The sequence below is a fragment of the Cibotium barometz genome, chromosome 64, assembly GCF_041138505.1.
Source record: "Cibotium barometz isolate CiBa-2024 chromosome 64, ASM4113850v1, whole genome shotgun sequence".
Taxonomy (NCBI): Eukaryota; Viridiplantae; Streptophyta; class Polypodiopsida; order Cyatheales; family Cibotiaceae; genus Cibotium; species Cibotium barometz.
The window spans coordinates 24336562-24480740 of record NC_141109.1 but is presented as its reverse complement, the minus strand read 5'-3'; the positions used below and the strand labels follow the sequence as shown (position 1 = coordinate 24480740).

The 144179-nt window shown below is 41.4% G+C and overlaps 2 protein-coding genes across 6 annotated transcripts; both read right to left on the bottom strand.

Annotated features, from left to right (window-relative positions):
• Positions 1–11191: 11191 nt before the first annotated feature.
• Positions 11192–12145, bottom strand: LOC147603450 (uncharacterized). Its single transcript, XM_086796813.1, has one exon. The coding sequence runs from the start codon at positions 12016–12018 to the stop codon at positions 11473–11475; it is 546 nt and encodes a 181-aa protein (XP_086652939.1). The 5' UTR covers positions 12019–12145; the 3' UTR covers positions 11192–11472.
• Positions 12146–54021: 41876 nt separating this feature from the next.
• Positions 54022–96666, bottom strand: LOC147603449 (GDSL esterase/lipase WDL1-like). Of its 5 annotated transcripts, none has more exons than XM_086796669.1 (6): positions 96348–96655; positions 96039–96116; positions 84238–84387; positions 83921–83997; positions 83360–83527; positions 54022–54594 (listed from the first exon to the last, which is right to left on the bottom strand). In XM_086796669.1, exons 1-6 carry the CDS (start codon positions 96456–96458, stop codon positions 54420–54422), a joined length of 759 nt encoding a protein of 252 aa, XP_086652795.1. In that variant the 5' UTR covers positions 96459–96655; the 3' UTR covers positions 54022–54419. The 5 variants fall into 5 exon arrangements, with proteins under 5 accessions (XP_086652795.1, XP_086652798.1, XP_086652797.1 ...); XM_086796672.1 differs by having other exon boundaries at positions 84238–84378; positions 96348–96653; XM_086796671.1 differs by lacking the exon at positions 54022–54594 and adding an exon at positions 68093–68255 and having other exon boundaries at positions 96348–96666.
• Positions 96667–144179: the final 47513 nt, after the last annotated feature.

The window sequence follows — 144179 nt, the reverse complement described above, 5'->3', positions numbered from 1 at the left end:
TATCCGCCCATCTTCATTGAAGACAAGCTCTCTTCAACCAAAAGGGATCTCCAGGGCTGCACACGAGCCGCACATGGGTATCTCTACTAGAGCTCACTACGGAACTCCGGTTCTACATAGCATTTTTTACAAGTTTCAAAGGATGGATTTATTGTGAGCTCTACCCATCTTCAGAGGCACATGTCTGCCATGCAATTTTCCATTGGCCAGCTACGGGTATCATCCCACCGTCTACGGAATGAGTCCAGCAGAGAAGATCACACCCCCAAGGAGGCACGGATGCACGATAGGGGGAAGTCTGTTTGGTAAGGTTCTATTTCACCACTTTCCATATCTAGAAACTTCTAGTTCTGGCTCCAGAACAGCTGGATGCAGCAGCTGCAACTGTTTATAATTGGATTCAGTTACCTAACAGCTGGGTAGGAGGTGCCCATTGCAAGGCTATAACCCCCCCCCCCCCCACACCCCCCCCCCAAAAAAAAAGGTATCCACTCCTCCAGCTACAGCCTTCTACATAGTGCATGCCTATGAAGAGTTTCCAAAACCTATGAGCATGCTCTTCTTCAGCTACAGCCTTCTTTCCTCCTACATAGCACATCTCATGCAAGCCTATAAAGAGTTTTCAAGTCCGAGCTATGGATATGCTGGGAACATGTGAAGTAGTTTGGACAGCAATGTACCGGGAGATTTCTTTATGAACATATGTGTACCAGGTATTGAGCAGTTTTGGGCAGCCAGGCAGCCCATATGTAGCCCAAATCAGGGTTGGCCACGTGCCCATGTGAAAAGGGGCCGACTTGATCCTCGACAGCAAGCTGTGTAGCAGACTTGACCATTTGACCTCAACGATTGACTTTGTTGAAAAGAAGATTGCATGCACAACTTGATGCACTTGGATTGTGTGCTAAGTACACTGCCTATTCACAGGTTCTCACATGTCCACAAATCCCTATGCATTCCACACTGATGACTGGACCAAACTAAAGAGCTCTTCCAAACAGTTTAACTCCTATTTTATGGAAAAGGCAGAAACTGTTAGCATTTCATCCCTGTATGCTGCCCATATTTGTTCCCTTTTATGGCCCTTGATTGTGGGCTGGCCACACTATTTTACGGAATGAGTCCAGCAGAGAAGATCACACCCCCAAGGAGGCACGGATGCACGATAGGGGGAAGTCTGTTTGGTAAGGTTCTATTTCACCACTTTCCATATCTAGAAACTTCTAGTTCTGGCTCCAGAACAGCTGGATGCAGCAGCTGCAACTGTTTATAATTGGATTCAGTTACCTAACAGCTGGGTAGGAGGTGCCCATTGCAAGGCTATAACCCCCCCCCACCCCCCCCCCAAAAAAAAAAGGTATCCACTCCTCCAGCTACAGCCTTCTACATAGTGCATGCCTATGAAGAGTTTCCAAAACCTATGAGCATGCTCTTCTTCAGCTACAGCCTTCTTTCCTCCTACATAGCACATCTCATGCAAGCCTATAAAGAGTTTTCAAGTCCGAGCTATGGATATGCTGGGAACATGTGAAGTAGTTTGGACAGCAATGTACCGGGAGATTTCTTTATGAACATATGTGTACCAGGTATTGAGCAGTTTTGGGCAGCCAGGCAGCCCATATGTAGCCCAAATCAGGGTTGGCCACGTGCCCATGTGAAAAGGGGCCGACTTGATCCTCGACAGCAAGCTGTGTAGCAGACTTGACCATTTGACCTCAACGATTGACTTTGTTGAAAAGAAGATTGCATGAACAACTTGATGCACTTGGATTGTGTGCTAAGTACACTGCCTATTCACAGGTTCTCACATGTCCACAAATCCCTATGCATTCCACACTGATGACTGGACCAAACTAAAGAGCTCTTCCAAACAGTTTAACTCCTATTTTATGGAAAAGGCAGAAACTGTTAGCATTTCATCCCTGTATGCTGCCCATATTTGTTCCCTTTTATGGCCCTTGATTGTGGGCTGGCCACACTATTTTTCCCCTATTTTCCTGGCATTTTTCCCACGTCGAGTCTTGATGTCCAGTCGGCCAGCTCCAGTCAGCCAGCCCCTTACCTATATATAGGTGGGCTGGCCTCTCCCATTCCATATGTTCATTCATTGTGTTGAGACACACCTGACCCCTTTTATATCCTTCACTTATAAGCCTACAAGGTCTCTTGCTCGGGATCGTATTCATTGCAGTATATTCAGCCATTTGGCTTCATATCTCTCTCTCTCTTGCACTCTCACTTCAGCACATTCTAGTGCTCTCTTTGCTTCCGCTCTACGCACACTCTATCATGGTATCATCACTCTAGGCTTCTGCGCTTTTTTCGCCTCATCTACAGCCCTGTTTTTATCCTCTCCTTGCTGCGTTGTTTCTCAGATTTGCTGCTGCTGGTTGGATTTCCTCTTCCTGGCACTTCATCGTTGCAGGCAACAGGTGTTATCTTCATCAGCATTTTGCACTCTGAGCCCTGTGGAAGCTGGTCAGCCTGTTTTTTCTGGACAGCAGCCCCTTCTTGGCTGCGTTTTCTTCTCCAATGCACACATATCACTTGCAGAGGGGGTCTGGTGTGGCTGGTTGCTTTGAGGCATCTTGGTACCTGTGGTGAATACTTCTTTCTTTTGAGTCGTGCATTTTTTTTTCAGAGATTTGAGCCCGAGTACAGTAATGGCTGCTTCGAATGTGCTTCATATGTTTTCTGAGTCTGCCAAGTTGGATGGTTCCAACTATACCTTGTGAAAGGTGAAGGTGAAGTCAGCTTTGTGTGGAGTGGATTTTTGGGACTGGCTAGTCACATCTGCCAATGCCAATGCCAATGCCAATGCCAACCACATCCCGCCCCCCCCTCCCCCCCCCCCTCCGTGGTGGGCGCCCTTTCTACTGTTGGTGTGACTCATGCACAGGTTGATGCTTGGGAGGCAAGTGATCATCGTGTTTTCTCCTCTCTCATGCTGAATTGTCACAATTCTGTAGCGTACAGCAGATGGAGCACATGAAGTTTGGAGGGCCCTTGCAGATCTTTACAAGATTAAGTCTTCGGGACAGATTTTGGCTTTGAAAAAGCAGCTTATGAATCTTTTGGTTTCCGCCTTTCTTTCTTGCATGACGAAGATTAAAGATCTCCGGGACGAGCTTGGTGTATGTGGCAAGAATATCTCTACGGCTAGTCGGCTTCTCTCCAAGCTTCCGGAGAGGTTTGATGCTTATTTTTAGTCTCTTGTTTTTTCTCCTCGGGCTGTTTCAATTACTTGGGAGGAGGTGCTTCCCTCGGACCCTCCATTTTGCAGATTGGCAGCTCGGCACCTCTGGTGGTTCTGATGGAGCTTTGGCTGCTTGAGATAAAGGGAAGAATCGACAGAAGACAAGGCAAGGAGTTTCTGACAAGAGCTCCAAGGACGACGACAAAGACACACAAATCTTCTAAAAACAAGGACGTGGAGTGTCAATATTGTGGCAAGAAGTGTCATAAACAGCCCCAATGTTACAAGAAGCGGGATGAAGAAGGAAAGGACTCTACCTCTAGAGCAATGTCCCAGACCAAGAAGGATGATGGTATTCTCCTGTTAGCCAGAACTTCTTGTACACTAGCACTTGTGGCTTCTCAAGCCATGTCTTGGATTGTGGATAGTGGTGCTACTGCTAACATGACACCTCATCAGGATTCATTCGAGGACTTTACTGCCAGGACAAGCACTATCACCTTTCTTCCGTGCCAGTTCATGGATGTGGCACCATCCCTATCGTCCGCTCCTTTGATGACGAGGTACTTCTCTAATGTTTTTTACATTCCGGATTTAGCATTTAACCTTTTGTCAATGAGTGGCCTTACAGCTCAGGGTGCGGAAGTGATCCTCCCTCGTCATTTGATATCTATTCGTGATAAGGAGATTGGTAACACCTTGGCTCAGGGAGTCCAAGATAGTGGCTTATACAAATTGACCGCTTTGATCTCTCACGGTTCTTCTTCAGCTCTTTGGCATGCTCGGTTTGGTCATTTGAGCTATCAACTTCTTTAGCGAGCTTCAAAGGATGGGTTGGTCGAGGGTTTACCAATCATCAAAGCTCCAGCTTCCGTATGTTCCTCTTACTTACAAGGGAAGCAACACCAAGCCGCCTTTCCGAAGGAGGCGACACATAGATCTTCGATATCACTTGCTCTTGTTCATGCATACTTGTGTGGTCCGATGAGTACTGCATCTTTGAGTAAGGCGTTGTACATGCTTGTGATGGTGGATAACTTCTCCAAATATACTTGGGTTTTTTTTTTGAAGACCAAGGATGAGGTCTTATACCAGTTTCGTGATTGGAGGACTAAGGTGGAAAAAGAGACCGGTCCTTCGGTCAAGGTTCTCAAGACTAACACATCCCAGGAGTTTCAACAGTGTTGCAAGGATCACGGCATTCGGAGACACCTAGCCAAGCATACTCTCCATCACAAAATGGAGTTCTAGAGAGAGAATCGGCCTATCATGGAGATGGCCCATGCTATGCTTGAGCACTCCCCTTTCCTCAACGGTTCTAGGCTGAGGCGGCTTCTACTACTGTCTATATGCAGAATAGGTCTCCTACAACTGCTCTTCCAAATAAAACTCCATATGAGGCTTTGCATGGTGAGAAGCCCTCTGTTGTTCATTTGCGGGTATTTGGTTGTTCGGTGTATGTACATGTGCCCAAGAAGCATCACTCCAAGTTGGACTCGAAGCCTCAACATATCACATTTCTTGGATATAGTTCTATGTCCAAGGCATATCGCGCATATCGCCTTAATGATCAGCACAAAACAAAGTTGTGAGCCGAGATGTGGTGTTCGACTACGCTCCTACATCTTCATAGGGGGATGGTGAGCTTCTTCTTCCTCCTCCGCCTCCTTCTCCTCCCCCTGCTTCTATTACACCTCCAGTTGTGCATTCTCATTCAGATTTTGATGATGATGACTCTACTCCTCCAACAAGCTTGAGCAGACCCGTGCCTAGATGGTATTATCAAATAGTTCGTGATTCTAGGTTGAGAAAGCTTCCTTCTGCTCCTCTGCCCGATGCTCTCAAGCGATCTTCCAGAGTTACAGGGGGAGCTTATTCTTGAGGGCAACTTTTTTGTTAACTACGCTCTTATATCCTCTATTATTCATGGTCTTTTTGATCCCACTTCTCTGAAAGAGGCTCTTTCAAATGAGGCCTGGCGTCGTGCCAAGCAGAGCTAGATTCTATAGAATGAAATGGCACTTGGATTTTGGTGCCTAGGCCACAGCAGCATAAGGGTTCAACTTGAGTCACACAAAAAAAGTTTATTTTTTGGGAAACATCTAGACTAAGGTTACAAAAGGGTTACTTTTTCCTTCTAGGAAACTTCTAAATTACATTGCAATTCTCAATTTCAGGCTGCCTACATCCCCCACGTCACCGTGAGGGTGAACATGCGGCAAGAACTTGCATCTAGACTAAGGTTACAAAAGGGTTACTTTTTCATTCTAGGAAACTTCTAAATTACATTGCAATTCTCAATTTCAGGCTGCCTTCATCCCCTATGCCACCGTGAGGGTGAACATGCAAACCATAGGATGATATTTGTCGTACGCCGTGACCCCATTGTACATCCTCAGTCCAAGGATAAGTCAGGCACGAGCTACGTAGGTCATTCCTCAGCCTTAGTGGGTCAGTCGGTCAGTCAAGTCCCTTAACCAACTTGGAGAGAATCCATGCATGTAGAGTCAGTAGAAGCCTTAGGGTTTGCATCAGAAAGCACTTTGCATCTTGCATAATATGCATACATATGCCTGTGCATCATTTAGAACATCCCCAAAACCTTAGGGAATTTACTGGGATTTATCTGGTATTTTTTCCATATTTATTAGTATTTATTTAGCATTATTTGCATTATTGGGCATTTATAAATATTAACTTTATTAAATGACCAACCTCCAGTTAGTATAAATAGGCTTGCCTAGAGCCTCTTTTATTCATTCAGTCTTCATTGTGCTAAGAGCTCTCCTCCTCCTTGCTTTCAGCCCAAGACTAATCCAGCCCTAGTGCCCATAAGCTTTCTTCTCCAGCCCTTGAGAAACCCTAGCTTCATTCAGCCCTAAGTGCCTGCATTCAGCCCTGAATTCAGCACTCAGTTTAGGCCCACAGTTCAGCATAGTTCTACGCCAGCAATCAGCAGTACAGTAGGCTGCGTTTCTGATCCAGCAGTTCAGCAGGCTGCGTTTCTGTTCCAGCCATACAGCAGCAGCTCCTGCAGTCCCTGATTCTCATGCGTTTCAGTCCACAGCCCTCTCTACACCTCAGCGTTTCTGTCCACAGCAGATTCCAGCCCTGAAGGTTCAGTCTACAGCAGTTTCCAGCCCTGAAACAGTTGTTTGCCTCAGTGTCCAGCCTTCTGTGCATCATCCACACATTCAGCAGTCATCTTGTGAAGGTAACACAGCATTCATATGTGTTTTCAGCATTCTAACAGTGTGTAGAACAGTCCACCTTCTTCTTCTTTGAGCCTCAGGTGTGCAGCCCTTCCTCATGCCCTTGGGAAGAGTGCATAGGCTCGAGATCAAATCATTGAGGTGTTTCTCCAGCAGTGTACAGATCAGCCGCTCTCCGATCCCCCGAGATCTTGCGTTTGGCTTATCTACAGTCCAAAGTCATTCTCTCTAAAGTAATAAAGCAAATACTATCTCGTTATCGGGATAGGGGGCCCTTCAGTGGGTAATTCTTGCATGGCAGACATCTTAGTAGTCAGTCTTGCATACATGTTGCCCATGAACTCTCAGGGAAAGAAGGACATCCATCATCAAAGGAGGACATAAGTTTTGGGCTTCAACTGGCAGCAGCAGGGGGTTTCTCTTCCACAGAAGACGGAAGTTTGCTCCAACATCGCCTCAGCCCTCAGGAGGTTCAGAGCTTCAGGAACGACGGAGATGGTAGGTGAAAGGTTTCCACATGCAGGTCAGGGGTGACTCAGGTATTTGCCATTCAGTTCCCGCAGTACATAGAGTCTTGGCTCAAAGGATTTCACTCCTGCAGACGGCCTCAGTCCCGGCAACAGAAGACAGAAGGGGGCAGTGGTTCGGAGGAGAAGGATCACAGAGGAGTCGAAGGTTGCCAAGTTTATCACCCAACCACAGTTTAGCAACGGGGAATGTCACGTGCACACCAGTCGGGTGTACAGTGACATGGCATCATTCTAGCCTCATTAGCATCATCAGGTGTTTTACTGGCATTTATGCAATTTTATAGGCATTTTTACAGGCATTTATGGGGCAGCCGACAGCATTTGTGGACATGGCATCTGGCCGACAGCCGTTGTGCTGGCCGACCAGCAGCATGCTTGCATATATCTTCAGGTGCCTCCATTCAGTCATTCAAGCTCATCATTCAAGCATTCAGCAGTGTGTTCTCCAACGCATCTCCTCCAGGAAGCTTTGGGAGCAGCAGTTACAGCTAACGCATCATCATCAGTAGCAGTTACACTTAACGCATCATCATCAGTAGCAGTTACACTTAACGCATCATCATCAGCACCATCTTCAGCAAACGCATCATCAGCAGCCCTCAGATCTGCAAGCGCATCTGCGTTTCATCATCAGGTCAGCATTCAGCATCTGTTCCAAAGCCTCCCTTCAGCGTTTCCTTCCCAGGAGACAAGGGAAAGAGTGGACAACAGTTCATCCAGCATATTCAGCATATAGGCAGCATATTCAGCAGTATAGATCCATTTGGATCTCATTGTAACCGCATTCATTCATCTAATATAGCTGCACTGCATTGACACATATCTATCTTTCTCTTGAACATCATTAAGTGCAGTTTAGTGATTACTACGGTCTTAACCTCCCACATGTCACACAAAGCTACAGGCCCGTCATCATGCTCCTGTGCTCATCATCTTATAAGGGTTGTGGAGAGAATAATCGCCTAAAGCAAGCCACCAACAAAAAGGCTAAGTAACGACGAACAACAGCTCAAAACGAGGTTCACAAGAAACTAGCGCTTCACTCGTCCAGCTATCCCCCTCCTCTGGTCGTCGAGCCTCCACAACTACTCGGTGTTGTTGGTCGATATCGACTGCCCGTGTCAACTACTTGACTTCACTCGTCGACTAAAGGCGAACCTCTTCCATTAGTTGCCTCGTGTGCCCAACTCCACGTCATCGCTTCGTGAAGCCATGTCACCAAGTAATAGCCACATCATCAGCCCGTCTGCTTCATAGCGTCTCTCGGTCGCCTCAATTTGCACAACAAAAGGTTTAAAAAATAAATTGGGGCTTTTTTATGCTAAAACTTGTCAAATTGAGGTTTCTCCACCCACAAAAACTTGTAGCTTTTTAGGGATTTGTGCAAATTAAGAGCAATTGAAACCATTGTGAGCCTGCAAATTTGGGGATTTGTCAAAATTAGCCTCCACATCAAAAATTGAAGTGCTTGTACCATCAAAAATTAGGGCTTCTTCAAAAATGAGAGAAATTAACCTAAATTGAAGCTCCTGCATAGACTCAACTTTTCCGCTTTCCTCAAAATCAAAAATCAACAAATCTCTACCCCACATCGACATTTGAAGGACTACATCCTTCAAATTTCTTGGAGACTATCTTTCTTCAGCAATCACAGCATCATGGATCTACATAAGAGTGGCATTGCTATTGAGAAGTTCGTTGGAGCAAACTTCCCCACACGGCAAACTAAGATCCGACTTCTCATGATGCAAGGAGTATGGAGCATCATTAAATGATCGGAGAAGAAACCTGAAGAAGATGACCAGAAAATCCAAACATGGAAGGACGGGAAAGATAAAGTAATGGCACTGATCGGATCACGGCTTGCTGACACCCTCATCCATCATGTGGACTTCGACAAGATAGCCCAAGAGGTGTGGGACAAATTGGAGAATCTCTTCGGCAATAAAATCAACAACTCAAAAGTATTTCTCAAACAAAAGTTTTTTGGCTGGAAGATGAAAGAAAATGATACTTTAAGAGAACATTTGAGCACTTTAGGCTCCCTCATTCAACAACTTACTTCCCTAAAGGCAAATGTTGACGAAGATGATCAAAAAGCAGTCATCCTTAAAAGCATTGAAGGCATTATAAAATACAATAAGGTTCTAGCGGTAGAAGGGTGGCCAGAGAGATGGCATATGAATGAGATGGTAGCAATTCTCATTGACAAATACCGACGCTTCACAGAACAAATTGAACTCATGCTTGAGTCAAAGAAAATGTTCTTTTCAGAAATGAAAGGCAAAAAGGAAGGTAGAACCGTCAAGTGCACCTATTGCAAAAAGCTCGGACATACGAAGACAAGTGCTTCAAGAAGATGACCAAGGTACAATCCAATGAGCATGCAAACCTAGTTGCAGAAGAAGTAGAAAACGAAGACGAAGAAGAAGATGTAGCCGAGTCTTCCGCTACTGCTAACAAGGCTCTTACAGTGATGACTAATCTTTCTCTTAATGAGAAGACTATGAGTAGGCTTTCTAAAGCCTTTATTGTATGGGTCAATGGTTCTCTGCCCGAGTAGTCCCCCCAAAATGTGATAAATAAACTATGTGTTTTCCTTTGTAGAGTCTTAATGTTATAAAAGGCTCCATCATTCTCTACATATCCATGTTTAGAGTCAGGGGGGATTGCTTTTGGGTAGACTGATGTAGGCACAATCATGAGTGGTCAAGCTCTAATATCAGAACCCAACATGAGTTCAGGTGTTGGCACACTGTGATCTTTTGTATCACGTGTTGCACTCTTCAGCCCAAATCACCATAGTTATTGAAGGTCTTCTTAGATCACTCCACCTTCGCTCCAAAGGAGAGGGTTGTTGGGAATTTCAGAGTCTTATGTGTGAACAGCCTCTTAGAAAGCCAACTGTGCTAGTAGCATGTGAAGCCACTCTTGTAGTGGTTCAATAAATATCTAGATATTTAAACCTGCCTGACATCACAGCTTACATCATGCAGAACAGGCATTGTACTTGGTACTTCATAACATATCAATCAATCTATCCTTAAGTCATGCAATCATCTCTCTCTAGAGCATTGAGTTTCTCTCTCTTCTCTCTCTCTTACTGCTTGTACACTTCCACCATGGCTATCTTTGAGCCACCATAGCCCTTGCATGTGCCTAAACCTAATGACACCTTCATACACGGTGATTTGTGATGCCTGTGTGGACCGTGGTGGGGGCATTAAGGTAGTGTTAAACACAATGGCAGCCAATTGCCTATGAGAGCAGGCACCTTAATGGTGCACGGTTAAGGTTATGCCAAAAGCTTCTTGCCATGGTGCACATTCTTCACAAGCGAACTCCAATTCCCAAGGTGCACCAAATCTGTAATGCCTAGCCGGACCAACCCTTGGTGGCCAGCCATGCCCTCATTGCAAGACAGGAAATCTTGCCGGGTAAAAGCTGCTCCAGAGGGGCCTCACTTGCCTTTCTCATACCCATGACCAGCCATGAGCTCACTAACTTGCAAGGGCTCATTTTCTCTCTTCCTGTCATGTATTAGTCTAACTGTGTGCTTGCTGGTTAGCTTCCCTCCATTCTGGCCAAGTATTTGCCAGCACCCATGTGCCAGTCCACCAACCAGAGCTACTCGCTCTAACTCTATACAAGTTTGGCCCCTTCTTTTGAGCTCCCTTCCCATAATCTCATCCCTGTGTAAACACATCAGCTTTTCATATCAGATCACTCTTTGCCAGAGAGGCTAATCGTATAGGTGATTGCAGATGAGACTCACGTAACAGCTGTAAGAGACAAACGAAGAAAAGTACTGTTGTAAATGGGCTAGTCCAGTGAGGTCTAAATCCTCTGAAGCACAAAATATCCACCTAATAAGACCATAAATTTGAGAGCCTTAAATAGCACACAAGGTATCTACATAATCAGGCAGAACACTAGCCTGCAAATCTTTAAATTCCAAAACTCTTAAAATGCAGTGTAAGGACTTGCTGGTAATTTGTCCTTTAAATCCTTAAATGCAAACCTCTTTTAAAAATATCAGTAGGTTGTCATGTGGTGTCCTGTAGTAACCCTAAATGCAGTGTAAGGACTGGCTGGTAATTTGTCCTTTAAATCCTTAAATGCAAACCGCTTTTAAAAATCAGTAGGTTGTCATGTGGTGTCCTGTAGTAACCCTAAAGCTGGCCTTTCATCTCATATTAGTAAATTATCACGTGGACTGGACACCAAAAGCTTTCAATATACAGTGTAAGTCATCATGGAAACCCTAATTGCAGCCTATACACCCTGGAAATTCAAAAGCTCTTGAAGCACATTGTCTCGACAATGGACTGGCCCACAAAAACCCTGGTTCTGGCCTTAAAAACCTTGGAGTACGTAAGTGATCATAAGACTGCTCTGATTCTGACTCACCCTTAAATTAAAATGCCCTTGGAGTATATTGCAAGTCATCATAAGATTGTCTTGGGAAAAACCCTAAACCCTAGACCTCTAAAAAACAAGCAAATCACCTGGTCTTTCTTTAGTTTTCGGAAAATTAAGCAGTAACCTCAGGAGTTGAAGCAGCAGAGGAAGCAGGGGCAGTAGAGTCAGCGATGGCGGTAGGGACAGGTTTCAGGGGGCGATCAGCTTTAGGCATGGTTCGCTTCCACACCATACCAGGCTCTCCTTCGGGAACGTAGCGCCAGCAGCGCTTGTTGACGCCGCCGATCTTCTGCATCTCGCCGGTCTTGGCCACTTCCTCGTGGTGGAAAACACCCCATGCGGCGCCATGACGGCCGCTCTTGTAGACCTTAACATTTGTGATGCGGTAAAAGTTACCCGCCGGCCAGTGCGATTTAGTAAACTTGGCCCCGATCCCCCAGTTGGGCAGAAACTGTGCTACCTCCATGAAGTTCTTCTTCTTCCTCCGCCTCTTCTTGGCCGTTTCACCTTCTGCTCCTCCTGCTGCTGCAGGTGCTGCTACTGCCTGTGCAGAGAAAACCCTAGACTGGAGCCAGCCGCTTTGAACATGATGCTGATGATGATGGCCTTGGCATGATGCCCACAATGCCCTCAGCCTGCTAAACCCTCGACTTGCCATACTGGTAGAACCCTACTTCTGCGCCCACTTCGTTACTCCTCCATTTCTGCAGAGCCACCTACATGTAAACCCTCATCGGTTGTTAGGCTCGGGAAAAAAAAATGGTAGCTTGTTAAGTGATGGCATCTAGTGTGTAAGTTTTCTCCCAAGCTCAAAATATATATATATATATATACATTTATATTATATATAACGATGGTATCTAACAGCGTCAGCGTAGTGAATAGGGCTATGAGGGTTGAAAGTGTGCATGTGTGTGTCCTCCTCATTTCCGTTCCAACGAGCAACTATGTGCATTGGTTGATCTCACGGATTCGGCTATTGATCAAGGACAAGCATCTCCTTTGACATGAGTTCAGCCAAATGTACAGTGTTAGTGGCAATCTTCTTTAAGTAGACCTTTCCTTACGAGTGAATGGTAGTTGAGGCCTGCATTACTTCGAAGTGGGCTTGATGAAATAGGATTTGGTGCTTGCCAATTCATCTTCATCTTCGCTTTTTGTTGTTGATGGTGCTCCTGTTGTTGTTGGGGATATGGACTAGGTTAGGGCTTCTTCTCGCTTTGCTTGTACAAGGCTACCACGCTTTTGCTGGCTTCTTTTGCTTTGTCGGTTGCTTATTCTTCTGGTTTACCACAATGCTGCGATTTTGGCCTTCTTGTTCCCCTCTCTTACTTGTCCCGGTTGGTTTTGCTTTTCTTCTTTCTGACCTTCTTTCTTCTTCGTGTGCTCGGCTGTGTTCTTGTGCATGGCTTCTTCTTCCATTTTTCACTCTTTGTTTTCCCCACCTCCTTCATGTTTTGTTGCCCCTTTGCCGATTGGTTTTGCTTTTCTTCTTCCTGACCTCTTTTCTTCTTCTTGTGCCTAGCCATGTTCTTGTCGCATTCTTGTACCTGGCCTCTTCTTCCGTTTTTCATGTTCTTGACCCCCCCCCCTCTCTCTCTCTCTCTCTCTCTCTCTCTCTCTCTCTCTCTCTCTCTCTCTCTCTCTCTCTCTCTCTTTACCTGCCTTCGTCGCCGAAGATACCAAGAGTTGCTGCCCAAAAATCAGTAGATTCATCGCAAAAGCTTCTACTATGCCCAAAAATGCTACACATAGCTCGTCGTTTGTTAACTCTTTTCCATGCACCTAAAATCCTCACCTTTAGCCCGTGGTTATATTCACATTATGTTTAGGCCGTGGGCCACCGTTGTATTGAAGCTTGCCAACCTTTGTATATATGGGTCTCAAAGATAGGAATTGGGCACCCACTTAAGTTGGGCGGTCAGGCCAAGCCCTCTTGCATATATACAACTTTTGATAATGTGAATAAGGCAATTTTATCATTTCTTCTTCTTCTCTTGAGCTCTTGCCTTCTTTAGCCTCTACAATTGGACTAAACAAGAGAGATTGACATAGCTCTTGGCTTCTTTAGCCTCCACAGTTGGACTACCATGATCCAAGACAAGTGGTCTAACCATTAGTGCTATGATTTCTTGCTAGAAAGAAGAAGGGACTTGACTTGAACAAATGGCACCGCTACCAGGGATTAAGTAGCGTCTTGGATGAGGTAAGGGAGTAGAGCTATTTTTCTAGTCTTCTTATTTTCCCCACTCTATCTTGCCCTTGGGATGCAAATCCTTAGTTGATTGTTGAGGAAATACATTCTAGTGTAGGAGTGGAGTTGCATTGTGTGATTGTTGGTGTGATTTGAGTGGTTGGGAGTAGATTTGTGTGATTAGAATAGGTTTTTGCTTCTAACTTTAACCTCTTTGTGCTTTATGGTGCTTATTTTGTTCAATTCTTTGTCTCATGGGAGTGGTGGAATGAGCAACAAGCTTTGTTTGTCTTATGGTGCTTATTTTGTTCAATTCTTTGTCTCATGGGAGTGGTGGAATGAAGAGCAAGCTCTTTGGTGTTTTATGGTACTTATTTTGTTTGATTCTTTGTCTCATGGGAGTGGTGGAATGAAGATCAAGCTCTTTGGTGTTTTATGGTGCTTATTCTGTTCAATTCTTTGTCTCATGGGAGTGGTGGAATGAAGAGAAAGCTCTCCCAAGTGTGATTAAGATAGGCTATCTCTCCACTTCATAGATTTCATCATAGCTATGAGCATTAGCCGTAGCTTAACTAGGACATTAGTGCACTATACAGTAGCATTCTTTATATTTTTTACCTAGATTAGATTAATTGAGGCATTAATCTTAGTAGGTGTTGTTTTTTATTTAATTGGGTTAATAACATGACATTGGAGTGTTTCTAGGCAACCCTATCATGTTAAAAGACCCCAAATACATTCACAAAAATCCTAAAAAATAAAAAAACTATATATTGTGCTCTCTAGAATTTCCAGATCATCGACTAGGATCCAAATAATCATGTAAGCACCCAGATCGTTGCCAAAAATTAATTAATTTGTGGCAGTCTATGGTAAATGGCCTTCAATGCCACATGCTTGAGCATAACTTATGGGGGATGACAAAGTACCTGACATATATTCTCTTGTAAGAGGGATAAAGGTGAGTAAAGATCCCTACAGTGTAAAGGACATTGAAACCAGCACCAACTACCATATTTAATGCACTTTTTAGATCATTGATCTCAAAATACCACATCTGCTCAAGAGTTTCGATTAGGACGATTTCAATGTTTGATCGTTTGGTTCAAATCACGTCTGTTCACAATTAACAATCAAACACTTTGATCATTGGACTTCAATCGTGATGATTCATATGTCCAATCATTCAATCAAGATCGTCGATCATTAAAATACTCCGATCGTAACTTCGATCGTACACAGGTCTTTGATCATGACAATTCACATGTTCGATCATTTGGTTCAGATCTTTTGTTCATGATCTTCAATCCGACACCACTGGACTCTAACCATGAGAGACGATTCGCATGTGTCCGACTGTTCGGTTTAAATTGTTTGAAATTAAGATTACCACTTTAAGATCATAGATCAATGAGATACTCCAATTGATGTCTCTAAGTTCGACAGGTTTCCAATCGTCAAGTTCTGATTGCCCAGTTTTCAAATAGCGCACATCACGATCGTCCCCGATGAAACGTCATGTATACACGGGTGAATCAACAAGAAGGGTTGAGAGAGCTCAAGAAGCTCATCTGATTGGAGAAAGAAGAGCCATCAGCGAGAATATTAGGGAACAAGTTCAAAAGCAAACTCTAGGTGCTACGTCACTATGGGTATCATGAATGGTTGGGTTTAATTCTATTCAAAAAGGAATTCGGTAGATCTAGCTCTAATAGCTCTAAATTGGGTGTCGGTACCAAAAACCGATGCCTTACTGCCAGCGATGCCTTACTGCCAGCTATGTCATCAAGGATACCCATATTATAGCTTATTTTGATTGAAGGATTGTCATTCATGATCACTTTCGACTATAGGACATGAATTACAAATCTTAGATAACCCAAAAGTTATCATCACTTCACGATGTGATAGACTCAAGTTTTATGTAGATTCTAAGGAAAATATGTATATCCCTATGCGAGACTCCTCCAGCGTATGCCAATAGGGGCACAAGGACCTCACAAAGTCATCGAGAATTCAAGAGCTTACATAGAGCCAATAACCACTCAACCCTCCAAATGTGATTGATAGATTCTTTCTAAGGAGGATAAGAGTCAATTAAGGCAACAGATGCCTATATGAGGATGCCCAAGGTAACCTCTTTAGCATCTTGAACACACAAAGTAATGTTGAGGGAAACCATAAGTTTCTTGACACTCCCCTTATTAACTATCATCTCACTGGCATCAAATGAGATGTGTGGATGAGGATGGTAATACATACATCCCAAGGAAGTAAGAAGGACGGAAAGGTCTGAGCAAGGGGGAAGTATTCCCACCTAACATAGACCCACCAGAATATAGAACATTGAGGTCGAGTGAAATAAGGGCCTCTCTTAAAGATATCAAGACCAAGAAGCATAGCAAAGGATTTTCATTTTACTCACAAGGGATACAAACCGCAGACCTAAAGCCGAGGTGAGGCTTCCCTCCACATTAGACCCAATATGAGAGGAGCATTTAGCTTCCACTGGGAGAAGAATTGTGAGGAGAGAGCCTTCCAAAAGGCCTATAACCTTAATTGAACTGATAGCACTAATACACGTGGGATGGGGGGGAGCAGTGAGAGTAGAGAGCCGACAATAGGGTCTCAAACATATAAATGGGTTAGAAAGCACTGGTGCATGGATACCCTTTGACACAATTAAGAGAAGCATTGGTGCATGGATACCCTTTGACACAATTAAGAGAAGCACTGGTGCATGGATACCCTCTGACACAATTAAGCTTTGTACCTCTGGAACAACTAAGAGAAGCATCATTAGGGTGGCCTATGGATTCATGGGACCACCATATGCACAAGGACCTCCTAGAATGGAACTTAGATAGACCCACCCTGATGACTCTTGAGCAAGCTATGGAACCAAGGGAAACTGGGTTTAATAGAACTCATGTGACCCAAAAATAAGACGAAACATTGATGTTTTTCCAACATTGATGAGACCTCCTAGGGGACTAAGAGAGGAAACATAATATAGTCATCCCTAGGATAAGACCCTTTCTCATAGCCGAAGTTAAATAGAATGGGAGATCCCTACAACCACCTAGTTGCCTTCAAACAAGTCAGTACTATAGGGTGACTGATACTCAAACCAAGATAGATACTTTTAGCTTAACTCTAGAGAATAAAGCTTTGCTCTAGTTTCAATTTATTAGAAGATTCCTAGACAGAGACATGGAACAAACAGCTTAACCACCACAAGACCATGAGAGACTGCATCAACCGTCTCAAGAACTTGAATAGCAAGTGTCTCATAGAGGGAAAACTAGGCCAAACAAGGCTGAGTTTATTGTTCTTAGAAGGCTTAAGAAGTAAGTAACTACGTGATGCTTTATATGCCAAAAGTCATCAACGCGGAATGCCATAGACTTTGATGATATCTTTACAAGCATCCTAACCATAGATATCCTATGATCAGAATCAGTGACCAAGATGGATCCCAACATCAAAAGCCAAGAGTCAAAGAAGGTTGAGGCTCCCAAGAGCGCCAAAGACATAAGGAATAGCTGTGATCAAAGGACTTGAAGGGGTACTTAAGGTTGGACTGAGAGAGTCGGGTCATTCTCATCTAGCTCCTAGATGAGAATTATAGAATAACCAGATAGCCTATGAATGCCCACTCCTCAAAGTGAGAGCAAACCAATGGAGTGGATATTAAAGAAGGTATGGAAATCATGAAATAACCAACTGCTACTATATGAAAAGATTGGGGGAGGAGAGAGAGCTTGAGCTATTGCAAGCACACACACACTCACACAACAATGGATAGCAGACACACAAAGATGGAAGGCTGAAATCTTCTTCTTCTTCTTACTCTCAAAAGAAGGTAGCAAGAGAAAACCAGTGGTATAGATATTAAAGAAGGTATGGAAATCATGAAATAACCAACTGCTACTATATGAAAAGATTGGGGGAGGAGAGAGAGCTTGAGCTATTGCAAGCACACACACACTCACACAACAATGGATAGCACACACACAAAGATGGAAGGCTGAAATCTTCTTCTTACTCTCAAAAAAAGGCTACATAAGATAAGTGCAAAACCCAACACAAGTACTAGAGTACTATGTACAAGGGGTCCATAACGTGAACAGGCTAAATAGGTGAGCTGGCAAGATATGTAACTCAGTGGGTGGACTATGTAAGTGTAGTCGAGTCATAGAATCATTGCGAAGATTCGTCATGTTGGCTACCAAACGTGCCAGTGATGTAAATGTGGAACGGTTACCCAGGCACGTCATGGAGCTTGACGTCTCAACACTCCCCCTTAAGCTCAACTCCATCCCCAAGACTCCAAGCATGCTGCAAAATTTGCAAAGCTTCTCAACTCCAAAAGCCTTAGTGGAAATGTCAGCAACGTGCTCCTCTATGCTGATGTACATAAGATCAATATCTCCTGCCAAGACCTTCTCTCTAATGAAGTGATAGTAGCGGATCTCTATGTGTTTGGTCTGTGCATGAAACACTGGGTCCCTGGCCAAATGTACTCTACTAAGGTTGTTATAATAAATGACAACCTACCTATCCACATGCAGTCCCAAATCTCCAAGTAGCTTGTGTAACCAAGCTATCTCACATGATGCCATTATAGTACCCTTGTACTCTGCCTCTATACTCGACAAGGCAACTATTGGTTGCTTCTTATTGTTGCTCCAAGTAATAACACCACTCCAAGAGGAAAACATAAATCCGCTAGTAGATCTTCTATCCAAAATGCTACTAGCCCAATCTACATCAATGTATGCATATACCTGCAACTCTATGCCAATCTCATACACAAGAGACCATAATCCACTGTGGACCTCACATAGCGTAGTGCACATCTCACATCATCCAAATGCATTTCCAAGGAACCTACATAAACTGGCTGTCCAACCTAACTATGTAGTTCAAGTCTGGCCTGGTGATCATCATGTAGATCAAGCTACCCACTATCTTCCTGTATATAGTGGGATTCTCCAACATCTCACCTGTATTTGCACTTAGCTTGCCATTCTAATCTAGTGGTATAGAAATGGGCAGCTAGCCATACCATATTTGGACAACATGTCCAAAGCATATTGTCGTGCTGATAGCCATATGCCCTCAAGTGTCATGATGACCTCAATGCCAAGAAAATATCTGAGTGCACCTAAATCCTTCATGTCAAACTTCTTCTTGAGGAGAACCTTCACATGTTCAACTTCTTGCTCATCATTATCACCCCCAACAATCAAGTCATCCACATAGGTGATAATGTGAAAAATCCCCTTATCACTCTTTTGCAAATAGAGTGAATGATTTGCATCTACCATATGAAAGCCAATGATGACAAGATACTGTGCGATTTTGTCATGCCATGCTCTCAGTGCCTATTTCAAACTATACAAGGCTTTATGCAACCTGCACACATAATCTGGGTGACTCAAATCCTCATAACCAGGTGGCTAGTCCAAATACACTTCTTCTTGCAACTCACCATACAAAAATGCATTCTTTACATCCATCTGATATGTAAGACCCAACTTTTTGACGTTGCCACTGTAATTATAGCTCTCACGGTTGTCATCTTGGCAACGGGGTTAAATGTCTTCTCATAATCAATGTCGTAGGTGTGAGCATAACCTTTAGCTATTAATCTAGCTTTGTACCTGCTAATTGTTCCATCTAAGTTGTGCTTCACTTTGTACATCCACTTACATCCAATGGCCTTTTTACCCTCAGGTAAAGGCACCGATTCCCATGTCTTATTTACATCCAACGTAGCCATTTCTTCATCCATGGCTGTATCCCAATTTGCATGCCAACAACATCCTCAAAACATGTGGGTTCAACATCCTACACAACCTTTTCCATATATGCATAATGGTGAGCTACATAACCATCATACATCAATCTTTAAACAAGGTTTTTCACCCTATTCAATCTGCATAGTCCTGGATCCATCCTTGGTGTCCTCACGGGGCTACCTTAGCCTTCCTACACTAGGTTTCCCGATAGCTAAAATTCTAAACTCCTCATCAAGGCTCTGCTCTAAGCTACTAGACTCTCCATCAACAAATGAATGCTCTGTTGAAATATCAGCCATCCTGAGGGGCTAATCAACCTTCTCTTTGCCTTTATGTGATGCATCTACTGAATTTGTAGGACTGACATTCTAACATAGCCTACCACTCCATGGTCTATCAATAGACCCACTATTAGAGGACTCTCTCAGTCCACTCAACGACTGTGATTGTTGACCTGCATTTTGTGTGACCACCTGTTCTTGTGCATCATCCCCAATCAAGTCTTTTAGATCAGCATACCTTCTACTAATCTCATTAAATACAACATCCTTGCTCACCCTCATCTCACATGTGACAGGGTTGTAACATCTGTACCCCTTTGCTCAAGGGAGTAACCAATAAAAACACATTTTTCAACCTTCGGATCCAGTTTCCTACATACCTCATCAGGAATATATATATATGTAATGCATCTAAAAACTTTCATGAGTGACAAATCTGGTTTTCTGCTATACTTCTCCTCTGGAATCATACCATGCACTATTCTATTCATAATGTAAACAGCAGTCATAACTGTTTCATACCAACAATGAGAGGGCATGCTCTTCTCAACCATTAATGCATGAGCAACTTCTATAATGTTCTTGTTCTTCCTCTCAGCAATACCATTTTGCTACGGAGTGTCCCTACATGTAAATCGCCTCTCGATTCCATGCTTTTTCATATACACATTGAACTCATTGGAGAAATATTCTCCCCTCCATCTAATCTACAAACCTGTTTGTTTTTCAGCCAACATTCTGAAATTTTGAAAGTGAGTAAACACTTCACTTTTCTCTTTCATGAAGTACACCCACACCTTCCTCATGTGGTCATCAATGAAAGATACATAATAACGACATCCTCCCATTGATGCCATCTTTGTCGAATCCCATACATTTGAGTGCACCACATCAAGTGTCCTTTTGCTTACATTTCTGTCATATGGAAATACATTCTTTGTTTGCTTCCCAAATTGACATGCTTTACAAACCTTATACATTCCATCCACCTTAAACTTTGGCGAATTTATAACAACTTTAGAGTTCTACATGGACTTCAATCGCTACTCATTTACATGACCAATACGTTTGTGCCAAATATCTATATCGGCCACACAACACTTACACCTTATGCAAACATAACAACTTTGACCTTAGGCACGCTTACATCCAAATTATACATTTTTCCCATGCTCTTACCCTTTGCAACCAAATGATATTTGTTCTTGAAGTCCTCTACATAGCAGCCCCCATCAGGGTTGAAGCATACCTACAAACCCTACTCAATCACATCTGCCCAATAAAAACTAGGTTTTTTGTGATGTTGGGCACATGAAGTACATTTGACAAGTGCTTCATCTTGCCATCCTACATAGCCAATGGAACGTTCCCAATATGAGCAATAGGATGAGCCGCTCATATTTATCTTTAGCTTTCTTGCTTGAAGACGCATAATTGTTTTGTTGCAATTTTCCATTCTTCTTGTCACTCTGCTTCTTGCGACATTTTGCATAAAATGGCCTAATTTGTCACAATAATAGTAGTCTCTGGAACTTGTTCTTGATTGTTGTTTGTGCCAATTGCCACAACCTCTTTGGCTTCCCCTGCCTTGAGATTGCCCTCTTCCACCTGTATATGATTTTTGCTACTCTGCTACTACAAATCACTGGACTATTGTTGTCCATAATTCTAGTTTTCATGTCGGCCACATCACCTTGGCCTCAACCACGACCTCTACCTCTGCCTCTACCAGAATTGGAGTAGAAGACCTATTCTGATGTGCTCTTGCTTTGTGAAGAAGATTCCACACCCAGAGACTTTTCTTCTATGATCAGCATAGACACTAAGTTCCAAAAGTTGGGAACAATCTCCTTGATTTTACAATGGTAGACACTAAGTTCCTAAAGTTGGGAACATTCTCCCTGATTTCAATGGTCTTGAATGGCTTATTCTCCTTGCCAAGTCCATTCAGACATACGCTCATCGAGTCATCATCGTTCACTGTCGATACATTGATAGACCCAAGGGATTCAACTGTGCCCTTGACTTTTAATAGACACGCTTTTCTTCTCCACATTATGCAGCTCTTGTTTTAGTTGTAGCTTCCTTGCCTTTGTGTTGGTATGTAATATCTGCACCAGGTTCTACCATGCAACTGCTAGAGTGTTGGCATCCCATATGTGTCCTATCATTGTATTTTTGTGAAATTGATTGAAAGCTAATACATGACTTTCCTGCGAGTCCTTGAATGCCTTTACATCTGCTGGAGTGGCGTTATCTTCTGGCAACTCTAGAGGCTCCTTATTGTCTCCTTCGACATAGTCCCAAAATCCTTTACCCATTAGGAAATTGATCATTCTGAACTTCTAAGCATGGAAGCTTTTCTTGTGTAGCTTCTCATTGACAATCTCATTAAGTCTGTCAGACATGTTTGCTTGTAAACCAGAAACCTGCAAACAGTCAATTTTTGTATGCAACCTGTAACACATCACAATATCTTATGTGACTGTTGTAGCGGTACTTCTACACAACCTGTATGTTACCAGATATGACCAAAGTACATGTACATACACCCAAGATCTGCAGTACATGTGCAAACACTGTCTACACTCCTAAAACATAATGCTGCACTGTAATAACCAAGTTTCGAGTAGAGATATTTCTTAACTAAAACTTCCTAGAACTACCTGAAAACACCTTGCTAGTGACCAAACGGAGACTAAAATGTGCCCAAAATGTGAATCTATTTTCAAAACTGTAGTACCAAGTACTACGCACCTTACATGCACCTCCATGCTTGCAAAGACAACTCCTCAATCAAAGATGCGTAGCTCCCAAAGCTACCCAGGGGGTGTTGTACCGAAATAAGAAGGGGAAGAGATGATGATGCTCTTACACGTATATCGCTTCCAGAGCTTAAGCTATTGCAAGAACACACACACACACACTCACCAACAATGGATAACACACACACACACAACAATGGATAACACACACACAAAGATGAAAGGCTGAAATCTTCTTCTTCTTCTTCTTACTCTCAAAAAGAAGGCTACGGGTGTGTGCATTGTTGCATCCCTAACCCTAATTCCAACATCACTAATCTTGTATACTAATTATCCACTAATCCCTCTTTATCACTCTACTCATTGAGTGAGATAGCTCGTCAAATCATGGCATTTGAAGCACATTGGAGCTATGTGGAGCTAAGGCAACATCAAAGGAGCTCATCATCATCAAAAATCTCACATATGTATCTTACAATGCTCCAAATCTCAGTAGTAGAACTGGCGGCAAAAAATGCAGTAGAAAGAAGTATGTTTGAAGATTTCTCTCACTGTTGGTAAATAATAATTGAGCATTCCATTGTTTAATTGAGTATATGTGGAGTATGCCTAGCAAGTTTCATACCATTTGGTGAGCTAATCGAACTACAACTTAAATTTCAAAACTAGCTTTGCTCTAAAAAATATTCTCTATAAACATGCCTTTAATTCATTCATTTCTTGGTGTTTTTGGGTAAGTTAGAGCTTAAATCACAAGTTTAAAAGTTTCTCTACAAGTCTATATCATCACATTCAATTTCCCCCTTGATTTGAAGGTTCAATTAATCACTTGAACATTGGTAGTTTTCTACATAAAAATAGAGAGCTTGGTTTTGGGTTTTCATGATAAATTACTTGCATTAACACTAATTAGTCCATTTAAATGACTCTTGTACTAAGATTAAACACTGACCTTGAGTGATACTCAATTGTTAAGACCTTCTCAAAACCCTAAATGACTACTTCATTTGTGATTGAGAAGTTAAAGGGGATTCCTTCCACATATGGCAAGTTAAGATTAAATTTATGTTAATGAAGTGACTTGATTTCAGCACACCTTAGCAAAATGAAGAGTACAAAACAATTGGTTGGCATTGGGGCACCAGTAGAAGAAGAGGATATCATAGCCATATTGTAAAAAGCATGACACTTGAGAAGTATGGCCCCTTGGTGGCTACCTTCAAGAACCTCCCATATCCAACCATTGTACGATTGGAAGCAGCACTCATAGAAGAAGAGAAACGAATTCGAGGGGAGATAGCCCAAGCTACATCAAGTGAGGAGAAAGCACTCTTCTCGAGAGGACTGGGACTAAGAATTAGAGAAGGACCAAGGACAAAGGTGACCTACCATTACTCTGGCAAAATTGGTCACATGATTGCTGACATAAGAAGAGACCCAAATAAGCCAATGTAATGACAAAGAAGGAAGACATTAATGAGGCCTCCCAAGATGGAGGCAAAATCGAGCATATTTTCGAGATGATATGAGGAGCATGGCTCCTGAGACCCCTGATTGTAACTCCACTCTCCCAATGTGTAAAGTGTCAAGATAAAGCCAACACTATATCTCATAGAGCAAACTAGAAGGACTACTCCAACCATATGAGTATGGGGTGTAGGTAAGGTCAATGCATGTTCCTCATCACATGGAGGGAAAGTGTTAAAAAATGTAATGTGTGAAGGTGCAACATGTGTAGAGCATGCACATTAGAAAAAGAATAGACTACTAAGGGTCCAATGTCAAAGGTTGATTTGTATGGTCATTTGTGAAATAGGTGAAGTCAAAGATAAAAAAGGTAGCACATGGAAAGTGCAAGGAGGCACATGTAGTGTGAGAATTTATTGACACATAAAAGACACATAAGGGTGCACCAAAGCATGGATTGGGGCTCCATGAAGGGCTATATAATGATATACTTGGATCATTCTAATGCAAGAGATTTATGTGGGTTTTTAGTTAAACGTTATCATTATCTTTTTATTAGTTTAATCTCAGCTTGTGTCTTAATCACTATGCTTAATCATGTCTCTCATTTGCTTTGATCCACCATGAGCAACCATGCTTGATTTTCCAACAGGGTGGAGGCCACATCATGTATATGGAAAAAGTGGTAACACTGGGTATTCAACATAAATGTTTAACATGTTATTAAGGGGCTCATCAATAATCAACTCGGTCTCTTCCAACCTCGTAGGGAGTAATTCCTAGCAGGGCTAGTTGAGGATGTAACATAGGAGGTGGGATCTCCATGTCTCTATAAGGATTCCTAACCATAATCTGGTTTCTATTTATGTAAGCTATGTTTACGTCAATGGGTAATGCTAATGGTTGTGGGGGTGTCCGCCAACAATGATGGCACTCGAGACATCCTCATCATTCTCTAGGTGTAGTGTTAAGATGTCAACCTCAACCAGAGTTGACATGATGTTAAGCTCAGCTGACACTCATGACATGCCTGGGTGACCATTCCACGTTTACATGACTGGCATGTTTTGTAGTCAACACAACGGATCTTACCAATGATTCTACAGTTGGACTACACCTACATAGTCCACCCACCAAGTTATGGCATACTTATCTTGCCATCTCACCTATTTAGGGTATTCACATTATAGACCGCTTGTAATTAGTACTCTAGTACTCACATTATAGACCGCTTGTAATTAGTACTCTAGTACTTATGGCATACTTATCTTGCCAGCTCACCTATTTAGCATATTCACATTATAGACCGCTTTGAACATAGTACTCTAGTACTTATATTGGGTTTTGCACTTTTCTAAGATAGAGAAGCTTGAGAGCACACAAACTCACTAGATTAGAATAAACAAATGTGTGCCAGATACAAAAAAAGTACACACCCCAAAATGAGTAGATAAGAGGGTGTACATATGCACAGGGGAAAAAAACCTCCTAGTGAGGGGGGAAAAAGTGCCCCAACAGTCCTAAGTGTGTTCACACATATCACTACCATATAATGCTACAAATCCCCCCTGGAGTGATGATGTGAACATGTACAGGGTATGGCCGATCAATCCTGAAAAGGCAATAAGCCCAAAGCTTTACAAAAAGCTTTGAATTTTTCACGAGGAAGAGCCTTTGTGAATAATGTATCTCAATGTGTTTAGTGCGAGCATGAAACATTAGGTTCCTCGCAACTGTGCTAATGCGCTCTAGCTGTCAGTGAAAATTGTAGTGGTAGACGATTATCCAACACCCAAATCAGCCATAAGACGTATGAGCCACACACTTAACTGTAGCTATAAAAGCTGCCCTGTACTTAACTGTAGCTATAAAAGCTGCCTTGTACTTAACTGTAGCTATAAAAGCTACCCTGTACTTAGCTTCACAACTGGAAGTAGCCACTATAAGCTACTTCTTTTGCTAAGCCGCCATGATATACATGAATCACCAAGGCGAAAGCAAAACCCACTAGTGGACACTCATGTGTCATAACATCCACCAGCCCAATCTAAATCACTGAAGCATGCAATTGTGACTCACCCCCCTTTGGATAAAATAATCCAAAATATTGAGTGCCTTGCGAATAGCGAAAAACCCGCTTAACAACATGCCAAAGCTTTGTTCTTGGGCTATGCATAAATCTGCTTAACTGCTGTGAGACCGCATATACTGTATATCTGGCCTCGTGTTGCACACATAAAGAAGGGATCCAATAGCCTGCTAATACAAACTAGCATCAAAAGAGTCTCCTACATCTTGAAGACTAAGATGAGTACCCGTCTCCATAGGTGTAGCCACAGGTTTACAGTCTTCAAGATTAAACCTCTTTAATAGCTTCTGTATATATTTAGATTGCAGCATAACAATGCCATCATTGCGTTGCATAAATTGAATCCCCAAACAGTAATGCAAGGTCCCCAAATCTGACATCTCAAACGATGACTGTAAATCAGCCTTAAAGGCTGAAATCTAATCTACATCGGGTCCAGCATGTCATCAATAACGTATAGAACAATGACCAAAAATGTGTCCTTACTCCTCTTCACATAGAGGGTACTCTCTGTTGGACTATTGCAAAAATCATTTGCAACCAAGTTTGCATAAATCTTCTCATACCATGCATGCTCTAGGAGCCTGCTTAAGGCCATAAAGAGCCCTTTTCAACCTGCATACTTTAGACTCTTCTCCTTTCATATAGCAAAACCAGGAGGCTACGATACATACACCTCCTCACGTAAATCACCATTTAAGAATGCAATCTTAATGTCCAACTGATGTACATTCCACCCATGATGTGCTGCCAAAGTAATGAGACACCTAATGATAGTCATACGAGATGTAGGTGCAAAGGTCTCATCATAATCAATGCCCTTTTGCTGGGCATATCCCTTTGCAACAAGTCTGGCCTTGTAGCGATCAATGCTACCATCTACTTTGTGTTTTAACTTGTAAACCCACTTAGTAGTACCAATGGCCAAGTGCAATCACTCGATCAAAAAAGTCCAATCATCCAAAAAAGTCCAATCATCCAATTGGAGATTCCAAAGAAAATTTCTAGGAATCTGTAGGACAGATATTTACAATTTTGCAGATCTGTAAAAAACCAAAGGAACCCCAAAAAAAGAGTCATTCCTTGAGCACATAAAAACAAATCATTAAAAAAAACACCATAAAAATTTGTGAAAATTCCATAAAAAGAACATTTGCATGTGACTGGCTGGCATTGGATCAAGTGTTTATGCATTTATGTTCAGGCTGAATCATTCCAACTTCGTACTCAAACCCAACTTTTGAACATAAAACATTATTATACACACCAACGTTGGGGAGTGGGATAGGACCAAGAGTCCATTTAACCACCCTAGTAGCTCGTGTTGGAGATGTAGTCCACACTTCTAGAGAGAACCAGCTCACATGGTAAGACTGGGTTTGAATCTTGGAAAGTTGAGGTTTCTACGAATTGAATAACCGGAGGTCACCTAACACCTTAAGGTTTTGGGGTATGGATGGCTATACCAATTTGTAAAACACCTTAGTTAAGCGCGCTTGCACAAGAACACATCTTGGATGGGTAACCTTCCGGGAAGTGGGAGGATCCGTGTTTCCAACAGCTTATGATTCCCCAATTTGGAAGCAAACTAGGAATCCTTCTGGAGGATACCAGATCAAGATTATGGGGCATTGGCCGAATTTGGTGTCCGAACTCGAATACGAGACCATGTAGTGTTCAAAGGAGAGTCATTGACAAAAGGAGCTAAAAGGCCCCAAGACATAACAATACTTGCAATTTGTGGAAGGCTTGAAGGTAATTAAGAAGTTTTTCTTTCCAACTAGAAGGATCTAATGAAGAGACCTAGTGGAGTGAAAATAGATCATAAAATAGTTGAAGTGCTAGCCCATGATTACCGTATGATACAATTTCAATGGACTCTAAAAAGGTCTCCAAGTCATGACAAAGAAGGCGAAACAAGGCCATAAAGGAAGGGAGAGTCAAGAAGGAGACAGAGCCTTTGAGCCCAACATCTAGTGATCACGAGGAGGACTCTAAACAAGTCCCTTCTTTATTTAAGCATTATAAAATTGAAAACCGAAAGGTGTGTGCCCCACCACCAAAAAAGGGAAATACCCGGGGCACCATGAATGCCCTATGATGGACCAAAAGATGCAAAATAGGTGGATCACTTAGAGAGGAGCCCAAATTGGTGTGGATTGCCACATACCTAACTCAACAAGAGAAGATAGAGCTTGTAGAAATTCTCAAGAAATACAGAGATGTGTTCACTTGGAGCTATGCAGATTTAAAAGGATTCCCTCCCAAAGTTTGCCAACACATGATTCCTTTAATGGATAGTGCTAGGCCATTCATACACGTATAATGAAACTTATGCCAAAGCAATCAAAGCTGAAGTTGATAGACTTATCAATGTGGGGCTCATTTACAATAGAGTGGTATCACCAATCATCATTGTGCCCAAAAAGAATGGTAAGATGCACATGTGTGTTAACTTGAAAAAAGTAAATGCAACTACGGTAATGTTGAAATATACAAGTGAATAGGGTGTGTGTGGGAACAAGCTCTTGGATAGAGGCTGTAAAAGAGGAGATGTAATTGTGAAAGAACCTGTGAAAAGGTTAGAAGAATATAATGGGAGAGAATAATGGGTAGCATGAGGGAATTTAGGAGTGTGGAGATATTCATGCTTGATGTAAACTCTATAAATTGAGGCATAGCCCTAATGAGAATTTGCTGGTTTTTGAGTATCCATGCCTACATTAATCTATACGCTAATTATTCACTAATTACGTCTTAACCACTTGTTAATCACTTTGTTAATCATGTTGATTCTAGTGTTTGATCCACCATAGCTCATCATTTTGCTCAAATTTCAACATGGTATCAGAGCCATGCCTAGAATCAACCAGATTTATGAGCCCATTAGTGAATTAATCAAGATTAGTAGGTAATTAGCAAAAAAATCAAGTTTTTAGTGAGTTTTTCATCTTCCCCTTCACCCCCAGCCAGTGGAGGGTCTCTAGCATCTAGCACACTCAAAATTAGGGCAAGAACTTCTAGCACATAATAGCCAACACCCCTGGCTACCAGCTCATCGAAACGGCGTAGCAAACCGCCGAAGGAATCAGGAGAAATTGTCATTTTCGCCGGCGCCTTTTTTCTCTGCAGATTTTGCCATTGCTACTTCATCAAGTCAAATTGCTTCAATTCCTCCTAGCCCAAGGGGTAATCAAGCATGCTCTACAAGCTGGTGAAGACAGAAATCAATTTCATCAAGTCTACAGTGAGATCCAAGCTCTTTATCAAATCTGCAGGTGACTTTGGTAAAACAGAGATTAAGCTTTCAATATTTGGTCAAATCTTGTGTTTCTTGGCTTAATCCTCTACTAGACTCATTGCTATTGATGCCTTTGAAAGCATTTGAGCTCATTTGAAGTGGAAGGCACCAGATCTGGACTCCCCGCATACTCTGTTTTCTGCACACAAACCAGAGCATTAATTTGCTAATCAGTGATTAATCAGTGCTAATCACTATATTTTGGTGCAATTGAGGGTTCAAATTAACCATTAGGTATCTGATACAGATCCCTATAACTTCAGATTGCAAATCGGAGTTGGTTTGATACTCCAACTATCCCGTACAAATTGGTTACCCTTGATTTAGTGTAATTTCTGGTAAAATTGTGCTGATAAATTTGTGAAAATCATCATTTTGCATTCAACCCTTGGTTAATGCCTGTAAATCTCACTCAAATTCAAGATTATTCACAGCCAGAGTTGCATTTGGAATGTGCATGAGAATGAATGCTATACGCATTATGTATTGGGCACATTGCATCAGTGTAAAAATGGGAACAGACACTGCCCTTGTCCAGAATAAGGCAAGTGGTAAGACCTCCCGCATAAATTTGGGTTTGCATTGCATAATGATACAAGATAAACATAAAAAGCCCAAAGGAACTGTCAGCAAAACATTGAAACATGTTGCTCACATGGAGCAAAAAGACCTGACGGACAAGCTCATGGCCCCAGCCATGAAAGAAGAAGAATATCTCTTCCCAAGAAGAGGATCCACACCAAGAAGATCTGAAGGAAGACATGGACACGAGAAGAGAAGCTGCCACAAGAAGAGAAGCTGCCCCGAGAAGACTGGAAGAAGAGATGGACGCGTGGAGAGATGCTGCCACGAGAAGAAGACTGAAGAAAAGAGAAGATGTGAGGCTCCAAAGAGTGAGGAGCCATGTGAAAATCTCTGAGAGAGAGAGAGAGAGAGAGCCCACAACCCAATGTAACCTGCCCCAATAAAGTAAAACCACCTCTGAGCCACCGATGATGTAGGCCAAGTGGTAGATGTATGTGTGAGCACTTTAGTCAAGGTCGCGGGCACTTATAGTAGCCTTGGACACATAGAGAGAGAAAGTATCAAGGACTATGGAGTTTAGGGACTTGAGGCACTGGTCACGGACTGTCAAGTAAGAAAGAAACTTGATACAGGGTCCAGGTGTGCTGAGATAACTTGAGGGGAGGAGTAGACACTGGTCGCGGACTACCAAGTAAGGGGAGGCAAACTTGGTATAGGGTCTAGGTGTACTAGGAGTATTCACTTGAGGGGAGGTGTTGAAATATACAAGTGAATAGGGTGTGTGTGGGAACAAGCTCTTGGATAGAGGCTGTAAAAGAGGAGATGTAATTGTGAAAGAACCTATGAAAAGGTTAGAAGAATCTACTGGGAGAGAATAATGGGTAGCATGAGGGAATTTAGGAGTGTGGAGATATTCTGGGAGATAATCAGGGAAAAGAGAAGAGGTGGAGAGAATCAGGCAAAAGGTGGAGATATTCTGGGAGTGAATCATGGAGAAATCAATGGGATTTGATGCTTAATGTAAACTCTATAAATTGAGGCATAGCCCTAATGAGAATTTGCTGGTTTTTGAGTATCCATGCCTACATTAATCTATGTGCTAATTATTCACTAATTACGTCTTAATCACTTGCTAATCACTTTGTTAATCATGTTGATTCTAGTGTTTGATCCACCATAGCTCATCATTTTGCTCAAATTTCAACAGATAAGAGATCATTACCCACCACTGCTATACATGGAACATGTGCTTGGGAGAGTGGCAAGAAAAGAAGCTTATAGCATCTTGGATAGATTTGTGTCTCTTACTCCCCTATGGAAGCAAGGTAATAATTGCACATCTATTAACCTTTCTTCAAATTTAGGTTTTTTAAATGCGAGACAATCTCTCATAGATTTATGCTCTTCTTGCTTAATGTTGTATAGTTACGCTAAAGGGCTCCACTTGTCTCTACTTCAATGCAAAACTTGGTATGAACACATTCTTAAGCCATGTAAAGTTAGTCCTATTATCAGGCTTAAGCGATCGATACCATTGGTGTGCTTTCCCTTCTAGTGTAAGAGAGAATGCAAAGATTTTTGTTTGATAGGCCCACAAGTTTTGCACATCAAATATGCCAAGGTATTGTATGGCATCACCATCACCTGATATAATATATGAGTGGTCTTGCCCTTTGTGGTGCTGGTGTGATACCTCACTCCCTAGAAACCCCCCTATCTATGTCTTCATCCATTCTTAATACATTGGGTGTTGCGACTCCCATGTGAGGGGTCACTCTGATTAGCTCCCTTGGTGGGGTTGTGCATCACCCTTCCTACCACTACCTTGGCCTCTAGTGGCTCTAGTAAGTCAGTTTCCATGTATCCTTGAGTCAAGTGGTATTGGAACAGCTCCCACATTTGTGTTAATATCATCACCATCATAGACTAATTTTCCTAGGCTCCCTTCCTATAACAACATGCCTCTCATGTACTCTTGGAACTCTAGGGTCCTCATTATTGTGTCTACTTCCACCTTGGTATAGGTTTTCTTTGTGTTCTCTTGATAGATCATCATTGCTTGAGACGTGCTGGGAAAGTGGTCAAATCTTCCCAAGACTCCTCCAACATAGGTTAAAGGTGGCATGTCTCCTGAGACTCCTCTGGAATAGGTCCTAGAGGTGGCATGTTTTTCTCCATTACCTATTCAATGTCTAGCACTATCTTGGCAACGAGATATTCCTCATGTCTCAATCCACGTGAGGTTGGGGATGGCCCTTCCCCATGCATTGCCATGTCAAAGGCAGGTCTCTCAGCCAATTATTTGTGGAGATCTAGTCTCACTTTCTCATGTTCAAGCTTCATGATTTGGGCATATGCTTCCCTCAATCTTTCTTCAATTTATAGCTCCCTAGAAGTAGGAAAATATATTTTACCTGTCCTTGGGCTCTTATACAGTCCCTTCTAATTCTGGGAGTAAATTGTACCATGGGTTGAGGATTTCTCTCCCTTGGTAAAATTGTTCCTCCAACCCACTCATTGTTAGCCTCTATTCCCATGTCTTCCAATGTCTATTTCCTTATCTAAGCCCGATGGTTGTCCCTTTCCAGCTTATGGAGATTCACTTTCAGGATCATAGGTGTATCCTAGGATTCCTTGGGCTAAGCCCATGAATCTACCAAATAGTGTTGGAGAAGAAGTTCCCTTCTCCCCCACCAATTCCTTATTAAGAGGTTTTTCCATGGTTTCCTCACTACTTGATGATTCACTAGAATTTAGTCTATGCAAATTATTAGGGAGAATACACTTTAATCTCATATATAATTTTTCTTCTACTTCATTCCTAATGTTTGAGTCACATTTCTTTAGATATTTATTAACTTAGTTTGAGACTCTCTCTCTTTTGAGAATATGATCATTCTAAATTCTCAATTTACCCATCTTTTAAGGTTTCTATATTGTTAAAGGTTTATATAAGGGTTTACTTTTATCATGTGCTCTTCAGTGCACATGCACACTTTTAAATGCACTTCTCACATGCAATTTCTCTTTCTAGAATTATTTTTTTAATAATAAAAAGTCAACATCTTATTCTATCTAAGTCATTTAATATATTTTGGGCCATTGCCTTTAATAGTGTACAATTGATTGCTCCCCAAATTGAAATCTACAATACTTTGGACTTGACAAATACAAAATAAAAGGCAACAAGAAATTATTATTTATTTTTTTAAGAAGAAGAATAAACAAAAAACACTACCTACCATTAGTAGATTAATCTAAGTGTAATCTCTCACTGTAGTAGATTAATTTGTATGAAATCTCTCACCATAGTATATTAATCCGTATGCAATCTCTTGCCATTTAGTAACACTTGTCACACTAACCTCTTCACTTCACCACCACTAACATCCCCACCCTGTCTCTTCTAAAGGGATTGACCAATTAAGAACCACCTCACCTCCCCAACCAACAAATCATGCTATTTAGCCAATCTTGAGGACATGATCAACACTAGGAAGGGGGTATGTTAACCACTTTAGCTTACTCCACTAACTTAGATCTATATCCACCAATGTTTGACATAATTTTGCCAAATATGTATTTGTTATACCTTCATTGTATTGTAAAAGCATCTTCATTGTGTTGTAATTAGCTTGACAACATGTCAAGGGCATCAAGATTGTATCACGAGGAAATTGACAATTAAGGTCAAATCCATGTAAAAGAGCTAAAACTACTAGGTAGGAGCCTCAAGTCACGTACTTTTGGGTGGCCTAGTAAGAAATGACTTATGAAGTATATAAGTCGATTTCCTCATGTTTATGGCACATTCTCCATTCATGCAAAAGAGCTCTAATGTTCTTCTCTATTCTCTTTGTAACTTTCTCATGAGCTAGGATTAGTGATTGAGTTCATGAGTTTGGAGGACGCTCCCCAACAGAGACAAAATTAGTGATTGAGTTCATGAGTTTGGAGGACGCTCCCCACAACAAAGACAAAATTACGATGGTGTGACAATATGCATGAGAGTAGCAATGCAATAAGCAAGCTCTCTATGAGAGTTGAGCTCTTGAGTGTGGGTTTAATCTTGGCTATGCACTTGGCAAATCCCCACCACATAACATGTAAGGTAAGGCAAGGTGAGTGTCCAAACTCATAAGTTCAATGAGAATAAAGAAGAACACTAGAGCTCTATTGCATGAATGGAGAGGATGAGGAAATTGACTTATATACTTTATAAGTCATTTTTCACTAGGCCACCCATGAGTAAGTGACCAGAGGGCTCCTACTACCTACTAGTTTTAGTTCTTTTACATGGATTTGGCCCTAATATCTTGTTTTTCCTCATGATACAAGCTTGATTCCCTTGGCATATGTAGATGTTATCAAGTCAATTACAACATAGCAAATGCTCTTTTACATGGATTTGGCCTTAATTTCTCTTTTTTCCTCATGATACAAGCTTGATTTCCTTGGCATATGTAGATGTTATCAAGTCAATTACAACATAGCAAATGCATGTCTACAATACAAGGATGGTATGACAAAGATGTCTAGTAGAAATATGCAAAGACATGGTGGTATGACAAAGACGTATGGTAGAAATATGCAAGACATTATGGATTGTTGGTAGCTATAGATCTAAGTTAATGGAGCACCTTCATTAACAAGGATGGTACTCTCCTTAAATTAAATAATAAACCAAATGCTTCCTCCAGCATTATGGCATAAGACAGTCCTTTACAAAAACAGAGTTTCTATGCAAGTAAGATTTTCCCATTGAGTTTGATTTCTTCTCTCACGAAAAGCCATTTTACGAGAAAACATCTCTAGTGTTGGTTTCACAAGACCCTTTTTTCAAAACCCAGACTTCCTCAATAAAAATCACAAATCTCATATCTCGGGCGATCCATCCATCAATTACAATTTAAAACGAATTTCTACCTTATTTCTAGACGATTTCAGGTCTTAGGAGAAATTCTCTAAATCAGACAGCTATCCCTTCTTCGTATACTGAAGAAATGGGAATGGTCACAAGTCTTAGCTTAATTTACAACTCAAGAGATAGGCATGCATCTTACTGACCCACCTTTCTCACGTGGTCATGGTCTAGCACATAATTACTTGAATTTATTCCTAGATTTATTTCCTAATGATTTTTCTCCATTTATTTCATAAAATAACTGTGATTTCTAATCGTAAAGGGTAAATATCCAAAAATATGAAAATTCTTTCTTCCTTGGACATAATAGAGCTATAAATAATTTATTATGAATAATGGAATTTAACAAGGATATTTCTTTTTTTTAAATGATCCTTTCATAAATATGCGTACATCATTTTATTAAAATATTCACATAGAAATATTCTTAGATATTCTTTTCTCCCTTTGAACAACGTGCCATAATTATCTACATAGAAATATGATGAAACATTCTCTTTTTGATACCAAAATTAATTATGCATATTCCTATTTTAAGGATTTGATGAAAATTCCTCTTTTTGAATGAACAAAAATATTTATGTATATACATACCATGAATATACATATTTAAAATATAACAAAAATTTCTCTTTTTAACCTTTAGACATTTATGCATACATACTATAAATGTATATTAAAAAATGTAACAAAAATCCTTCTTTTAGCATTTAAAATGTTTATGCATAGAATATCATGAAAATATATCTTTTAGCATTATTAAATTTATTAATAAACATAATTACATAAAAATATGGTGGGACTTCCTCTTTTAAAATAAAAATTCTTTATGCATAAACCTAAGCATAATTGCATCTAAGCATCTTGTTATCACTTCCATATGAAAATAAATATATGAATGTTATCCTAAGCTCTCTTTCATCTTAAAATGAATAAATATAAAATTTCTTATCATAAAAAAAAGTTTAATGAATTAACCACATTAGAAGTAGGTAAAAAATCATTAAAATGTTTAATCTCCATCTCTAGCTTGTTAGGCTTAGAGTTTTGGGTTAAAAAATGAGATTAGAATTAAGGACTACCCTTCCAAGAAGGATTTAACCATAAAAGTGAGTACTCTTTCAAAAAGAGAGATTACAAATAAAAAGCAATACATTTAAGCATAAGAGATTAACATTAATTCATTTAAACAACATAAATCAATAAGGGCATGGTTTTAAGAAGCAACCATGAATTAGAATGCTTCCCAAGCATGTAAAGAGGTTGGGAAGAAGATAACCATCCAAGAAGAGAGTAAAACATCATTGTTTTAGGCTTACCCTTGGTTTTGGGCTTGATTCTTTAAGGAGAAGTGTAGCCATCAAAGAAGTGACTTGGCCACCAAGAAGAAGAGGGTAATCTTCAAGAGAAGAAGAGGATTAGTGAGGCTCCAAAGCTTCACAATGGAGAGGCAAGGTAGAGGGATAATGGAATTACACTAAAATGAAAATTACACTAGCATGTAAATACACTAAGATGAAAATACAAATGAATGGGATTCTATTTATAGGTGAGGGAGGCCACCAGCTAAGTTCAACTGGGATCTGCTCCACTCACCCTCTTGAGGTGTCAAAATTCCCATTTTTATACTATTAAGTCCCAGTACTAGTCAACTCTTCATCTCATGTGAGAATTTACTCATTTTTGGTGGATTTTCTTTTATTCTTGCACTTTTCTTATTCAAACACTTGGATTAACCCCATTGGCCCATTAGAACACTCTTTGGACCTTAATCCATAATTTTCTGAAAATGGGTACCCTTAGGCTAAGGTGTCCAATGCACATATTCAATTAATTTCTAATGCATATTGGAAAACTCTTTTTAAACTTATGTTTCAGGGGAATTCATATTAAATTTAAAAGATACCTTTGTATCTAAAAATATCTCAAAACTGTATTACCTCTCTCTAGAATATTTTCTCTCTCTAGACTAAAAACAAAGAAAAACAATGTTTTCTTGTATTCTGAAAAGGGGATGATTACACGGGACTGAGAGGAGAACTTATACATATTTTAGGGGCTGAAGAGGAACCTTACAAGGTCAGCCTCATGTAGAGTCAAATGTGAACTCATGCCTCTGTCATATGTAAGTAGTACCACTCAAGAAGTCAAAAGCATGATCCACCACCCACATCTATACATGTATGAGTATGATCTGACCCATGCACAATATTTCCATGTGTATGACATTCTATATGTACGTAACCCTCTAAAACAGAAGCTGGATCATCATAAAGATCGTCATCTCACTAAGCAGCACTGACCAAGTGTCTACACAAGTGTCTACACAAGAGATATACGTCGTCATCTCACTAAGCAGCACTGACCAAGTGTCTACACAAGAGGTATACATCATCATCTCACTAAGCAGCACTGACCAAGTGTCTACACAAGAGGTATACGTGGTATCAATCAACTCACTATCAATGGAATCTCCAAGGTCATCCCCAAAGGTATAGACCAACTCCATTCACTGGTGTCCCTATATGACCTAAATCCCATGATAGATCAACCTCCAATAGTACTGGATCTAAGGAAATACCTAGATCACCTGTAAAACTCTCAAAGTCAATGTCATAGGATATGCTAGAAATATGATCAATATGCATACTCCTACGATGTCTCACCTCTATGAACTCATCACTACTCCATGCACTATCCCTGACTTCTCAATCATAACTCGATCTACTTGAATGCTACCAGGAATGCTATGAAAACTAGGAGTAGTGATCATATTTGAAATCTCTCCACATGTAACAAATCTAGAGGAGTATCCCAACACATCTAATACTAGAACCTCGGGTCTATGCTCCTCATGGTCTATGATGTGATCAACGACATGTGAAGTGTTAATCCCATGTGTGACTAAAGATATATGACTAGCCGAATGGTCATGATGGTCATGACTAGTCAAATACCCATCAAGATCATGGAATGTATCACTATGGCCAAGTAATGTATCCCTATGATCACTAGGAATAGAGATAGGTAGCTATATGATGCTCGTAATGCTCGATGTGATCGCTTCTCATCAAGATCATGCCCACATGATCTCACTCACACACATCACTCCCACTATCACTATCACATACATCATCATCATGTACATATGTGTCAGTGGTATCATGTGCACGTGTATCACTATCATCATGTGTATGTGTGTGTGATACATCAATATCATCATGTATGTGTGTGCATGATACATCATCATAGGTATGTGGTTGTGATACATCAATGTCATCACATGTACGTGTATGACCATGACCATGTGTACAAGTATCAACATCAATATCATCATCACCATCCACCTCATAATCCACTGAATGCATGTTATAATGATACCACTTCTCAGGTATATAATTATCTCTGCTCACAAATATAGGGCACTCAATCAAATCCCCACATACATCCTCCCATGCAATCAATGCCGAACCATCCATGTAAAGATATCCACATAGATACTCAACAAAATCACCATGTGTAGAGCGTCTAGACAATCTAGCACAAACATCATCCTCATTAAATAAATGTCTACACTGGCTAGGTAATAACATCTGAAGCTCAAACATCCATATATGACATGAATATGATGTGTCATCATAGCATGATGTCGGTGAAGAAGGATCTAGAGGTCAAAGCCGTGATGTGCCAAATGTATGTATGAACTTGACAAATGATATGTAACTCCTCACCTGAAATGGCAAATCAAGATAAAAACGATGAAGCTAGAATGATAGGATATGAGCAGATATCGCACGATGAGCGTCTGGGATGGAGATAGTGTGATGTTGACAATGAAGATGGTGGGTAGCACGGCGATCGTAGGCGAGGTTGAAGTAGTAATGGGAACTCATGTCGTCCCGCCAAGGCCCTAAAGTGTAGAAACACCTCTAAATGTGTATGAACAAGGGCTAAGATGCACATGTGAATGCCCAGAATACATTAAATGGCCCAAAATGTGCACGTGAACACCCAAAATACACAAAAGTGTGCATGTGAACGCCCAAAATACACTAAAATGACCCACACGGCACACTAACCACCACCACGAGGCTCAAAACATGTGAACAACCTCAAATAAAACATCAACGCATGTGACACACCTCACATGTGTGAACAATCACCCAATATGCCCACACTACACACAAACTATCTCCACACACTCAAGGCATGAGGACGAACTCCATCTCCTCATGTAAACACATCTAACTCAATGCATACTATCATGCGTGGAAACTAGCACATGTAAGGGTCAGGGTGTGGAATGGCCAAAGAATCCAAGGTTAGGGTGTGGAATGGGCAAGAATTCAAGGGTAGGGTGTGGAATGGGCAAGAATTCAAGAGTGGAGGTGTGGAATGGGCACCCTTTAGTTTAGGGTTGCTCTTAACCTAATCCCCCATTTTTACCCTCAACATGGCATGCTCCTTCGCTGGTGGCTACAGCTGTTCCTGCTCGTGGCTCCCATATTTTTTTTTCTGCTCCTGCTCATGGCTCCCTCTGTTGTTGCGTTCTCTGTTCCCGAGCCAGTTTGCTTTTGTTTGCTGTACTGTCTATTTGATGTTTTTTTCTGGAATCATACAACAGATCTTTTTCCTCTACTGAAACATGAAATTGTTTAGTAGTATCTTGCTGTGCAGGGAACTTTAATCACCATGCATGTACTCTGTTAAACTGCTTGTAAATTTCTGGATTCTGTTCATGTTGTGAGTGAAAACTGTGAGATGCATGTAACCTTCATCCTTTTCCAAAATGGCTGTTGGAGGCTCTTTTTTTTTGTAGCTTGCTTGATCCTGTCATGCTTGCATGTAACCCTCATGCTTGCATGTAACCCTTAAGCTTGCATGTATTGCTTTAATTGTTTTGGCTACATGTGACACCTTAGCTGTTGTTTGCTATTTGTGTAGATAGGACTTGTATGTTTGCTTCCTTGGCCAGCTAGGCTAGAAGACCCACCCTTGCTGTAAATCCTGCTTGCGATTCCTCAATGGATGCCAACCAATCAATGGTTGGTATTCCCCACTCTAACAGCCAAGATAACTCTAGCCCTATAGTGTACGGAGCACCTTGGCTAATGCTTGTAGACTGGGTTAGACTCCCAATAGGGTTTTATGAATATTGACAAATGGTTGCAACAAATTTTCACTCATTAGTGCATGCATTCATTGTTTCACATAAGTTTAGCACAACATGTCATGGCTTTTAACTTTGAGTGGACTATGCAGTGTCTTTGATCAGAATGTCAAAGGCTGTGTCTTCAACAACTTCTAGTAGTAGGATAAATGCCTTTTCATCAAACTTTCCATGCATACATGTAACTGTGTACACATTTGTTCATCATACATGGATTAATGCAAGAAAATCTCTCAATTTTGGCTACAAAAATCTCTATAAACCCTAATTCAAAAATCAAGATCAAGAAGATCAAGAAGTTCAAGAACCAAATAGTAAACTGGATTAGGATTCAAAAAATAGTGTTTAATACAAATTCAAAAATGATTAACATAAATCTCTTTGCTAATCCTATCAAACAAGAAATTAGCAAATCTAAAAATTGTGTAAAAATCAATTCCAAAAATGATTAACACTAATCACTCTCTAAGCAAGGACCTAAGCCAAAGGCTCTGATACCATTTCAAAAAACTAGGATTGGCCACTTAAAGCATGGAGTGACATGGGTGTGGGTCACCATCCAACCAAGAAGGCCATGGAAGCTTGGGCATGAGCACCAAGAAGACATGAATGTCTATAGAGTGAATATGATAAAAAAGGGTACAATGTCCATGAGCCCTATGTCTCATATAGGATCCCCTAAAAGTACACATGTAAATTTCCCTAAGCCCAAGTGTCTAGGCCCCATTCCCCATGTGCATGCGCACCCAAACCTACTTCATTACAATATGCATTGAGAGAAGGAGAAATAAGAATGTGAAATGTATAAACTTGTTTCACGGCATTAAATGGGTTAGACATTTTATGATGTGAGATATGCATAACCCGTTACCTTGTACTCATTTAAATAGGAAGTTATGGCTTGGTTTTGGGTACTCTTTATCACCCTCCTTCTATCTTATTTCCAAGGAAACCAAGTTGATACTTTGGAGCTTGTGGGTAGGCGGTGTTGTATAAGTTTTAGTTCTAAGTGAGAACGTCATAGCTTTCCTTCCATCTAGTAGAGGAGTACATCTACTGAATCTTCATGAACCTATTGCGTTTCTTGTGCATGTGGCTTTAATTATCTCTACATGATCTAATTTTGGGGTGATGTTGGAGGTGTTGCACTCCCTTGTTTACTTGGGTGAATGGATTTCTTCCTCCAAATCAATTTTGGCGGTGCCTTGACACTTGATATATCTGGGCCTTGATTTTGCTTGTGTCCATGGCTCCCATTTGTGCCGTTGAAGGTAAATGCCACTCTGGATCTTCTATTGGTTTTGGTATCCATACTTTTGCATTTCCTTGATGGTAGCCCTGCATTGCTAGTAAGTCTTTTCTTACCCATCTCTTTTGAATGTCAAGTTGTGCTCGGGCGTGGGTTGCTACTTTCTCTCCCTAGTTTGATCCCCTTGGCTCTTGCATGTAGCTTTGTGTCTTTGCCCTGATACCCATGAGGTTTTGTCACGCTACCATAGGATCCTTGGGCTTGAAGCTGGTATTTGGGAACCCACTGTTGTCTGACTAGATATATTCGCTGTCTTTTTTGTGGTCCTCTTGAATGGCAATGCTGGTTTGAGGTGGACGTCTATTCTGTTGATTCTTCCGCTTTTGATTTGGCATTGGAAGTTCCATGTCGCATGCAACTGCCTGCGACATGGAAGTTCCATGTCGCATGCAACTGCCTGCTTTCCCTTATTCAGTGTGAAGTCCATAATGGAATGGTCATAGTCTCATTGCCATCATTGAGTTGCATTGTACATTTTTCCCATTGGATGTACAATATTGGATGTACAATTTGCTGGCGCAAATCCAGAATTGTCCAAGAATCATCTCCTCTACCATGGTTCCTATAGGCATAACAAAAACCTTTCCAACCAAGGGATTATTTCTGATAGAGATGCTAACATTCAAAAATCCCATTGTTTGCATAACTGATAAATGCACACTCTGAACTTGTGCACTGGTTTCCTGTAGGTGGGGTTTGTTTAGAGCTACCCATGTTTCATAGGAAATTAAGTTATGACTTGATCCTGTATCAATCAATGCAATGCTCTTTGTGTGACTACCTTTTGTAGACATTTACACAGGCATGCTGGTTCAATATCGAGGTCATCCTCTTCAAGCAAGGTGAGTGAAGCCATGTTTACATGTAGCGTTCTCCCTTGGAGTCTGTTTTGCTTTGGCTTCCCCCCTTGCCTTGGCTTCCTCTTGAGCTTGTCTAATTTTTTCCATGACTAGATCTTTCTTTTGTTTTAAAATATGCTCTTGTTCAAGCATTTCCTGGGTCAGAGATCCATAATAGTTTTTGAGCTTACTTTCATTGATATATCCCTCCATTTCTACCCCATCGATGGTTTCAATTAGGACTAACCCTTGAGGGGTGATTTTAGACACTCTAAAAGGTTTGAACCCTCTGTATTTCAATTTCTTTTTGAACCCTCTGTATTTCAATTTCTTTTTCTTGGTGCTTCTAACACCATACATGAGAACAAGGTCCCCCGTTTCCAGTTCTTTGTGCTTTAGGTTATGGTCAAACCAATGTTTTCTCCGTAATTTCTCGACCATAAGCCCATGCGATGTAATAAGCCTGGTTTCATCGAGTTTTTCTAAGTCAATCAACCTCTCTGCTAACACATTTTCTGTAAGTCTTTCTTGTACCATAATACATAGGCTCAGAATTAACAAATCCATAGGCATTGCTGCATCAATACCATAAGTTAGACGGAAGGGAGTGTATCCCGTAGCTACCTTATATCATGTATGATAGGCCCATAGTGTTGCAGAGCTAGCTTGTGTTCCCAATCCGTTCTACTAGCTTTTGAGGTCTTGGTGAAGATAGCACATAAAATCTTCTTAATGCTCTCAACTTGGCCATTTGCTTATGGATAATAAGGTGATGATTTTCAATGGATTACAAGGAATCTTGTGAGTAAATGTTTAATCACCTCATTGATGAAATGCGAACCTCAGTCTCACTGACTAATTCTAGCGGACAGCCAAATGTAGAAATGATATGTTCATACAAGAACTTGGATGTAGTTTGATATGTTCATACAAGAACTTGGATGTAGTTTGAGCATCAGCTTTTTTAGAGGCTCTCACCTCTCCAGTTGGTGAAATAATCCGTGACCACGATCACATAATGAGCTTGTGATGGATGCGCTGCTGGACTAATGGGTCCAACAAAATCAATACCTCATTTCTCAAAGGGTTGCCTCCTCACAATTACAGGGGTAAGTGGAATTCTGTCCTTATGTTGCTGAATAGCAAATTGTTGACACTCCTCTCATCTTTTCTCAAATCCTATGGTGTCTCCGAATAACGTAGGCCACCATATCCCTGCTTGAAGTACTTTGCGAGAAGTAACTTCTCCAGCAAAATGTCCTCCGAATATTCCCAAGTGTGCCTCTTCTAATACTGTGAGACAAACTTGTCTTCTCGCACACACCTCTTGAGGATATTGTCTTTGCCCAGCTTGTATAGTTCTCCCGCAATCAATTGACATGGTGCGGCCAGCTTAATGAGCTGACGCATCTTATCCTTGTTCAAGGGCCGATCTTATGGAAAACCATGAGCTAGGTACGAAGATATTTCCTTGCTCCACTCAGGCACCGTATCAATTTTGAATAGACATGCATCTGTGAGGTCAATCGTCAATGCCACTTGCAGGTTCTCCGTTTGGAATTCTAAACATATGGTCTGACAAAACATGTGTTCCTTTTCTAACTGTCGTGACCATACAGTCAAATTCTAGGAGTAAAAGCAACCATCGTGTGATTCTCCCCGTGGTGCATGTATTATTCACTAGATATAATAAGGCTTGATGATCAACAAAGAATACAAATTTGTTGGCCAACAAGTAATGTCTGTATTTCTTAACAACATAAACCATGGCCAACCCTTACGCTTAGTTGTGGTGTAGTTTATTTCTACATCATTGAGTTGTCGATTTTAGTAAAGCAAACTGGGTAATCCAATTTGAATTCCCCAACTTGTGCCAATACACATCCTATGGCAAAATTTGATTCATCAATGTGTACATGGAATACGAGGTCCCAGTTGGGTGGTCTCAAAATTGGTGCACTTACCACAGCGCTTTCTTCAACATTCTTCAGTCCATTCAAAGATAATGAGTAGTCTGTACAATGGCCTGACAATTTCAACATAGAATATGATGAATCATCGATAATACCCAACGTGTCTCATAAACCGTTGCACACTCTTATAGTTTGTTGGTGGGGGTAATTCCAAGATCAACTTCACCTTGCCCTCATCAGTGGAAATACCATTCTTGGAGAGAATGTGCCCTAAGGTAACACCGTGTTTGACCCAAAATTGATACTTTAAAGGGTTAAGGATATGCGATATAATCGACACCTCTTAAACACCTTCTTCAAGAAAGCCAAATGTTCCGTCCATCGTGACTGTGCACAAAGATCATCAATGAATACCTCAAGCCACCTTTGTGAGTAGTCCTTGAAGGCCGTGCACATTAATCGTTGGAAAGTTGCTGGTGCGTTGGTGAGACCAAAAGGCATAACCTTATAAGCATAAGTGCCCCACATTGTATTGAAGGCCGTCTTCTGTAGGTCTTTTGGTAAAATGGACACTTGATTTTAGCTTGAAAACCTATCTAAGAAGATGTAGGATTCCTCACCTGCTACCCGTTCTAATACATGCTTCGTATATTAATGAGTAGTGGTCCTTCCTGGTAGCTGCATTCACCTTTTTGAGATCAACACAAACTCGTAGCTTCCCATTCTTTTTTGGCACGATTATGATTAGTGATAGCCAATCAGTGTGCTTAATCTTATTGATGAAATCCGTAGCTATGAGTTTATCAATTTCCTCCTTTACAATAGCTGCATACTTAGGATTCATCTGATATGGTTTTTGCCTAGATGGTCTTGATCCTTCCATGATCGAAATAGTGTGTTGAACCACTTCGGGTGGTACATCCTTCATTTCCATATATTTCCAAGCAAAAAAATCCTTCAACTCTTTTAGGGGAGCAATGAGTTCATCTTCCGTAGTAGTTGTTAAGTCATTAGCAATGTAGACAGGTTTGGGATCCTCCCTTGGCTCTACAATGTGTACCTCCTGAACTTCTGCTGGCCCATGATAAGATGTGGATTAACCATTTTTCTTTACTCTTTTGGTCATTAATTGGACCACCTTTCTTGTATTGGTGTAGGTTTTGAAATGGTTCGGCATGGAGAGAAGGTTTGGCTTGTCATCCTCATCATCCTCTGTCCGAGCCATTGCCTTCATTGCCTCTCACTCAGCTTCAGCCAGAGCCTTTCAGCCAGAGCCTTGTTTCGTTTCCTTCTTCTTGCCTTAGTGAGTTTAGGTGTATCAAGTTCTTAAAGTGTAGTTTTCTCCTCTTGTTTTCCTTCCAAGGTTATCTTACTCAACTACTCACCCCAGTTCTTAGAGAACTCATCATGCACCTTAGTGACCTCGAGATATCTTAGCCACTGGACATCTGTGGGTTTACTTCACAATAGGGTGTTGCGTCGAGTGATATACCGCTTTTGTTTCCACCACTTCCTGAGACGAGTGTTGTTGCAATCATGTGGTTCAAGTACTTCTGTTCTTCATCCTCTATTTCCTCTTCCATGAGTTGTACAACCACCATGTGCATTGAGGTTGTGGGAATCGTTTCCGATTTAGCATACTTTGTTCCTCTGAGAGTGGTAACACATCTATGGTGACAAATACATGCATCCAATTTTCACTAAAGTTCGGAGGTGGAAGTGATGCGTACATCTCATTCTCTTCCTCTTCCCATGAGTGTTGGCATACTTGTAAGGATGTGGTTCGTTCAGTTATGACCAAATCATTCCCAAACAACTGCTCTTCCATGGGGTGTGCCTTCCATGTATGTAGATCGATCTTCAAAATTTGCGAATCCTTTTGGATGTACACTTGATCTAATGCCCAATTATGCACCACCTTGGCTTCCCTCATGAAGGGTCTGCCCAAGATAATATCAGATGAATCTGGTTGGCAGGCGCAGAAAGTCCATTACAACAAATGCGTGATGGTAACGGAACGAAAAGACCTTAAGCATAACATTTTTTAATAACCCCATTGGTCTTGATTTTATTCCATCTGCCATTTTAATGATTAGGTTTGCTCCTTCTAACTCTCGTTTTCCCCAACTCTCCCAGCATTGCTTGGTGATAACGCTTACACTTGCATCGCTGTCTATAGCATTTATGGTGGATTGGAATTGTAGCATTTGTATCATCACTCTCATAATACCTTCCCAATTGGTTGACAGGTATTTGGATGAATCTAGGTGCTCCCCTCTCCTCACGTTCTTGGTTTTTTCCTACCAGATGTGTTTGGCTCTCCTCTGTTGTGGTCATTGGGTTCATTTTCCCTTCTATCTAATCCTTTACATCTGCCCATAGTGCCGGCATATTGTGTAACAAGGGTCCAAGTGGCATTTTAACAGTTGTTGTAAACAGTATTACTGAGAGACTGCCTATGTTTTCTCGCAAGTTAGGGCTCCTTCCATGTATTTGTCTGATATTCAATCTTAGGGAATAAATGGTTTGACAATTCCTGCTGTGCCTTTGCAACCATTCTTGCCATCGTATCACTATGAGTCCCTTCGTCGGACTCTTCTGGAATTGGAGTAGGCACATTCAATTTTCTTTCTTTTAACAGCTCATTCCATGGATATACTGTATCGCTAGCCTTATTAGCCCTCAATTTGTCTTCATGGTTTCACTGACACTCCTCTACAAGGGCCTTAGCTTCCTCAAGATTTTTTATTTCCTCCTTAGCATTTGGATATTCTCCAACACCCTTGGGGGTTGCTAGTCTCTCTTTTGCCTGCTCATCTGCTAGCCTCAGAGGCACTTGATTGCCTCCTTCCTTTGATTGGGTGGAACCAGTGTCTGGTATCTTCCTCGGATCCATCTTGAATTATGACCAAGGTGTCACCCTTGCCCACCTTCTTCACTCTTCTTCTTCTCCCAATCTCTTAGAGGTTGTAATACCACCGGGGTTTTTCCCTTTGTCCACTTGTTTCATTTGTGCGCGTGTCAGGACATTTACTGGTGTGATATTCCCAGGCCGCACACTTATAGTCATGGTGGTGGCATGGTTAGATGTAGAGGCATTGATGTTGGTGCAATATGGGCAGTCCTTGATCAGATAATCTACACCACACTTAGCACATGAAAGAGTGGGCATGGCATTGGTCTACGCTGCCGTCGGTTGAGTTTGACCAGCATTAGCCACATTTTTAACATGACACTCTGCTACTCGATGAGGTCCATTACAATGATAACACTGCATGGGTCCCCTTCTCATAGTTGATTTTATGTCTTTTCCCTTCCACTGTACCATGGTTTGGAACACTGGTACTGGCGTGCTATTTTGTAAGACATAATAATCCGGTGTAATCTCAGTTAGTTCCTTGTATAGTAGTCATCATTCACTTCTACTTCGTGCATAGCTTACCCCTCTTCCAAGGGTTCTTCAATCAACACCTGGTTGATCTTAGCTTGTGGTGGCTGTGGTGGTAGAACAGGTGGTGGTAATGGGTGACATGTCATGCATATCCTGAACATTCCTCTTGGTAAAGTAGGATGTATTCGGCTACCTTGCAACAACCACGTTGGATTACAATGGTGGTGCTGGGTAAGGCTAGAGGTACTCTGGGTGCTGGCAATTATGCTAAAGGCTAGATCCTTGGGTACCTACACATGGCAGTATCGTGGTTTCCTAGTCTTTGACAATGCGCACAATAAAGTAACTGCCTCGGTCTTAGGTGGGGACATTCAATGCTCGTATGATTTTGTCTATAGATTGAGAACCAAATCAAGTCTCTCCGGCGATAGAGATGAGTATTTCCTGATGCTTCTCTCCCATCCCTAACTTTTAACTTTTCCAAAATGGCAGTGCTGAGTTTGTCATGTTGCCAACTTGGGTGTTCTTGGATCCAGCGTCCTGATGACTAGAGACTCGTGATGTTGCTACCACACCAAAGCTGCCTTGGCATCTTTCGGTTGGAAAGTAACTCAAGCATGTTATCTTCATATTCAATGGCCAACTTACAACACGTATCCAGAGAAGTCGGTCGGGCTAACACCAGATAATCATGCATCTTATGATCTCGGACTCCTCTCCGGAAGTAGGGCAATAACTGATCCTCGCTTTGCATCTTGAGTTTAAGTGTTTGAGCCAAGAAACATAATCCTGCCTGGATTCATTTTCTTTTTACTTTATGTTATGGAGCTAAGCCATAGGACTCCACCTATCACCACTTCGAGCAAAGCTCGGTATGAACACATTCTTAAGCCATGTGAAATTGACTTTATCTTCAGGCTTTAAGGTTCAATACCATTGGTGAGCTTTCCCTTCTTAAGTTAGAGAGAAGGCATGTATCATAGTCACGTCGCTCACCAGCCCACATGTTTCACATGTTGACTCAAAGATCTCATGTGTTGGATAGGGTCCCCATCTCCTGAGATTTTTTGCATGAGTTTTGAAATAACATGTCACTTCATCTGAGAGATAGTCTAGATTCAAGGGTCGTGCCTAGTTCCTTTACCATGCCTCAACCCATTTCTATGGCCATATTCAATAAATCCACCCTTGTGGCTGTATTTAGATCTGTGTGGGGATCTATTATTGGCCTCCGAGGAGCTACCCCTCCTTCCTAGACCCCGTCCTCTACCTACATAGTTCCATGTATCCAATCCAAGTTTATGGCTGAGTCCAGGAAATTCCTTATCGCCTGGCTCATTATGAGCGGCCTCACCCCACCTTTGTTTAATTAAGAGTTCCATGCTTTGCAAAAGTGGGATTATTGATCATTTCGTTTATCTCCTCTCTTGTGTAGAGTCGATTCTCTACTCCGGTAGATGCCCTAGGTAGATTGTCCACTTCTTCGGGCAATTCGAGGTCTTCCTCAGCCTTGGGCTCCTCATTTATGGGTTCTAGGGCTGGTATTCTTCCTTCTATCATTCCCATCCCCATGTTATCCGTGGCTTCTCTAGATGTTTCTATTTCCTTACCACATGGTCATAAACAGATTCAAATTACCAATCTCCCTCTGTTCTGCCATCAATATTTACGTATCGACCTCTTGCCTTGTAAGCTTAGAATTCACATTTGACACTCTACTTCTACCATCTTTATGTCAACTTCTAATTCCTCAGATGTGGGGAAGAAGATTTGACCCGTTTGGGCAGCATTTTCCTTCTCCCATCTGACCCTAGGATTTAATCCACTCGGTCTCAAGGGGTTAGTGTTTTTGGGCCTAGATGTCAAGGACGTATTTGTTGGTAAGTTCGGTTTTGGAGCATGTCCTGCGCTTGTTGCGGGCCCGTGCCCGCAGACTACGCTACATCTTCTATGCCATCTTGGAGACCAAAAAATTCCATGCCGGAGAAGCTGGTTTTCCTTCCTTTCCAAATCTGGAGAACCTTAAACCTTCCTCCATATATTCTTCACTACTAGTTTATGCAGGTCAGATTTCTCCAAGTGACCTAAACGAACACTTCTTTGGTAGGAGGAACTTGGCTGATTCGATAAAGTAGGTTTGTCTCATATAAGTTTCCTTGACCTCAAGTGCACGAGAATAAAATTCAACATGCTATTTCACTACTCCAATCGTTAAGCTCGGACTTCTGTTGGAGTAATGTTTTAGGTTGTGAAATAGCAGACTACGTTTCGTGTCGTCAAATGTATTTCACATGCCATGAAAAACTTGTGTTTCATGCTTCAAATTTCAGTTTAGAATCACATTAATCTGAGTCGGGGAGACTCAGATTAATGCACGTGTGACCCTCTCTTACCTCTAGTCTGACAATCCTTTACTTGTGAAATAGCAGATTGTGTTTCACGTCGTGAAATTTAATTCATGTTGTGAACTATTTCGCTGCACTTTCACGAGATAAGACTTTTCCATTTTCTTGTCATGATAAGACACACTAACTTTAGTAAGGCAATCCCAAAATTTTTGGTGCTAATAGGGGGCGGTGTTTTACGCCGTGAAATGCTTTCCTACACTTTCACGCAATCGAGTCAACATAGTGATGTTTTGATTGATTTGGAGTATGATTTTCCTACCCAGAAGATCCATAGAGGTTGTGCTTAGCAAAAGGAATGTAATGCAAGTCACCCACACAACCAATGGCTCCTTGTTTTTGTGATTTTCATGATTTTTTTGGAAAAAATAGAAAAATGAGTGTTACCATTGCTATCTCATGATAACGAAATTGGTAACAAAATCAACAAAATCGAAAGAAAATCTAAGTATAGCTTACCAAGGACTCACCCACACTTCCACACACGCAATTTTTCACAACTACTTTTCTTCCTTTCCACACAAATCTTATCTACATAGTTTTTCACAATGCACCTTCTGAATGCAAAGGCAATAGTGAATCTTGCATAATGGGAGCTGGAGCTCTAAGAAGACAGAAGAAACAATGGTTGTTTCCCCGGTAGCGGTGCCAAAAATGTTATGGCCTACTACACCTCCCAAGAGAACTCCACACATTCACAATTAGAAGATGCAATGGACAACAACCATCGTGGGGTACTTACCAGGGGTACTTACCAATACTTTGAGCTAATGTCCCTTGAGGATCTTCAAGCTAGCTTTTGGAAGCTCCAATCCTCCAATCTCCACCTCCATTCTATCATCGCGGAGTCGCTCACACCACAATGCAAGGCAATCGTCCTCTCACTCTCCCATACACAAGCATAGAAGAGGCACATGCACAAGAGTACACACACACACACTCTCTCATACATAAGACAAGACAAGAGCTCTCATAGAATAAAGGGAGATTGTGTGTTTCCATTAAGAGAAATTATCTTATGTATAACTAACTGGCTCTTATTCACACTTGGGTGCCCAAAACTTATTAACTAAAGCCTTGGCTGGCTACTAGTATCTCATGATGTACAACTTTATAGTGCCTTTACATAACTTATTAATGTTCTCAAATGGAGGATCATCTTTGTTAATCTAAAACGGGATTAACAAAAGGGAAACAGACTTGGTAGAGTATTTAGATAATAGCATGTGTAAAGTGAAAGTTACAATGTTTGCACATGGTACATATGTGATTGCACACATTTATATTTGGCATAAATACATTGGACATATCAATATTCATAAGAGTAAGGAATATGTAGACCAAAAGTATTATTATAGGTTTGGCAAAATTTAAAGTGAATGGAATGCATAGAATATGTGACATGTCACTAGGATAAGGAGGCTAAACACACATTTTTGCATAATAAGCATGTAAGTCAAAGACCTTTTAGATGTGGTGTATTTTGATGTTTGAGGATGAAGAAAGACAACATCAATTAGAAGATGCCATTATTATGTATCTTTCATTGATGACCACACAAGGAATGTGTGTTAGGAAAGTGTGGATGTATTTCATGAAAGAGAAAAGTGTGGCTGAATTGGAGTGTCCTATCTGCATGTTCACATAGTGGTGGAATGTAAGGGAATGGTTGAGAAAAACTATTTGTCTCAGGATTTGGAGTTCCATGGCCCATGGATATCAGCTATGCGATTTCCACCGTACTTGCCCTTCGCATGCATGGCTTTGAGACAGCGAGCTTTTGATGGTAGTTGAGGACACATTATGTGATTGCCCTTGTGGAGCACCTTGATTTAAGATAGTCCATATGATTGGCTCTTCACCATTCCCCACATTCCATGTTTCTTATCCAAACAAAGAGGAACTAGAACTTCGTTTCATGTGGTGAAGAAGCTTCTACAATGGGCTCTTTGAGAAGATGGGATGCTTGCTTTCACACTGTGTGCTTGCTGAGTGTTTTGTGAAATGTTTATCCTTGACGATGTGTTTTGTAGAATGCTTGTCCTTGATGGTGTGTTTTGTTGAATGCTCGTCCTTGTCGGTATTGCAAAAGATATGTCCCAATTATCATGACTATGATCACCATCTTGCTCAGTAAATAGCACCATTAACCTTGTGACTAGGGAATTAAAACACCCTATTTTTGGGTGGAGCTCTAGTGAAGGAACAAAAGCATAATAAGGATCCTCAAGGTTCGCTCCCATTTGAAGTGTTCAAACCAAACTTAAACTTTTGGTATCAATCCTGAGCTTAGTTTGTTGGCCATGGCGAAGCAACCCAACAACTAAGGCTCGAGGACCAACATTCCCTGTTTCCAAGGGTTCTATATTCCTCCACTCATGTCTACATTTTAATGGTTCATTTCATCCCAACATTTAAATGGCTCATTTCATCCCAAAGATCCTCACTTGAGGTAGATCCAAACAAGTCTTACCTTCTTAATAGGAGCACTCCCTTGAGTGCTCATGGTTTGATGGAACTGAAGGCTGTGTTGTGATGCACTAGATTATCGTTTCCAACAATTAGTTCGTAACTCATCAAAGGGAGTTTATCTCTAGTGAAATGGTATCTTAGGCGCATATCTGAATGAAATCAAACATGTGTATATTGCTTAAGTTGTATGTATGTATATATATATATATATTATACGTCTATAGACTCATGTCTGTGGGCTCACGTCAAGAGGCTCATGACTTGTGGGCTCACATCTCCGGGCTCATACATGTTGACTCACACCTTATGAATTGGCTTATTGATTTTTTATTAAATAGACTCACGATTTTATTTTTTATAAAGTATGCCTACTTCCATACAAGCTCCAAGTAGTGTATGAGACTTTGGACCTATGACAAGGTTAATAAATTGTTGTGCAATAATTATACTTAATGCTTCAATAATTATACTTAATGCTTCAATAATTATACTTAATGCTCCGATAATCACAACGGTCAAGATTTTTTCATGAATTTATTACTCGTATAGATTGTGTGACATGAAAATCTTTATAAAACATGAGTAGGCGTGTCCTTACAAGTCTTCAAGACACTTTTAATTGGTTGGTACAGAAGTAGGTTTATCTACCTCATGACTGGAATTTGTAGCCTCACATCTCCAAGCTTACATATGCTAGACTCACACATCTTTTTTTCACAGGACTATGGATTGATGTCTCCCAAGCCTTGACCTAATTTTTGGAGTTTTTTAAAACGATTTTTTGGACTTGACTAGAGAGTGATTAAGATTCCTAATCTTAACTAATGGTATTTGTGCATGTGATTGAGTGGTTTTTAATTGTTTTTTTGTTGATCTTGCATGCTTCTAATTACCAATTCCAACAATGCATGAAAAATTATAAAATGCATGACCAAAAATCAACTTTCTCTCTCTAATTCACACCAAATAATGAAGCTCAAAGCTTATTTTTTCAAAGTGGATTACTTTCCTAATTGCTAAGCTCTCTCTTCATCCAATGCATGAGCTTTAAAGTCATGCAAATCACCAAAGATATCAACCTTTTTCCCTTCCAAGTATGAAAATAAAATGACCTAATGAAAATAAGCTTCACTAAAAACAGAATAAAATACAATAAGTTTAGCAAATCTAAAGCTCCAAAACCATATGATCTTTTTTTGTGCTTCGTTTGATACTCCATTGCTATTAATGGCTAGTAATGTGTCTCGGTCTAGTAAATCAGCTAGATATGCATTATTTTGATCACTGATTCATTTAGCAAAGAGAAGTACGAGAAAAGTAAGAATTTGTGTTCATAGCTGAAGTCCATAAGATTTAGAAGCTTTTGCAGCTTAAAAAGAGTTATATATCAATAGAAAGTTCAGGTTATTTTCTAAACTTAACAAAAACTAAAGTGCAATCTTGACTCCATGAGAGTCTACTCATGAAGGTTCAAATCAACAACTCCATCATGCATTGCATAGTCTACGTGCTATGATATCCCTATTGATATTATTAGTGCCCAAGAGTAGGTACATGTTTATGCATAAAGATATCATTGTAGTAGATAAATCTTCATACATAAACCATCGAATTAACTTTCCATGACTTCTCCAGAGATGAAGGACAGATTCAACCATGATGAAGACTAGCACTAAAGAGGAAAAAAAACACACGTGCGTGCGCCACACACACACACACACACACACACACACACACACACACACACACACACACAACTGGTTGGGCATTATATGTAAAAACAACAACAATAGTGTTTAAAGAATAAAGAACAAAATGTCAGAATATAACATTGAAGCTGCACGCCCTAGTAGCTTGTGAAGTATACTGAATGTGCATCATTCAATAATGAGATCAAAGAGTTGGAATATAGCAACAAAGCTGTGTGCCCTAAGTTGTGAAGTTTATTGAATATGCAGCATTATTTTTACCTGCTTGTGAATGCACAATGGTTATATTGACCCCATTGTTGATGCTTACCATATGGTGACCATGGGATCTAAAAAGTCTATTAAGAAAGTTAGGTGCTAGCCCATCCACCCACCAGAGATGCTTTTTACTTGGAAGTATTGGGGTTGAAATAAATTCAAGGTGGAATTATTTCCACACTATAATTTTTCCTTTAAGGCTTGGAAAGATAATGGCTTCATGTCATCTCTAAAGTGGTATTATTTTCTGTTGGCTCCTTGGTTTAGTCCCTGAGCATTGGAATTTGAAGGCTTTGAAGAGTCACCTTGCATTTCTTTCCAATGCAAACTTGGCGTCCACTTTGCTTCCCGTAATATTTGAAGCAATTCATTGAGCAGAATTGTGTTCCCTCTTGGAGATAAATGCATTCCATCCCTGCAATTGTTTTTGTCATACTCATCAAGATAATCTATAGTCTACTAGAAAGGTAACAAAATACTTTATGATAGGCATTATATGTCACATATAGCAACTGTTTTGACATTGTATGCAGTTCTCTAGTAGGCGCAAAGGGGCATGCAATGCCAACCAACCATATGAGTTTCTGTACATATGCATATTAAGATTTACTGTACATTTAAAAATGCGATTTTTAAAACCATGTATGCACGTGCACACAAAACACACATGTGCACTAACACATGCAACATATGCAACCCACGTCACATACCACACACACATACACGCTTAAAGCACGTGTGACTGTGCATAGAGAAAGAAAGAAAGATATATTAACATCTTCAAAAGATCCAAGAGAGTCTATGAGACCAAAACGGTAGAGTACAATGTATCCATGATGCATACTGAGCCATGGAAAAGAAAAACTGTGCGAAACTAGTTACCTAAGAAAAAGTATCCATGTAATGCTATACATGTGTGGTCATACAATGATACCATCCTCCTCCAGAATATTACGCAAAGCAGCCATAACATATCCCCTCTGAGATGGGAGCTCGCCATGTCGTCAAAGGAGATCTTGGATCTACAGCTGTGGGTTGGCGGGACGAGGCCTCTAAGATCTAGGGCATCTGGCTCTTAGAAGGGATCACGCATGCTCAGTAGTGACACTGTTACATCTTGACAAGCCTAGGGTTAGGACTAGCGATGGTGACAAACCCACGATAGGGTTAGGGCTTAGTAGGGGTGTGGGGCCTTGGAGGATTCAAAAGTGGGCTAAGGGTGCTAGCAAGATGAGGTCTAGATTGGCTAAAAGCTTATAATTAATAGCCTAGGGCTACTAATGGCTAATCCCCTGTGTGCCTATCCCCCCCCTTCGCCTTGTCGCAGCTGCACGCTACTCACCCTTGCCTCCATCACCTTTCGCATTGTCTCCCCTTCACCCTCCACCCATGGCTTTTCCGTGCCACCCATCATCGTGCCCTCTCCCGTCCCCCCTGCATGTGCCAGACTCCCCTTCGCTTCACCTCCCCCTGGTCACCCCTTCGCCACTGTGGCTGCAGTGCCACCTTTGTCACCCTCCCTCATCGCCTCTGCCCTTTGACTGCCAGTGCCTGCCTTCTCCCCTTTTGTCGTCGTGTTGCTGCCGCGCACGCCAATCGCCCTCGCTTGCTCCTGCCTTCTTCGCCATTTCTCTCCTTCACCCACTCCTCTCCTTTGCGCCCCCTGCCACTTCAAGCACCCCTCCTCTGCTTGTCCCTCCTTCCGCCCTAGCCTTCTCTTCCATCCATCGTCACCATCTTCTGAGCACAAGTATTGCACAAGTTTTCCTTTCGATAGGAGTCAGCTTCTCTTGTCCTTATTACTACTTCAGGAGGACTCCATGGCAACCATTCTATCATCCCCGCCTGCCACTTGCCATTCTTTCGAAGCAGACCTGTCTACATTTGCCTCCCACGAGGCCTCTTCCCTGGTTTGAAAGATCGTTGGGAGCTGCCACGCACACGACAAATTCAGGATTTTCTCCACACAACCTCATTGGCGAACCAGACAAAATCACCAATTGGGGCTTGGCTACTCTCATGTGGAGTTAGACTCACCCACAAAATGACAGTAGAGCCACATCACGATACAAGATGCTCACGCATTTTTCGCTAGATGGCATCCCATCTTGGACACTGCATCCAACCCCTTTGCAGGAGTTTCCGGCTTCCCAGTTACGGTCGACCTCCCCACCGGCCTCGGGAAGGAGTATCACCCTCTCCTCCACTCAATTGGATAGATGTTCGGGCAGGTACTGAAGTCCCCCAGACTGCCATCTCGGTGGTAGCCAGGGCAGCTATGATTCAAAGTTTGTGTAGCGTCTCTGGAGGCTTTCCCGCAGGTTATCGCACTTCCTAGCCTATACAAGGGCCCGCTGTTGCAGCGGGTTGAGTATTCAGGACGACTAATGTTTTGTGTGTAGGCAGATGGGGCACCTCGCTTGGGTCTGCCACGCTGCCAAGCCCACCAAGGATGCCCCCTGACCCTCCCCCATCTTCGCCTAAGCTCCCCCAGAGAAGGCAGAAGACGCGGGAGGCAGCTGGTCGGTGCAACTGCGAGATGCAGGGGAAGGATGCTCGTCAGTGGCAGATGGCGCACATCGGCCATGCAGGCGCCACCGCCTGCCCCAACAGGAGCACTGCCAGCCGGAGTATCAGGCAGGCAGTACCCACGAGGTTATCGTGGGTACTGCCAGCTAGAGTATCAGGCAGGCAGTACCCACGAGGTAATCGTTCCTACTGGTAACTGTTATGAGAATTTTATCTCCAGACCAGGAGGTGGGCTCAGAAAGTGTGCAGCACTTGGGTGGTTCTGGTTTCAAGTTCTTATAGCCTTAGGTTCCCGAGATTCCGATGCAGGTGGTACCCCCTTTCCGTCCACCCCCACAGGGTTCCCCTTACCCCCCCTCTTCAGCTCCTCATTTTCCCCAATCGTTTCCCGCCCCCAGTACCCACGAGGTAATCGTGCCTACTGGTAACTGTTATGAGAATTTTATCTCCAGACCAGGAGGTGGGCTCAGAAAGTGTGCAGCACTTGGGTGGTTCTGGTTTCAAGTTCTTCTAGCTTTAGGTTCCCGAGATTCCGATGCAGGTGGTACCCCCTTTCCGTCCACCCCCACAGAGTTCCCCTTACCCCCTCTCTTCAGCTCCTCATCCCCCCCCCCCCCCCCCCCCCCCCTTTCCCCTATGCCCACCGTTACCCCCTTCCCTCTAGCCTCCCCACACCAGTAGTCGAACTCAGCTCGCCATTTTTTTTTCCAGGAAAAAGATCCTTCAATTAGTTAAAGAAAAAACAGCCACAAAGCGCTAGATACAACCACAAAGGGTTACATACAAACTCGCCTCATTTAAGGGTGGGAATCAAATGATCATGAGGGGAAGAGACGCTTCTCCTCCGTCTGGCCGCTCTGTGAGGAGAAGGCTATCTCATACGGCGGGGAGGGGGGGGCGTGGGGGATAACCACACAGGTGGTCTGTAATGCCAAATGGGGTCACCTCCTCTATCTGTGAGGAAAGGGCTAGGCCTCCAAAGTTGCAAGAAAGCTTCCCGTTGCTTCCGCATGCGGTCTAAACCTCCCTGTAACTTCCCCCACTGACCGCGGAGGGTGTGAATGATATCAAGCCATATGCTCCTTATGGTCTCCGCCGGCGGAGTGTGGGTACGCTCGATGGCCTTGCTGCATCTAGCACGCCAAATGTGCCCAGCCTGGCGTGCACGGCGGCGGTGCTCGGCTCTGGTGGCCGTCTGGCGGCCCACCAACCGTCCGCCACTCGCCGTCCGCTGGGTCACCTGAAGTCGAGGCCTGGTGCTCTACTGCTTGAGGGTCTGCCTCTCTCTCTACCCCCTGGTGAGGGTCAGCATGAGAACCCGGGGGAGGAACCACCGGAGGCGATCTCCTGGATTGCCACCGAGGGCAAGCTCTAGCCAAATGACCCATCTGTTTGCAAATGAAGCATTGGCCTGGAAGGCCAGAATACTCGCTTCTCTATGGGGTCGCCTTGGAGCTAGGAATAGATATACAATGCGGTACAAACTCCGGCGAGGCTACACAGATGCGGAGGGATGGAACCCCCCGTTGCCCTTGCAAGGGCCGAGGCAACCGGGGGGGGGGGGGGGGGGGGGGGGGGGGGCTCCATCACTCTCCCGATGGCACCACCAATCACCAAGAGAAGAGGAAGGTACTCCTTCCTAAGGCCTGGGAAGCCCGCAACGCTAGCCAATTGGGTCAGATGCTGGATCAAAGTTGTGCTGCCACCATGCAAAGAAGACCTGTGATGTATGCAGTGCAAGGGGACTCAACTGCATGACTCGGTCCGATGCTGATGGCGAGTCGAACTCCACCTGGTAGTATCCGCGCCCCAGAGGGTGAATATCGGTGATCTTTGCAGGTTTGTCAATGAGGCTGGCTTGAAAAAGATCCCTAAGCTGTCCGCGCGCAAGGCGGCTACCAACAATTTTGCACACCAAGGTGAAAGCCTCAAGTGAGGCAACAGTTGTGGCAAGAACCTGTAGATCCGCTTCGGAGAAGATAATGCAAGCAACGGCAGCTTCAGTTTGGGATGACGGAGCGGCTGCCATGGAGTCCTCCTGAGGGTGAAGACCAGAATAGGCCGAAGCTTGCTGAATAAAGCTGAAAACCCTAGAAGCCAGAAAGCACCAATCTACATGGGAGGGGAGAGAGGAGGGGGACGGGGAAATGAAGAGGAGAATGGAAAGAGAAGAGGGGGGGGGGGTGGGGGGCTTTGAGAGAAAAGAAAACAAAAATTAAAAAAAGGAAAAATAAAAAATAAAAAAAAAAGAAAGAAAGGAAAAAAAGGAAAGGGGGGGGGGGGGTCGGGGGTCGGGGGTCCCCAAAGAAGAAGAGGGGGGAGCAGGGGGCGGGCAGGAAAGACGGGGGGCGAAAGGTGGACAAAGGGCAAAAAAGGGGGATTGTGCAGAGGCGGGCAGGCAGAGTAGCGAACGGAGGGGGGGGGTGAAGCAATGACAGGGGGGGGGGGAGGTTCACGATTTATTTTCAGCCTTGAGCCATTGATTGACTTGTTGCAACTCGGCTGTACCATTTGTCAGCAGAACATACACAGAGATATCTTGTCGGGCCACAACCATCAATTCTAGACCCAGGTGTAACGGGAGGCGGACGCGTGTATTGGAATCGTATAAATGTGAACAAGATTCTGAGCACTTAACACTTGAGCATTACAACCACAAAGCTGAAAATGACAGTACACCACATAAAGGGGCCGATGATAGGCTGACCCCCCCCCTTTAGGTTATATTACCAAAAGAGTCTGCAAAGTACAAGATTACGGGTGCCTGGGGATTCACCACCAGCCTGCACCTGATTCTTCCAAATACAACATGAATGAATACATTTCAAACAAGAGAATCTGTAGGTACATCCGCCCTACACACAGGTACATCCGCCCTGCACAAGCCTCTTCACAGGTACATCCGCCCTGCACAAGAGTTTCACAATCCTCACAGGTACTCCGCCCTGCACAAGATGTAAATGGATCTTTAGGCCCTGTTTCCACGCGAGAAACTGATCCAGAAACCTGTGTTCTCCGCGAGCAAGTGTCCCCAATGCTTGCCCTAAGCACCTGTTATACCAGGAATCCTTGAGACACATCCATGCTCACATATTCCATTGCTGTCCGGCCTGTTTTGTGCAATAACCAGTCCAAAACAGCAACTTTCTGTCGCGAGAAATCCACCTGTAAGGGGTCCTACAGCCCTGTGGAGGTCCCTAGAGCTGTCCTGTACTGTCCAAGTTGACTTTGGACACCTGTAACCAGCCCAAAACTCGCAATAACCAGAAAATACAGGTCTGAAATTTACCAACCAGCCCTTTAGAAGAGTGTGGGGATCATTATCCAAGCTTGTGTGAGTCCGGGAAGCAAGCAACCAGCCCTGTAGCAACTCCAAAAGCTTCAACCAGCTCTCCAATGTGTTGAGTTATGAATAAAACAGCCTAAATGGCCTCTTGAAGGAGGCGCCTTTCTTCAGTGCCACCTAAGGGGCTTGGTGGGTTCACAAACAGGCTGACAAGTGTCCCCATAAGGTGTCCAGGTAGGTGTCTAGCCCATAGTGCTCCATTTGTCCTGTTTGTATAAGTTTAGGTCCAACCAAATGGGAAATGGCCATAAGCTGTCCGGACTTCATTAATTTTGGTCCAACCAAATGCGAACGCATTATAAGTTGTCCGGCCACTTATTAATGAGTGTGGACCTGCAAACCAATAAACTTTAGTAGTAAATGAAATAAGCTGTAAATTGAGTGTGGACGCACTTACCACCTGCAAAACCCATAAGCCCACAGTTTTAGGCCCAAACAGGTGTGCACACACGCGTCCACAAGGTGCCCGGGCGTCCCCGGTCCCTCGGACTTCACAAGCCAAAATAACAAGCATTGTCCAGGCAGCAAGACAATGTCACACAAAGTAAAATAAAGTTATGGCATGCATCATTTATGCATTGTGCACATGTAAACTTGGAGAACCACCTATCATCATTCTTGTACTTGAAAATATTCCGCCTGCCATCATAACACACCATGTGTGCATGGCCGGAATCCACACGGGCACCGCCCGAAAGTCCACAAATGTCCTGCCATGTCCTTGGACTCATATGCATCCACTCATATGATCCATACACATGCCCAGGTATAATACATACATGCTTCCGCATGTTTCTAGGCCTGACACGCATCCGCATGTCCCTAGAATATAGGGATTTGTGACACAGGTGGGCCTCGTTTTCTTCCCTCACACTCCAACAAGGCAAATCTTTTCTGCATGGGAGAGTACTTCAACATGCTAGAGGACCTTCTTATGGACACACAGGGAGGAGGGTACTTCAACATGCTAGAGGATCTCCTTACGGACATACAGGGAGGAGGGTTGGACACTCTTTCGGGGGTTGAGTACTCCACCTGGGATGAGTTGATTCTCACCATGAGAGGACAAGATCCTTGGCACCTCATGGCCACCATGTGGTACATTACCTCTTGTTGGGCGTTCTCCCGGGCATGCCTTGGATAGGTGTGGAGAGGCTGATAACTTTCTTTGAGCAGGGGCAAACGGTTGTCCTGCAAGGGCCAAGATGGCTTGGAGGGTTATTATTTAGCCCCATCATCAAGGTGGGTTGGGCATCATTGATCCAGCTACTCAGAGCAGAGCCCTCTTGGGCAATCATTGATCGGATCTTGGCACGCACGCCAAGTAGACCACCGTGGACCTCCCGTGTGTGGTGGATCTTCACAAAGACCCGAACTCACGGCCTCAGCTCCTAGGACTACTTTGCTGCCAGTTTGATCAAAGCTTGGCACCACCTCAAGCTACCCCCGACCTTGGACAAGGAGACTTCAACAGCCCTTGATTTGGAACCCCCTCTTCAGGGTGCCTAATGGTCACTCCCTCAGCACTCACTCTCACATTTTGCATGGGGGCCCCTCGGCACTGGTCCCACTCAGTTGGGGGAGAGTGGGCCAACTTCAAGAGGCTCCCCCTAGAGACATAAGTCAGATGCCTCGCAGGGATCCAATGCGGGGATCAGATGATTTTATTTATTTATGTTTTTTCAACTAGCCTTTGGCCCAAGATCCTCCATAGTTACCAATTCTTTTATCTACCCCTAGGCGATGCCACCGAGGAAGCACCAAGGAGGGTTTTGAACCTAGGACCTCTTGGTCCTAGGCAAACACCTTCACCCCTTGAGCTATCACCTCATTGGCCCGCGATCAGACTAATACCCTTGTCATCGGGTGCAAATTCTTGGTTTTCATGATCATCAGTATAGCAGATAGACCCTCCTCCGACCAAGGTGGCCCGTGATACTTCCTAGTGCCTATGGCTCTCGAAGAGCCAACCATAGTAACAGGGGACGCCCGTCCCGGGTCTCAGGGATGGGGGAAAGCCATCCCAGCCTCCCTTTCACACGGGGATGCGTCCCTCTGCAGGGGGGACGTCCCATATGCCGTCCCTCACAAGGGGACGGCCGTCCCCTATCAGGGGACGTCTTAAATTTGTGGGACGGGGGTGTGTTTGGGGACGTGAAGAAATTTTTCGAAGGCTTTGCCTCTTAGGTTTTAAGTTTTAAGTTTTAATGTTTTAAAAAAAGCCTATCTAAAGGCTTATGTGCGAAGTTTGCTGAGTGATCTTTGATCTCCTCCATCTTTGTTGTGCACACTTGCTCTCTTCCATCTCTCCTCTGGAGTGTGCACAGTGCACAAGTTCTTGAGGCTTGAGCATGCCAAAGCTCCATCTAAGCTGCCATCAACCTTCCATGGCCTCTTCCTCGCGAGCACCAGCAGTCCGTGTTGGGGACAAGGGTTCAGGTTGGTCTTGGTAGGAAGAGGTGAATGCCCACAGACACGTCCCATCCCCGTCCCACCCCCCTGTCCCCGTTCCCTGCCTCCAGGCGTTCCCCATCCCCAAACCCTTCCCCGTCCCCATTCCCGTCCCCCGACCCATGTGACTATGGAGCCGACCTCTAACTTAGTCCAGGTGAGTGGGAGTGGCAGGACTGCTTCATCCTGGAGAGCCCAACCACACCCTTTTTTATTATTCGGTGAGGATGGGTCGCGGGTCCCAAATTTATGGGATTGATGGTACCCTGGTAGTAGTAGACCACTGGGCATCCCATAGCATCTCTCCCTGCTTCCTCAGAGATTTTTGGAGGCAGCTGTGGGACAGCTATCGGCCTAGAAATCCTTTGGCAGTTAGGCCACCGCGCCATCACTATCGGCACTTGGTTGATCATTGGAGAACGGTCGGGCACAGTGCATGCGATGCAGCCCACCCCATGGAGTCACACAATGGTACTTCCTCTGGGACTGTCCCAGAGCACAGCAACATGTTTGGTAGAGGATCCTTTGCCTTCACACATTGGTGTGCGGTCCACGCCATGTACTATTGCTTGGGGGGCAGTAGGTGAGAGGTTGGCCCAACTCTTTTCTACAAGGAGGAAGCAGGTGTGCAGGCCCTTCGACTCTCACTGCAGGATTGATACAGTTCACACTCTCGACAATTCTTCAAAGCCCTAGTCTCCGAGCAGCACCAGCCTGAAATGGGAAATGATCAGGCTGCATGGCATATTTGGCGGGCCCATTGTAGTGATGCCATCGAGGGTACCCTCACACCTCCAGCTGAATCCATCTACTCAATTTGGACCGACATCATTCATACCTTCCACGATCAATGGGGGAAGCTGAAGGGTGGGTCGGTCCTCGGATCACATATGTACACAACAAGGAACCTCCTGCGATACAGTTCCCACTCCCGACAATTCTTCAAAGCCCTAGTCTCCGAGCAGCACCAGCCCGAGATGGGAGATGATCAGGCTGCTATTGCATGGCATATTTGGCGGCCCATTGTAGCGAGCCCATCGAGGGTACTCTCTGTCAAATCCCCACCGGATCTCCTCGTAGAATGCTCCTGGTACAAGACTCAAAACCTACAACAAACAAACAAACAAGAAGGGGGTGCAGGCATGACTCACCTCCCAACCACGACAGCCGTGGGCAAGCCCACAAGACTTGGCTGTCCCCAACAAGCCACGAGCTGAGCTAACTGGATGGACGTACCGACCAATCTCTACCTCGTGACGTCCCATACTGCCATGAAGCTACCCTTGCGGGCCTCGAGACTACTGCCAGCCTCGGCTGCATAGAGCAGGTGCACGTCTGCGCACTAGATCCAAGCTCCTGACCATAGAGCTCTCACAAAGTCACGCGAGACTCTATATGACTAATGACTAACCTTGGCCACCCTTTTATAGACTCTTGGCCGGTCATCGGGCGTCCACACTTGGGCGCCCGTCCGTCCATACTTGGGTGTCCGCCCGTTAGTCTACCCCTAACTCAGCTCGCCAATCTTTCTGCCTAGCTCCAAGCTTCCCCAAACCTCGAATCTAGTCTTGTGTGCGTGTAGCACACGGTAGATACACACTGTGCACATGACATACTCCCCTTCCTCTAAGAGCTCACTCTTGAGCTCACTAAAAAGCCAGGGTAATCTCTCTGAAGAGTAGTCAATGTCTCCCATGTAGCGTCCTCCTCAACACGATCCTTGAACTTGATCTTGTATTTCGTGATAAGCGTATTACGCAATCTTCTTTCACGAAATCCAAGAATCTTTTCAGGTTCGTGTGGAACAAATGTCATGTCCTCGACATCTATGATTTCTTGAGGAGTAACTAACTGGTCTGTTCCACCACCCAGTAGTTCCTTAAGTCTACTGACATGAAATACAGGATGAACTTTCACATGAGCACGCAAATCCAATTCATATGCGACTAAACCAATCCATCGTGTAATACGAAATGGTTCGTTCCTTCAGAGAACTCTCTGGGTGAACGATGTCTATTAGAATAAAATCTGTCTCCGTCTTGAGCACTTCTAATAGATTCCTTCGCAACTTGTAACATTTCTTGCATATCTTGCAAAAAATTACGTGTTGCATCATGCTGAAGTCCTGAGAATCCCACTGTAACAGGTGATCTAGGTTGAAACCCATACATAAGCATGAAAGGACTAAAACCTGTACTCGTATGCTTAGTACTGTTATATGCAAATTCTAACATAGGAAGATAATCCTCCCATGAACTCTGTCTTTTGGATACATATGCTCGAAGCATATCCTCCAAAATCTGATTCACTCTTTCAGTCTGGCCATTAGATTGAGGATAATCTGAGAAACTCAAATTCAAAGTTGTTTTCAACTTCTCAAAAACCAAAAATCACTCGTAAAAGAGTCCCTACCACTGACTATGTCCTGCGGTAACCCGTACAGTCTAAACAATTGCTCGATAAACTGTCGTGCTAATTGCGTAGCTGTAATGGTCTTCCGGGTCAGTAAAAATCTAGCCATTTTTGTCAAGCGATCTACCACAACCCAAATAGAATCGTAGCCTTGATGTGTTCTTGGCAATCCGGTAATAAAATCCATGGAAATACTTATCCATTTATTACCTGGGATTTGCAAAGGATGCAACAACCCAGCCTGTCTAAAGCGTTCAGCTTTATTTGCTTGACAAACTTGACACTTGAGAACATAATCTTCTACATATCCTTCCATCTTTGGCCAATAGAAAGTGTGTTTCACTAACGATAATATCCTGTGTACCCCAGGGTGTCCAACAGAAGGGGTGTCGTGACACTCTTTAAGAATCTTGGACCGAATGTCCGAGATCTGTGGTACACAAATTTTGTCATTACGAAATAACTATCAGTCCTGCAAAGCCCTCTCAATGACTGAAATAAGTCAATAGAAATCTCGGTGAACGACAAAGTATTCACCTCTCTAATTCGACTAAGCGCATTTGCAACACTATTCATGGACCCTTTTCGATAACGAATCTCAAAATCAAAATCTTGCATTAACTCAGCCCAACGAGCTTTCCTTCCTCTCAAATCATCCGCATCACACACATACTTGATTGACTGACTGATGATCAGTCAATACCACAAACTTGGAGCCATATAAATAATGTCTCCAAACCTTGAGAGCGTGAATCACAGCATAAAGCTCCTTCTCAAGGGTTGGCCAACGAGATTGAGTGTCGTCTAGCTTTTTACTTTCAAAAGCAACAGGTCTACCATCTTGAAATAGAGTAGCCCCGATGGCATAGTCACTGGCATCAGTTTCAAGAACATAAGGCCGACTAGGATCGAGTAATGCTAAGATAGGTGCTTCCTTGACGTTATCTTTCAAAAGTCTGAAGGCATATCCAGATCGTTATTCCAAGTGATAGGTTGATTTGACTTACGTCCACGACCTTTCAACAAGTCGGTCATCGGTAGTGTGAGAGCTCAGAGTACTCCCGCATAGATTTCTGAAGAAAGACAACAAAATCGAGAAAAGAACGAAGTTGTTTCACTGTTCGCGGTATAGGCCAGTCCAGAACCTTCTGAACTCGGTCATAGTCAATGCTCAATCCATCTCTAGTGATCTTGTGTCCCAAGTAAATGATGTCTGTCATGAAAAACTCACATTTACTTAATTTAGCATATAGTCGATTAGACTATCTTAAAATAGATAAGACAATCGTAAGGTGTCTAAGGTGATCCTCAAGAGTACGACTATATATCAAAATATCATACAGGAACACAACCACAAATTTCCCCAAATGTTCACCAAAAAGATCGTTCATCATTTGCTAGAAAGTGGCTGGAGCATTGGTTAACCCAAAAGGTAATATGAGAAACTCGTAATGGCAAAACCTAGTCCGAAAGACGGTTCGTTCGACATGCCTTTCATGAATACGTATCTGATGATAGCCAGTACGTAAATCTATCTTCGTGAAATATTTCGCTCCTGCTAACCGGTCAATCAGGTCATCTGATCTAGGGAGAGAATATCGGTTCTTAATTGTCAACTTGTTCAATCTCTTGTAATCTATAGACATTCTCCAGGTGTTGTCCTTCTTTCTCCTAAGCAACACAGGTGCACCCCAAGGTGATTTACTTGGACGGATCTCTCCCATCCTCAAATAATCTTCGAGTTGTTTAGCCAACTCATCTTCCTCAGCTTGGCTCATCCTGTAAGGTGGAATACTAACAGGATGAGCACCAGGGATCAGGTCAATACGATGATCTACTGCCCTTTCAAGTGGTAAGCCCGATGGCGGTTCCTTAGGAAATACATCTTGAAATAAATCAAGTATCTTCTGTAATTCTTTGCTTTCAAATACACTTAATTCATTGACATCCATAGAAGGTATGAGAAATGAAGAAAGTGGAATCAATACATAATGGAAAGCAGTATACAAAGAAGAATCCATTATATTTTTAAAATCAACTGTATTTACAAGAGATCCCTGAGAGGGATGTATACAATCACCTAAGATACTATACTGGGTGTTCCTATCATGGTTAGTTAGTACGAAAGGTACAGTACGATAAAATACGGTACTAATTGGTACCTTAAAATTTTGAGGTACGGTACGATATTAGTACGTTTTTTTTTTAAAAATACTTCCTAAACTTAAAAATTGTAGACAAGAAGTTACAAAATAGTAGAACCATGAACATAATGTCATCATGCCATTAGAGTACAAAATTGCTACAAAAGGATAGGCCAAAAACTCATGGCATGGGCGACCGCCAACATGCGTACATACATGATATTACATACTATAATACATCATCGATGGGCTAGAAGGAGATAGATGCCCAATGCCTAGAGAGCTATAACATATCAAAAGTCTACATCATCACCAACATCTGCATGATCATCAACATGATCACTACTAGAGTGTCCATCAAGAGAGTTCTCTGAAGAGGACTCTTCGAAGGTGGACGAGACACTCTGGGGATCATTCTCGCTAAGTAGGTTGCCATCATCATCAAACAAGGGCTCTCTAGGCAGTGGGGTATCATCATGAGGGGGCAATGGAATATCATCATGAAGGCGGGGATTGGAGCTCGAGGATCCCCGCCTTACATATGTGCGAAGGCGGAGGCTTATGAACTCCAACTGCTCGGGCCCCCGTCCATGCTGACTCCTGGTGCTGCGAGTATCTGCTGCCACAAGCTCACTATAGAGCTCCATGAAGATTGCCTCGTCCTCCTCATCAGGCAATATGATCGCTTGCCTAATATGGCAATGGCAAGTGCACACGCTGACAAACAGCTCCCTATAGGCTGCAAATGGCGATGAATGGCTCTCTAGAAGACTGAAATTGCTCCACGCAACAGCAGCAACAACAACAACAACAACAACGACGACGACAAAAAATAAAAAAAAAATAAAAAAAAATAAAAAAAATCGTACGGTATCGTACGAATCCGTACGGTACCGTACCGTACAGCAAGTACGTACGATTTCAGTCGTACGACGTACGGAACTAAGCCTGGTTCCTATGTTGAAAAGAAAAAATATGACTAGACCAATCTATCTGGACTTAAAGAGTCTTAATCCACTTAATCCCTAATAACAAGTCTACATGTTCTAGGTGCATAATATACCATTCCAGAGTATCTTTGTAGTCCTGAATCCGGATTGGTAGCATCTCCACCTTTCGATCCCATACTTGCCGACCCGCAGGTAGGCGTACCTCATAGGTATGATCGCTGGGTGTCGTATCAAGACCCAATTTCTGCACAAGTTTATAGTTAACAAAGTTGTGTGAGCTGCCAGGGTCTAGAAGAATGTGGACTCTATGGCCATTTACTTCTCCATAAACTCGGAGAAGATCATTCAAGCCAAAAATTTTAGAGTTGAACAAACAATCAGAACATGAACTAGGGCGAGAAAGTACAGTAACTGACGTACCTGTCAAAGACAACTGGTTAGCTGCCTTTGGCTTGGGTCCTGCGTTGGTCTTTGCACCCTTTTGCTTCGGGCACTCGTTACGCATGTGTCTTTTTTCTTCGCAGATGAAACAACGTCCCTCCTTCTTGAGCTTCAAAGCTTTAAGGAGACGTTTCTTCTTCGCTGGTGTCGAACTTGAATTCTTCGAAGATTAGTCCGAAGACTTTCCTTCAGTCAAGTTAGCCATTGGCGCGGAGAACTTTCTTTTGTGCTTGTTCCCCTGGTCGGTAATGTGTTTAGACTTGGAAGAGACCATTGTATCATCATAGATACGAGCGGAATCAATGGCCTCGTCCAAAGTTTTGCATTTGTTATTTTTAACCTGTAAACGGTATGAGTCGGGTGAACCGGCTACGAAGAACCCCAAAAGAGTTGTGGGATCCATCTTCGTAGCTTTCATCTGTAAGTCCCTAAATTTCTGGAGATAGACCTCATAAGTGAGGTGCTGCGAGGTCATGGTCAAAGCTGTAAACCGGGCAACAACATCATAATCATCCTCTTTCTTGAGGAATTCTTTCTTGAAGACGTCTTCGAATTGTGTCCAAGTCGTTGGCTTAGGGTTGAGTTCCTTCCACCAAAGCAAAGCTTTGCCTGAGAGGAAACCTACTGCTAGCTGGATCCTTTTTCCCATCGTCATATGGATGGAGCTGAAAATGGACTTGCCACTTATGTAGCCAAGTGTCCACTATCTCCTTGGTACGCTGCTTTTGCTCCCCCCGAACTATTCCGGAGTAATGTTGGGACCTAAAGCAGAGGCCAAGGTATCCATACCCGAAAGAGTAGATAGGGTAGTGGTCAACAAAGAGATGGAGTTCTGCAAAGTCTGCATCTACGCGGCGATTTGTGCTTGACGTTCCAAAGAAGAAGCTTCGAGAGCAACTTTAAACTCTTAGAAATCTGATTTTGACACATAATCGTCGAAAAGATCGGCATCGGTATCTTCCGTAGCCGGCAGGCCTTCACGTTCAATAAGGGGCTCCAACTCGGATTCTTGGGTCGACATCTTGAAGAGGGCAAGGGGAGAGAAAATTCGATCTTGCATAAGAAAAGTGCTAGAGAACTTTAGAGATTGAGAGCTTGAAAACTTAAGAGATGTGTGGCAAGAAGCCTGCTTAAGGAGAATATATAGGCTTCCCCAAAAGCAATCTTGAGCTTTTGCTTTTGTGTTTATATATATATATATATATATATATATATATATATATATATATATATATATATATATATTCTATTGTCTTTAAAAAAACACCTTTAAGCATTAAGTAGATTTTTTAAACCTTTTACTAAGGTTTAGGAAAAAAAACGAAAGCAAGAGAAAAAAAAAAACTCCTTGCTACGTTGCTTTTCGCTAAATCCATCGCCGCCTTCCTGCCACCGTGCGCTGCATGTTTGCTCACGTGTATGAGCCCAGCTGCAACATGCACTATACACATGCATGGAGCGTCGCCTGCCTGCCTGCCTACGTACCCCACGTCGACTGCCCACGTGTGCCGCCTTCAGCGTGTCTGGCACGAAGAGAACCTATCGACTGCCCATGTACGCCTGCGTCCGCCTGGCTGGCGCTCCCGCCTACGCACTTGTCTTGCACACGATTGTGTGCCTTGTGTACCCGTGCGTATACTTGGCCGCCTGCACATCATAGGTGCGCCTATGCCAGCCTGCGCACCAGCGCCTGTACACGTGCGCCGGATCATGCTTAACAGCCTGCCAGCGACTATATAAGAGTATCCGCCCTGGCTGCGCATACAAGAGCTAAACAACACAGCCGGCGACCCCCCCTCTCTCTCTCTCTCTCTCTCTCTCTCTTACAAAAATAGCCGACATGCTTTTTTCTCTCTCTCTCTTCAAACTGATCAAACAGTTGCACAAACACAGCCCTTCTTCTTGCTAAGCAAACTAACCCTACTAGACCACCATCTCCATCACCACGGGCTCCTACGATGAAAAAGCAACATACTAATCTGAAAAAACAGTAGTATGCATAGAAAAAACAGCAAGCTTCTCGAGCTTATACCTTTTCTTCGACCTCATCTTCTCTACCTACCGACTTGCTCGTTCACGAGGCATGCTCTGATACCACTGTCAAATCCCCACCGGATCTCCTCGTAGAACGCTCCTAGTACAAGACTCAAAACCTGCAAAACAAACAAACAAACAAGAAGGGGGTGCAGGCATGACTCACCTCCCAACCACGACAGCCACGGGCAAGCCCACAAGACTTGGCTGTCCCCACCGAGCCACGAGCTGAGCTAACTAGATGGACGTACCGACCAATCTCTACCTCGTGACGTCCCATACCGCCACGAAGCTACCCTTGCGGGCCTCGAGACTGCTGCCGGCCTTGGCAGCATAGAGCAGGTGCACGTCTGCACTAGATCCAGGCTCCTGACCATAGAGCTCTCACAAAGTCACGCGAGACTCTATATGACTAATGACTAACCTTGGCCACTCTTTTATAGACTCTTGGCTGGTCATCGGGCGTCCACACTTGGGCGCTCGCCCGTCCATACTTGGGTGCCCACCCATTAGTCTATCCCTAACTCAGCTCGCCAATCTGCCTGCCTAGCTCCAAGCTTCCCCAAACCTCGAAGCTAGTCTTGTGTGCGTGTAGCACATGGTAGATACACACTGTGACACTCTCACCCCTCTAGCTGAGTCCATTGCTCAATTTGGGCTGACATCCTCCACAGACAATGGGGGAAGCTGGAGTGCACATGACACTCTCACTCCTCTAGCTGAGTCCATTGCTCAATTTGGACTGACATCCTCCACAGTCAATGGGGGAAGCTGGAGGGTGGGTCGGATCACATGTGTACATGGTGAGGGACTTTCCTGCAACGCACAGATCCCTTTCTCACTAATCGGGCCGGCGAGATTACTTGGCATTATAGGCCACCGGTTTGGCTCTTTCACCCACCCCCCACCCCCTTTGCATGAGGAAGTTTCCCTTCGAGAGCGCCCAATGGTGGAGGAAAACACCCCTTCCATGTTTGTATTTTGCCTTCTTTGAGGGTGCTGAGCATGTACATCTAGACCTCAGGAGGCTTCCCCACACCCGCCTCACAACGCGCCTGGTATTGCAAATGGTGTGAAGTCGGCATTTTTGAATGGCCATCTCAAGGAGGAGATTATGTAGCATAGCCACCCAGGTTTGAGATACCTGGTGTGCAGACTCTAGAAAGCATTGTACCGACTAAAATAGGCCCCTTAGGCATGGTACCAATAGACAGATGCTTGCTTTGTAAGTATTGGTCTTTCCAACATCCCGTCGGATGCAAATTTGTATATTTTCTCTGAGTAGGGTAGATACATGATCATTGTTCTATATGTAGATGACCTCATTATGATAGGAAACCATGAAGAGAAGATCGAGTAGACACAAGAGATGTTGAGTTCAGAGCTTGAAATGGCAAACCTTGGGCTTTTGCATTTCTATTTGGGGATTGAGGTTTGGCAAGAGTTAGATGGAATCTTCATTTCTCAGCAAAAGTATGCAGGAGAAATTTTGAAGGCATTTGGCATGGCTGAGTGCAAGTCAACAGTTTCTCCCATAGGTTGACGTGAAGCTTTTCTATGGAAGATGCTTCTCCGCTTGTGGATGAAGGAGTACAAGAAGTTAGTGGGGAGTTTGATCTTTGTGTGCAATACACAATGTGATATCAACTTTGCAATTGGTATCTTTAGCAGGTTCTCAAATTAGTCCCGAGAGAATCATTGGAAAGTAAGGGTGTGGGTGTTAAAGTGCATCAAAGGTACCATAGAGTATGACATCACTTACAAATTGAGTATATTGGGCAGGGGATTGTGATAGTAGAAAGTATGTTTCTAGTTATTGTTTTCTTATTGGGTATGGAATTTCATCCTGGATCAGCAAGAAGAAGGCTATAGTGGCACCTTCTTCTACAAAGACAGAGACTGAGTGCAAGACAGCATGCTTTGTTTCATGTGAAGCAGTCTAGTTGAGAAGGATCTTGGGAGACATGGGTGTTGATCAAAAGGGAGCGACGAAGTTGTTCTGTGAAATCAAAGTTACCTGGCTATTTTTGGCCCTTGCTTTATGTATAAGCTTTTAGCCATTTTCTTTTCCTGAGAATAAGGTCCTATTATTAAAAAAATAGCAGCCCGACTGTGTGGTTGCCCCCCCCCGCCCCCTTCTTTATATGAGATATAACCTTCTCCTCCCAGAGTGGCCAGCCGGGGGAGAAGAGCATCGTTTCCCTTTATAATTCTTTGATTCTCGCTTCCCTCTATGGAGCTGAGTTTATACTTAGCCATTATGGCTGTTTTGGAGGCCTTCTATCAAATGGATTTTCACTGCTATCAGCTATCAGCTATCAACCACCTCGTTCGGCTTTTCTCCGTGTTTGGCATTCCCTCAGATGATGCCTCATCATAGTCACAAAAAAACGTGTTTCGTCCAAACGAAACCTCTGAAATGTTTCATGGCAAAACATTTCTACGAAACCTGTGAAACTTCTGCCTGGTTAGGTTTCGCCCAAATTTTAGGTTTCGGTTTTTTTTTTTTTTTTGGTTGGTTTTTTTAAAATTTTCTTTTATATCCTCCTCATCACTTTGCAACTCCTCTCCTCCTTTCTCTAAAAAACCTCAAAACCTCAAATTTCAAGTTTCGTTTTTTGTTGTTTTTTTTTTTTTGGGGGGGGGGGGGGGTTTTGTTGTTGTTTTGCTTCCATCTCCTCCTCTTCACCTTCCATCTCCTCTCTTCCTTCTTGTCTCCTCTTCCATCCTCCGTTGTCTTCTCTTCTTCTCCTCTTCTTCTCCTTCCTTCCAATCTTCTTCTTCCACTTCTTCTCCTTTCTTTTTTTCACCTGCTCCCCTTTTCTCTTCTTCTCCTCCTACCATGTCTTCTTCTCCTCTCCTTCCTTCCCCTCTTCTCCTCCCTCCCTCCTCCCACTTCCTCTCCTTTACCTTCTTATTCTCCTACCACCTCCCTTTCATCACGATTCACAATACACATGTATTTCTATCTATATACATATTACATATGCATACACATACACACACACACACATACACATACATGTACATGTACATGTGTGAAACCTCCGGTTTTTTTAGTGATGGACGAAACCTTTCCAAAAAAACTTCACCACCTAGAAACGTTTCTTGTGACTATGTGCCTCATTCACCCAGAGCCAACTCTTACAGAGGAGATTGAGTGACAGCCTATCCTATGGAATCCCCACATCAGAGACCCTTCTGGGCACATGATTGGTGAGTGATCTTACATCTCTTGGGCTCGCTGGGATGCAGGTCCTGCTCGCTCACTATAAGGACTTGGAGGTTTGCATTTAGTGACATATCCAACCCTGATCTTGCCCAGCTCATTGGAGGTGGTCTCACTTCCATGCATGCTCGACGGACCGAGATTGATGAGGCTATTCATTTACAGTGGCTGTTCAGATTGGATCATCACTTTGGGGAGGATTCCGAGCCCTTTTGGCAGGCCTAGTTCTCACCGACAAGAGTTCCTCTCATGGTTACCAAAGGAGTTGCTGGTTATGGCACCTCTTACTTCCGAGTGGGTGACAAAGGCCAGTTACATAGGATTGATCCTCCTTCAGTCTCAGAGATTGATACTCTAAGATGGCAGCGGATTAGGGTGGTTGCCTCTCGCGGCAAGGGGTGGTTTATTGACCCTGTGTTGATTGATTCCAGTTTATGTGAGTACAGACTGTGGCTGTGGGAGAACCGACCTTTAGCAAACTTAGATTGGGATCCAGGTGAGTCGTTTTGGCCTCCATTACGTCAAGGCCAAGATCCGGTTACCTTCTTTCAGTACACTACCAAGATTGAGCATTGTGCATTGCTCAGATAGTCCACACACACCCCTTCTAGAGCCCCTCATTGGCATGCAGAGGGGATTTCTCCAGGACTTTCTTGGAGAGATTTTGGAGGCAGATTTGGGATTCGTGGAGACCACATAGGACGACTTACTTTATGTGGATGCTCGCACATGCTGGCCTACCGGTGGGCAGTTGGTTAGTGCAGATGGGCATTCCTGGCACATGCTCAATTTGCTCAGATGGGATCCTGGAGACTCCTCATCATTGTCTTTGGTCCTGCCAGTCCTCTCAGATGTTTCTCGGCTTCTCCGACAGATTTCTCCGCACCTGGGGTGCATTTTGCTAGTTGCAGCCAAATTTGGTAGGCTGACATCTTGGATACGAGGCTGCTCCAAATGATTTAGTTTTCCACATCGAGCATGGGATCTTTACTCACATGCATTTTTTTGATATCCCTCGTCATGTTCTGCATTCTCAAGAATCATCGAATAGCTCAGAGACCTTTAATATCATAGGCACAATTACTGGCTGGTGCATTTGGAGGGCCAGATATCGCCACACTCTTGGAGGAGAATCTTCTCCCACTCATCAAATTTTGGCAGATATTTGGTCCAACACCATTCACACACTTCGTGGTGAATCGGACTATTTGATGACACTCTCTCCTCTCGGTCTAGTGAGTTGTGGAGAGAACATTTCTTGGAGACTTGGAGTCATCACCAGATTTTCTTCCACTTGAAGGGTGGCACCCCACGGTGGAAGTACATTCCTCCACAGTGGTTTACATCCCACATCTCTTATCTTTTTTTTTTTTTCGTGAAATGGTGTTTTATATTATATGTAAAAATATACATCAGCCACATGGCTCACACAGAACCTATGGCCCCAAAAAAACCCCCACAAAAGATCCTCTAAAGGATCATGACCATGCAAACCTGTACACTAATAAGAAAGCCTCCTAGCCAAATAAGCATCCTAGATAAAAGCATCAAAGATTAGCTCCCGGCCTCTTAATCCTGGTCTGTTGCTGGGCACCTAAACCCAAAGGGCGACGAGCATATGTATGTAAGGGCCCCTGATGAGTACACAAAGGCCCTCGCCAAACAGCATCAGAGAAATCCCCCCCGCGGGGCAACAAATCGTGTCTTTTTACCACGTACTTCCACCCATGGCTGCTCAACCTCATTCTGAGCATCCACATGTACATCCATGTGCTGGGCATCATGTAAAGGAGCATCATGCTCATCTTCCACGGGCAACTGCCCATCAACGATATCCTTGGTAGCAACAACTTGTTCTTTCTTAGGACATTCGGAGACAAAGTGGCCCATCTCACCACATTTGAAACAGTGGCCAGCAAATGTATCCCACCTCAATTCATACATTAAAGGTTGCAGCCCAGCCATATTGACACGCAAATGTGTCGGCCTAGGTCTCCCGGTATCCCACAACATGCATAGACGATTTCAGTTTCTAGATGTCATTCGAGGCACCACCAAGACATCACCGATACCTCGCATGAGACCTGGTAAAACACACCAAAACATTGGTGGGAATTGTTTCACTTCAACCCAAACTGGGCAAGCCTGGCGCAACATATCTTGGTACTCTGCCATAGGCTTCCACGGAACCACATGAACCAACTGCCCATCCAAAAAGAGTGGCACCTGCTCCAAGACTGCCCTACGGGCTTCCGAAGTGCGAAAAAGTATTTCATAAAAGCCTCTCGGACCATCATAAATCTCCTCAAGTGCCTCAAGCGACACCAAGCGGCCCAACCATGCTCTAAGACGAGGCAACAACGGAATACGTCCAGTAAAGAAGAAGATAGCAGCACGATCATGAAAATCTGCTAGCTGTTGTAGCAACAAAGGAGTCTCCATGCATACATTAGCCACACCACCATTATCTACTGTAGCCATTTGCACGCTATTTGCCTTCACATATTCTTGCAGAAGCTCACCAGTGATCTGCAGCAAACGTGCAAACTCCGGAGAAGGTAACTGAGAACTTTCCTCTGCATTCTCTCCAACATTCACCGGACTTGCATCAACATCAAGCCTTTGACGTTTTTGTTGCTCCAAGGCATCTCAAGCATAACCCACATCCTTCTCGATCATCTCCTCAATAAGATCCATGTTAAGGCTATTGGCAGCCATGCCACCAACAGCAGCAGCCGGGTCATCCAAATCCATGTACAAAAGCAAAGAAAACCCGTTCTCTCAAACCCTAATTCAGCACCTGAAAACCCTAATTCAGCACCTACGAACCCTAATTCAGCAGCTGCAAACCCTAAATCAGTAGCCCCTTAACTTGCAAACCCTAGAATATCTAAAACAACAGCTATGTTGCAGACGAAACCCTAAAACAGCAGTTCTGTTGCAGACAAAACCCTAAATCAGCAGCTCTGTTGCAGACGAAACCCTAAAACAGCAGCTCTGTTTGCAGACGAAACCCGTATCTGTTGATGGCGACTATCTGCTGGGGGTGACGACTGCCTGCTGATGGCGACTATCTGCTAAGGGCAACAACTGCATACACACACGCTTCGCTGCTGAGGACGAGCTCTCTCTCTCTCTCTCTCTCTCTCTCTCTCTCTCTCTCTCTCTCTCTCTCTCTTCCCACATCTCTTATCTCTCTCCCTGAGATTTTGTATAGGTTTTGTTTTTTTGGCATAAATTTGTACCTTTTGGTGCTTTAGCACGTGTTTGTATGAGTATGAGATTTTGTCGTAATATAATCAGCCCTATTTTACTTGGAAAAAAAAAAGGTTAATGATATGCCATTTCTGTTTCCTAGTTTCAAGCTATTTCCATTGAAAAGACATTATCTATTTCAGTTGCATGCAACTATGATTCTCGGTCGGACCAGGAGATGCCAGCTCCCCCTCCTTCACCTCCCCCACACCCATCCCCTCCCACCGCCTCGCTTCCACCATCGCCTCCTCCCGCCCCCGCTCCGGTCTCGGCAGCGGCTCCCTCTCCTCCTCCCTCGCCTCCCCCTCCTCCCCCTCCGCCCGCCTCGCCTTCCCGGGAGGTCCTGGCAGCTCCCTCACCTGCAGTCCGGAGGGCGCTGAGCACTGACCTCGCTCGAGCATCACAGAGGAGACCTATGCCGATTAGGGCCTCACGGATTTCATCTATCCGCAGTCGGCTGAGTCGCCTCGGCATTCGACAGCGCTCGGCGGCGTTTGATTATACCTTCACACGGCTTTTTGGAGCAGAGGGCCCCCATGAGCCAGCACCCATCCGAGTGCATGTAGTGATACCTCCGGCCCGCGGAGAGGAGGCACTAGACTCAGCGGTGGCCTTCTCGTTCCCTCTATGTGGACCTTGTGACCGGGAGTGGACTCTAGAGCTCGCTCTCAGCACGTTGAAGACTCAGGCAGTTGAGTTTTCTCATCACATGAGCGATTTGGAGGTTACAGATGTGCTAGGCCGACTTTGGGAGTTGGCTCATTTTGTCTTGGATCCCGGGGGTGTGGATACATCCGGGATTCGGCATTTGGTCGTGCGCATAGTTGCAGATTTGGCACGCGACCCAGGATATGTGAGTATTCACGAGGTTACTATGTCAGAGCAGGAGGCAGTCGCCATGGGTCACAGCCACTGGCGCCTGATCCGGGATTCTTGCAGTACACCGGGTGGGCAGACTCGCAGCCGTTCGGATGGGGACTACTCTCCATCCAAGCCGCTTGCGAAGGCTCGCCGTACGGCTGAGACAGCATCCACCTCAGTAGGACATCCATGAGGATCATCTCATGGAATGTACAGGGCCTTGGCGGAGCACACTTTATACGCTATCGAGGCTGCTTGAGGCAGGAGCTACAGAGATGCCTGGTTGGTGGCAGCATTGACATTCTGATGATGCAGGAGCACCACTTGGGTGAGAGCAGGATCCGGAGATATGGTTCGGTGATGCCTGGTAGATGGGACACTTTCTGGTCTGCAGGGTTTGGTCCTTTGGGTGGACAGGGAGGAGTATGCATGGTTATTGCAGATGCATGGCGGCAGGCCATTGTGGATCGAGGGATCATTGTGCCTGGTAGAGCACAGTATGTCATTCTGAGGATGCATGATGAGCTATTGGGTGTGCTCAACATCTATGCGCCCAATCATGCTAGTGCCAGAGCAGAGTTCTGGACTCAGGTTACGGATGCATTGCCAGAGGCCGCACATTGGTGTGTTGGGGGAGACTTCAACATGCTTGAGGACCCGGCAGATAGGGTGGGAGGCAGTCATGTTACAGTGCACGGCACGGAGCTTGCAGCTTGGGACCGGTTTTGTATGACACTGAGGATCACTGATGCATGGCAGCATGGGGCTTTCTCCCGGTCTCAGGACAGTCTTAGTTTCTCTCGGTCGGATCGCCGGCAGGGAGGGACTAATCTATCTCGGATTGATCGCTTTTATGTGGGCGATTGGTTGGGGGAGCGAGGGGGCTCCGTCGGCATTCTTGCTGGCACCTCATTTTCAGATCATGCGCCAGTTATACTGACTTTGGAGGAGGGGACACGGGAGCCCAGCTTGCAGTTGAGGATCCCAGAGAGGGTACTTGCAGACCCCAGTCTCGCTGAGGACATTGAGAGGATCTGGCATGATAGTCAGTGCTCTGACCAGGATGCAGCGGGCCAGTGTGCCCAGGGACTCATTGATCTTAGCTCTTTTCTACACGCTGCAGCTTTGACACGACTGGGAGAGATTCGCGAGCGGGAGCAAAGGCTGAGACGCAGCCTTGCTTCGCTACAGCGCCTTCAGGAGCAGCAGCCTGCATGTGAGTGGGTGGCGTCCCAGCTGAGCCAGGCACGCCAGGAGGTTAGAGAGGCAGAGGAGCAGAGACATGAGTTTTACTATCGTCGTCAGGCCTCTCAGTGGACGCAGCTTGGTGATAGAGTGACTGGGGAATTTTTTGAGATCACTGGACCCCGTCATGCGCGAGCAGGGGTTCGCCAGCTTGGTAGACCGGATGGATCGATAGCTACTGAGCTCGGGGAGATCAGAGCCATTGCCACTGCCTTTTATCGTGACTTGCTTTCAGCGGAGCCAGCCACTGAGGATCGAGATGTATGCAGACAGACTGTGTGGGCCCATGTGCAGAGGAGGGTCACAGACCATATGCGCACAGTTCTAGGTGCGCCTCTGTCAGAGATTGAGCTTGCCGAGGCCTTGAGGGTCCTGCCGCGACATAGTTGCCCAGGGGAGGACGGATTGACGCCGGCCTTTTTTATGCGCTATTGGGACCTTTTGGGGCCAGGCCTCCGCAGGGGCTTTCAGCATGTTTTGGACACTGGGGTGATGCCGCAGAGCTTTTCAGAGGGCTTGATCTATCTTATCCCCAAGGGGGAGGGAGTATCGGATGACATTCGGCATTGGAGGCCTATTACGATCCTCAATACTGTATACAAGGTCTTGGCAAAGGCCTTGAGTTTGAGGATCCAGCCCTTCCTGGGGGAGTTGATTCATGCTACTCAGACAGGATTTGTCAAGGAGCGCAGTATCCTTGACAACATCTTTACTTTCTGGGAGGCGACGGCCCGAGCTAGGTTTCTTGGCGAGGACTTGGTCGTGATGCTTCTCGATTTTGAGAAGGCATACGATAGAGTTGATTGGGGATTCTTAGAGGGCACTATGCTACGCCTGGGCTTTGAGCCAGGATGGATCAGAGGGGTGGCAGCTTTGTATTCCACAGCTCGCAGCCAGGTGCTGATTGCAGGAGGTCGGGGGCCGAGTTTTGAGCTGACCAGATCAGTCCGTCAGGGGTGTCCTCTCGCCCCTTTCCTTTTTCTCTTCTTTGCGGAGGCTATGAGTATGTATTTGACGGCAGAGGAGGTTGGTTTGAGAGGACTTCAGCTCCCAGTCCGGGGGGAGGATTTGCTTGATGCTGAGTTTGCAGACGACACGGGCTTATTTTTGCATGGCCAAGAGGCCAATCTTATTCGGGCAGAGCAGTCGCTCCAGGTTTTTAGTGCAGCTTCGGGAGCATTGATCAATTGGCGCAAGACAGTGGCCTTTTGGATCAGTAGTGCTCCCACTCCGGCATGGAGTCCGGACCCCGGTTTTAGATGGATTCCTCCCGGCACAGCAGTGCGGTATTTGGGATGCCAGATTGGCCTCGATTTGTCACCTGAGCAGCAGATTGCCCCGCTTCTTCTGAGCATTCGGAAGAAGCTATTGTATTGGAGTACAGCTCGACTATCCTTGGCTGGAAGGGTGGTGGTGGCAAATCAGGTGCTGTTAGCGACTATGTGGTACATTACGTCTTGCTGGATTTTCTCGAGCTCTTGCATCAGCCAGGTACAGAGGCTGATCAGGAACTTTCTGTGGTCTGGGCGGGACGGTCAGCCAGCTCGGGCAAAGGTTGCATGGGCAGTTATTACACTTCCGCTGGCTCAGGGCGGTTTGGGAATTATAGATCCAGTCGATCAGAGTAGAGCCTTATTGGGGAAGCTTATTGTTCGGGGGTTGCTTCCAGGCGCTGAGCCTTGGAAAGAGCTCCTCTTGCAGCGACTGCAGGCCCGGGCGCCTCCTGCAGGGGGTACTTGGGCACCAGAGATTCGCTGGATATTCATAGAGATGAGGAGGACAGGCCTCAGTAGAGGATGGGAGGACAGATTTGCTTTGAGTATCCTGAGAGCTTGGGAGCTGCTGAGACCGGGGCTCTCTCAGCGGCCTCCGTCTTGTGTTGAGGAGCGGGCCAGGCAACCGCTCATCTGGAGCCCAGCGGTTCGTACAGAGCAGGGTCATATGCTGGGTTCTCGGCCTCGTCTAGCCTGGGGACCTTTAGCGGCAGGCCCAGCTCGTAGTTTTGGAGACTGGCAGGCTTTCTGCAGTCTACCAGAGGAGACCCAGGTGGAGAGGCTGAGTCACTTCAGAGGGGGGTTGATTATGAGGGATGATATTCAGGAGGCACTTACAGAGGAGTGGTTCACACCTCTCGAGCCAGTGGCCCCACGGTGGATGGGTGCCTTCACACAGTTGGAGATCCTGATTGCTGTCAGAGCTAGCACTGAGGATGGCAGATGCCTCTATTATGAGATTCAGGATGAGGGCCGACTCCAGAGAGTGGAGGTGGAGTCGCCTTTGGTTGCAGAGTGCACCTTTCAGAGGATTCGGGTAGTGGCTGCCGCTTCTCGGAAGTGGCATATTGACCCCGACCCTGCTGACGTGCTCCCGGATTGGCGTATATGGGCATATGCAGCGCGCCCCTTGGCCCGGCAACAGTGGGACCTCGGAGAGTACGAGTGGCATGATCCTTATGCATCCCTTGAGGCCACAGAGATCACATTTTTCCAGTACAGTGTTCGGCTGGGACGGCATATTTTGACGGCGAGGAGGACGGTTACTCCAGCGGCAGCGGGGCATTGGCGATTGCAGGGACTATCACAGGAGTTCCTGGAGGATTTCTGGGCTCGGCTCTGGGCTAGTCGACAGGCCCGCAGGATCTCGGCTTTTCAGTGGCTGGTCGCCCACAGGGGCTCAGCAGTTGGCACTTGGCTTGTTTACAGCGGTCTTCCGGCGGCCTGCGTCAGATGCGGCCACCCTATGGAGACACAGAGACATTGCCTTTGGGACTGCCCTCAGGCACAGCAGATTTGGCTGCGGATGCTGCGTATTCTGGCCCCCCTCTCTCCAGAGGGTATGTTTACGTGGGGTGCCGCTGCTTGGTCGACTTCGTCAGGGCCTGCTATGGGCTATGAGATGGAGCAGGGCAGTCAGGCCATCAGATTTATTAGGGGCCAGCCTCGCCTGGTTCCGGCACCGGATTTCTCGTCCGCCAGCTGGACACAGGAGAGGGATTTACGATGGGAGCTCCTCAGCAGCCTCACCATCTGGTTCACCTGGAGGGCCCGGTGCTTTACGGCCTTTGAGGGGAGATTAGAGCCACCAGCAGAGACTGTTCGGGGGATTTGGCAGGAGTTGATCCACACCCTGCGAGGACAGTATGACCGCATCCGGGGAGACTCGGATGAGGCGATTTTACGGCGCCAGGCCTTTCATACCACTTGGCGATGTGGCCCTTTCTACACCCTACACACGGGATCCCCCCGTTGGCACTACAGGCCACCTGTTTGGCTCTACAGTCCTTTAGGCTGATGCTTGTATTTTGCAGCACCTAGGGAGAGTCTCCCGGGCTGCCATGATGTATTCACTGCTCTTCTCTCTGTTAGGAGCAGGAGAGATCTCTTTTGTAGCCCTACGGGCGTTTTTTATATAACTAATGAAAGGATCTTTTCTCGGAAAAAAAAAAACTATGATTCTCGGTCCAAAAAAATGATTGGCTAAAATAAAACCGTAGCAAATCACAAAGCTTTTATCTTCGTAATAATGAAAAGATACAATGTCATATCATAAACATGAAACCCTAGACCCAACCCTAACTTTGAGTTCTCACTAGAAGTACTAGATTTCACCACAGTAATCTGAGCTAGTATGCTCCCCCAAGTATAAATGAGGCCCATAAGTAGATACAACCAATGAGGATATACCCTAAGTCCAAAGTGGTTGAATAATTCAAAAAGGAGATGTGACTTAATCCTCAGATTTTCCTGCATCTACTTCACTGCTAGATTGTCTTCTCTAGGACAATAGATCAACTTCACTTCACCTCCTTCAGCGCTAGCAGGTGCCAGGCACTAAAACGAGTAATCATTTGTGGAGGGATGTGAACACATAGAGAGGGTTTTTCGGAAGAGGGTGGGCTTCTTGAACTTAGCATGCATCATGAATTGCGCCACATTTTGCAGTCACCTATGGACCCAGACACACACAAAGAGGAGGTCGTGGTGGTGAAGACACCAGTAGATCGATAGAGGGGATGGTTTCTCTCAATTGTTAAGCGAGGAGAGAGGTATGGGAGAAAGTTTTTGTGCCATGATGGATGACTCAAGAGTTTCATCAGCACCCCAACAGCCTGCAGTTTACTTAGGCAGATGGTAACAGCTCACAAAACTCTCCTGAAGCGCTAGAAAACACCAAAAGAATTGTTTTGCTTCAAAACAAGCTATCAAAATATTGTGAAAGAATTTTAGCCAAAGGTGAACATAATGTATTCTGAGCAATTTGAGATGCAAAAAACACATGCTAACCTTGTCATGCACCCCTGCCAGTTCTCTTCCCTGTGTATGGCAATCCAAAGGTTGACCACTTCCACATCTACCTCTTTAGCAACTGCAACACAGGCCTCTGCGTACTCTCCAGCAATCTTGTCTGTTCGATCAAGAACTCTATCACCAATCGGGTAGTCCCATCCAAATCTAGAGGACCAAATGATTCCCATAATTAGTACTCAGCTAGCTGGTGGGCGAAATTCCCATTGGCAAAGTATTCCTTCTTGACTCCATTGCATGTGCAAAAGAAACATGTGCATCAGAAGGATGATGGCAGTGGGCTTGCACTATGGAGCATCATTAGTATCACAACCCACATGACTTAGTCATACCCAAGTCCGAGTGGTAAACCAGCTCTTTCTCTTACACTTTCACGTATCAGACCACACAGGGCCACCATTATACTCAAGATGGCAGCAGTCTCAAAAGAACATCATAATAAGGCTCCTTGGCAGGGGGGGTGGGGACCTACTGCTGGCAGTACATAATATTGAAAAAAATCTCTAAACGGACATGCATAACTGGTCTATGTTCAAATACCTGTTATGTTGCAAGCGTCGTTCTTCATCTATCGGTGGGGCTGTCACCAAAATAACACGAGTCTCCTTTGAAAGTCCCTATAAAAAGTATTGACTTTGTCCAGATAAAATGAAATATAATCCCTCACGATAAACACAAAATGGTGCGAATCAAAGTGAGTTTTCATCATAGGCTTGAAAGAATGGCTAATCTAATGACGATACAGTGTACATGTTATTGCTATGCATTCAGAAGCTTTGGATACACCCATGCGCACATGTGTGTGTTTGTGTGGGGGAGGGGGGGTCATATGAACTAATTGCAAAATGATTTACCACCTTTAAGTACGTGGCAATGTGCCGAAGGTTGTCTTTGTACTCGTTCAAGGGAACGTGCAGCGCCATACCACTTGGATATGGTAGCCGTGCATCATTTGCACCAAAAAATACAGCAACAAGCGCTGGATGTGTTGAGGAGTCCTGGAAAAGCTAAATAAATTAGATTATTGAGATGAAATCCTTTACAAAATCATTACAACCTCAACTTCAAATGTCAATCCATTAAGTAAAGATCATGTGACTCTCTCCTTGTCTTATTTGATAAGGGTCATAAAGGGGGGATAAGGCTTTTTAAAGATCCCAACAGACTGTAATTTCCCTTTTTCATTGTCCTTTGATGATATCCTTAGCTTTCTCAAATTCAATGGCTCCGAAAGACAAAGCATAGGGCTCAGGTATAGCAACACAGCATGGCAGATTTAAAGGGCCAATTTCCTTCATGTGATAAGAGTAATCCTTCTTTTTGTAACCAGCTACTACAAAGTATCAAGTGAGGCATTGTGTACGCTCTTAGAGAAATTCAGGACAAAATTCAAGAAAGCTCTGCCATAGAGCATGGCGTATGGCCCATGATAGTATCTTCATATCCACTCCTCATGGTATATAAAATGAGAACTCTTATAGTGATGCACAAACTCATGAATTCAGGTCCATCAATGTGAGCTGCATATCGTGCATTTCTGAATGGGATATAAGGTCATGGCATTCATTTCTTAAAAAATACCCTCACCAAAAGCACAATCACTTTATTTTTTCTTTTTTCATGCTTTCCCATAGTGGTTACAACTTACATTTGCATGTTCTTCGCAACTTACGGGCAACTTGTGTCAGTGTCATATGCATCCCGCACTTAGATGCCACATGGACATTCGCATTCAATAAGCATGACGGTAAGCTGATCCTTCTGCTTTGCATTCCAGGATTCATAAGTTTGAGAATTGTCGGGAAGTCCAGTATGGAGAAAGTAGTGTTAGCTAACTGTCACTTGTCTGGTGCTAGTATTTTTCGTGGCAAAATTGGTGCGGGCACTGTCACCATTTCTGGAATTTACAGGATTCACCAACATTTATCACTATGTTACAGATTGATGAGGATTTATGGGCTTTTGGACAAGCTTTGGGAATGGGAGATTATCCAAAAATGGGATCCATGAGCACCCGAGAATAGGACTCAAGCTTTGGATTATGCGGGGCGTGTGCCTAATAGGTCCTTGGATTGACCGGAAGGACAGTTATGTGAAAAACAGATAAAAAACAAGTTATTTGTGCGTGTTCACATCTTTGTTAAAAGGGTGGACAAGTTTTACTATAAGGCCAGCCAATTTATTAATTGGGCCTCTCGTGTGAGTAACTAATTTCACATTTACCATTATTTTAGACACTCGGAAACCTTGGACAATTCACACATTATGGTTGAGCGTTAGCTTATTATAATTGGGACAAATAAAAGCGTGAAGACAAAAGCGAGCAAAGAAAAGCGTAAAGAATAGAAAAAACACTAAAGCAAATAGAAAAAAATGCAAAAGACTGTTTCAAGTGTTCTCCTGGGTGAAGAAAGAAGACACTATTGTGTGGAATTAACTAGAGTAACTGGAATTTTGTGCGTTCGGTGCAATTCGGACGTATTTCAAGACCCATTTTGGCTCTGCAAATTTCAGCAGGCACTTTGTGAAAGTGTCGATTTTGACTGTGTATGCCCAATTTCTGGTTCAATGCAAAGTTACAACAAAAATTTGATTACAGAATAGCTTATGCAAAGAATTTGAGATCTCCAAGTTGTTGTTGGATGTATGTTCGTGTGACTGCTCCATATACAATTGCAGTATAACACATATGTAGTACCGCTATGTTGAAGATTGCAAGTTCTTTTCTTTTTTCGGAAAAAAAGATTCTTCTATTAGTTATCGAGAAAACTGCCACAGTCGCTACATATACAAACTCGTCCTTAAATGTGAAACGAGAGTCAAGATGCATAAAAGGGGAGAATGCTCCTCCTCTGGTTGGCCCCTCTAGGAGGAGAAGGTTGGACTCCACTCGCGGAGTGAGGGTGCCTTCAATGGCTTCGTTGCATCGAGCTCTCCATATGTGCCGCACAGCTATATTGCTATAAATCTCCCATCTGTGACAAGAACCTGGTGACCAATGACCTGTGGGTGGAGCTAGGACTGGCACTGTAGAAATGCGAAGGTGAGAGACCTGAAGGGCTAGTCCCTCACCTTCCTCCTTATATGGCGTGACAACTGTGGCCTCAGTGACCCAAGCAACTCTGCCCCACGTAATAATATAGGTGGGGGCCCGATCCATAGTGAAAATACGTAGGATCCTCTGCCAAACCTGTTGACCTTCGGGAAATCCCAAAGACAATGACACTGAGACTCCTGGGGATGGCCACATCTCGGACATAATTCTGGTCTACCCCCAATGGCCAACCACGTGCCAACTGCCAAGCTCCTATATGTACCACTTGCCACATGAAAAGGGTAATCTTGCGTGTTCGAAAACTATCCCACTACCACTTCCAAAAATCTGGGAGAGTGTGTGGCGGAGGCCTTGGGACCACCAATGTCTTGCTGTTGTGCTGGAGTGTCCACTACCTTTGACATTTGGATCTTGTGACCCAGCCATGTAGTGTAAGCAAAAAAGGAGGTGCCAGGCATCTCCTCACTGTCCTCTGGATCTTGCCATGTCTACTCTCCCAGGTCCCATTGGAGACTTGTGAGAGGCTAGCCCTCCCAAATCCGTAACCGCCAAAGTCTCTCTCTAACCACCTTGGCCGGTGGAGGGTCGATGTGCCATTCATGTGTGTGAATATCAATCACCCTCCCCCTCTGCAAGGTGCATCCCTTGAAATCCTCTAAGGGAGTCTTTGCTCTCTCCAATCTGCCATGAAGCCCAATAGAAAAGGTGAGTAAGGCAGAGCTAGCATCCGAACCCTGAATTGCCGGGGGTATATCATGCTTGGTGAACACTCCCAACCACTGCAGGGGAGGAGGGTCCGGTATCAGGGCTAGCCACTCTGGGGGGATGGCAAGAGTCGATGTCAATAGAAATCAGGGGGGATCAGCCCGTTCCAGCCCTAGTGATGTGTTGAGCGAGGCTGTCTTATCTTCAGTGAGATTTCTTATTCATTTGCAAGTGTATTCAATCTAGAATTGGTACATTTTGGGTGCCTGTGTCGTTACACCTTCAACCATTCTCTCACTTCAAAAAAGTACACGGTGTTGGATGTAAATAAGACACCATTAACCTTGTAGCTAGGGTCAGCTTGTGACTACTAACAACCATTGGTCTAGATTATTTAGCTTAGTAGCTGAATAATACAATGGCCTAAGCTGAAGTTGTCTTGGTGGGGCTCTTTACTTTTCACCATCGGTAAGCATGTTACCTTATTTGGATTTCCAAACCCTAGTAGTAGTGTTTGCAAGATAAATTCTTGGATGGTTTACATCAAACAAAGGAAAGTACTTGTATGGTGGCCACGGAGGATTGTGGAAAACGGGGTTTGCTTATGACAATTCTCTTCTTTTATGGATTCACAAGGACGCGAATCTAAAAGAAGAGGGGGATAATGTTACGTCCTGAACTAGGTAGGGTTAGTTAGCTCGGGGTTTCGGCGTACACCTAAGCCCTAGGTCAGGGTTTAGTAGAGTGTGCCTGAATGACCACGCTCAGTCAAGGTGCTAGCTGAGGTGTGAATTGACCTTGAGTCAAGATAGTAACCTATGGGCTAGGTATGGCAAGTTGGCAACTTACTAATAATGTAAGAGACATAATAGCAAGTCACGGTATTAGCAGGTCCCTTGATATATAAGTGACTATAGGGGTCAATAGTAGAACAAGGAGGTAGCCACGCGGCAGGGAGAGGCCTACCCCGACGTGCAGGACCTCTAGGCCAGAGTATGCTACAAACACGCAAGTAGTCTGGTGGTATGGGACACCAGGTCGTGGCTATCTGACTCATGGCAGTTCGGACCTCGGGCTCGGTGAGTGGCTCCTAAACGGAGCCTATGGCTGCTGGGTGGTGAGCCGCTAGCCACAATCCTTCGCGGTCATGGATTTGTTGATCTGACGTGCGCTTTGAGTTACCCTTACGGGGCTGTTTGGGGACCTATTTCTTATTTGTCTCCTTTGTTGGTATTATGGCTTAATCGCAGGTCATGCAGCATGAGGGGCTTTACAATAACTGATATAGGTTTAATTACGTACCTCCTAGGGATCCCCTTCCACCCTTCCCCATGGCTGCCAATCTTGGTAATCCCACCTTTAGTAACAATGTTGGAGGCCCAACCAACCCTCCTGGCCTGGAACCCCTTTCCACAGTGTTGGGCTGGGTAAATGTCAAGCTTTCCACCTTCAAAGGATCCACCGCTGAAGAAGTAGATGACCACATCCGGCGGTTCATTTCTATGTGCAAGAGCCGAGGTCTTGACCGGGAGGATGCCTTCTTGGTATTTTTCCCGTCCACTTTGGAAGGCTACAAACAAATGGTTTAGCTGGCCAGTTCTTAACAAAACCACTTTGTGAACTGCGCCACCTTGAGGGAAACCTTCCTCCACACCTTCACTGCCTTCTCCAAGAGGTAGGGAAATTGCAACTATTGACGTGGACCACAAAACTCAAAACTCATGACACAGACCACAATGATGTTCGCCTACCGGATTACCTTGGCGATTTCATGGTGCTTCAATGGGTGACACAAGCCTTGCCTCGGACCATGCAGCAGAAGATTCAGTCGGCCGAAGCCAACCACCTTGTTGGAGTTCCCGGAGATAACGTCCCAACTAGAAAATGCACGCCTCTCCAAACCCCGCCTCAACAACTCCTAACCCTACCCACTATGCCACTGCTTCTCTCGCTGCCCCACCAACCTTCCACATTGTCACCCACCCCCCCCCCTCCCTCTCCCCCTTTTGCCAACCTACTCCTCGGGTGACCTACCTTCCACCACTCATTCCCAACCCCCCTCTTGCACACCAGCCACTATGGACCATCCGGCTCACCCTCCCCCACCTTGTGGTCGCCTCATCCACTGTTAACACATGTGGGGAGTATGGCCACTACCAAAGTCGATGCCCCCATTCCCAAAGGTGCACCACCCTACAGGAACTGCCCAAAATCTAAGAATAATTACACCCGAGATTGCCCCAGAACAACGGGCATCCACTTCAATCAACTTACCTTCCAAACAGGTCCAGCCACCCACTTGGTCTCAATAGGAGCCCCAATGTCCACTTGCTCTATTGTACACAACCCTTCATCCTCCACCCTTGGTGTTCCCCCACACCCATACCAATCATTCGAGTGGATCCAACACAGCCACAGTGGTCACTCATTCCTAGAACAGGACCATGCCAAAAGAACTAGCCAATCCAGGGGATGAGCACAATGATACCAATCTCCCACTTTCCCATAGAGTCATAGACCCATCCTTCTCGCAAGCCTTCAACCTTTCCTCTGTATCAAACAAGCCACCTACCTCTCCCTTGCAATCCAAACCACAACTTCCACCCTTCTCCGTGGAAGATCTACTAAAAGAGAGCAAGATGGCAGTGAACCCCTTTGAACTTCTACAATTAAGCGCCAATGTCCGGCAACACCTCAGTGCACTCTTGGAGCAGCTTGATGGTAAGCACCGAATTCTAGGGTGGGTAGTTCCATAGTGATGGGTCCCCACTTCCTACAAGTTGCATGGGTATCAATCCTACCGGATCCCGCCTATCTCTGGAGATTAATGGCACCCCTCTTTTTGGGGAAATTGTTGATGGTGGCTCTGGGGTAAACCTAATGCCAGAAATCACACTCCCTGCAGTGGATCTCCAAGTAACGAGACTAGCCAATTTCCGTGTCCGGATGGCCGACCACCGGGGGATGACCCCCATAGGCCTAGTTGAAGGAATCGCCGTAGTGATCCAGGGAGTCCCACTCTTGCTTGACTTTGTGGTGATCCAGTTGCCTGAGACTTACTCATTACTAATTAGACGCCCGTGGCTCAAAACTATAGGAGTACTACATGACTGGGCTCTGACCGTTTGTGGATTCCCTAAGAGCGTGGATCACATGCGCTGAAATCGGAAGACGGCCTAGACCAAGGGATCCGTGGTACCACAGCCTCTTTTCCAACCCCTCAAACAACCACACCTTGGCCCACATCTAAAGAAGACCTTGTCCTCCATGGTGGTGAGTCAGAACTTCTTGATTGGCTCCAGGCAATGGAAGGCCTAGCATCCTACACGGTGGACATCATAGAGGTATTGAATCGACCAATTCTCAGTCTGTTACATGGAGCTCCTAAACGCAAAACACGAGTGATTAGTACAAGTCCGACTCCCATGAATCCATGCTAGTCCTTCACAATACCGACCTATGATCTACTACATGCATAGCCAGAGAGTCTTGGTCGAACTTTGACCAATAGTGAGGTTATAACAACAATAACCCATGTTTTACTTATATATTGTCCACTCCTGCTATAAATAACTATCTTATTATAAATAGCCACTACACATGGATTTATTAATAATAACCTTAGCCACCCGTATTAGCCTACTCTCTCCTAATCCCAAGCCCCTAACCCTACAAGATTAGGCTACTAATCCCGAGGTATGTAACATACTTCCCCTCCTCAGACATTTCCACTCTTGGAAACAAAATCCTACTAAGAAAGAAAATTTGAAAACCTATGGGAAATTCAAACTCCATTTGACAACTGACTCCATAATCTGTTCACCATTCATGCACTTTCCACTCATAACTCTGTTATGGGAACCGACTAAATCTGCAGTCATTGTTCCTACAAGTATCTTAGTGGAACTAAAAATAGATCAACTCGAACCAGAGTCCCGAGAAACACAACAATCCCTCAATCCAAATCCTGAGGAATTGGATAATCTGACATCACAGAGACAATTGTCATAGCCAATCAAATTACCTATTCTATCAAGATTGGTAATTCCTCATACCTAGGGGATAGTTAAAAAAATACCTTCCCTCTTTTGAACCACAGAACTATCAAATATCTAAACACTCTTGTCATAAATGACCTCTATAAGTGTTCCTATCAAGACCGTATCCAAGCTAGAACACCCATGATATAACTCTCCTACTATACCATATTCTCTGTCACATGCACAGCTGTGGAATTAGCTGTACAACAAGTCAATTCTTTCCAAGAATACACCTAGAACTACATCTTCAAGTTCTGATTTTGTTACGACCCTGTGTTTTTCCCTCTCAACAACAAGCAGGTGGGCACGGGCACGGGCACGGGATGGACAGTGTGAACAAGCATCAGTTTGGATATAAAAATGAAACCCATATATGGTGGCCAGCCCAAGTGTGAAAGGGGACAAAAGGGATTTTAAAGTTTATAAGGTTTAATAACCTTTGAAAGCTTAAAAATAATATTATTTGGAAGCATTTTTGCTATAAATCTGTTTTTGCTATAAATCTTGCTTTCTGGAAAGCGAACTGAATCGCTTCTTTATAAAAGGCGAAGGGTGGCAGGATTCCAAAGGACGTGGTGTGGTGTGGTGTGGCGCATCACCATGGTGATCACAGGCTGACTCTCTCTCTCTCTCTCTCTCTCTTGCTTGGATGTATGCGGGCTGGACTGGCAGCAACAGGTGCTTTTCTCTCTCTCTCTCTCTCTCTCTCTCTCTCTCTCTCTCTCTCTCTCTCTCTCTCTCTTCGCAACTGTTGGGCTACAGGACAGGAGGCAAGTTGGACGGCACGAAGGCTGTGATTGAGGCGGCGAGATGTGGCTCGCGTGAGGCTGTGCTTTTCCAAATCTGTCTCTCTCTACCTGTGTGTGGCGATGGCCCCGGGCAACAGCAAAGCTGATCGCAAGGCCGCTCTGGATGTGGCGACATGGATGTTTAACGTAAGCACTTCCGTGGGTATCATCATGGTCAACAAGCAGCTCATGGCTGTCCATGGCTTCAGTTTCGCCACCACATTGACAAGGTTTCACTTTGGCATGACGACACTTATGACTTTTGCTCTTCGCTGGCTCGGTTATGTTCAGCGCTCAAGTTCGCTCTATGTGCTACTCCATCGTCAGTATGAATGTCAGCCAGATCAAGAGATAGTGGAAACTATAGGGACTCGTGTGTGAGAGGTTGAGGCGTGGCTCTTGAAGCAACCGCTGAGCAAGAAAGAGGACATGTGAACTTCTTGTTGATGGCTGAGAGCTGCTTGGCTTATGGAACAATTTGGAAACAGGAAGAAAGCATTGTATTTTGCGGAAAGTTTTCATCATGTGACAGCTGAGCTATTTGGCTAAGAACGTAGGCATGAGGCTGAGCCTTCGGGGACACGTGGATGGGCTCATGGAAGAGACGGGCTGTGGTCCTATTCGTGCTAGTGAGCGCAGCACTTCTTCTCTTTGTCTTGAGTTCCTGTGTATCTGGCTGGTTTGAAGTGCTCTCTTTCTAAGACACGTCCTCTATCTTTCTCTCACTGGGTTTTTGGCAAACGTGCTTGGATGGTATATCTGTCATGGAAACAAGACATTGGTTTTCGAGAGGAAACAGGACTTTGGTATCGAGGAAACGGGCCTAGGGTTTATGGGATACATGTCTTTGGTTTATCGGATACAGGTCTTTGGTTTCATGTGGAAAGCATGTCTCTAGATTCATGTGAACAGGTTGTAGTTTTCTTGAGGTTACATGCAAGTTGTGACTATAGGGAAGGACATGTGGTTTGGTACAGCCCTACTGCTGTTTGGGAAAGGGTTTGTGGGATCCATGATGGAGAAGACCTTTTCAAGCAGGGAGGTGTTGTCCAAGTGTGCCTTCTCTATGGAATGCTTTGCTGTAATAACGAGAGTTCTTATTTGGAAGTCCTGGGTGAAAGCTTGGAGGGATCCTATTGGTAGAAGATTCTACGAGTTGTAATATGTACTCAAATTTTGATCAAGTAAAGAAATACCGCAAGGGGCGCCATTGCGTTTTGGGGCCAATCGCTGTCCATGTACTATTTGCAGGAGCATTCTAGCTCCCCCTTTTTGTTTCCTTTTCCAGGTCCCCATGGGTGATGAAGTGTTTTGTGTGCGAGTGTTTGTTTCACCGCCTGCCAGATTTCTGAAGGCCGGTTTCAGATTCTCAAGAGAAACTTGGGTTGACACCCATACCAAACATAACCTGGTCAGTATGATCATAGGTAGATCCTGACCAATCAAATGATCTCTCAACGCTCAACATTTGCAATGTTCCACCAGAACTGATGTATCCTCTTTGTTGCCTGACAGAGTGAGAACAATCATGAGTAGGAACCTATGTCACTACTTGATGTATCCAGACTTTAAGTCCCAACTCAGACTACCGTGTCAAGGTAATCAAGATACAAGCAAAATTTACCAACATCAACACTCTCTATTGGAAAGGGGTCAAACTAGTATAATCCCACCAGACAATACCTCGCTACACAATTCTGGATAATAGCCATAAAAGCTGATAATCTGGACATCTGTGCATGGCCCATAAACCGTAAATGTGTCACGTCAAAGGTGTGGCTGATGAACTGGACATCTACCATATCAATAGTGCTCTCACCCCATGAACTAGGCATCCAACAATCCTGAGTTCTGGATAATCATCCCTTCAGAAGCTAAAACATCTGCCTCGACGGAACCTTGTAATCCTACACATGTGATACATCCTAGCATCCCATACCACTAGAACATACCCCATATACGTCTTACAATCCATCACTCCTCAGCTTGCAAGTCTTCCGAAAGATTCCCTAAGGTTGCTAGCAATCTCTTTCGAAATACAAACTGAACCTTCTCGAGAGAAAAAATACATTCGAGAAGCTACTGATTTCAATATCAGCAAAACCAAATAGGAATATAGATGTATCCAGAAACCCTGCATGTAGCGGATTCTAGCATCCCATACCAGCAAGATACACTCCATACAAGACCCCCTTTAGACATAAAATTAAGTCAAGAGTGATCAATTCCTTCCCAATCTTGCTTTGACACAACCAAACTCCCACCTGAAGGATATTGACTTTCAGGTTAGCCCACCACATGAATCTACCCTATACGATATACCCACTTACTTCCTCCCATAATTCTAGGGCTACCATAAATATATAACACTCATCTGTGGAAATCTACCCCAAATAGAGATCATGAGGTCATTAAGTGTAGAACACCCATCCGACAATCCTACCTCAAGTAGAACTATCTCTATAGTGACTCACTAGCCCAAATCATACCTACATAAGGTTGGCCAGATCTTGATTATGCTACCACATGTAAACCCTATGAACCTGAGTTCAAAACTCGGGAGGTAGTCTCAGTGAATGCTACCTTTTACCCAAAATAGTTTCGTTTCTCGAAAGAAACCATAAATCCCATATGAAGTTGCTAATCTCTCCCAAGGAACCAACCATAATGCCCAGCTTCATCTTTGTATCTGCACACTAAAAGAAACTCAAGCTCCATCCAGAAGATAAAATTGCCGGATAATCAAGTTCAATCCAAGAACCCCTCAGGCAATAAGTGATAGCCTCTCTCATCTCGACCGAGATGAAACAAAGGTGCTTCCAAAATGCACCCTAAGAAAACCTGCTAGCACTACAACATGCAAGAACACAACAAATTCCATCCAAAATTTGCTATAATCATGGACTAAAGTACGTACATGAGCCAAAGGTGTTTGGAAAATCAAGTATAGGTCATACTATCAATGCTATGTATATCACACATTTGCATATCATGCCTCCCTTGGGTACCATCTCTAGTACTAAAACCTAGTACCGTTCCAACTCTGTAAGATAAACATAAATCTAGGTCTATAAAGGGATCTCTACTCTACAAAACCCAAATCTGCACATTCCAAAAGCATCACTAGTGAACCTAGTGCACCTCAAGGAAAAAATACCTAGCACAACAGCCCATCTTCACCATGCTGACGATAGTAAAGTTAAACTAACTATCCAAAAATAACTACCCACATGAAGCTAAACTGAATTCCCATCTTAAAGCCAAAAACTCTTTGTCAAAAGATGGCTGAATAAACCGTCCCTCAAATCTTACCCTAGCTATGGATACATCCATATCCATGCCATCAAAATATATGCTTCACCTTACAAATGAGTACAGGACATCTAATTTATATGCTTGAACTATTGTAGCATAAGTATGTGAGAATTATTAAGCGTATACTCATTGAAGCTTTGTGTAAGGGGATATCACACCCAACTCACGCCCGATAAGGAGATTTCACCTGCCTGCTGCCCCTCATAGATGGGGCATCTTTCTTCTCCAATGCCAGCCTGTCTGATTGGTGGTGGACATCTCTGTAAAAACCCTATGTCTAGCTGGCAACTGTTTGTGAGAAAACTAAATAAATTGCTAATAATCATTCTCAAGACTGAGGGCCTTTGGACAATTGACATTAAGTTGAGACCACCCTGACCCGGAAACCTTGCCCAACCACCAGCACCAAGGGCATACAAGTGTGTAAACATACTAAGGCTTGCTTCAAAGGAGGATCTCCACCTACTTTGGTTTGAAATCTCCCTTTTGTATATTTTTTCATACTTAATAGAAGTCTCTTCTCCAGGAAAAAGAAAAAAAGAGAAAAAAAAAAGGAGGGTTTTGGGCATTGCAATACTGTATAAATTGGTTAAAACAACTTTGTGAATTGATTAAACCAAATGTGTACATATCTTTGTAATAGCAAGTGATAGATTTTGACAAGTCAAATTGTCAAACAAAAGAAAAATAAAAACAGAAGGGGGACCAAACTATAATCACCTTCAGATTAAAATTCAACAAGAGTAGGGATAAACCTTGGGAAAGAGCTCCTCTAGAACAGTTAAAGCACGCCTTGTATTCCATCCTGTGAAGCCCCTCACTATGATGTTTGCCTGAGGGCAAAACCCGAAGATGGGAATTCAATTTGACCCAGCACATATTTCCAAAAACAGTAATAACAATAATAATAACTGTGCTTCACCTGGTAACAGATTGGATGAGAACGGAAATTCCTTTTTTTTTTTTTTTTAGGAGAAATCGCCCATTACAGATTTGATAAAAAGACGAAATGGGCGATCAGGAAATTTCAAAAATACCTCGAGAAGGATTGAGTAATTTAATACCTTGTCTTTATATACATTGGCGAGGCCAGAGCCCCATCCACCAGGCAGGATTGACCATTCTGTCATGGAAGCCCCGAACAGCACAAAAGTGGGTTTTCTTTGTTCACCCATGTGTGTGTGTGTGTGTGTGTGTGTCTCAAATTGAAATGAAAGGGTTTGCTGCAGCTATTTATGAAGTGCGGAAAAGATCTTCTCTGCAAGCACGAGTGTTGTGTGGAAAAGTAGTGCAATAAAAGAGACTGGGTGGTACGTATCCTCCCCCATGCAATTAGTCCCTTCCTTGCCTTAGGAACCAAAACCTTTAATGCATTTCGAGAGGGGCCTTTTCCTGGTCAATAGACTAATCCTTTGAACAATAGTTATATATATATATATATATTTCCAGACAAACTTTACAACCAGTGGTTTACCCTTGCCCCCCTTTACAAATCCTTGTTAAGTAGACTACATATTAAATTCCACCTTTCATCTTCCAACACAAAAGAGGACTACTCCCAAGAAATTTGATATCCTGATCGTATACATGCTTCAATCATAGCTTCAGTTGTGCACTCTTTGGGAGGTTGTCTCTCCAATACATCACCTTCTGTCCACACTTTTACTACTTGCCTTGTTCCCACAGGGTTTTCAATAAATGCAACATAGGTGTAGGCAGTTTGCTTCTCTGTTAGATACCACCTCTTTGTTTTTGGCACAAACTTCAATGGTTTTGTTTTCACATCCAGCCTTGTATAACCCTGAAACATAAAAAGAACCTGTTAGGTTTACCTAGTATGCGTGAGAGTCTCCCTAGTTGATATAAAGGTCAAGCTATGCTAATTTGCAGGGCCTGAATTAGCTGTGCCATCTCATCCTTATTCAGCTTGTTCACATAAGACACATACCAACACATGTATATACATTTATACATCAACTCTATCACATCTACCCCAAGAATGGTTTCTTTATGAAAAACTATGCAATTTCTGGTATTCCATATCTCCCACAAGCAGCACAACCTGATTATGTTGAAGATCAAGTCAGCAGTCCCATCAAGGGCTACCCATCTTCCTAAGATCCAGCCCCCCCACAAATTTTGTTACAATAATCTACATTCACCTCACTTTTCCTTAACTCCTTGTACAAGTCTCTGGTTGGCCCTTTATTGTTACATGTATATATTTTATCATATTTTTTATGCATAATAATTGTAAAAAAATATGCTTGATTTAATGTGTGCAAAAATCAGCTTTATGGAATGTGCGAATGTGCACAAGGTTATTTTATGAGTTATTTTTGTTGGCTACGTGCCAAATGTTTGTACAAATTATTTATGCACACTCGTGCATGGCGCTGCTATATTTCTAGCACATATGCTAGAAGAGTTTTGATTATTTACACTTAGTATGTGGTGTTTGAGCTATTTTTGTAAAAAGAAAGCTTGTAGAGTAAGCTTGGGCTAAAATAGCCATGTAACCTATTTTTTATGGAATAAAATCTATAAAAATACTCAAGCAGGGATGCTTTTGGCACACGCTTGGAGGGGGAGGCAATTGGGACGCAATCCAGTGATCTCTTGCATCTGTATTTTTCTATTGGCATGGCCCCCCAAGGTCCCATGTACTTTCCTGTTTCATTTATCCAATTTTACACCATTATACCAGACCTAATCTTTAACCCAGCAGAATTCATCAAAAGTTGTGTATATCCAACCCTTCTGTACCTCATCAAAAGTTGTGTATATCCAACTCTTCTGTACCTCATCAAAAGTTGTGTATATCCAACCCTTCTGTACCTCATCTAGTATTTGCCTAACCAATTTCCCTTCCCTTGAAGAAAGTCCAAACTCCTCTTCTAGCTGCTCAAATTCTTTCCATTCCACTGACCAATCCCAGCAATCTGCCAGCCTTCTTAGCCCTTTGTTATTCAATTTCTTTGTAAGATTCCTCCCTCCAGCTTTTGAGGTGTGCAGGTGTAAGAACCTTTCCCCTTCTGATCTTATAATTATTGAAATAAAAGAAAGATCCTGTTTTACCCTGTTTTGGCCTGGAGAGAGAAAATGTCTAGAGGGAGGTAATTCAAAATTGAGATATTTTTGGATATAAAAATCCTCCTAGTGTCTAAAATAATTTTCGCTGAAACAAAAATTCAAAAAGAACTTTCCAATGTGCAATTGGAATTAATTATAAATAGGTATAAAGGACCTTAGCCTAAGGGTCCAGATTTTTGGATTATGGTCCAATTTAGGTTTCTATGGACCAATAAGATTAATCCAAATGTAGGGAGGAGATAAATTGAAGAATAAAATAAAACCCTCCCCAAAAATGAGTAAATGCTCACATAAGATGAAGAGTGGACTAAGGACCAAAGAAAAGAATTAAAAAACTCAATTTTAACACCTTAGTGTAGGGATCTCCCCTCATGAAGTAGGCGTCTTTTTCTCATCATTACCCCTAATTTTTAATCAATAAAATGAGATATTTTCATCTCTCCTATTTCAAAACTAGATCCAAAAAGTAAGCTGAACCTGACCCAAAAATGGTCAAAAATTGACCAAACTGATCTGGAAAACTCTAGAATCAATTTGCTTGGTTAGAGGCTCACTTTTTCCTATAAATAGAAGCCTCCCCCTTTGTAAAACCTTAATGGTGTTTATGCACTGTTACTCTGCTCCTGTCTTGAGCCATTTACATTGAATTTTTTGATAATTCAATTGTTTTTGGCCTAATCCTCTCCTAAGTGAATTGGTGGCCACTCTAGCTTCAAACAAGAGTAGAACCCTCAATCCCTCAAGCCAAAGGAGAGCTTACAAGCTCCATGTAAGCTAATTTTCTTACTTGTTTAATGAAGAATCTATGGTTTTCTTAATTTTTATGTTTTGCAGATGTTGAATTAAATTAGAATGCTATGCCTTTAATAAAAAGGCCACCCCCTTCTCCTCTTTACATTCCAACCTTTCTCAATCCTAGAAAGATTAACTAAGGGATTAATTAAACTCTTCTTATCGTTTACTCTCTTGAATTTAGAAAATTGTGTAGATTAGAGTTCTATAAATCTAATTTAGGTTAATTTAAGTTAAATAAAGATTGATAAAAATCAGAAATGGTCAGCCATACAAAGGAGGTTATGGAAAAATTTTCCAGAATTTTGTGGAAAAGGAAGTTTGTTTTTATGTTATTCCAAAAGAGTAATTACCACCATTTTTGCATCTAAAAGAAATATTCTAATTACTCCATGTACATATTCACCTATGAATATGCATGGATGTCACTGATATTAATTATTAAAATTGATTTTTATGCATAGAAAGCTTTATGCATAAAGGATTTTTTTTATTACAAAAGTGTTATTCTCATTAAATTTGATTTTTACCCATAGAAAGATGCATAAAGGAAATTTTTTAATTATAAAGTTTTATTCTCATTAAATTTGATTTTTATGCATAGAAAGATGCATAAAGAAAATTTTTTATTACAAAAGTGTTATTCTCATTAAAATTGATTCTATGCATAAAAAGATGCATAAAGGAAAAAACTTTATTTCAAAAGTGTTATTCTCATTAAATTTGATTTTTATGCATAAAAATATGCATAAAGAAAATTCTTTTATTACAAAAGTGTTATTCTCATTAAATTTGATTTTTATGCATAGAAAGATGCATTAAGGAATTTTTTTATTACAAAAGTGTTATTCTCATTAAATTTGATTTTTATGCATAGAAAGATGCATAAAGGAAATTTTTTTTATTACAAAAGTGTAATTCTTATTAAATTTGATTTTTATGCATAAAAAGATGCATAAAGAAAATTTTTTATATTATAAAAGCGTTATTTTTATAAAAATTAATTTTTATGCATAAATAGATACATAAAAATTCTTTTTATTTTAAAAGTATTATTCCTATTAAATTTTATTTTATGCATAAAAGGATTTTTTTTATAAAAGAGTTATTCCCATTGAAGTTGATTTTTATGCATAAATAGATGCATAAAGAATTTTTATATCAAAATTAGAATTCTCTTAAATTCTATGTTTAAATTCTATGAGTATTTGATAAATGAATAATTAAATATTCTAAGAGAAAAATTTCTATTGTTATTCACACGGATTGTAAAAAGAGAATTCAAGAAATCTATCGAGATCGCAATATTCAGATAAATGATTAATCTATTCCTCATTGGAATTCGTTAACTAATTTAGAAATCAATTAAGTGAATATTCAAAGAAAGAAATTCAGTAAAATAGTAACTGAATTATCAAACCTTTTTAAGAAAGATAGATCAAGAAAAATCTTATCTGACACAAACCTTGAATCAGACTATAACCAAGATCAAACTCTTTCGTCAGTTTTGAGGAAAGAAGGTGTGACCAGTTTAGAAAAATACACTCAAAACCCCCGCCAAATCTGAAACTAAGTTTAAAACCCTTCGAATTGATCTGTGGATCAAGGTTATAAAATTCGAGGAATTCTGGTATGAAATTTAGAATTCTAATCAAGAAGTTTTGGGGATACTCATTCAAGAAATACTCCTTGTATTCAAAAGAAAATCAAACCATTTGCATAGAAATGAGATATAACGTGAATAGATGTGATGAGATGTCATGTGAATCAGATAGAATTAATGAATGGATGGATGTGAATGTGTATGTGAAGAATGGATATGGATGTGTATCTGAAGAATGGATGTGGATGTGTATGTGTATGTGAAGAATGGATGTGGATGAGTATGTGAAAGAATGGATGTGGATGTGTATGTGAAAGAATGTGATGTGATGTGACATGAATATATGTGGATGTGAAGTAATAGATGTGAATATATGGATAGATGTGGGTAGTCGTACATGTGAACGATTGGATGGATGTGGATGAATGAGATGTGATGTGTATGAATGAGATATGATGTGGATAGAAGTGATGTGTATGAATGAGATATGATGTGGATAGAAGTGATATGATATAATGTGGATAGAATGCATGTGATGGGATGGTTATGAGAATGAATGTGGTGGATATGAATGAATGAACGTGATGGATGTGAATAGATGTGATGTGATGTGAATCGGGATGTGAATGAATGAGATGTGATGTCATGTGAATCGGGATGTGAGTGAATGAGATGTGATGTAAATTGGGATAGATGTGATATGTGATGTGAATAAATATGATGTGATGAGATGTGGATATGGGTAGATGGGAGTGGTTGAGATCTGATGCGGATAAATGAGAAAAGATGTGATGAGATGGAAAATGATGTGATGAGGATGGGAATACATATGAAATAAATGAGGATTGATGTGGAACAATGTGGAAAGACGAGACTTCATTATAGAAACTGTATTCATGACCTGTTTTTAAATGACTGTTTTATGTCAAAAATGCTCGGGAAGCATTTTGAGAGTCTTGTGAATGAGGTCGTGGAGACCTATCTGATAAAGTTGCAACAGGTGACGGAGAGTCAACAGAGGATGTCTCGCATAGCAAGGTCGACCGAGGTCTTGACCAGCCTCGGTTCGATTTAAATGGTAAGCTTCCGGTACGGTGGATGAGGGACTAAGGAAGCGGCCTATGAGAGGTGACTTGCGAAGGATCCTAGAGGATGCTGACCATACGGTGCTCGGGCTCTGAGTCGCCGAAGATACCCACACGTATGTCGTGGAAGATATTGGAACAAGGAGTAAGAGTTATTTTCTGAATTCGGGCATGGATTTGGTTGATTGACCTTGCTGGTCCTCAAACGGATGAGTCCATGGCTCTTTTAAATGGATCTGTTGGTTGATCTTGCTGATCTTCCACGGAGATTCAATTTTGATTTTTATAAGTGAATATATTGCTGGGTACTATGAGCTAGGAACTATTGAAAAGGCCCCTAAGTGGACAGGTGGTGAGTATTCTGGTTGCCAATGATGCCATAAGTACACCGATGAAGGAAAAATTAGAAATTAGGATTCAACCGGATTAATTTTGGAGGACTATGATCAGTGATACTATAGTTTCATTAAAAGATTGTTTTAAAGACAGCTGAATCTGTGAAAAATGTAATTTCATATTGGGTGTGTAAGTGGTGTGACTAGTTCTAAGTTTGCATGAATATCCGGCTAGGGAGCCTGGGAACTCTTTTCCCTGGTACCCGGGACAAAATCTGACCAAATTCTTAAATGGATCCCATCACTACAGTGGTTGGGTGGTTGGCTAACCCATGGGACTGGATGAGGTGAGGCTACAAACTGATCTGAAAAATTCTAGAATCAGTTTGCTTGGTTAGAGGCTCATTTTTTCCTATAAATAGAAGCCTCCCCCTTTGTAAAACCTTAATGGTGTTTATGCACTGTTACTCTGCTCCTGTCCTGAGCCATCTACATTGAATTTTTTAATAATTCAATTGTTTTTGGCCTAGTCCTCTCCACAGTGAATTGGTGGCCACTCTAGCTTCAAACAAGAGTAGAACCCTCAATCCCTCAAGCCAAAGGAGAGCTTACAAGCTCCATGTAAGCTAATTTTCTTACTTGTTTAATGAAGAATCTATGGTTTTCTTAATTTTTATGTTTTGCAGATGTTGAATTAAATTCAAATGCTATGCCTTTGATAAAAAGGCCACCCCCTTCTCCTCTTTACATTCCAACCTTTCTCAATCCTAGAAAGATTAACTAAGGAATTAATTAAACTCTTCTTATTGTTTACTCTCTTGAATTTAGAAAATTGTATAGATTAGAGTTCTATAAATCTAATTTGGGTTAATTTAAGTTAAATAAAGATTGATAAAAATAAAAAATGGTCAGCCATACAAAAGAGGTTATGGCAAAATTTTCTAGAATTTTGTGAAAAAGAAAGTTTGTTTTTATGTTATTCCAAAAGAGTAATTTCCACCATTTTTGCATCCAAAAGAAATATTCTAATTACTCCATGTGTTAAAAAAACCATTCTAAGGAGGATCAAACACTAGCTCCATTGCATAGTTGAATAGAAATGAAGAAGATGAAGTTAAGCTACTAATCAAGAAGTAATTAGCATAATGATGAGCATAATGACAACATAAGTGAGGGGCAATAAAATGTGTTGATTTCAATAGATGAGAGCCTCTTTATATAGGCTGAAGTACATGAGGATTAAGCTCAAGATTAGGTGTTAATCATCATCTAAATCATCTCCACCTTCCCTCCTAGATTCAAGCACCTAAAAGTGACCACCAACCCTAGAATCTTGCTAATCACACCAATGCTACCTAATCAAGAGATCACGACCCCTTTGGCTGATGTTGAGCTCCTAAATGACTCTTTTACATCATGGTAAGGATGCATAACATTTTAGTGAAGGTGTTTGCCATATTTTTAACACCATGTACATATTCACCTATGAATATGCATGGATATCACTGATATTAATTATTAAAATTGATTTTTATGCATAGAAAGATGCATAAAGGAATTGTTTTTATTACAAAAGTGTTATTCTCATTAAATTTGATTTTTATGCATAGAAAGATGCATAAAGGAAAATTTTTTATTACAAAAGTGTTATTCTCATTAAATTGGATTTTTATGCATAGAAAGTTGCATAAAAGAATTTTTTTATTACAAAAGTATGATTCTTATTAAAATTGATTCTATGCATAGAAAGATGCATAAAGGAATTTTTTTTATTACAAAAGTGTTATTCTCATTAAATTTGATTTTTATGCATAGAAAGATGCATAAAGGAATTTTTTTAATTTTAAAAGTGTAATTCTTATTAAATTTGATTTTTATGCATAGAAAGATGCATAAAGGAATTTTTTTATTATAAAAGCATTATTTTTATAAAAATTGATTTTTATGCATAAATAGATGCATAAAGAAATTCTTTTTATTTTAAAAGTGTTATTTTCACTGAAGTTGATTTTTATGCATAAATAGATGCATAAAGAATTTTTATATCAAAATTAGAATTCTCTTAAATTCTATGTTTAAATTCTATGAGTATTTGATAAATGAATAATTAAATATTCTAAGAGAGAAATTTCTATCATTTTATATTCACACGGATTGTAAAAAGAGAATTCAGGAAATCTATCGAGATCGAAATATTCAGATAAATGATTAATCTGAAACTAAGTTTGAAACCCTTCGAATTGATCTACGGATCAAGGTTATAGAATTCGAGGAATTCTAGTATAAAATTCAGAATTCCGATCAAGAAGTTTTAGGGATACTGATTCAAGAAATACTCTTTGTGAATAGCTCACCCAAATCCTTCACCTCAAACTTCTACTTCAAAAGCATTGTGACATCATGTATGTCAGCATCATTGTCACTGGCATCACTATCACCAATGATAATCAAGTCATCCACATAAATGACTAAGAGCATGACCCCTCTATCTGTCTTTTTTCCATAAAGTGAAAAATGTGCATTGGATATCTGAAATTCGATGGTAATGAGATACTCTCTGATCTTGTTTGACCATGCTCGTGTATGTAAAGAATGGATATGGATGTGTATGTGAAGAATGGATGTGTATGAGTATGTGAAAGAATGGATGTGGATGTGTATGTGAAAGAATGTGATGTGATGTAAAGAGATATGATGTGACATGAATATATGTGGATGTGAAGTAATAGATATGAATGTATGGATAGATGTGGGTAGTCGTACATGTGAACGATTGGATGGACGTGGATGAATGAGATGAGATGTGTATGAATGAGATATGATATGGATAGAAGTGATGTGATATAATGTGTATAGAATGCATGTGATGGGATGGTTATGAGAATGAATGTGGTGGATATGAATGAATGAATGTGATGAACGTGAATAGATGTGATGTGATGTGAATGAATGAGGTGATGTCATGTGAATCAAGATGTGAGTGAATGAGATGTGATGTAAATTGGGATAGATGTGATATGTGATGTGAATGAATATGATGTGATGAGATGTGGATATGGGTATATGCGAGTGGATGAGATCTGATGCGGATAAATGAGAAAAGATGTGATGAGCTGGAAAATGATGTGATTAGGATGGGAATACATATGAAATAAATGAGGATTGATATGGAACAATGTGGAAAGACGAGAGTTCATTATAGAAACTGTATTTATGACCTATTTTTAAATGACTGTTTTATGTCAAAAATGCTTGGGAAGCATTTTGACCATCTTGTGAATGAGGTCGTAGAGAGCAATCTGATAAAGTTGCAACAGCTGTGAGACAGAGAGTCAACGGAGGATGTCTCCCGTAGCAAGGTCGACTGAGGTCTTGACCAGCCTCGGTTCAATTTAAATGGTGAGCTTCCGGTACGAGGGATGAGCGGCCTATGAGTGAAGCAGCCTATGAGTGAAGCGCTAGGAGACCTGCAAAGGATCCTAGAGGGTGATGACCATACGGTGCTCGGGCTCTGAGTCGTCGAAGATACCCACACGTACGTCGTGGAAGATATTGGAACAAGGAGTAAGAGTTGTTTTCGGAATTCGGGCATGGATTTGGTTGATTGACCTTGCTGGTCCTCAACGGATGAGTCCATGGCTCTTTTATATGGATCTGTTGGTTGATCTTGCTGATCTTCGACGGATATTCTATTTTGATTTTTATAAGTGAATATATTGTCGGGTACTGTGAGCTAGGAACTATTGAAAAGGCCCGTGAGTGGACAGGTGGTGAGCGGTCTGGTTGCCAACGATGCCATAAGTACACCGATGAAGGAAAAATTGGAAATTAGGATTCAATCGGATTAATTTTGGAGGATTATGATCAGTGATACTATAGTTTCATTAAAAGATTGTTTTAAAGACAGCTGAATCTATGAAAAAGGCAATTTCACAGCTGAATCTGTGAAAAAGGCAATTTCATATTGGGTGTGTAAGTGGTGTGACTAGTTTTAAGTTTGCATGAATATCCCGCTAGGGGGCCTGGGAACTCTTTTCCCTGGTACTCGGGACAAAACCTAACCAAATTCTTAAATGGATTCCATCACTACAGTGGTTGGGCAGTTGGCTAACCCACGGGACTGGATGGGCTGGACTAATGGATCCTTAAAATGAGACTCAATTCTATTATGGTATAATAGATGAAGTAAATCCCGGAAAAAAATTATTTTATGGAAAAGAATCAACAGCTGTGCCTCTCAACAATGACGAAAAAAGTGTTGGTCTCTATGATCCAAGTGCAAGTCTTTTCCTTGATCTGACTATGGGACTTATGGGTTTGGTCAGATCAGTTCAGTTAGTTAAGGCTCTTGACTACGTTAGAGTAAAAATATCCTGGAGGAATCGCCGTGCTTTCTGGGCGAGGAAAGTTTTTCTGGGTTTGGTTTTGGAAGAACCGAGGGATTAGTCTTGCAAGAAGTGCTACTTCCGCTGCTAGCACCCCAGAATTCGTTACGCTGAGGAGACATGGATCTTTCATTCTTAGTAGAGCTGATGTCCTGGAGGGCTAAGGGAAGATTAAACTTATGAGTCCACCATATCCCTAGACTTAATAAAGAGTTCCTTGATGCTTTACAACATCATCCTAGTTCATCACCCCCAAAGCCAAGCCTTCTTCCATTTGCTACATAACATCTTGCAGAGGAGGGAGCTTGTTACTTTTAGGGGGGCATAAGAGAATAGCTTATCCCTCCATCCTAGTCCCTATCACCTACCTTTTGATTGGATATGAGAGTCTTCCACTAGCTCTCTTACCAGCTTGGTCCATATCTCCTCTTGCTGAAGGCATTTATAGAGAAGCAAAGCAGTGCTGTGGTTTGAGAAGGTAAGTGTAGAATACTAATACCTCCTTCACTCTTGGGTAAACATAGTTTGTCCCAGGCAAGCCATGCTGAAGTTTTTTATTAGCTTTCCCATTCCTCCAAAGGAAATCCCTTTTAGTGCCCACAATATTCTTCTAGTGACATTTACCAAATTCTAACACAGGACACAGGAACATGATGTAGGCATTTAGCACAGTGTTGCATATTGCTACTCTATCATTAAAGGGAACTATAATGCCCTCCCACTTCTTTAGCTTCAAGCTAAACCTCTTTAAAGCCTAGTCAATCAATTGTTTATTTGTAACCTCTACCCCAAAGGGAACTCCTAGGTGTCTAACAATCTGTCCCCTCTTAATAACCTCACATCCCCATTTCTCCAAGTCGAAATCATTATCCTTAGACAGGCCTATGATCTTAGACTTATGTATATTACACTTGGACCTAAAGGCTTCTGCAAATTCCCGAATTATAGACAAAGCTTGTTTCAAATTGTTATTATCTACTTTCAAAAAAAATAATGAGTCATCAGCAAAGCATTGTAGCACCAACTAATCACCATTTCTCAATTTCAATCCAGTCACCTAATAGGCATCTTCCAAAGCCACTATCAGAGGATGAGATGCAATAGCAAATCTCGAGGGATTCACTATATGTAAATTTAAATCTATATCACGTGCGTTCAAGGCCTAATTTGAAAACCCTTTATCTATAAATTTTTCATGAATAAAACGTACCCTTTTTCTATTCAATCTGTAAATACCCCCTTTAAATGGTACCCTTCTGTATGTAAAAAATGTGTAAAAAAGGGATTTAAAAAAACCCTTCTGTTGAACCCACGTGCTACGCTTACATATTTATGAGTGACACCCCCCCCCCGAGTAGCAAATAGTAAGGGGGCAAGAGGGAAGCCTTGCCTCACAAATCTATTAACTTCAAAACCCCCCACCCCTCTTCCATTCAACAACAATTTAGAATTTCCACGTAAGGTAAGAGTGTAAATACCCAGCCTCTCCATTACCCTGGCCACAAATGGCCAATGAACCCTATCTCATAGGCCTTCTCTAGATCAAGTTGCAGCAGTATGAACTTTTGATGGGTTTTCAAGGCCACATCCCTCCCTCACATGGCCGCATAGGTATTGTCATAGATTGACTTGCCTTTTATGAAGCCATATTGTCTCTTAGATATAATTTCTTGAAGAATAGGAGTAATACTCAAGGCAATGACTTTGGCTAGGATTTTATATATAATATTCAACAAAGCGATAGGTCTCTAGTGATTGAACCTATTGCATGATTCTTGTTTGGGAATAAGTTTCACCAGCCACTCTTTCAGATCCTTATCCAAATTACCATAGTTAAAAGCCTCTTTGCATACCTTCCATACCAGGTCCTTTAAGAATGGCTTGAAGGCAATAAAGAATTCAACAGATAGGCCATCCCACCCAGGAGACTTCTCTCTCCCTAACTTTAGAAGGGCCACCCAGCATTCATCTGCATCCACCTCTCTCTCAAGCCACTTGGCCTTATCTATGTCCACTCTATGATTAACCAGTCCTAACAGCTTATTCTCAGCTTGAAACCATCTGCATGAACAATCTTCTTTTAGGCTAAGGGTGGGGCCTAGGAATTCTACCCACTTCTTTTGGCAATCAAATCAATTCCCCCTAATCCTTGCCCATTTTCATCTATAATCCTTCCCACCACTTCCCTATTGTTTTTTTTCGTCTGCCAGCCTAAATAGATGTTTATCAGGTTTCCTTTTGTTACTAAAGATTTTCCATCTTAACCTACTTTCCTCTTTCCTAGCACATTTTTCATCCTCACATTTCAGGCCTGTTTGGCACCTAAGATACACATTAGTTTCTTCTTCTATGACTTTCCCTACTTGTCTCTTCTTTTGTAGAGATTCCATCAGTTTGCTCCATCTCCTCCTTTCCTATCTTCTTTCTTTAGCTCTCAATTTCCGAACCCCCCAAATGGTACCTTGCATCTCATCAGTAAAAGATCTTTAGGATCCCTTAGAAAGTCCCTCTCTTTTTAAGTCTCCCAATGGCCTCTTCAGTATTACAAATAAAAAGCTCATCCTTGAGTAGAAAATTGTTGACTCTCAATTTCCTTTTGGGAAATTTATTCAGTTTAACCTCCTCCCAGAGTCAGTCATGTGCCATTCCCATTTCAAACGTATATGATCAGCAAGAGCCGCGTGCTGGAATCAACTATCATATTCAAAGTGTGAGGGACCCAAATTGCTTGTTGATTGAGAAAAACTCTATCAATCCCCTGGAGGATGAACCAAAATATTGCAGACTAAAGTAGGTGTGCTCAAGATCAGCAGACCCCCAATCACCCATGTTCCACACATCAGTTAATCCCATTTTTCCTCACAATTCTTCTCATCTCATCATCTCTTGACCCATCAAAATGGAGCTCCCCCCACACCTACCAAGTTGTTTTTCATCCATGTTAAAATCTCTCAAGAGGATACAATGGCCCTGAATATTCAGATTAGCAATCCATTCCCACATTCCACTTCTAATCTTATGATTGTGAGCCTCGTAGATATTCACCACCCACATCCTTTCCCCATTAACTTGAATCTTAACCACTAAAATCCTACCATTAGGATGATTAGTAACTATATTAGGGTTTAAATTATTTTCAATAATAGTCATCATTCCACTATACCCCCCATTCACTCTCCGATACACAGCACTATCCAATCTTAATTCCTATCCTTCCTAAAGGATTTTAATCCAAACAAATTATGCTCCTGGATAGCCATAATGGAAAGCCCCCAATCCTTGACTAATCCCCAAAAAGCAGAGTTCTTTTTGCTATCCTTAATACGTTTTACATTCCATGTAGAACCTCTAACTTCCATTGATTACTCATGTTAACCAGAACCATGTCCACCTCCTCATCATCATCACCTTTTTCTACAGCACCTTTCTAGATCTCCTTCCAAGCCTCTTTCACCTGCCAATTGAACCTTTGTATAGAAGATGTCCCACTATCAACTTCCCCGAAGGGTTAAAGGGATTTGAGTATACCAAAGGGCTCAGATTGCTTTGGGACTTACTCCCTCTAGCTTCTCTCACAACCAATTTGATATGGTCCTTTATCACCTCTTCCTTGGCTTGCCTGAGATTAGCTTTCCCCTTTGTTTTTATCCATGCTCCCTCAACTTGATCCCCCCCTCACTAGCTGGAACTTCTTTCCCTTTTCCTTCTTTTAACACCTCTGTGTTTACCTCTCTTTCTTTAATAATACTATCCCCACTAATTTCTCCTATCTTCATCTCCTCATTTATGGGTTTTGCATGCACCCCCCTTGGCTATATGCCCAAAGCCACCGCACCTAAAACAAGCTCCTAGGAATGGGCCAAATTTCAGACTCACTCAACTCCAGCTTTCCCAGTTTGTTGCCTAATTCTGCCTCCAAAGTTTTAGGGGTTTCCATCAAGGTATTCCATGTTATACATATGCTATTTTCCTAGTGGCCTCTCACTCCATGAACATTGGCACTTTCGCAAACAACTCAAAGATTGCTTGTCCTTTAGTGAACAACACATTGAAGAACCTCTTACCAAGATAGAACACATGAGATACTACCTTATCATGAAAGATATCTTCTTGCAACCACTTGCCTAGATTAAATTTGGATGGAGGATTTCTAGAATAGGAGACAATCGCGCTACACATTGAGAAGAGGCCTACTTGATTCCTAATCAACTACAGGGAGATTCTCATGCATACCTTACGCGCACTTGGCTATGACTTCTGAGTTTGGGCATTGAGCATCACTGCAATTCAGTCGGGAAGTGTCCTCTTTCCCTCCCTCTCCCCATCTTCTACTTTGCGCAGATGCTTCATGTCTTCAGGGTCCTCTAGCTCCCAGTCCCCCCAACCGCCAGAGCTCTCTACCACCTCCTGTGCACATTCCCTCTCCATTTGGGTCGCCAACGTGCATGCATTAAATGTCACTTGCCTAGCGTACGGACCATTCACTTCACACGTGTAAGTTAAATTTCCGTATCCCCACGTCCCACTCCCCACTAACTCTTCCTTCTCTTGGATTCCATCAATAGAGTAATCCTAGCCCTCATCTTTTCCATCAAAAGGCTCAATATTTTTTGAACACTTTTAAAATACATTCGATACACAGAGTGATAGAAGGCTTTGTCTTCTTCTTTTTTTATTTTGGAAAAAGAGACGTCTATAAAGCATGAAAAATATACAGAAAGGAGATTTCAAACCAAATAAGGGAGAAGTCTCAACCGATCACGTGCCTTGTCCCATATGATTGGCAATGACATGATCCCACTCTCTCATAAACTTGTAGGAGTTTGATCTTCGTAGCCCTCGAAGACCCCTGTATTCTATCCCAAGTGGCCATAAGGGTGTAGATGATATCACTCCAAATCAGCCTTCCAAACGTGCGTGGCCCGGTTATGTCAACCAAATGATAGCACCAAAAAAAATTTCAACATCCCTCCTCATCATTCAAAAGAAATGTGCTGCGCAGTCCAAATCATGTGTGCTTTCTCTGCACTCCCATAAGCAATGGTAGATTGTCTCTGAAGCTCTTGCACATCTCGAGCATGCTAGGCTAACACCAACAACCAACCTCCTACTAGTTAGTGGCAAGAACACCAAGTAGAGAAAATAAAGGAGGATATATATGTACTCCTATAAGAGTGCCACAGTATCCACCAAGTAGAGAAAGCCAAATAAAGGAGGATATATGTGTCCTCATGTAAGAGTGTCACAACTTCTACTAGAAATCCCTATGAATGTCAAATGGATATATGTGTCCTCCTATAAGAGCACCACAACCTCCATAAAAAATTCCTATATGTGTCCTCCTGTAAGAGTGCCACAACCTCCACCAAAAATTCCTATGAATGTGAGGTGTAATACCATATGCCTTCCACAATGAAGTGGTCTAAGAGTAGGGACTTTGTGAGTGTGTCCTAGGACAAGATCCACAAAGTAGAACTAAATAAAAGCATGCTTTTTATTGGTTTGGGAGAATCCATCCACTCCCACTCAATCGGAGTCCCGATGGAAATGAAAAATAAGGCATCCACCATACAACCAAAGGCTCTAAGAATCTACGATGGGGGGTCATTATAAAAGTGCTTCCCTTCTCTACCAGCAACCCTCACACGGTGCACCACCATTGAGCCCTCAATGATATCATGCATGTCACATCTCTCCTAATAATATCCATCATGTACATAAAAAATACCAGGGCATCATCCTCCCCCGGTTTGGGGAGGCCCATAACATGTAAAGGTACACATGTCCCTAAGAAGACTTACACAACTAAGAGTGATGAAGCCCTTCCAAGGAGGTCTTTGTGCTGGATATGGCAACATCAATCTAAACAATCCTCTAACTAGTGCTCCTTAGTGCTACGTAAGCACCACCCTTTGATTATTTGTGAGGCTTTTAAGTCTCTTCCAATCCATCACTATGAACACTGTTGCAAGCAAAATAGGTAATTGACAAGGGTTACCGAAAAAGATTCCCTCCCAAAATGTGTGAAATGTCAAAAATGGCTTAAAAACATAGTTTTTTGAAAACACATCTAGAATTGCATGTATACATTTAAAAATTACATGAATTTTGCTATTTTTTTTCTGATTGAGAAGACGTGTGACCTTCGTAGATTTATAAACTGTTGTTGTTTGTGACATAAAAATAAACTTGACTTACAAAATGACATAGGAGTCTACATAAGTTAAAGAAATATCAATCTTTTTCAAATAAAAATTTATTTTATAAATTTCATGAATGTAAGACACTTTTTAATGGACTTTCCAAGGACAAATTCTACCACTATGCATAAATATGCACATTATTTGACAGGCACTCAAAAAATATTAGAATACATAACAATATAAGCTCCATAATCTATGAAAAACTCTATAAACATCCTTAAATCTATTTCTAGACCCAAATAGCAAAGCCTATAGTATATACTTACCTTGATAGTTTGCATGACATGATTATTTGCTGTATTATTTATAAGCAGATAGTGGGCATGATATACAACCAATGCTAAGAGTTTCGAGATGTCAACTTATAGGTGTGCAAAGGTAGACTTCTATTCATATATATATATATGTAGAATATGGTAACTATGAAGGCTCTGAGTAAACCTAAGCATGTTAAAAGAGTAAAAAATTGAAATATTTTTTCGACACAAGAGAATCTTAGAGGCATACATCATATAGCCTATGGGTGTAAATTTCGACCCACATAGGCATTTGTTTTCATGAAGAAAATTTTTGTTATGTAATATGGATAAGGGTGGCGGGAAGAAATTGTAGACTATATCATGTATATATGTGGTGGTGGCAAAAATTCATAGTATGCATATGTTGAGGTTTGATCCAGATAGCCATTATCATGAACGTAGGTGATGGTATATCTAAGAGTAGTGTAGGAATGAGATCTAGTTATAATTATTTAGAGTACATGTAAGGATGTTGAGAGATGGTATGTCTAAGGGTAGTGTAGAATGAAACTCCGGTTATAATTATTTGGAGGATATGTGAAGGATGCAATCTTCGCTTGCAACATTGTGTTTGTGTGTACAAAGAGAAAAGAGAGGAGCTTAGGGCTTCTGGAATGGTGGTAGAGAAGAGCTTGGAGCATAGATTTAAGGTCCCCTATGCTGGAGAGCATACTACTGCACATAGACATGGCAAAGTCCAGGCGCACATGCACCCCCCTCCTCGACATAGATGGTCCCACCACATGTATTTGCTTATAGTTCTTCAGCTTTAAAATTAAATTGTAGAACAAAAATCGGGATTGGTGAATCAATTGACTTGTGGTTTTCCAAATCAATGGAGCCTTACACATCTGGATTAAAACCAATGGATTATAGGTCATCATGGATTATCTCATCTAGCTCTTCTGTTATCATGAATTTTTGGCATCTACTATGTAGAGATATTATTTATGATACAAAGGTAACATGGTTACATAGAAAAGCATTTTTTTTAATGACCTCCTCTCAAATTTGTAGTCAAATGTTGCAACCATATGTGTTTTTCAGGTCCTTAGCCCTAAACCTATGTTCTACCTATACCTAGGCATATTTTTCTTTAATTCTATGATTTATGAGATTTTAAAAAGTTTTTGAGATTTTATTGGCTACTATCTACTATTTGGAATGAGCTTTTACAGACTTATTGGTGATAAAAATAAAAACAATTCTCATAAAAAATGTAAAAATATTTCAAAGTTAAGAAAAATCCCCCCTAAAAGTTGATGTTTTACATCAAAGTTGACGCCGCAAAACATCAACTTTTCCACATAACTTGATTTTTTGCATCAAAGTTGATGCAAAACATCAACTCTACCATAAAACTTAATGTTTTGTATCAAGTTTCAGATGCTCCAGAGAAGAAAGTTGGAGGATTGGAGGTCGATTTTCACAAATGGCATGTTTTTGTGATTCCGTCTGCATGGGCATGCTCAAATTGACCTATTCCACAAATTTTGAGTATCAGCATGACTATGTTTCCATGTGATGTGCAGACGTCACAAAAGTGCTTTGTGACGTCTATACATCGCATGGAAACATAGTCATGCTGATACTCAAAATTTGTGGAATAGGTCGTCTGAACATGCCACGGCAGATGGAATCGCTAAAATAGTCTGTTTGTGAAAATTGACCTCCGATCCTCCAACTTTCTTCTTTGGAGTATCTAAAACTTGATGCAAAACATCCAGTTTTGTGGTAGAGTTGATGTTTTGCATCAACTTTGATGCAAAACATCGAGTTGTGGGAAAGTTGATGGTTTGCATCAACTTGATATTTAAAACATCAACTTTTAGCCTAAAAGTTGATGTTTTGCATCGAGTTGATGCAAAACATCAACTTTTCCACAAAACTTGATGTTTTGCATCAAAGTTGATGCAAAACATCAAGTTTTGTAGGAAGTTGATGTTTTGCATAACATTAATACAAAACATCAAGTATTGTAAAAAAGTTGATCTTTTGCATAGAAAGTTGATCTTTTGCATAGAAAGTTGATATTTTGCATATAAAGTTGATGTTTTACATCAACTTGATGCAAAATATCAAATTTTCATAAAAGTTGATGTTTTATATCAAGTCGATGAAAAACATCAACTCTTAGCTGAGAAGTTCTTACTCAACGTTAATCTGGTTGCAAATTTTGTAGGTAAAATATCCTTACCATGTGTAGTAACTTTTGAACCTAAGTCCCTGCCTGATATTTTACAAAAAAATATTTTGGAGAGTATAAACTATTGTTTCTTAAAGTGAGTTTTTTCATGCTTTCTAAACTCATTTAATAACTAAAATTACCATTTAACCCCTTTTTGTCACATCAAGGACACATCTTCTTTAAAATTGACTGTGTAATTATTTTTCAAAATTAGATAAATTTTAAATAGCTTATTCATGATATTTTAAAATTCATCTGTACGTAACGAACTCTTTTAAAAAAAGTATATATTATCAATTAAGAAACTGTGATACTCAAGAGCTTCAAAACGGATTTTAATACTACTCTCATCAAAATGGATTTTAATACTACTCTCATCAAGAGCCAAAATAGGGTTTTATAATTAAGATAATAACTGTATCAAGATAACGCTTTTGTAATATAATCATATAAATAGTTTAAATTATAGTTGCACTCTGTAGCACATCCTCAATCATGCTAACATGGTAGATGATCCAAGGAGTCTAAGCTTCAAGTGTACACATAGAAGAAAAAAAATGTATTTGTGGATAGTGAAGAAGAGGATGCCTCGTCTACCTTCTCAAGGAAAGGCACATAACTAGTGATGGTGTAGCAATGATTATGAGGAACCATAACTATGCCATAAGCTATATATTTTAGCATGTTTTTTGAAAACTTATTGTTAGATTTTCAATTATAATCTCAAAAAGTAAGCAAAACGAAGTCTTTTTTTTCATGTCAATTTTTGTAAGAAACGTGTAAAGTGCCCAAAATATTATTGTTTTTTGGTAGTGTTGTACGCATGTGTAGATCACTTTTTAAAAAGAGGTAAAAATTGAAATTTTTCTTTGAAAGATACCAAATGTTTCTCATTTTCAGGAAATATTACCTGTTTTGTCCGCAACAACAGTGTTTATGGGGAAGAGAGTCTCCCATCCATTGAATAAAAGTAGCTTCCCTAAGAGGTCTACCATACTCATCCAAGAGTCATTCCACATAATGGACTATCTGTTAGCTTCCTCAGCTGACCAAGGAGGTATGTGAAACCTCCTCATGAAATCCCAAGCTCATAGAAGATGTCTAACCAAAGGATTGGGGGCGATGCTTTACCTCCGAAAAGATAAATTGTGGGTTGTATATCTAGCCACCTCCCAATACACCAACAACTGCATGAGAAAGTCCTCCCATGGCTTAGTGTGCTAAGAAGGAATCCTCTAACAATCATCTTATAAAGAAAAACGCATTACATTGCACCCTTTGGGTATATAATATTCAGATCCCCCTCTTGCTTGGGTAGGATAATGGTTTCGCAACAAGAAACTCTAGCCCTTGATGTGTATTGTGCCATCTATCTGATTCAGAGAAAATAAATGCTGCGAAAAAATCATGTTGGCTCAAAGCTCTACATTAGTATATTTATTTTGCATTCTATAAGCTCCCCTTATAATCGTTCTTTGTTAAATTGTGCCTATTGTAAATCTTATTGTATAGCCTCCAAAGCCTGGCTGATAACTATGTTTTGGGATTCTAGTGTTGCCAGTCGATTTTGAATGGCTAAACCTTCTACCAATTTTGCTTGTGGAATTCCAAAGCTAAATTTGCATTGCTTGGTTTTTCTCTTTGAGATTTACTATTGAGCCTCCTACTAGCGAGGCACAATGTGAAATATATGGGCATGTAGATTGCACAAGGTCTAGGCTCACCTCCTTAGGAAAAACTATCAAAGATTGATGTCCCTGTTGTTGCCTTTATAGCTTTATTACCTTGTCTGCTACTACTGCTACTTTCTGCTTTGCTTCCTTTGCCTCGCTTTCATCAATGTGTCCAGTGCTAATCTTTATCTTCTTCACAAATTTAAGATTAGGGAGTCTGTTTGTCGTAGTCAAGTCATTGGTCAACAAATTAAGATAAGGAGAAATTTTTATCTTTCTCAAATGTGGGTTCAAATTCTTTATGCCTATAAGGAGTTGATTACATAACAAGCTAGCCCATTATACATGTTTGTCCATATCTATAGCCAAGAACCATCCCATGGCTTGCTTTGATATATAAGTTGTCTTATGTGTTAACATAAGCATCTCTATGATAAATCACAACCTCCATTTCTTCCTCAATCATCACAATAATTTCTATTGCACCCTCCAATGGTAGTATGAAGACTTTCAAAACATAAAGAGGGTCTATCATCTACACACCATTGTTGGTTTGAACTATTCTTATACATCTATTCAAGCTGGGTTGTGGCATCAGGATTATTCATGGCCTCTGTCCATGGAAGAGATGTGAACTGTAACAGGCACACCTTTTCCAACTAGGCTCTTATGGTGTTGGTATTCACATCCAACTATGCCGACAATTTCTCAAACACCATGTTGGTATTCACATCCAACTAGGATCTTATGGTGTTGGTATTCACATCCAACTATACTAACAATTTCTTGAACACCATGTTGGTATTCATATCCAGCTAGGCTCTTATGGTGTTGGTATTCACATCCAACTATACCAACAATTTCTTGAGCAAGCATGTTGGTATTCATATCCAACTAGGCTCTTATGGTGTTGGTATTCATATCCAACTAGGCTCTTATGGTGTTGGTATTCACATCCAACTATACCAACAATTTCTTGAGCAAGCACCATGTTGGCAGTGGGGAACATTGATACACATAGAGAGTGCACGAAAGCAAGAAAACAAGGAAGCAAAGATACACGAAGTGCAAATGAAACAAATAGTAAATAGAAACACCCAATGAGAGAAAGAATAATCACAAAAGGAACAACGATAATTTAGTATGCATGCAAAAGCTCGTGTGTGCCACTAAAATATACTTATTTTTAGTTCAGTGAGTAAGAGGTATAAATGGTCCAACAAGATTTAGACCTCATTTTTGAAAGGGTTCCAAAGGTAATAATGGAGTATAAGTCATCCGATCTATCACATTTGGTTGAACCAATCTTTAACAAACATAATACTCATTAGGAGCAAACTTCCAAGCATCCTTTAACACCTTGGGCCACCATAATCTTGCTTGAGAGATCTTTAGACAGCCTATAACTTCTCCAGGGAAATGGCTACCACTTATACCCTAGTGGGTATTCATTAATATTGCTTGTTGCTCATGTGACTGCACACATCGGCAAATAATCTAATCGATGCCCATTTTATGTAATTGTCTAGAAATCACCAAAAATGTTTTTTTTAGAGTTCTAATCTCCTCCAGTGATCCCAGTTCATTCCTTTTGAAAAGTTATCTTCTTTCAGAAAAATAAGCATCTCATCATACCAATCCGAGGGAATAGATATTTTAAATAAATCTTCCTCCAATAATTGATCTGATATCCCTTTTGGAGCACACTCCCAATTACCACACTTTGTCCAGATGCATTAACAAACACATGGAATGGTTTGGTCCAATCTGGTGATTAAAATGAGTGGGAAAATAGCTAACATAATCTATACATATTTGGAAGCTTGCTGATAATGTGCTCTCTAATCAAATGGTACCTCCTTCTATGTAAGGAGATACATGTGATATGCCACATCTATTAAGAATCTCAGAAACGGATTATGCCATTTGCTTTGTCCCAAGAACTGCCCTAATTCTTTAATATTGTGAGTTTCCCTCAAAGCTTTAATCACTTCTAATTTTTTAAAATCCACTGCACACTACATGCCCTAAAAGGATTGTATTGGCCACAATAAAGGCACATTTAGTTGGATTCAGGCTTAGGCAAGTAGAATGGCATTTTTCCAAATATAAACTGACTGATGATGATTCAATACAATGTGAGTTTGCACCTTGCACTATAAGATAATCGAAATAGACACAAAGTGACAAGTGCTTGTTCATTATGCCAATTGATATCTAAAATAGGATGAGAATCATGCATATAAGTTATAATACAGTAGGATAGAGTAGTTTCCTGATTAGAATATCCCAATCGGTTCTTTCTTTTGCAGATGTTGGAACTGTAGATCAATGACATGTGCATCTAGATATTCATTGGAGAACATCTAAACTTGTCGATGAAGATAATATTGAAAATATTATTGGCTTCTACCAATAGCAACCGGTTATGGCATCTACATCTTCTTCTTTTATGTTTCTTCAAAATGCCTAGTTGCCTTGGCCAAGGAGTCAAGAGACTCTTCGATTATGTGTCTGAGTCCAAGTTGATTTTTTTTGAGATCCGGATGTATTCTTTAGCGATGCAATTGATTGATGAAGTGGTGGGCATCGCTCCAATGGAGGAACTTTCCATGGCTCTCCCCATGAACAAATAACTTTATTCTATTCCATCCTTTCGGAACTTGTAAATTATGTTGTCTGAAAAGTGCATTTGTATGTTGAATATATGTTGAAAATTTTGCAAGTTGTCTTTCATATGCTTGAATTATGTCTGCACCCAAATAAAACTTCTCCTTTAGCATAGTATTGATGCTTTTAAAAATTATTCAATCTTTTTGAAAAACATGTTTCCATTTAATGCACCCTTTCTTCATATCTTCATCAAGCTTTTTTGTTTTTGCAGCTAGAAGCTCTTTTAAGAGGATTTGGCTTTTGTTTGAAGTTGTTGAATGAGTTCTACATCTTTTCTCCTCAGTCATGCTTGATTCTTTTTGAGCTCATGCTTAACCACTTTAAGAGCTAGCTTCTCAGCATTAAGCTCTTTAACTCTATTTACATAAACCAGAGCTTGCTTTAAATGTTGTATCTTTTCTAATTCATCATGAATATCACTAGACCTTTACCTTTATTTGACGAAGAAGAGTTGAGGAGATATTGATGTTGTGGTTGTAGTTGTGTCGCCTCTCTGAGTGCCATTTGTATTCTTTGATTTTTGGACTTTCCACTAGCTCCACTGGGCCTTATGGATTCATCAGGCCCATCTTTTGGATTTTGGATTTTCAAAGCATTAGGATAGTAATTTGAGTTTAGAAGAACCCAAAATTGCTTCATATAGCCACCATAAGTATCAAGTAAGAGTTATGTACAATGAGCTTCATAGGGATCCATTTTTGTAGTTGATAACTTATAAATCTCTGTGTCTTCCACTCGTTTCCAATATGGCTATTCTACTCTTGAGAATATGTAGTTACGCCTACTCTTCCCAAGCAATAGCCTCTATCTGATTTAGAGAAACTAAATTGTTAAAACCCTAAGATCTCTCTAGATAATCAACATGCATAAATCAGGCATAAAATTTACCACACCCAACAACACCCGAGCCCCAAGGGTTGCACACATGAAATATAATGGAGTACCACATACCTTAACCTTGGTGTCCCATACCACCAAGAGAGGTATGACTCCAATGAAATGGCAAGAATGTAGATACAATCCTCTACACAAGAGAACATCCCTTGAGTGTGCCCCATGTCCCTATTATATAGGAGGGTGACTCTTGACTCTCCATTTCCCATGTGTGAACCTTGGATGCCTGACCCTAACCTCAACCCTTAAGGTTTTTTTTCCTTTTTCAAGCTTTTTTCAATTGAAAATAACTCGAAAAAAATTTATCTATTTTAAATATATATTTTTTTAAAAAAACTTTTAAAAAAGCTTAAAAGCTTTTGGTTAAAAGCTTTAAAAAAATTTTATAAGGGGGGGGGAGGGAATTTTGCCTGGCGGCGGCTGCTTAGCCCCCCCCCCCCCCCCCCCCCCCGGTCTGTGTGCCGAATTGAGAGAGGGAGAGATAATGAAGCTCTCCTCTCTTCTCTTCTCTCCACCTTCTCCAATACTTTCTCTCTCTACCCTCTCCTTCTCTTCTCTATTAAAGATGGATGATTAAGGTTTAATTAATCATGTATTAATCATAATTAAGTTTAATTATGATTAATATTTAATTAAATTATCCTATTAAAATGCATTCAGATGCACGAGAGAGAAATAGAAGATAAAAATTCAGATTTTGGGGAAGAGAAAAAATTTACGCACACGAGAGAGAACTCATGCATCAATTAACTGCCTCACATTGCTTTTTAGCAAAAACAATTGGTAGAAAATCGAAAACATACCCGCAAAAAAATCGTAACGAAAAACCCACAAAATGCATTAAAAATACATTTTAACCATAAAAATGCATTAAAAATACATTTTTAACCATAAAAATGCTCAAAATATTTTAAAAAAATTAGAAAAAAATTCCTAAAATTTTTAGAAATTTAGGGAATCCATTCTACCAAAAATATCCACAATAAAATATGTGGTATTTGGAAAAAATTTCCATTAACGCTTATTTTAAACCAAAAAAAAGAAAAAATATAGCATTAAACTCACAGAATTCCCCCGTAACGTCGATTTGTCCATTGAGTAGTAGTAACACGCGTTCCAATCGCCATACCGATGATCCACATGCAAAATCACCAAAACAAACCAATAAAATAACATTTTATTTAGTAAATATAAAAATTTACTTTAAAAAAATGCCAAAAATTAGAATAAAAAAGTAGAAACAACAACAATTAACTAGAGATAAAAATTAGAATAAAAAAGTAGAAACAACAACAATTAACTAGAGATAGCTCTGATACTACTGTTAAAACCCTAAGATCTCTCTAGATAATCAACATGCATAAATCAGGCATAAACTCTACCACCCAACCACCCAATCAGGCATAAACATGCATAAATCAGGCATAAACATGCATAAATCAAGCATTTCTACCACCCAACCACCCCCGAGCCCAAGGGTTGCCCACATGAAATATAATGGAGTACCACATACCTTAACCTTGGTGTCCCATACCACCAAGAGGTATGACTCTAATACAACAGTACTTAGATCTATAGTGAAATGGCAAGAATGTAGATACAATCCTCTACACAAGAGAACATCCCTTGAGTGTGCCCCATGTCCCTATTATATAGGAGGGCCCTCAAGTGACTCTTGACTCTCCATTTCCCATGTGTGACCCTTGGATGCCTGACCCTAACCTTAACCCTTAAGGTTAGTCCTAACCCATGCTCCACTAGAGCTTGTTCCCATGCTCCCATGCTCACAAGCCTAATGTGGGTTAGCCTCCTAGTATATGCACATATAATGTTCACATAACATAAATGCTCCAAAAAATTATGTTAGTCCGGAGCTTTGCATCAGTATATTTTTTGTGCATTTCTATAAGCTCCCCTTATAATTGTTCTTTGTTAAATTGTGCTTATCATAAATCTTATTGTATAGCCTCTAGAGATTCGCTCATAACTATATTTTGAGATTCTAATGTTTCCAAGCAGTTCTGTATGGCTGGATCTTCTACAAATTCTACTTGTGTATTTTGAACTTGAATCTGCATTGCTTGGTTTTTCTCCTTAAGTTTTATTGTTGAGCTTCCTACCAGAGCGAGGCACATTAGGCGATATATGAGCACGCAAATTGCACAAAGTTAGGCTCACTTCCTTAGGAAAAACTATTGAAGACAAAGGCATCATGGGGGTTTCACCACTTTGCCGGGGTTGGTGTTCCTCTGATGCCTTTACTACTTTGTTGCCTTGTCTATTGTTGCAGCTTTCTTCTCTGCTTAAATTGCCTCATTTTCATCAATGTGTCTAGTGCCAATCTTTAACTTCTTCACAAATTGAAGATTAGGGATCAGTGTTTTGTGGGGGTACAGTCTCTTAGCTTGTGTTTATCATAGTCAAGATATTGGTCACAGTAGACTGAGATAAGGAGAAATTCTTATCTTTCCCGAATGTGGGCTCAAATTCTTCATCTTTATAAGGAGTTGGTTGCATAACAAGCTAGCTCATGACACCTATTTGTCCATATCTACAGCCAAGAACTATCCCATGGCTTGCTTTGATATATAAGTTATCTTATGTGTTAACATAAGCAATCTCTGTGATAAATAAAAAATGTACACGTGTGATAGGGTTATGATGATTGGCTATTTTGTGTTCCTTGCCAGACCCCTTTTAGCCAAAAAACGCCCCCATTTCTTCCTCAATTTTCGAAGGAATTTTTGTTGAACCCTCTAATGGTAGCATGAAGACTTTCGAAACATAAAGAGGGTATATAATTTGCACACCATTGTTGGTCTGAACAACACCATTCTTCTACATCTGTTCGAGTTGTGGGCTGTGGCATGAGGATTATTCATGGCCTTCGTCCATGGAAGAGACATGAATTGCAACTATCCACCACCTTTCCTACCTAGGCTCTTGTGGTGTTGGTATTCACATCCAACTGTATCGACAATTTCTCGAACACCATGTTGGTGATGGGGAACAACGATACAAAGAGCACATGAAAGGAAAAAAATAAGGAAGCAAAGATACACAAAGTGCGAGAATGAAACAAACAGTAAACAAAAACACATAATGGGAGGAGGAATAATCACAAAAGGTACAAGGGTAATTTACTATGCACACAAAAGCTCTGGTGCCACTAAAATATACTTGTTGTTGGCCAGTTTGATGAACATGAGGTTTAAATGGTCCAACAAAATCTAGACCCCATTTCTGAAAGGGATCCAAAGGTAATAGTGGAGTATAAAGGTATCCGATCTGTCACATTTGGCAAACCCAATCTTTGACAAAAATCAGTCTCACGAGCAAACTTCCAAGCATCCTTTAACACTCTGGGCCACCATAATCCTGCTTGAAAGATCTTCTAGTGGCCTATAACTTCTCTAGAGAAATGATCACCACTTACACCTTAGTGGGTCTCCATTAATGATACTTATTGCTGCTCATGTGATTGCACACACACGGCAAAGAATCTGATCGATGCCCATTTTATACAATTGTCTAGAAATCACCAAAATTGTTTTTCTTTGGAGTGTTGATCTCTTCTGGTGATCCCAGTTCATTCCTTTTAAAAAACTACCTTCTTCTAGAAAAACAAGCATTTCATCACACCAATCTGGGAGAATAGATAATTTAAATAAATTTGCATTTGATAACTTATCCGATTTCCCTTCTAGTGGCTCTTGAGTCTCAATTTTGGACAATAAATCTACCACTATATATGTTTCCAATAATAACTATGATCTGGTATCCCTTTTGGTGGCTCTCTTGTCTCGATTTTTGTATCCCTATTGGTGGCTCTCTAGTCTCAATTTTGGACAAGAAATCCACCACTGCACTACCCAGTGTGTATGACAAAGAATAAAATCAAATCATTATAATATCACCATCTATCTTGTTAATTTTCTAATAAAATTGGGCTTATTCACCAAGGGTAACTGATCCGATATCCCTTATGGTGGCTCTCTAGTCTCAATTTTGGACAAGAAATCTGCCACCATTGCATTACCCAATGTATGAGAAATAATAAAATCAAACTCCTCTAATATCACCATCTATTTTCTAGTAAAAATGGGCTTGTTTACCAAGAAAAGCAAGGCTTGGTGATCCATATGAAAAGTAAATTCTTTGCCCAAAAGATAATGTTGGAATTTATTAATAGAATAAATCATCCTAAGAGCTTCCCTTTCTATAGTGGAGTAATTTCTTTCCACTTTGAAAAGCATCCAACTGGCATAATACACTGGTGGGTAGAACCATCCTTCATCAGATTCTCGTATGATCACACTCCTAATTGCCACACTTCGAATGCATCAATGAGCACATGGAATAGTTTGGATCAATCCAACGATTGAATGATTGGGAAATAGAAAACATAATCTATAAATATCTAAAGCTTCCTGATATTGTGTTGGGTCTAATCATACGATACCTCTCTCTTTGTAAGGAGATACATGGGATATACCACATCTGTTAACAATCTCAGAAATCGATTATGCCATTTGATTTGTCCCAAGAATCACCGTAATTCGATTATGCCATTTGATTTGTCCCAAGAATCATCGTAATTCTTTGATATTATAAGGTGCCCTCAAAGCTTTAATCACTTCTACTTTTTTAAAATCCACTACAATTTTTCCAAGCACTACATGCCCCAAAAGGATTATGATGGCCATAGTAAAGGCACATTTAGCTGGATTCAAACTTATGCAGGCAGAACGAATTTTTTCCAAACACACCACAAAAAATAAGAGATGATTGAGTATTTTGCTGAAAACATTGAAATCATCCAAGAACACTCTCATATCTAAATCCATGTTGGTGTTGAAATATACAAGTGAATAGGGTGTGTGTGGGAACAAGCTCTTGGATAGAGGCTGTAAAAGAGAAGATGTAATTGTGAAAGAACCTGTGAAAAGGTGAGAAGAATCTACTGGGAGAGAATAATGGGTAGCATGAGAGAATTTAGGAGTGTGGAGATATTCTGGAAGATATTCAGGGAAAAGAGAAGAGGTGGAGAGAATCAGGCAAAAGGTGGAGATATTCTGGGAGTGAATCATGGAGAAATCAGTGGGATTAGATGCTTGATGTAAACTCTATAAATTGAGGCATAGCCCTAATGAGAATTTGCTGGTTTTTGAGTATCCATGCCTACATTAATCTATTTGCTAATTATTCACTAATTACGTCTTAATCATTTGCTAATCACTTTGTTAATGATGTTGATTCTAGTGTTTGATCCACCATAGCTCATCATTATGCTCAAATTTCAACATGGTATTAGAGCCATGCCTAGAATCAATTAGGTTTATGAGCCCATTAGTTAATTAATTAGGATTAGTAGATAATTAGAAAATAATCAAAAATTTAGCTATTTTTCACTTCACCCCTTCACCCCCAGCTGGTGGAGGAGCCCTAGCACCTTGCATACTCAATCATTTGCCAAGCCATTCTAGCCCAAGGTAGCTAACCCAAAGGGGCTCCAGCCTATGCAATCACATGCACAAACCGCCACGAAGGACTGCCGATTTTCGCTGATTTCTGGGCGCCGTTTTTCTGAAGCAGTTTGAAGATTTCTCCTTGTGCAAGTCAAATTGATTCAATTCCTCCTAGTCCAAGGTGTAATCAAGCATGCTCTACAAGCTGGTGAAGACAGAATTGAGTTTCATCAAGTCTACATTGAGATCCAAGCTCTTCATCAAATCTGCAGGTGACTTTGGTAAAACAGAGATTAAGCTTTCATTATTTGGTCAAATCTTGTGTTTCTTGGCTTAATCCTCTACTAGACTCATTGCTATTGATACCTTTGAAAGCATTTGAGCTCATTTGAAGTGGAAGGCACCAGATTTGGACTCCCCGCATACTTTTTTGCACACAAAACAGAGCATTAATTTGCTAATCAGTGATTAATCAGTGCTAATCACTATACTTTGGTGCAATTGGGGGTTCAAATTAACCATTAGGTATCTGATACAGATCCCTATAACTTCAGATTGCAAATCGGAGTTGGTTTGATACTCCAACCATCCCGTACAAATTGGTTACCCTTGATTTAGTGTAATTTCTGGTAAAATTGTGTTGATAAAATTGTGAAAATCATCATTTTGCATTTAACCCTTGGTTAATGCCTGTAAATCTCACTCAAATTCAGGATTATTCACAGCTAGAATTGCATTTGGAATGTGCATGAGAATGAATGCTATACGCATTATGTATTAGGCACATTGCATCAGTGTAAAAATGGGAACAGACACTGCCCTTGTCCAGATTAAGGCAAGAGGTAAGACCTCCCGCATAAATTTGGGTTTGCATTGCATAATGACACAAGATGAACATCAAAAGCCCAAAGGAACTGTCAGCAAAACATTGAAACATGTTGCTCACATGGAGCAAAATGACCTGATGGACGAGCTCATGGCCCCAGCCATGAAAGAAGAAGAATATCTCTTCCCAAGAAGAGGATCCACACCAAGAAGAAAAGCTGAAGGAAGACATGGACACGAGAAGAGAAGCTGCCACAAGAAGAAAAGCTGCCCCGAGAAGACTGGAAGAAGAGACGGACGCGTGGAGAGAAGCTGCCACGACAAGAAGACTGAAGACAAGAGAATATGTGAGGCTCCAGAGAGTGAGGAGCCATGTGAAAATCTCTGAGAGAGAGAAAGAGAGAGAGACCCCACAACCCAATGTAACCTGCCCCAATAAAGTAAAACCACCTCTGAGCCACCGATGATGTAGGCCACGTGGTAGATGTATGTGTGAGCACTTTAGTCAAGGTCGCGGGCACTTATAGTAGCCTTGGACACATTGAGAGAGAGAGTGTCAAGGACTATGGAGTTTAGGGACTTGAGGCACTGGTCGCGGACTGTCAAGTAAGAAAGAAACTTGATACAGGGTCCAGGTATGCTGAGATAACTTGAGGGGAGGAGTAGACACTGGTCACGGACTATCAAGTTAGGGGAGGCAAACTTGGTATAGGGTCTAGGTGTGCTAGGATTATTCACTTGAGGGGAGGTGTTGAAATATACAAGTGAATAGGGTGTGTGTGGGAACAAGCTCTTGGATAGAGGCTGTAAAAGAGAAGATGTAATTGTGAAAGAACCTGTGAAAAGGTGAGAAGAATCTACTGGGAGAGAATAATGGGTAGCATGAGAGAATTTAGGAGTGTGGAGATATTCTGGGAGATATTCAGGGAAAAGAGAAGAGGTGGAGAGAATCAGGCAAAAGGTGGAGATATTCTGGGAGTGAATCATGGAGAAATCAATGGGATTAGATGCTTGATGTAAACTCTATAAATTGAGGCATAGCCCTAATGAGAATTTGCTGGTTTTTGAGTATCCATGCCTACATTAATCTATTTGCTAGTTATTCACTAATTACATCTTAATCATTTGCTAATCACTTTGTTAATGATGTTGATTCTAGTGTTTGATCCACCATAGCTTATCATTATGCTCAAATTTCAACAGTTGGAAAGAATACATTTTATGACCTGCTATAGCATCCATTGTTGAGTCCATGAATGGAAGTGAGAAAGGATCTATGGTGGGTGGAAGCATGGTACAATGTCCAAAAAGTACTCTTTTTGGCAAAAAATGGCAGAGTACAAAGCATATATTTAGTAGTAAATTGTCTAAGAGTTTACGGGTTGGTGCCTAAGTAAAATTACATAAAATTTAGATCCCGCAACGCACAACGAGGATTCAGATCATGTTTTCCATGATCTGTAGTCATTCTAATAGATTCTTTCTATCTCTCTCCAGTCTCTCTCATTGTCTTGCAGGCTCTCTTTCTCTCTCTCTCTCTCTCTCATGTTGGACACATGTATTTGTTGTTTGATCCAGCCTCTTCCTTTGCCATTGTTTGATATTCTCTTTCTCCATATAGTAAGATTGATTCACTAAGAATGCATGTATTAATGTTAATTCTTCTTGTCTCATTCATTAATTGAAGATTAGCCATTAAAATATGATTATATGCAGAATGGATCGTTCATCTTCAAATGGTTGTATGCAAGATGATGGATCATTCATCTTTAATGTAGTGGAATCTAAAGTCATTCCTAATTATGTCAGCACCTTAGCCTATACATCTAAAACAGGTGTGTTAAGTGCAGATGAATCGTGTTGTGTATGACCAAAACACTCTAAAAGGAACATGCGACACTTGACATTTACAATTGTGCGACATTTTAAGCAAGTGACAAGAAACCTTGACTTGAGTACGAATGCATACATTTTGGCCAGACGTATACGACATCTATATATGAAATAGGTTGTGGATAAGACATATTTTCCAAGCCAGACAATATCAATGGCAATTGTGGAGAATTTGAAGACATCCTTGGGTGTTGTCAAAGGAGTGCAAAGTGCTGAAAAGTTAGTTGCAAAGAGAGCGACGCTCCACATGATTGCTAAGAAATTAGCGATAAAACAATATAGTGATAGAAAATTTGCTAAAGCCCTTGGTATTCAACCACAAAATTTGAAGAAGCATCGTGTCGACATGGAAGGATAAGATTTCAAATGGGCTAACAGAGGTCGAAAGTGCAGGCAAGATTCCCTAAGTTTTGAGGTTATCCAATGTGTCACCGACTTCTGGAAAAACAACACTAGGGTGTCTCCAAATAATAAGGATATTTACAAGCAAAGGCTTAGCCCAAAATAGTATGAAGAGCATTCCACCCATTTCTTGGAGCTCATAGATGTACATCTTCCTTCTTTTACATAGATACATTATCCTATAGTTAATTAGTACTATAAAAAAGTACTAATTAATACTATTTAAAAGTAGTTAATTAGTACTATAAAAAAGTACTAATTAATACTATTTAGAAGTACTTAAAACATTATTACTATTTAGTCAAGTGTTTAATAGTCAATGAACTAAATAGTACTATTTAGAACTTCACATTGTTTATTTAGTTCATTAAGTCCTATTTAACACTTGACATTGACTTGGTGTATTTAGTACTATGCACTATTTGACCAAGTACTATGTATTATTTAGAACTATTTAGTACTATTAGTAATTAGGACTATTTGTGTTAGGACTATTTAGAACTATTTAGTACTATTAGTAATTAGGACTATTTGTGTTATATAGAAGTACTTACTATTATTTAGTACTATTTATAATAGAGACGCTTCATACTTAGTACTATTTAATTGTAGTTATAATAGAGATACTATTAGAGACACTATTTAATTGTAGTTATAATAGAGATACTATTAGAGACACTATTAGATACACTATTTAGTTTAAGCAAGTACTATTTGATAGTACTAAAGTAGTGTTTAGAAGTAGTTATAATAGCTGTCGTTAAACCCTGTGTATTTAAAACTATTAGAGACACTATTTAGTACTACTAACAATATTATCTAGTACTACCATATGTATTCGTTATTACTAAATAGTATTGCTAATAGTACTTTTTAAATCATATTACTATACAGTACTATTATTAGTACTGTGTAATACTAAATAGTATTGCTTAGTAGTTCTTAATAATTATTTAACAATATTGGTTGTAATAACAGTCAAAACTTCTAGAAACACTATTTAGTAATATTAAACAATAGTATTCAGTACTATTACTGAGTAGGACTTAGTACTAAGTAGTCATCTTTAGTAGTACTAAATAATTGCTTAGTGTTACATATTATTAAATAGTACTGCTTAATAGTCATAAATAGTTGTTCTCTTCCCTACACTAACCCTTTATTGATGATTGATTGTATAGGTAGAATTCTTCATGAATTTCATAGAGTAATATCCCTCATATAGACATTGGCTTCCATGCATTTTTACAATATTAAGCCCTACTGATTTCAACACACATCAGCTAGTCATAAATTGATCTCTCGAACCACCATCCATCATAAATCTCACTTCTCAAACAACACTCTTACATATTCACAACATATTCATAAGACATATAGCTGGAATCTTGAGAGAATATGCAAGTGCTTCTTATGACACATTGAGATATCTGATCTTCATCCAAAGATCCATGGTTTTTAGCCTAGTTCTAAGAAGAAAAGTATATGTTTGTAGAGAGATAAGCATTGCCTTTGAGCCAAAATGTAATCTTGCCTTTGGGACATGGAGGAGGTTGAGATGATGACCAAATCTATAAAGCAGATCTGGAGCAATCCACACCATTTTTTGCATGTCAAAAAACCTTTAGGAGAGGACTGTGCTACCATAGGCCTACATCATTGAACTATCCTCAAGACGTTCTGAAAAATGATGTCTTCTAATGAAACTGACACGTACGTAGATAGCAACAAAAATGATGTCTTCTAATGAAACTGACACGTACGTAGATAGCAACAAAAAGATAAGTGTACCAACACCAACATTCTGAAATTTCAATATTAACAAGGAGCAAAGTTTTATTTATGTAATGGCAAGAAGGTCATGTACAAAAATAGGATCATTGGCTGTAAAATTAGCCAAAACTACCAATCTATAATTACAAGGTCATTTACAAAGATAACAACACCCTAACTGATAAAGTTGCAATTGGCATCATATGACCCTAGAAGGAAAGGCTCATCAATGGTTTTGAACCCTAAAGCCAGAAGATAAGATCAATTTCACTCGGCTCAAGAATGTATTCGTGCAAAGCTTTGCCCGAAGTGTGGTGATAGATGGAGCCCTATGGCACAGGTGCATAATATCAAACAAAAAGAAAATGAGTCTATGCAAGACTATGTATCCTTGCTCAAGCACTTGAATTCAAGATGTAAACTATGGGAGAGGCTAACTGATGATGATCAGTTATTGCCCTGCTTCTTCCGAAGAGGAGTTTGAGATCACAAAATGCATGATTATCTAGTATTAGCCCGACCGGTTACTATGGGTGAATGTTGTAAGTTGGCAATCGAATATGAGGACAATATTCTTGAATTGCCACAACCTGAAGATGTCAAGGCAGCTTCAGTAGAGCAACAAATTCGCGAGTCTCGAGTCACCAAGACACAAGAACTTGGAGCAAGCAAGTTGGGAACATGACTGTGGAAAACTCACTAATGCCATACTGGATAAATTGAAGGTTAAGGATGGAAGAGAAGCATTAGGTCATGGGCATGCTCACCAATTCCCTCAGAGAGATCTGGTATGGTGTTCTATGTGTAGAATGAATCACACCACTATTGAATGCCCTTAATTAAGAGTAAGGCCATTACTCTATTGTGCTCATTGCATGAAATTAGGGAACCATGACACTTCCATGTGCATATATCTGAGATTTGAAACTGTAGCACAACTACTGGCACCCTGTAAGATTCCTCCCTCTAACTTTTAAGGTGTGCAGGTATAAGAACCTCCCCTTCTGATCTTATAACCATTCCCCTCTCTGAAATAAAAGAAAGAAACTATTTTACCCTGTTTTGGCCTGGAGAGAGAAAATGTCTAGAGGGAGGTAGTTCAAAATTGAGATGTTTTTGGATATAAAAATCCTCCTAGTGCCTAAAATGGTTTTCCCTGAAACAGAAATTCAAAAAGAACTTTCCAATGTGCAATTGGAATTAATTGAAAATAGGTATAAAGGACTTTAGTCTAAGGGTCCAGATTTTCAAAAAAAATTAGATTATGGTTCAATTAAGGTTCCTATGTTCTAATAAGATTAATCCAAATGTAGGGAGGAGATAAATTGAAGAATAAAAGAAAAACCCCCAAAACTGAGTAAATGCTCACATAAGATGAAGAGTTGATTGAGTACAAGGTTTTTTTAGTTAAAAATTAAGAGATATTTAGAGGAAATGATGCATTTTTGACACCTCAGTGTGGGCATCTCCCCTCATGAAGGAGGTGCCTATTTCACATGTGTGGAGGAGTTTTAAACTCAAAAATAATGAGATATTTTTATCTCTCCTCTCTCCTGTTTCAACTAGATCCAAAAAGTAAGCTAAACTGACCCAAAAATGGTCAAAAATTGACCAAAGTGATCTGGAAAATTCTAGAATCAGTTTGCTTGGTTAGAGGCTCACTTTCTCCTATAAATAGAAGTCTCCCCCCTTTGTAAAAGCAAAATGGTGTTTATGCACTGTTACTCTGCTCCTGTCCTGAGCCATTTACATTGAATGTTTTAATAATTCAATTATTTTTGACCTAATCCTCTCCAAAGTGAATTGGTGGCCGCTCTTGCTTCAAACAAGAGTAGAACCCTCAATCCCTCAAGCCAAAGGAGAGCTTACAAGCTCTATGTAAGTTAATTTTCTTACTTGTTTAATTTTAAATCTATGGTTTTCTTGATTTTTATGTTTTGCAATAAATTGAATTAAATTCAAATGCTATGCCTTGATGAAAAGGCCACCCCCTTCTCTTCTTTACATTCCAGCCTTTCTTAATCCTAGATAGATTAACTAAAGGATTAATTAAACTCTTCTTATTGTTTACTCTTTTGAATTTAGAAAATTGAGTAGATTAGAGTTTTATGAATCTAATTTGGGTTAATTTAAGTCAATTAAAGAATGATAAAAATGAGAAACGGTGGGCCATACAAAGGAGGTTATGGCAAAATTTTCTAGAATTTTGTGGAAAAGAAAGTTTGTTTTTATGTTATTCCAAAAGAGTAATTCCCACCATTTTTGCATCTAAAAGAAATATTCTGATTACTCCATGTACATATTCACCTATGAATATGCATGGATATCACTAATATTAATTATTAAAATTGATTTTTATGCATAGAGAGATGCGTAAAGGAATTATTTTTATTTCAAAAGTGTTACTCATTAAAATTGATTTTTATGTATAGAGAGATACATAAAGGAATTAATTTTATTTCAAAAGTGTTATTCTCATTAAAATTGATTTTTATGCATAGAGAGATGCATAAAGCAATTATTTTTATTTCAAAAGTGTTATTCTCATTAAAATTGATTTTTATGCATAGAGAGATTCTATGTTTAAATTCTATGAATAGATCTGATGTGAATCAGATAGATGTGAATGAATGAATGGATGGATGTGATGTGAATAGAGGTGATGAGATGTGAGGTGAATAGATATGATGAGATGTGATGTGAATCAGATAGATGTGAAAGAATGGATGGATGGATGTGATGTGAATAGAGGTGATGAGATGTGAGGTGAATAGATGTGATGAGATGTGATGTGAATCAGATAGATGTGAATGAATGGATGGATGGATGTGATGTGAATATAGAGGTGATGAGATGTGAGGTGAATAGATGTGATGTGAATCAGATAGATGTGAATGAATGGATGGATGGATGTGATGTGAATAGAGGTGATGAGATATGAGGTGAATAGATGTGATCAAATGTGATGTGAATTAGATAGATGTGAATGAATGGATGGATGGATGTGATGTGAATAGAGGTGATGAGATGTGATGTGAATCAGATAGATGTGAATGGATGGATGGATGGATGTGATGTGAATAGAGGTGATGAGATGTGAGGTGAATAGATGTGATGAGATGTGAGGTGAATAGATGTGATGAGATGTGATGTGAATCAGATAGATGTGAATGAATGGATGGATGGATGTGATGTGAATAGAGGTGATGAGATGTGAGGTGAATAGATGTGAATGAATGGATGGATGGATGTGATGTGAATAGATGTGATGTGAATCAGATAGATGTGAATGAATGGATGGATGGATGGATGTGATGTGAATCAGATAGATGTGAATGAATGGATGGATGAGTTGTGATGTGAATCAAATGGATGTGAATGAATGGATGGATGGATGTGATGTGAATAGAGGTGATGAGATGTGAGGTGAATAGATGTGATGTGAATCAGATAGATGTGAATGAATGGATGGATGGATGTGATGTGAAGAGAGGTGATGAGATGTGATGAGATGTGATGTGAATCAGATAGATGTAAATGAATAGAGAGATGGATGTGATGTGAATAGAGGTGATGAGATGTGAGGTGAATAGATGTGATGAGATGTGATGTGAATCAGATGGATGTGAATGAATGGATGGATGGATGTGATGTGAATAGAGGTGATGAGATGTGAGGTGAATAGATGTGAGGTGAATCAGATAGATGTGAATGAATGGATGGATGGATGTGATGTCATGTGAATCAAGATTTAAATGAATGATATGGGATGTGAGTGGATGTATGTGAAAGAATGGATGTGAATGTGTATGTGAAAGAATGGATGTGAATGTGTATGTGAAGAATGGATGTGAATGAGTATATGTGAAGGAATGGATGTGAATGTGTATGTGAAGAATGGGTATGGATGTGTATGTGAAGAATGGATGTGAATGTGTATGTGAAGAATGGAAGTGAATGAGTATGTGAAAGAATGGATGTGGATGTATGTGAAAGAATGGATATAGATGTGTATGTGAAAGAATGTGATGTGATGTGACATGAATATATGTGGATGTGAACTGATAGATATGAATGTATGGATAGATGTGAGAAGTCGTACATGTGAACAATTGGATGGATGTGGATGAATGAGATGAGATGTGTATGAATGAGATATGATGTGGATAGAAGTGATGTGATATAATGTGGATAGAATGTATGTAATGGGATGTTTATGAGAATATATGTGGTGGATATGAATGAATGAATGTGATGGATATGAATGAATGTGATATGATGTAAATGGAGATAGATGTGATGTGTGATGTGAACGAATATGATGTGATGAGATGTGGATATGGGTAGATGCGAGTGGATGAGATCTGATACGGATAAATGAGAAAGATGTGGTTAGATGGAAAATGATGTGATGAGAATGGGAATACATATGAAATAAATGAGAATTGATGTGGAACAATATGGAAAGATGAGAGTTCGTTATAGAAACTGTATTTATGACATGTTTTAAAATGACTGTTTTATGTCAAAAATGCTAGGGAAGCATTTTGACCGTCTTGTGAATGAGGTCGTTTTTGGAGACCTAATCTGATAAAGTTGCAACAGCTAATGGAGAGTCAATGGAGGACATCTCGCGTAGCAAGGTTTGCCGACGTCTTGACCAGCTTCGGTTTGATTTAAATGGTGAGCTTCCGGTACCGTGGATGAGGGACCAAGGAAGCGACCTATGAGTGAAGCACTAGGTGACTTGCGAAAGATCCTAGAGGGTGGTGTGACCATACGGTGCGCCAGCTCTAGGTCACCAAAGATACCCACACGTGCGTTGGGGAAGATATTGGAACAAGGAGTAAGAGTTGTTTTCTGAATTCGGGCATGGATCTGGTTGATTGACCTTGCTCGTCCTCAACGGATGAGTCCACAGCTCTTTTATATGAATCTATTGTGGTTGATCTTGCTGATCTTCAACGGAGATTCCATTTTGATTTTTATAAGTGAAAATATTGCCGGTTACTATGAGCTAGGAACTATTAAAAAGGCCCCTGAGTGGACAGGTGGTGAGGGTTCTGGTTGCCAATGATGCCATAGGTACACCGATGAAGGAAAAATTAGAAATTAGGATTCAACCAAATATTTTAAAGGATTATGATCAGTGAAACTATGGTTTCATTAAATGATTGTTTTAAAGATAGCTGATTCTGTGAAAAAGGTAATTTCATATTGGGTGTGTAAGTGGTGTGACTAGTTTTAAGTTTGCATGAATATCCGTCTAGGGGGCCTGGGAACTCTTTTCCCTGGTACCCGGGATAAAACCTAACCAAATTCTTAAATGGATCCCATCACTATAGTGGTTAGGCGGTTGGCTAACCCACGGGACTTGATGGGGTTAGGTTGGACTAATGGACCCCTAAAATGAGACTCAATTCTGTTATGGTACGATAGATGAAGTAAATCCCGGATAAACAATGTTCTATGGAAAAGAATCAATGGCTGTGCCTCTCAATGAGGAAAAAAGCGTTGGTCTCTATGATCCAAGTGCAATCTTTTCCTTGATCTGACTATGGGACTTACGGGTTCGGTCAGATCAGTTCAGTTAGTTAAGGCTTTTGACTACGTTAGAATAAAAATATCCTTGAGGAATCGCTCGTGCTTTCCAAGCGAGGGAAGTTTTTTCGGGTGCGGTTTTGGAAGAACCGAGGGATTAGTCTTTTGTCCGAATATCCGTGGGCGAGGCCCCGAGTGAGGGACCCTGCCCCGCGCAAGAAGTGCTACTTCCGCTGCTAGCACCCCTGAATTTGTTGTGCGGTGGGGACAGGGATCTTTCAGCTGGTATCAGAGCAAATTGGCTAATGTGGATCAACCGAGAAGCCAAAAATGCCAAAATTTATGAAGTAGCAGTAAAAGGTTATAATTATGTGATGAAATGGATATAAAAATCCTCCTAGTGTTTAAAATGGTTTCCCCTGAAATAGAAATTCAAAAAGAACTTTCCAATATGCAATTGGAATTAATTGAAAATAGGTATAAAGGACTTTAGCCTAAGGGTTCAGATTTTCAGAAATTTTTAGATTATGGTCCAATTAAGGTTCCTATGGACCAATAAGATTAATCCAAATGTAGGGAGGAGATAAATTGAAGAATAAAAGAAAAACCCCCAAAAATGAGTAAATGCTCACATAAGATGAAGAGTTGACTGAGTACAAGGTTTTTTAGTTAAAAATTAAGAGATATTTAGAGGAAATGATGCATTTTTGACACCTCAGTGTGGGCATCTCCCCTCATGAAGCAGGCGCCTATTTCACATGTGTGGAGGAGTTTTAAACTAAAAAATAATGAGATATTTTCATCTCTCCTCTCTCCTGTTTCAACTAGATCCAAAAAGTAAGCTAAATTGACCAAAAATGGTCAAAAATTGACCAAAGTGATCTGGAAAATTCTAGAATCAGTTTGCTTGGTTAGAGGCTCACTTTCTCCTATAAATAGAAGCCTCCCCCTTTGTAAAAGCAAAATGGTGTTTATGCACTGTTACTCTGCTCCTGTCCTGAGCCATTTACATTGAATTTTTTAATAATTCAATTATTTTTGGCCTAATCCTCTCCAAAGTGAATTGGTGGTCGCTCTTGCTTCAAACAAGAGTAGAACCCTCAACCCCTCAAGCCAAAGGAGAGCTTACAAGCTCTATGTAAGTTAATTTTCTTACTTGTTTAATTTTAAATCTATGGTTTTCTTGACTTTTATGTTTTGCAATAAATTGAATTAAATTCAAATGCTATGCCTTGATGAAAAGGCCACACCCCTTCTCCTCTTTACATTCCAGCCTTTCTTAATCCTAGAAAGATTAACTAAAGGATTAATTAAACTCTTCTTATTGTTTACTCTTTTGAATTTAGAAAATTGAGTAGATTAGAGTTCTATGAATCTAATTTGGGTTAATTTAAGTCAATTAAAGAATGATAAAAATGAGAAATGGTGGGCCATACAAAGGAGGTTATGGCAAAATTTTCTAGAATTTTGTGGAAAAGAAAGTTTGTTTTTATGTTATTCCAAAAGAGTAATTCCCACCATTTTTGCATCTAAAAGAAATATTCTGATTACTCCATGTACATATTCACCTATGAATATGCATGGATATCACTGATATTATTAAAATTGATTTTTATGCATACAGAGATGCATAAAGGAATTATTTTTATTTCAAAAGTGTTATTCTCATTAAAATTGATTTTTATGCAGAGAGATGCATAAAGGAATTATATTTATTTCAAAAGTGTTATTCTCATTAAAATTGATTTTTATGCATAGAGAGATGCATAAAGGAATTATTTTTATTTCAAAAGTGTTATTCCCATTAAAATTGATTTTTATGCATAAATAGATGCATAAAGAATTTTTATATCAAAAATAGAATTCTCTTAAATTCTATGTTTAAATTCAATGAATAGATGTGATGTGAATCAGATAGATGTGAATGAATGGAAGGATGGATGTGATGTGAATAGAGGTGATGAGATGTGAGGTGAATAGATGTGATGAGATGTAATGTGAATCATATAGATGTGAATGAATGGATGGATGGATGTGATGTGAATAGAGGTGATGAGATGTGAGGTGAATAGATGTGATGTGAAACAGATAGATGTGAATGAGTGGATGGATGGATGTGATGGGAATAGAGGTGATGAGATGTGAGGTGAATAGATTTGATGAGCTGTGATGTGAATCAGATAAATGTGAATGAATGGATGGATGGATGTGATGTGAATAAAGGTGATGAGATGTGAGGTGAATAGATGTGATGAGATGTGATGTGAATTAGATAGATGTGAATGAATGAATGGATGGATGTGATGTGAACAGAGGTGATGAGATGTGATGTAAATCAGATAGATGTGAATGAATGGATGGATGGATGTGATGTAAATAGAGGTGATGAGATGTGAGGTGAATAGATATGGATGGATGGATGTGATGTAAATAGAGGTGATGAGATGTGAGGTGAATAGATATGATGAGATGTGATGTGAATGAATGGTTGGATGGATGTGATGTGAATAGAGGTGACCAGATGTGATGTGAATAGAGGTGTTGAGATGTGATGTGATGTAATGTGAGGTGATGAGATGTGAGGTGAATAGATGTGACTAGATGTGATGTGAATCAGATGGATGTGAATGAATGGATGGATGGATGTGATGTGAATAGAGGTGATGAGATGTGAGGTGAATAAATGTGATGAGATAGGATGTGAATAAGATAGATATGAATGAATGGATGGATGGATGTGATGTGAATAGAGGTGATGAGATGTGAGGTGAATTAGATAGATGTGAATGAATGGATGGATGGATGTGAATGAATGGATGGATGTGATGTGATGTGATGTGAATAGAGGTGATGAGAAGTGAGGTGAATAGATGTGATGAGATAAGACATGAATGAATGAATGAATGGATGGATGTGATGTGAATAGAGGTGATGAGATGTGAGGTGAATCGATGTGATGAGATGTGATGTGAATCAGATGGATGTGAATGAATGGATGGATGGATGTGATGTGAATCAGATGGATGTGATGTGAATAGAGGTGATGAGATGTGAGGTGAATAGATGTGATGAGATGTGATATGAATCAGATAGATGTGAATGAATGGATGAGTTGTGGTGTCATGTGAATCATGATGTAAATGAATGATATGGGATGTGAGTGGATGTATGTGAAAGAATAGATGTGAATGTGTGTGTGAAGAATGGATGTGAATGAGTATGTGAAATAAGGGATGTGAATGTGTATGTGAAGAATGGATGTGGATGTGTATGTGAAGAATGGATGTGAATGAGTATGTGAAGAATGGATGTGAATGAGTATGTGAAAGAATGGATGTGAATGTATGTGAAAGAATGGATATAGATGTGTATGTGAAAGAATGTGATGTGATGTAAAGAGATGTGATGTGACATGAATATATGTGGATGTGAAGTGATAGATATGAATGTATGGATAGATGTGAGAAGTCGTACATGTGAACGGTTGGATGGATGTGGATGAATGAGATGAGATGTGTATGAATGAGATATGATGTGGATAGAAGTGATGGGATAGTTATGAGAATGTATGTGGATAGAAGTGATGTGATATAATGTGGATAGAATAAATGTGATATAATTTGGATAGAAGTGATGTGATATAATTTGGATAGAAGTGATGTGATATAATGTGGATAGAATGTATGTGATGGGATGGTGAGAATGTATGTGGTGGATATGAACGAATGAATGTGATGGATATGAATGATTATGATGTGATGTAAATGGAGATAGATGTGCTGCGTGATGTGTGATGTGAACGAATATGATGTGATGAGATGTGGATATGGGTAGATGCGAGTGGATGAGATCTGATACGGATAAATGAGAAAAGATGTGATGAGAATGGGAATACATATGAAATAAATGAGAATTGATGTGGAACAATATGGAAAGACGAGAGTTCGTCATAGAAACTGTATTTATGACATGTTTTTAAATGATTGTTTTATGTCAAGAACATTGGGGAAGCATTTTGACCGTCTTGTGAATGAGGTCATGGTGGAGACCTAATCTGATAAAGTTACAACAGCTGACGGAGAGTCAATGGAGCAAGGTCGACCGAGGTCTTGACAGCCTCGGTTCGATTTAAATGGTGAGCTTCCGTACGGTGGATGAGGGACCAAGGAAGCGGCCTATGAGTGAAGCGCTAGGTGACATGCAAAGGATCCTAGAGGGTGCTAACCATACGGTGCTTGGGCTCTGGGTCGCCAACGATACCCACACGTGCGTCAGGGAAGATATTGGAACAAGGAGCAAGAGTTGTTTTCTGAATTCGGGCATGGATTTGGTTGATTGACCTTGCTAGTCCTCAACGGATGAGTCCATGGCTCTTTTATATGGATCTATTGGTTGATCTTGCTGATCTTCAACGGAGATTCCATTTTGATTTTTATAAGTGAAAATATCGCCGGTTACTATGAGCTAGGAACTATCGAAAAGGGCCCTGAGTGGATAGGCGAGCGTTTTGGTTGCCAATGATGCCATAGGTACACCGATGAAGGAATAATTAGAAATTAGGTTTCAACCGGATATTTTGGAGGATTATGATCAGTGACACTATGGTTTCATTAAATGATTGTTTTAAAGATAGCTGATTCTGTGAAAAAGGCAATTTCATATTGGGTGTGTAAGTGGTGTGACTAGTTTTAAGTTTGCATGAATATCTAGCTCTGGGGCCTCGGAACTCTTTTCCCTGGTACCTAGGACAAAACCTAACCAAATTCTTAAATGGATCCCATCACTACAGTGGTTGGGTGGCGGTTGGCTAACCCACGGGACTATGGATGGGGTTAGGCTGGACTGATGGATCCCTAAAATGAGACTCAATTCTGTTATGGTACGATAGATGAAGTAAATCCCAGATAAAAATTGTTATATGGAAAAGAATCAATGGCTGTGCCTCTCAATGAGAAAAAAAGCGTTGGTCTCTATGATCCAAGTGCAATCTTTTCCTTGATCTGAGTATGGGACTTACGGGTTCGGTCAGATCAGTTCAGTTAGTTAAGGCTTTTGACTACGTTAGAGTAAAAATATCCTGGAGAAATCGCCCGTGCTTTCTGAGCGAGGCAAGTTTTTTCGGGTTCGGTTTTGGAAGAACCGAGGGATTAGTCTCTTGTTCGGATATCCGTGAGCGAGGTCCCGAGTGAGGGACCCTGCCCTGCGCAAGAAGTGCTACTTCCGCTGCTAGCACCCCTAAATTCGTTGCTGCGCGGTGGGGACAGGGATCTTTCAGCTACTGGTATCAGAGCAAATTGGCTAATGTGGATCAACCGAGAAGCCAAAAATGTCAAAAATTTATGAAGTAGTAGTAAAAGGTTGTAATTGTGTGATGAAATTCATACAAATTGATATTCAGACTGAAATTCATAAATTAGTAATTGGGTCTTTAGGTGGAAGTACTGCAATTGCATGGAATCCCTGACTTGCTTGAGGCCTAGACATGATGGTATTTATCTTATAATTCCAAGGACTATGACTACTCGTATATACCAAGGGTATAACTGCAGCTCTTTACTGGCACTATATACGAGTAAATCTAAGACTTGAAATTATAAGCAAAAATGCTATCCAGATGATGAATTCGAATGTGGTTGATATGATTTTAAAAACTCTGGTTGAGAACTGATGAGTTGATTTGGATTCTGATTGAAAAATGATGATTCCTGAGTTTTGGTTGAAAAGCGATAAGCTGAGCAAAACCACAATGAGGATGAATGGGACGAGTCCTTGTGATAATGTTCGTAACTGGAATGATGATAATGACTTCAGCAAATCACTATGAGATTAGTGGATTGTGCTGACAGATTGCTACTGTTAACACTTGACCCAATGGATCAAATAAAGGGATGTCAAATTAAAAATTCATATAATTGAAAATTCTCATGGAGGACTGTTCAGATGGAAATTTCAGTCTAATGAACCATTATTGTGTTAAAGATATGAATGATATGATCTGAAAGAATTGTTATCTGATGATGAGTTCTATATAAGAGATCTTTTTCCTAGGATTCTGTTGGGTTCACCAGACTATAAGGAACCCCAGAATGAGTTGGATCTTAAGGGAAAGAGTTGTCCTCTAATTTGCGAGATGAGGACATCTCGCGTTTTTTAAGTGGGGTAGGGTGTAAGATTCCTCCCTCCAGCTTTTGAGGTGTGCAGGTATAAGAACCTCCCCTTCTGATCTTATAATCATTCCCCTCTCTGAAATAAAAGAAAGATCCTGTTTTACCTTGTTTTGGCCTGGAGAGAGAAAATGTCTAGAGGGAGGTAATTCAAAATTGAGATGTTTTTGGATATAAAAATCCTCCTAGTGCCTAAAATAGTTTCCCCTGAAACATAAATTCAAAAAGAACTTTCCAATGTGCAATTGGAATTAATTGAAAATAGGTATAAAGGACTTTAGTCTAAGGGTCCAGATTTTTAAAAAAATTTAGATTATGGTCCAATTAAGGTTCCTATGTTCTAATAAGATTAATCCAAATGTAGGGAGGAGATAAATTGAAGAATAAAAAAAAAACCCCCAAAACTGAGTAAATGCTCACATAAGATGAAGAGTTGATTGAGTACAAGGTTTTTTAGTTAAAAATTAAGAGATATTTAGAGGAAATGATGCATTTTTGACACCTCAGTGTGGGCATCTCCCATCATGAAGGAGGTGCCTATTTCACATGTGTGGAGGAGTTTTAAACTAAAAAATAATGAGATATTTTCATCTCTCCTCTCTCCTGTTTCAACTAGATCCAAAAGTAAGCTAAATTGACCCAAAAATGGTCAAAAATTGACCAAACTGATCTGGAAAATTCTACAATCAGTTTGCTTGGTTAGAGGCTCACTTTCTCCTATAAATAGAAGCCTCTAGAAAGCTGACATCGAGCTCTTCGACTTTGGATGTGGTCGTCCGAAGTCAAAATCGATCATTTTGGCCTCTGACCAGTAGCCTCAAAATTCGACCCGGACATCGAGGCAAAAAACAGCCCAAAAACCATAAAAAATCATAAAAACGGTGCAAAAACGATGAGCCAAATTCAGGCTACTTTTTGAGGGTATAGACGACAAAATCACAAATGAATCAGGGAAACAAAGTTGCAGTACTCCAAAAATACTACAACTCCCTCATATAGAGTTTTTCACAATTCCTTTGGAACACCCTAAAAAACATGCTGCTGCGAAACAGGAAAAAAATTTTCAGAATTTTTTTTCGTCTTGAGACAGTGATGGAAAATAGGTTTTAGGACCTCTTCCATCTGGGAAGTTCCTAGCATACGCTTTTTTTGGAAAAAAATTTAAGGTCATTCACGTGAGTATAGCACCTAAGCTAATTAGGATAAACTGACACCTGTTTGATCCAACGAAGAGTACGCCAAGCCTCTTGACGCTGTAACGGGCTTTGGAAAAGTATAAAAAGCAAAAAAAAGAAAAAACTGTGATTGCTCATTAGGCACTCTGACATGGCCACGATAGAGGGATTGCCAAGGATCACACAAGGACTAAACCCAATGGCTGACATCTTCGAGCAATTGAGATCCATGGCACAAATTCACCTCCCAATGCCATTGGCCATATCAAGACCAACTTCAAAACCTTGAAATTAGCCTTTATACATGGCTTTAGACAAGGTGATCGGTGGAGTGCGGCAACAAGAGAACTCTATTCAATTGAGTGGCAACCCAACGAATCCATTAGAGATTTTATCCTTCGAATAAAACTCTTGGACTCACGTTGTGAGTCA

What these genes read in the sequence shown, in the direction of transcription:
- LOC147603449 (XM_086796669.1), bottom strand. Translation starts at nt 96,458, where the DNA reads ATGGGTGAACAAAGAAAACCCACTTTTGTGCTGTTCGGGGCTTCCATG. An exon ending in CCAATGTATATAAAGACAAG is followed by an intron (nt 96,117 to 96,347) that starts GTATTAAATTAC and finishes TTTTGCCCTCAG; the next exon opens with GCAAACATCATAGTGAGGGG. An exon ending in ACATTGCCACGTACTTAAAG is followed by an intron (nt 83,998 to 84,237) that starts GTGGTAAATCAT and finishes TACTTTTTATAG; the next exon opens with GGACTTTCAAAGGAGACTCG.
- LOC147603450 (XM_086796813.1), bottom strand. Translation starts at nt 12,018, where the DNA reads ATGGCAAGTCGAGGGTTTAGCAGGCTGAGGGCATTGTGGGCATCATGC.